We start from the raw sequence: 144,179 nt of genomic DNA, 5'->3' as shown, positions 1-144,179 counted from the left end.
CTTGTTGTTTATATCAAGCATTATTGTGCTAGTTTTTTCCATTGGGTATATTTATATTATTTGTTGATATTGTCGAGTATGCTAAGAAAGGAGCTTCGCTATTCTGTTTTGCACGCACTGACGATGTGACGTCATTGACGCAATGGCCGCGGGTTCGATCCCCAGTCTGACCAAAGTTAGATAAGATAACAAAAGTGAATTATATGACTTCTGGATATGTTATATTGCCTTTCTAACTATTGAAATGTCTTGTTATTGATTAACAATCATTTGTGAATGTTAAGTATTGATATATTGGTTTCTATTTGTCTTATAGAACCACACACGCAAGTACACCCAATAAATCCTCAACGAAACCTATGTGCATCTTCATTGCGTCCTGACCAGACGTACCACAGCGATTAATTTAACCCGAGCCACATCGGTTACTTCCTAACAAATTGGTCCTTCGAGCCGGATAACGGTAATTGCTGTGGATGTATCGAAGATGTTTTCAGACAAGACCAGAGAAGGACGACCTGCTGATGTACGTCCGAAACGGCGAACACAGCCTCCAGCCTGGTTGGAGGATTATGAGGTTTCTCTCCCGCATTATGACCAACAGACTACAGCTGCTCATACATTCCTTCATCCCAGAGAGATACAGGCAAGTCACACTGAAAGGGTAGCCGAGATGACCCCTCTCATGTATCAGTCATCAAGCGACGAGGCCATGTGGGCACCACGGAGAGCCATAAGTCGTTCACCACCCACTGGAACAAGATATGAAAGCACACCTGTATCACAACCAGTTACAACGGAGGATGTATCGGAGATTCTGAAAATGATGCAGCAGCTTAAACGAGAAAATCAACAACTTCAATCTACAGTGCAAGATATGCAACAGCAAATGTCCATTAACAGAGCCCCCTCAACACACCAAAGAGCAGTGCCTTTGCCACATGACAGAACCCAGTTAACATCAAGGCAAGCCCCTTTACCAGAATATGAAGACTGGCCACTGCCACCTCCTCCTGTAGTGGATGATGACATCTTTCCCTCCACATCTGATATACCACCACCACCTCCTAGACACAACATATCAGATATGGTGGAGGAAATATCTACTAGCATGCGGGAATTAGGGAATAGAGGTCAATATCCCTCCTGCGTATCAACACCTGAGTACTATGAACCTGAGAGTTACCCTATGGCAACGACTGTGCCACAGAGAGCACGTAACTATACACAGCGCAGGCATCTCCAAACAGCTCCTACTGCCAGCATGCCATTCTATAGAGACACAGGACAGCATCCTGACCACACTCAGCAAGAGAAGGTATACCGAGGCCCTACACCCACAATCCCTGACTTCACCAAGGGAGACCCACGGGAATTCGCAAGACTGAAGGTCTCATTAGACAATCTTCTACCTGAGGATGTGACGGAGAGATTTAAATATCAAATTCTCTTAGAACACTTGAAGTTTGAGGACGCTCTTCTCATCGCAGACTCTTATGTCAATTCCAGTAGGCCCTATTCAAATACCATGGCAACTCTTGCTGAGCAATATGGGCAACCTCACCAATTAGCCTTACGGCGGATTGCTGATTTAATGGACGACCCCACTATCCATAGTCATGATGCCAGTGGATTCAAAAGGTTTGCATTGAAAGTCAGAGCATTGGTAGGCATGCTGGGTCAACTGGGGGATAGCGGCAGTGTCGAACTCCAGTGCGGTTCACACGTAAGCAGACTGTCGTCGAAGCTGCCCCACGACTTGAGGGCTGAGTTCAAAAGGTACATGTACCCCTTAAATGTTCGCATTCCTACTCTTTTACACTTTGCGGATTGGCTTGAATACGAGCTAAAAATACAGGAAAGTGGTTTCGAGTTGCATGGCGGGGACACAAAGAAGCAAATTATCCAGAAAAGAGATAGACGCAGAGACTTTAAGTCCACCAAGACAACGGCTATATTCCACAGTGCAGAGCCTGCTCTCAATACCACATCTACAGAAGAATCCAGTTTGAGTGTGGCTAAAACTCAGGACAAACCAAAAATGTTCTGCCCCTACTGCACAAATACCCAGCATTATTTGAATCAGTGTCATAATTTCAGCCAGCTCACAAAAGAACAGAAGACAAACTGGGTGAAAACTAATAAGAGATGCTGGCGTTGTGGTCGAGCTCATCAAGCAGCTCAGTGCCGTTTGAAAAGCATCTGCAAGGTATGCAAGGGAAAACATCTCGAGGCACTTCATGAGTTGAATGAGAGACCAGTCAATGAAAACACTTGTCTTGTCAACAACACCAATGAGGTCCTGTACCTAGACCGTAGAGCAGGCTGTAGTCAGGTCCTGTTAAAGGTCACTAAGGTAATTCTTCGGAATGGAGAACATGCTCTTGAGACATTTGCCATTTTGGATGATGGCTCAGAACGCACCATCCTTTTGCAAGCAGCTGCTCAGAAACTGAAGCTACATGGCAAACCAGAAGACCTTGCTCTTAGAACAGTTAGGCAGGACATGAGAGTCATACATGGTACTTCAGTGTCCTTCACCATCTCTCCAGCCTGTCAGCCTCAAAGAGTGTTTAAGATGCATGGGGTGTTTACTGCAGACCAATTGGGGCTAGCCGAACACACGTGTCCAGCTGCAACCTTGCAGTATAAATACAGACACCTCAGAGGGTTGCCGATTCCTTCCTATGACAGTGTTAGGCCACTCCTATTAATCGGCTCTGACTATCCCCATTTAGTTACCCCTATTGAGCCTGTACGCTTGGGTCCTCCCGGTGGACCAGCAGCAGTGAAGACGAGACTAGGCTGGACAGTCCAAGGGCCTGCTAAGCTTGTGCAACATCCACTCCTCACCCAACAATGTCTCAACATATCAATTATCTCCCCTTCCAATGAGCTGTTCAGACATGTTGAGAAACTGTGGCAACTTGATGTACTGCCCTACAGGAGCGAGAAACTTGCCACCAGATCCAAACAAGATCAAGCCGCCATCGACTTGCTAGAGGCAAAGACGACCCGAATGGATATAAATGGGACCCTACGCTATGCTACGCCCCTCTTAAGAGTTAAGAATATGCCAAAATTACATGCCACAAAGCAAGCTGTAATGTCTAATCTTCGCAGCACAGAGAATCGCCTGGCTAGGGATCCTGTGAAGGCAGAGGCTTACAGAGCTGAAATTCAGAGACTGGTACAGGCAGGCTATGTGGTTGCAATACCAGAGCAGAAATTGACTGGGGAAGAAGAATCATGGTTCATCCCCCACCACATGGTGAGGCATAATGAAAAAAACAGAGTTGTTTTCAATTGTTCTTTCTCATACAGAGGCGAAAACCTGAATGACCTGCTTCTGCCTGGACCAACTCTGGGGTCCTCCTTGCTTGGGGAACTGCTACGATTCCGGGAGCATGCAGTGGCCTTTAGTAGTGATATAAAGGGCATGTTCCATCAAGTAAGACTGCTCCCAGAGGACAAGCCCCTCCTCCGATTCCTATGGCGTGATCAGAACAAAGAGGAACTCCCGAGCATCTACGAGTGGCAAGTGCTCCCATTTGGAACGACGTGTAGTCCGTGCTGTGCCACATATGCACTACAGAAGCACGTAATTGACCACAGTGAGCCAGGAGACAATGTCCGACACTCCATCGAAAGATGTTTCTATGTAGATAACTGTCTACAGAGTGTCACTACATCTGAGGAGGCTAAAGAGCTAGTGGATACACTGAGGAATCTGTTAGCAGAAGGAGGATTTGAACTACGACAATGGGCATGCAATTCACCTAATGTCATCAATCATCTGCCAAAGGAAGCCAGATCTGAAAGCAGTGAGCTTTGGCTTAACCAAACCGAATCAGATCCCCAAGAACTTGCATTAGGATTGCGTTGGATGTGTCAATCGGATACTCTTGGATACCAAAGCCGCCTTGCTGACTGTTCAACCCCCACAATGAGAAACATATACAAGGTAGTAGCGAGCCAGTATGACCCCCTTGGGTTCCTTGTTCCCTATATCACTCGGGCCAAGATACTTATACAGAGTCTGTGGGCGAAACAGAGAGAGTGGGATGACCCACTACTGCCAAATGACATTCTTGAAACATGGCATGATTGGCAAAGAGAACTGCCACATCTAACTCAAATCAAATTAGCCCGCTGTTATGTGAGTTCCCAGATGGACTCCCTTAATTGTAGTCGGCAAGTACATATCTTCAGTGATGCCTCCGAACGGGCCTATGGGTCCGTAGCATACTTGCGCACAGAGGAGGCAAGGGGAAGTGTTGAGGTAGCCTTTCTCACAGCCAGGTCAAGAGTAGCCCCTAAGCGCCAGTTATCTGTACCTAGATTGGAACTGTGTGCAGCTCTTACTGGTGCGCAGTTAGCCCAATTATTAGCTAAAGAGCTCACCCTGAACATTGAATCCTTTGTACTCTGGACTGATTCCACTACAGTCCTGACCTGGCTTCAGTCAGAATCCTGTCGCTATAAAGTATTTGTGGGGACCAGAATTGCCGAAATACAAGAACTCACAAGTGCTCACACCTGGCGGTATGTGGAATCCTCCAATAATCCAGCTAACTACATCACTCATGGGAAGACTCTAAAAGAGCTATCCACAGACAAATTATGGAGACAAGGACCAGAATATCTCCTGCACTCACCCTGCTGCTGGCCGACTATCCCCAACATAAGTACGTCTGACAATCCTGCTGAATTGAAGAAGCCTACCTTCTGTAGTCACGTAACAGTTGCTGAAGTTCAGTCCTTGCCTGACCCACAACAGTTCAGCAGTTTCAAAGCTTTAGTTGAAGCGGCAGCACTTCTACGCCATGGGGCGGCAGGTAAAGAAGGGGATCCCTCAGCTGAGGATCATCAATTGGCAGAAAGAGACATTCTAAGGAAAGTTCAATATGATAGCTTCCCGGAGGACTTCCACTGTCTAGTGGCAGGTAAACCAGTACCGTATTCTAGCCGCCTAATAACTTTGGCACCTGAGTATGACCACACAGTGGGCCTCATTCGAGTTGGTGGGCGACTTCGCCGCAGTCAACAACTGGATGACGACGTTATCCACCCAGTCGTCCTAGATCCATCCCACAAAATTACCCAACTACTCATTCAGGACATGGATAAAGAGCTTCATCACCCAGGTTCTGAACGAGTCTTTGCAGAGATCCGCCGTAAATATTGGATTTTACGCGGTAGAGAAGCTGTTAAACGGCAGCAACACTCCTGCCCTGACTGTTTAAAGGTGGCGAAAGAGAGCTCCAAGAGTCATTCAAGTCATTGGGTCCTACCCTGAAGATGGAGCTAGCCAAACAGCAAATACAATTCAGATTTAATCCTCCCAGTAGTCCCCATTTTGGAGGAGTTTGGGAACGTGAGATCAGATCCATCAAGTCTGCACTGTATGCCACTTTACGAGGGCAAAGTACTACTGAGGAGGTCCTGAACACGGTTCTCACTGAAATCGAAGGAATTCTGAATTCCAAACTTCTGGGTTACATTTCCACAGATATTGCCGACCCCAACCCGGTGACTCCAAATCTTCTTCTCATGGGGCGGCTCGATCCATCACTCCCACAGACCGTTTATCATGAAACGGAACTCTTAAGCCGCCGTAGATGGAGACACTCTCAAGTACTTGCCGATCAGTTCTGGACACACTTCACAAAGTATTACCTGCCCAACCTACAAACCCGTGCTAAATGGCAGAGGGACAAAGACCAGTTGCAGTTGGACATGATTGTTATGATTGTGGACCCACAGTTGCCCAGAGCACTCTGGCCTGTAGGAAGGATCACTAATGTTTTCCCCGGGACTGACGGACGAATCAGAACAGCTGAGGTGAAAATTAAAGACAGAACATATACCAGACCTGTAGCACGCCTCATCAAACTACCAGCACTGCCAGACACAGATGTGGTTTCAAGCCCTTCTAAATAAGCAAATTTGACTGTGCAAATTTGGGGGCGGCTGTTACAAAGGGTCTGCACATTTAGCCCTTCAGGTAATAGATTTCTATTAGTAGGGTTTTCTTATTGAGAGTTGACATTCAGTGACTATGGACTGTTAACTCCCCCTTGTGGAATGACGGAGTAATTGGAATATGCTGGAAAGTGCGCTAGTCGTTGTTATGTCTCCGTAGAGTGTGGACTGCGGAGAGCGCGAGAGTTTACCTCATATCATAAAGTAGTGTTATTTAATCGTGTGCGTGCAGCGAAAAGTAAGTTTCTATGTTTATCGATCTTATTTCATTGTTGTTCATGGGTTATCAACATAGTTCTGTTTGTTAGGTTAAATAATCTTGATTAAAGTCGTCTGCACGGCCGATCGACCTGCACGTTATCTCATTGCATGTTCATAATTGTTTATGCAATACTCTTGTTGTTTATATCAAGCATTATTGTGATAGTTTTTTCCATTGGGTATATTTATTAGGGCCCAAGCCCTGAAAGGGCGCAGAGCCCTATTGTTCTTCTAAGGGTTTTTTGTTATTCTTCTTCTTCTTCTTCTTCTTCTTCTTCTTCTTCTTTATAATAATTTTTTTTTCAAGGTTTTTGCCACTTTTGGGGGCCTTAACGTGCTCAAAAACTCTTGAAACTTTGCACACTGGTCAGAACCCGCGGCCATTAGAGCCGGACTGAAGCTGGTACCCGGGCGTGGCAGGGGGGCTCGACAGCGCCCCCTGGAACGGGGTCCGAAAACTTGGTCCATAAATCAAACACGCTTGCATGAAATAATATGAAACTCGGTACACTTATAGATCTCATCGGTTCATATATCCTTCATGCTCTGACTTTTTACCCCAGCCCAACAGGAAGTCGGCTATTTGGCGTAGTTTAAAAAACACATGCAATGGAATTTAAAATACTCCTCCTAGACGATTCAAACAATCACCACGAAACTCGGTGTGCATGAAGTCAAGACATTGAGGATGAAAAGTTGCGAGGGGATTTTTGATATCTCGAACGGTTTGGCCGTGGTGAGGAAACGAATTTATGGCGAATATTGGAAACAGGAAGTGTGTTATAACTTCTGCATACATTAATTGATCTTGATGAAACTTCAGCAGTGTGTTCGCTGTAAGAGGGCGATCACATGGATGTGACTATTGTGAGTCAACGTTATAGCGCCACCAACTGGCAGCAGGAAGTGTGTCACTTTCGAAATGCTTTGAAATCACCCTCTTATTTTTACCCGATGTGCTTCAAACTTCATCTGTATAATGTAAACAGACGACAGATGTAGACCTGTGAAAGGATTATTGATATCTTTAATACTGTCGCCATGGCAACGCTTTAAACTTTTATATTCTTTTTGGATGCATTTGAGGCTCTTAACATGCTTCAAATTGCATGAAACTCAACATGCATTTGACATTTATTGTGTAATAGACATGTGCGAAGTTTCAGAAACGGGCGTGGTAAGGGGCTCAGTAGCGCCACCTTTAGTCAAAAATGGGGTATTAGTTTTACCTACAGTAACCAAACTCGGTACGTATATTCTTCTCTTCGATCCGGACAACTTTCTAATTTACAGTCATTAGCTCCGACCAACAGAAAGTCAGATATTATGGTTTGAATGTGTATTTTCTCTCTCTCTGTCTCTCTGCCATTCTGTGTGTGTGTGTGTCTGTCTGTGTGGGGAGGGGAGGGGGGATGTGTGTGTGTGTGTGTGATTTTGGTTGGGTGACAGTTGTAGGTTACAGTTTGACAAGAGTTTATAGTTTAATAAAAGCACAATGTTGTGTTTCATTGCGAGTGTACACAAATATAAGGAAACACTTTGCATTTTGAATGATGTTCTGTATGAACAAAATGACGGAGTATGTTTTTTTTATGTCTCCATTGTTCGATCGAGCCTCACACACACACACACACACAGCATTCCAGCATTGCAATCTTGACATCGCAAAATGTTCATTATAGCCTTAATAAAATATAATAATAAAATAGTCAACCTTACATATAAAAATTACACTGCTCTGTTTAAATAGTCATTTGTACAGTTTGTGCCGTTCATAGTAAGCACCGCTCCACTGTGATGTTTCCAAGCACATTTTTGCGCATTTGAAGAGGATAATTTTTCTATATTGGAACGTGAGTGTACAAAGTGTACAAAGTACAAAGCCTATAAAAAGAATAGTTTAGCATCCAAAAATGTTAATTATATATATATTATTATTATATATATAATAATATATATGTTAAAAATAGGGGGAAAAAAGAATTTACATAATATATATATATTTTTATTTTTATTTTTTATTATATATATATATATATATATATATATATATATATAATTAAAGCTGCAAGCAGCGATGGAGGGCCCAAGCCGGTGGCACCGCCACCCGGTGCCTTTAGTGGAACTAAAGGCACCAGGGTGGCGGTGCCACCGGCTTGGGCCCGCAATCGCTGCTTGCAGCTTTAATTATATATATATATATATTATTATTTGTTGATATTGTCGAGTATGCTAAGAAAGGAGCTTCGCTATTCTGTTTTGCACGCACTGACGATGTGACGTCATTGACGCAATGGCCGCGGGTTCGATCCCCAGTCTGACCAAAGTTAGATAAGATAACAAAAGTGAATTATATGACTTCTGGATATGTTATATTGCCTTTCTAACTATTGAAATGTCTTGTTATTGATTAACAATCATTTGTGAATGTTAAGTATTGATATATTGGTTTCTATTTGTCTTATAGAACCACACACGCAAGTACACCCAATAAATCCTCAACGAAACCTATGTGCATCTTCATTGCGTCCTGACCAGACGTACCACAGCGATTCATTTAACCCGAGCCACATCGGTTACTTCCTAACACTGGGCGTCCGGCTCAAATCAGCAAATACAAAAGATTCAAGCTGAAGCTTCTCTAATAAAATGAAATAAAAGCACAAGCGTAAATCAATAATAACACACAACAGTGAAAATCATCAACAGAGGATCAGAGTTTATAATTCACATTCACATCTGATCTGAGAGACACAGATGGGCAGATTCACTTCAGATAATACAAAATATAGATTGATAAAAATATAAGTGCAATTATGTATCATAAAAAAGACAGATTATAATAAGAGCAAATAGAGTAAGGCAAAATAATACTTGAGTAATATAAATGTGCAGATTATTTCTGCAATAACAGCGTCACATCAGTTTCACACACAGATGAACAGTCAAAGTCACACTTAAACTTCAATTAACAATTAAATTGTTTCTAGAAACTTCTAGAAGTGAGGAGACTGTTAAGTATCTAAAGCTCAGGATTAAACATGCTTGTTATATAAAACACACACATTAGTCTGAGAAATACTGGTTTAGCACACACACATTCTTATATTGTCTATACATGACATTTCACATCAGAGATTTGTCTAATAGATGCAGAAACAGAAACTGGTTTATACAGTGTTTATTATATGCAATGAGTGACAGGTTTGAAGTGTGAGATTTTGATTAGATTTACATTAGAGGATCAAATAAAGATGAGAGTTAGTCTAAAGATCAGTTTGAAGAACATAGTAAATGAAATATGTCTGTATGTTATCCTGTCGTTTAACCACAGACGCACAACTCAACATCTCTCTCTCTCTCTCACACACACACACACACACACACACACACACACACACGGTTTAGAGGCTCATGAGGAGAAATATGATTTGGATTGGTTTTGAATGTTGATAATCTGCATTCAAACAGTCTGGAGTCAGTCGTATACTGTTGTCAAACACATCTCCTCTGGGTTATTTCTGTTATCAGTGGATTCTGAAAGAAAACACACGAGACAGATCATGTTAAAGGAAAGCTTTGCTTTTATATTATATAGTAAGGAGGAGTTGATTTTGAATGTATTATTTGCATTTAAGATTTCTTAATATTAACACAATCATTTACAATTATGCACACAGAGTCTGTTCTGACAGAAATCAGAAAGTGTCGTCATACAAACTCAGTCTTTCATATAAATGTCTGACAGTGTTGGTCTAAAATAAGATCACTATTATACTGACATATTTGATTTACTCACCAGAGACTTTGAATACAAAGACCATGAATACATTAGTTGTGATATTTTCTCCTTTAATTCTGCATTGCATATACATTCCAGCATCTCTGGGTCTGGTGTTCTTGATGGTCAGTGATCCGGTCTGATGATTCAGCTCCAGTCTGCCTTGGAAAATTATATCAACTATTGGTGAGATTTTCTTAGTCCCTCCTGTGATTTCAGCTACTGGAGTCTCTAGTCCAAACTTCCACAGGATCCGTTCATCTTTCTGTATGTCAGCAACAAAAGTCTCCAGAGTGACAGATTCTCCCATCTTCACAGCCACTGTCACTGGCTTCATATCTGTCTGAGCTACACATACAGAGAAACACAGAACAGAAATCAGAAAAAGAAAACCAAGTAGTAAAAGCAACATGGATAAATTCCTCCAGACCTCAAATGTACTAATTTTATTAATACAATAAATGTGATTTCTCATTATATAAACAACTAAATGATGGTATAAATCTATAAACAAGTCAAATGGCCTCAGTTCTCATGTTTGTTGTGCTGCGTGTGTCGGACCAATCATATCCTCTGATTCATGTGTGATCATCAGCATCAACACATCAGTGTTTAATTGTGTTTATGCCAGGAAACATTACCATTTTTATTGAATATCATATTTCACTGTGATTTGTTTTATGTTCCTCTTTGTTTTCTCTTCTTATTGTTCCAGTAATAATGGTTTTATTCTGATTAACTACACTTTATATATTTAAAGTGTTGAGCTTGAGAAACTGCAGATAATTTTTACTTTCTATTAAAAGACTAATATTCTTGTGCTAATGTGTTTATGATTAATGTGCCGTCACTGAATGTTTCACAGTCAGATAGTTGTCGAGGTCTTCAGTGGCTCACAAACACACAACATATTGATCAAGTTTATTGCAAAATAATAAAAAATGAATCAAAACTCATTTGTTTTTAAAGTGATTTGAAATGAAACTGTGACTTTATACACAGCATAATATATTATGTTATGCTTCAATACTTGTGGAGAAGACTGTGCATATAATAAGATATAACCAAATAAACCCATAGTCCTTAATTTAATAAATTCAGCTGATTTAAAATAAAATCATTATTATGTAAAGATTTGAGTTACTCACCAAAGACAGAAACACTGAATCTCTTTATTGAGCTCTTTCCCGATCTGATGATGAGTACTTCATAAAGTCCAGTGTCTGTGGTTCTGGTGTCTGTGATGTTCAGATATCCAGTCTGAGGATCCGGCTTCAGTCTGCCTTCAAATCTCCCATCAGGAAGATCATCATGTAGAATTAAACTATGAGCAGCGCTTTCTCTTTCAGCAATACAAGAGCCTCTAAACATCCACAGTAATTTGTCATCTTTATGTACGTCAGTATCATCAGGCTTTAGAGTGACATATTCTCCTTCACCCATTGACAGTAAACTCCATTTATAAATCCCTTCACACCATCAAACAGAAACAGAGAAAAACAGAACAGACATTAGCTGGAGAAGAAAAGCAATAAAAGCAGAAAGGAACAAAATCATCATGATCATTTACTCCACATCTGACAGCCGCTCAATGACTGATCATTAAACCTGTAAACACTGAGACACACTCACAGCACAAGACAATATAAACTACACATGATCTCATATACTTCAACATCATTCATAATCTGTGTTTTGTTTTGTATTTACATTTATTAAATTAGCAGACGCTTTTATCCAAAGCGACTTACAAATGAGAACAATAGAAGCAATTAAACTAGCAGTAGGCCAACATCTAACGCTTTTTTTAGATAGAATAGAGGAGAAATTGTTAGTATTACTGGATCAAGTGCTGCCGAAAAAAAAGATACATCTGCAGCAGTTTCTTAAAAATAAATGGCTACAGACTCAGCAGCTCTGGCTGAGTTAGGCAGATCATTCCACCAGCAGGGAGCAGTCATGGTAAAGGTCAGATCCATCATATTCATTATTAATTAAGTGCTTCTTTAAAAAAAAAAAAAAAAATCTGCTAAATGTGTATGTTTCATGTTGGGTAGTCAGAGAAGGCACTTAGGCAAAAAACATATATAAAATATATATATTCAACCCGATCACACTAAATGCGTCTCTACAGCACGCAGTGTGTTTATCGTGTAATTTATATGTGAAAGTTAGTTTTTACGTGCATAGAATACACAAGGGTTGGTTAGGTTTAGTAGTGGTGTGGGGTGCGTGTGTATTATACGTTTGGGTAGAATTAGTGGTGTGGGGTGTGTGTGTATTACACGCAACGAAGTGCGTATCAAATGCACGCGAAAACTAATTTTTGCGTATAAATTGCATGATAAACACTGCGTGCTATAGAGACGCATTTACGTGAGAACAGGCTGATATATTATTTAATCACCCTGAAGCCATTGCTCTGTATTTCCTATCATTTAAATCAATCTATAACTTTTCTATTAAGAGTTCCCATTTCTTTGGTATGAAAAGCATCATAAACTGCTCAGAGCTGGTTTACTGGTTTAAGATGACCTTTGAACCTGACCAGCTGAAGAGTGACCAGATCAGTTATGATTGACACACGTCTATTCAGCTTTCTGAATGTGGACATTGCACAGAAGTCTTTTGTTAAAACTGGTTATAAATACTGTATTATAACCCAAACCCAGTCACCAACCCGAACAGAAAACATCATGCGTTTTAAAAAGTGTGGACTAGCTGTACATTTCATTGCCACACAATAAAATAGTTGTATAAAGTTGTATAAAAATGCATTCAGAGCCCTTCAATCTTAAAAAAAAAAAAACACAGGCCAGTGCTCTTTAATATCTGTGTATTGATTATGTTTCTTTCTAACCCTGCTTTTATGAGAAACATTACAACACACACATACAAATGTAAAGTGTTTAAAACATGATTATGAACAAACATTTTACAATTATAATCTCTACTGTAGCATAATAAAGCTCAGCATTTCTCTTGTTTTATCAGTTGTAATACTCACATTCTTTTACTTCAGAGATCTTGTGGCGATGGTAAAAACAAACAGCAGCAGCAACAGCAGCAGCAACACACGCCAGCAGAACACCAACAACAACAATCCCTGCTACAGCCCATGGAGACCAACCTGGATCTGTAATGATAAAGAGAGAGTCAGTGTGAGTGAATCTGTCAGTCTGATCTATTTAAATATGAATCTGATTCTGTTAAAGGTGAATCATAGCCTCTGATGTAATTACAGATTTCATTATTCTCCTTATCACTGTTCATCTTCTGTGTTACTGTTTTACAGCAGGAGTTTGATGTGATCACACGACTGATTACAATAAAAATATTACAAGAAGTAATGTAGATTTAATCATTTAAAACCTTCAGAAACATGGCAACAGTCTCAAAACATTTACTGCAGATGTTCATCATTACTAACTAACTAACTAACTAACTAACTAACTAACTAACTAACTAACTAACTAACAAACAAATTATAAGTGTATTAGTGTCTTCCATTTTAATTACATTTTACATTCTTAGTTAGGAGTCTGAAGAAATTATAAATACTTGTATTAACTCTTTCCCCACCAGCGTTTTTACAACAACAACAACAATCTAGCTTCATGCATTCTTTTTAGTCAACAGCTGAATGTGGGTAAGTTTCATAAAAAAAGCAAATTTTTAAGCAAAAAGCTGAGAAAATCACGTTTTTGTCAACGAGTAGGACTATATCCAGATCAGATTCAGAAGTATGATCAGAACACAGATGAGATGATCGAGTCCATCAACACCTCTAAAGCTTCACAGTCCTGCAGCTCATCCTGTATCGACATTTCATACAGTAACATTAGGCAGTTTTGATGTTTAATGTTGATGATCGCGTTATTTTACATATGCATATGATTACATATGACATCACTTTTTTCTGCACCTTCTTCGCCCGTGTTTTGATCAGATTCAGTAGTGGAGAGCGGGGCAAAGTAACACTTTTTGACTTTCTCAGTTTGTGTAAATCTACATACGTTTCAGAGCATTTATTTTTTCCCACATTAATTTCACATGTCTAGTACAATTATGTGGTTTTATTAATGCAGTGTATTCTTTTCTCTATACTTTTCTCTTGATTTACCCCGAAAGAATAGAGGTGACGTGACAACATGCCCTATAGGTGGGTACATTGTAACATGACTGACAGCTTGAAATGCTATCTGATCTAATCAAAAATATATACAAGTCAAACTAAAATATTTTCTCAATAAAATACAATTATTAACTTTAATGCCATTTTTTTAAATAATTAAAAATAAAATAATTTGAGTTTGACAACGAACACAGGAAAACACAGCTATACAACAAAGTTCAAAACATAATAATAAATAATTTCTGAACATTGACTCTATATTTATTCATGTTTTCTCAATAGAATTAATAATAGTATAGAATATCAACTGTTAAATAACAGATTGGAGATTCAAATAATATCAGATTTGTCTAATTTTAAATAAACAAAAAAATAGAGATGAAAAATTAACTTAAGAAATTTACTTTTACTATGGTTTAATAAATGTTCAGTGATATCTTCCAAAAACGTTAGAATTTTGGCGCAATTTTTTCTCTATATAGTGTTGATATGGCAACTAGTAAATACACTGAGTTTCGTCATGCTAGCATTCTATAATTATTGTACTCTGTATTTGTCTTTAAAATGATGACGTGTGAAATAAAGAAAGATGTAGATGTGAACATGTGTGGAAGTATTTAAAACAAGTGTGCTACAACTAACCCTGCGTTACGTTGTGCCCCGCTCTCCTCTACTCTTTCAGAAGATGTGTAATAGCGCCCCCTACCATATAACAGTGAAAACACGGAAAGCCGGAAAATTCGATCAATGGTGGAAAAAGATTTAAAAATAAGTTAAACACATAAAAAACATGAAATGTTGCTGTTATCATTAGTGTAATGAACTATATCAATGTTATCAACTAGGCCTGAAAAATATTGAAGAAAAATGTGATATGCCAGACATTTTTAAATAAAGTGATATTCGATATGTGATGCAATGCTTTCTTTTCCCAGAAAGAATGTGAAACATGAATGGTTAAAAAAATCTATTTTTTAATATTTTTAAATATAAATTAAATTGATTTTTCACTCTTAAAGCAATATCTTAACATATGTAAAATCAATTTCATGTTTTGAAGTAGCCTATTAAAATCATTTGCAAGCCATTGCGATATGCAGATTGCGATATGTATATTTGCAATGTTCCTATATATTGTGCAGCCCTATTATCAATCATTTTAATATAACTAAAATATACATTTTTAAAAAGAGTGCTTGCCTCAAAAATAAAATGTTGACAACTTGTTAGTTATTGTAATAATAACAGTGCAGTCAACTCCAGAATTATTAGGACCCTTGGTAAATATGAGCAAAGGCGACTCTGCATTGTCTAACCTTTTGATCTTTCAATTTGTAACAATTTTGCAAAAATCTAACCTATCATTGAAGTAAAACAATTGAAAATTAAATGTTTTTCTCTAATTCACTTTGGCCACAATTATTGGCACCCCTAGACATTTTTATGATTAAAATATCCCTGAAGTATATGCCCATGTTTTAGCACAGCAGGGCGACTAGGAACATGACATTATCCAGCTTTTCTGCTTGCTTCTGTTAAACAGTGTGTTTTATAACAGCGGTTCTTAATCCTGGTCCCTGATAACATGAACGTGATTTAAACCACAGCAACAACCGGCACCAGGCCGTGAATACCGTCTAACCCGAGAGTAGATCTCGTACTGTACAGATACAGTCATTACTGTGAGTCAATGAGTCTGACTTAACCCGAGTGTAGATCTCGTACTGTACAGATACAGTCATTACTGTGAGTCAATGAGTCTGACTTAACCCGAGTGTAGATCTCGTACTGTACAGATACAGTCATTACTGTGAGTGGATGAGTCTGACTTAACCCGAGTGTAGATCTCGAACTGTACAGATACAGTCATTACTGTGAGTGGATGAGTCTGACTTAACCCGAGTGTAGATCTCGAACTGTACAGATACAGTCATTACTGTGAGTCAATGAGTCTGACTTAACCCGAGTGTAGATCTCGTACTGTACAGATACAGTCATTACTGTGAGTCAATGAGTCTGACTTAACCCGAGTGTAGATCTCGAACTGTACAGATACAGTCATTACTGTGAGTCGATGAGTCTGACTTAACCCGAGTGTAGATCTCGAACTGTACAGATACAGTCATTACTGTGAGTCAATGAGTCTGACTTAACCCGAGTGTAGATCTCGTACTGTACAGATACAGTCATTACTGTGAGTCAATGAGTCTGACTTAACCCGAGTGTAGATCTCGTACTGTACAGATACAGTCATTACTGTGAGTCAATGAGTCTGACTTAACCCGAGTGTAGATCTCGTACTGTACAGATACAGTCATTACTGTGAGTCAATGAGTCTGACTTAACCCGAGTGTAGATCTCGTACTGTACAGATACAGTCATTACTGTGAGTGGATGAGTCTGACTTAACCCGAGTGTAGATCTCGTACTGTACAGATACAGTCATTACTGTGCGTCAATGAGTCTGACTTAACCCGAGTGTAGATCTCGTACTGTACAGATACAGTCATTACTGTGAGTCTATGAGTCTGACTTAACCCGAGTGTAGATCTCGAACTGTACAGATACAGTCATTACTGTGAGTGAAAGTCTGACTTAACCCGAGTGTAGATCTCGTACTGTACAGATACAGTCATTACTGTGAGTCAATGAGTCTGACTTAACCCGAGTGTAGATCTCGAACTGTACAGATACAGTCATTACTGTGAGTCAATGAGTCTGACTTAACCCGAGTGTAGATCTCGTACTGTACAGATACAGTCATTACTGTGAGTCAATGAGTCTGACTTAACCCGAGTGTAGATCTCGTACTGTACAGATACAGTCATTACTGTGAGTCAATGAGTCTGACTTAACCCGAGTGTAGATCTCGAACTGTACAGATACAGTCATTACTGTGAGTCAATGAGTCTGACTTAACCCGAGTGTAGATCTCGTACTGTACAGATACAGTCATTACTGTGAGTCAATGAGTCTGACTTAACCCGAGTGTAGATCTCGTACTGTACAGATACAGTCATTACTGTGAGTCAATGAGTCTGACTTAACCCGAGTGTAGATCTCGTACTGTACAGATACAGTCATTACTGTGAGTCAATGAGTCTGACTTAACCCGAGTGTAGATCTCGAACTGTACAGATACAGTCATTACTGTGAGTCAATGAGTCTGACTTAACCCGAGTGTAGATCTCGTACTGTACAGATACAGTCATTACTGTGAGTCTATGAGTCTGACTTAACCCGAGTGTAGATCTCGTACTGTACAGATACAGTCATTACTGTGAGTCAATGAGTCTGACTTAACCCGAGTGTAGATCTCGTACTGTACAGATACAGTCATTACTGTGAGTCAATGAGTCTGACTTAACCCGAGTGTAGATCTCGAACTGTACAGATACAGTCATTACTGTGAGTGGATGAGTCTGACTTAACCCGAGTGTAGATCTCGTACTGTACAGATACAGTCATTACTGTGAGTCAATGAGTCTGACTTAACCCGAGTGTAGATCTCGAACTGTACAGATACAGTCATTACTGTGAGTCAATGAGTCTGACTTAACCCGAGTGTAGATCTCGTACTGTACAGATACAGTCATTACTGTGAGTGGATGAGTCTGACTTAACCCGAGTGTAGATCTCGAACTGTACAGATACAGTCATTACTGTGAGTCAATGAGTCTGACTTAACCCGAGTGTAGATCTCGAACTGTACAGATACAGTCATTACTGTGAGTCAATGAGTCTGACTTAACCCGAGTGTAGATCTCGTACTGTACAGATACAGTCATTACTGTGAGTGGATGAGTCTGACTTAACCCGAGCGTAGATCTCGTACTGTACAGATAGTCATTACTGTGAGTCAATGAGTCTGACTTAACCCGAGTGTAGATCTCGAACTGTACAGATACAGTCATTACTGTGAGTCAATGAGTCTTACTTAACCCGAGTGTAGATCTCGTACTGTACAGATACAGTCATTACTGTGAGTCAATGAGTCTGACTTAACCCGAGTGTAGATCTCGAACTGTACAGATACAGTCATTACTGTGAGTCAATGAGTCTGACTTAACCCGAGTGTAGATCTCGTACTGTACAGATACAGTCATTACTGTGAGTGGATGAGTCTGACTTAACCCGAGCGTAGATCTCGTACTGTACAGATAGTCATTACTGTGAGTCAATGAGTCTGACTTAACCCGAGTGTAGATCTCGAACTGTACAGATACAGTCATTACTGTGAGTCAATGAGTCTTACTTAACCCGAGTGTAGATCTCGTACTGTACAGATACAGTCATTACTGTGAGTGGATGAGTCTGACTTAACTCGAGTGTAGATCTCAAACTGTACAGATACAGTCATTACTGTGAGTGAATGAGTCTGACTTAACCCGAGTGTAGATCTCGTACTGTACAGATACAGTCATTACTGTGAGTGAATGAGTCTGACTTAACCCGAGTGTAGATCTCGTACTGTACAGATACAGTCATTACTGTGCGTCAATGAGTCTGACTTAACCCGAGTGTAGATCTCGTACTGTACAGATACAGTCATTACTGTGAGTGGATGAGTCTGACTTAACCCGAGTGTCGATCTCGTACTGTACAGATACAGTCATTACTGTGAGTGGATGAGTCTGACTTAACTCGAGCGTAGATCTCGTACTGTACAGATAGTCATTACTGTGAGTCAATGAGTCTGACTTAACCCGAGTGTAGATCTCGTACTGTACAGATACAGTCATTACTGTGAGTGGATGAGTCTGACTTAACTCGAGCGTAGATCTCGTACTGTACAGATACAGTCATTACTGTGAGTGGATGAGTCTGACTTAACCCGAGTGTAGATCTCGAACTGTACAGATACAGTCATTACTGTGAGTCAATGAGTCTGACTTAACCCGAGTGTAGATCTCGTACTGTACAGATACAGTCATTACTGTGAGTGGATGAGTCTGACTTAACCCGAGCGTAGATCTCGTACTGTACAGATAGTCATTACTGTGAGTCAATGAGTCTGACTTAACCCGAGTGTAGATCTCGAACTGTACAGATACAGTCATTACTGTGAGTCAATGAGTCTTACTTAACCCGAGTGTAGATCTCGTACTGTACAGATACAGTCATTACTGTGAGTGGATGAGTCTGATTTAACTCGAGTGTAGATCTCAAACTGTACAGATACAGTCATTACTGTGAGTGAATGAGTCTGACTTAACCCGAGTGTAGATCTCGTACTGTACAGATACAGTCATTACTGTGAGTGAATGAGTCTGACTTAACCCGAGTGTAGATCTCGTACTGTACAGATACAGTCATTACTGTGAGTGAATGAGTCTGACTTAACCCGAGTGTAGATCTCGTACTGTACAGATACAGTCATTACTGTGAGTGGATGAGTCTGACTTAACTCGAGTGTAGATCTCGAACTGTACAGATACAGTCATTACTGTGAGTCAATGAGTCTGACTTAACCCGAGTGTAGATCTCGAACTGTACAGATACAGTCATTACTGTGAGTCAATGAGTCTGACTTAACCCGAGTGTAGATCTCGTACTGTACAGATACAGTCATTACTGTGAGTGAATGAGTCTGACTTAACCCGAGTGTAGATCTCGAACTGTACAGATACAGTCATTACTGTGAGTCAATGAGTCTGACTTAACCCGAGTGTAGATCTCGAACTGTACAGATACAGTCATTACTGTGAGTCAATGAGTCTGACTTAACCCGAGTGTAGATCTCGAACTGTACAGATACAGTCATTACTGTGAGTCAATGAGTCTGACTTAACCCGAGTGTAGATCTCGTACTGTACAGATACAGTCATTACTGTGAGTGAATGAGTCTGACTTAACCCGAGTGTAGATCTCGTACTGTACAGATACAGTCATTACTGTGAGTCAATGAGTCTGACTTAACCCGAGTGTAGATCTCGTACTGTACAGATACAGTCATTACTGTGAGTCAATGAGTCTGACTTAACCCGAGTGTAGATCTCGTACTGTACAGATACAGTCATTACTGTGAGTGAATGAGTCTGACTTAACCCGAGTGTAGATCTCGTACTGTACAGATACAGTCATTACTGTGAGTGGATGAGTCTGACTTAACCCGAGTGTAGATCTTGTACTGTACAGATACAGTCATTACTGTGAGTGGATGAGTCTGACTTAACCCGAGCGTAGATCTCGTACTGTACAGATACAGTCATTACTGTGAGTCAATGAGTCTGACTTAACCCGAGTGTAGATCTCGAACTGTACAGATGCAGTCATTACTGTGAGTCAATGAGTCTGACTTAACCCGAGTGTAGATCTCGAACTGTACAGATACAGTCATTACTGTGAGTCAATGAGTCTGACTTAACCCGAGTGTAGATCTCGTACTGTACAGATACAGTCATTACTGTGAGTCAATGAGTCTGACTTAACCCGAGTGTAGATCTCGAACTGTACAGATACAGTCATTACTGTGAGTCAATGAGTCTGACTTAACCCGAGTGTAGATCTCGTACTGTACAGATACAGTCATTACTGTGAGTCAATGAGTCTGACTTAACCCGAGTGTAGATCTCGTACTGTACAGATACAGTCATTACTGTGAGTCAATGAGTCTGACTTAACCCGAGTGTAGATCTCGTACTGTACAGATACAGTCATTACTGTGAGTCAATGAGTCTGACTTAACCCGAGTGTAGATCTCGAACTGTACAGATACAGTCATTACTGTGAGTCAATGAGTCTGACTTAACCCGAGTGTAGATCTCGTACTGTACAGATACAGTCATTACTGTGAGTCGATGAGTCTGACTTAACCCGAGTGTAGATCTCATACTGTACAGATACAGTCATTACTGTGAGTGGATGAGTCTGACTTAACCCGAGTGTAGATCTCGTTCTGTACAGATACAGTCATTACTGTGAGTCGATGAGTCTGACTTAACCCGAGTGTAGATCTCGTACTGTACAGATACAGTCATTACTGTGAGTGGATGAGTCTGACTTAACCCGAGCGTAGATCTCGTACTGTACAGATACAGTCATTACTGTGAGTCAATGAGTCTGACTTAACCCGAGTGTAGATCTCGAACTGTACAGATACAGTCATTACTGTGAGTCAATGAGTCTGACTATAACAATACAGTGTGTGCAGAATTATTAGGCTCGTTGATTTTCTGATCATATTTTTTTTCCATGCACATTTTACCCATTCCAAACCACATTAATCTTAATAAATACTATACATTTAGCATTTTAATCATTTATAAGTGATATAATTGTACATGAAGCCTGGAAATGAAAATGCCTTATATTCAGGTGTGCAGAATTATTAGGCACGTTTTCTTTTACAGATAAAATAAGCCAAAAAAGAGATTTAATTCAGACTGAAAAGTCAAAAATTATTAAAAGTCCATGAGAAGAGTGCAATACTAATGCAATACTAGATATTGTAGTTAAGGCATGACCATTGGACAGTGAAATGCTCAGTGGGTCAGCAGGGTCAGAGGAAAACAGGTGGAGAGGAAAATACACATGTTAACTGCAAAAGAATGAATAATTAAGTGTGAAACCATCAGGACCCCTTTAGTCTCCAGAACTGCAAACTACCTGGAGTCTCCAGAAGAGCCAGATATCAGGATCTCAGAGACTCAGGTTAGGTAAAGAATCCTAAAAAAATGACCCCAGAATCACAAGCTGAAGTGTAGTAAAATACATGAAGACAGTTTTTATAGGCTTTATAGACAGACAGACAGTGACTCTTGAAGGACCAGCTCCACATCCTCTTGTGCCACGGTTTGAAGAATTCATCTTCCAGAATCTGACAGTAAGATTTGTGAGTTTATTTTTAGTCCATCTCTGCAAAACGGACTTTATGGTAGGCCCTGCTGACCCAATGAGCATTTCACTGTCCAATGGTCATGCCGTAACTGCAATTTCTAGTATTGCACCCTTCTCATGGGCATTTAATAATTTTTGACTTTTCAGTCTTTTCATTTAGTCTGTTTAAATGTATTTTTTGGTTTGTTTTATCTGTAAAAGAAAACGTGCCTAATGATGCACACCTGAATATAAGCCATTTTTCATTTCCAGTCTTGATGAACAATTACATCACTTATAAATGATTAAATACAAAATGAATAGTAGTTAAGATAAATGTGGTTTGGAATGGGTAAAATGTGCCTGAAAAAAAATATATTATCAGAAAATCAACGTGCATAATAATTCTGCACACACTGTAGTGATAAAACAGTGCATATAAATCTGGTTCTGTTTAAATTAAATCATTAATGAGCATGAGAGTCTCTAATGTAATCACAAACAATAATGCAGATTAATCCAATTAAAATCAGTTGGAAATTTGCAGCAATTAATAGTGTCAATTAGCATTAGTGTCTCCCGACTTACTTCAATACCTTAATGTTACTCTTCACTGGGAATCAACTGAGAAAATTATAAAAACTTTACCAAAAGAGAAACAAGTACAAATATGCAACATTTGGTGTGCTCCTTGATAATATAAATGTAATCAATGTTAAATAAAACTAAAAAGAGGCTCTTAAATTACCAAAAATGTTAAGACAATATGGTGATGACAATAAAAGTATTTTTCACAAATATCTTGTAGTCTTCTGCACAAAAATTATTTGAAAGACAAACTATAACAGTCTAAACGCAGTCACACGATTCAAATTGTATGTTTAAATGTTCAAATGAAGTTGAAACGTGTTCTTTTAACTTTAGGATTTAAACAAGAACACTTTTACATCGACAGATTTGATCTACTCACCAGTGACAGTGACAGTGATTCTCTTGTTTATGATGAATCTGCTGCTGCTGATCTTCAGCTCATAAAGTCCAGAGTCTGTGTCTGTGGTGTGTGTGATGTTCAGAGATCCAGTCTGATGATCCAGCTTCAGTCTACCTCTGAATCTCCCGTCAGGACCATCATGTGTGAGGAATTGTTTGTGTGCTTTACTGATTTCAGCTATGACAGTGTATCCAAACATCCACTGTATGAAATCCTCTGTCTGTATCTCAGTAAGACCAGTGTGTAGAGTGGCAGAATCTCCCTCCTTCACTGACATTGACTTCCTTTCCCCTGTAACACACACACATGAAGATCACAGAGTAACTGCTCCTCAGACTTTACTTCAAGCTACACTGTGAATGACGTATTTATGCAATTTCCTGAAAATCCATATAACAAGTCTTGTATAATAATGCTAATTTCAATTAGTCTGTAAAGGGCTTGAGTCTGATTTATGCACAAAATGAGAAATACAATAAATTGAGTGTTTCATCCTCCATGCACAAGCGTACAGTAAGCGTACCACTTTTATCCAAACTGATTTACAAATAAGGACACACTCCTGACTGCGCCTGCACTGTTACTGGTGTTTGGGAACTGATGAACAGAATTATTCAAATCTCCACTTTTCATTTAATTCACCAAATGATGTATGATATTAAGTACTCAAATCTGAACATCACTTCTGCATAATGATCCAGTGTTTGAGGAAAACTAAACTAACCGTTCAACATACATGTTGTTTCTTAGCCTTATTTTTGTGCAAATAAATGTTAATTTCAACTTTTCTAGGGTGCTGATCTTAAATTCATTATTACTATAAAACAGTTGATAAACTCACCACCGACAGTCACGCTGTATGACTTGTGTATGGTGTGTCTGCTGCTGCTTTTCCTAATACCAGCTTCATAAAGTCCAGAGTGTTTGGTGCTGGTGTGTGTGATGGTCAGAGATCCAGTCGAATAGTCCAGCTGCAGTCTGTCTCTGAATCTCCCATCAGGAACATCATATGTTGAGAAGATTTCAGTCTTTCTATTGTTTTCCGCTATAAGAGAGTTTAGATCTCCAAACCTCCACTCGATCACATCATCTCTCTGTATAATAGTCCCAGAGTTTAGAGTCACTGAATCTCCCACTATCACTGACACTGACTTCACTTCATCCACACCAGACACAACTGAAGAAGAAAGAGAAAGATTTTCTGTCAGAGAAATACATTATTCTGTTGTTCTTTTGATAGTGGACGGCTGTTCCTTACATCAGTGGTTCCCACACTTTTTCAAAAGCATGGCACCTCTTTGTAGCGTTTTTCTTCCCACGGGTCGGCACCCCAACCCCATTAAACTAAACGTACATGTGTACATGCATATGTTTAATATTATTATGAAAATAGCATATCAATTATCAAATTTATTTACATTTTGTGTCATTTATCCACTTTTACACTCACTGAAGTTAGCTGAGCAGTGTGTGGGACGTGCCAAAGTCACACAGGCTACATCCAATCAAAGAAAATGCTATAAAATGAGAAACATTTCAAGAGATTTATCATTGTACTTCTATGTGTGTAAATGTTTTTTGATTTATCACATAACCTCAGAATTTCATTATTTTGCATTATATTCATGATGACGGAGTTATTCTGATGGACACCAAAGGCACTTTATAGTGATTTTGACCCATATATAAAATGAAATCTAGACGAGCAAACAACAAATGAAGCATAAACAGCAGCATGAATGTATTATGACTGCATCACAACAGAGATAGGCCTAACACCGTGTCCTAACCAGTCACGCCGCGACACGCTATAAAGTGTATCTTTGTTAATCACGTCCTAACCAGCCGCAACGGCGATGTGCGACGTTTCTATTTCTCTGCGACGTCGCGGCTGGAACAACAGAAAGTAGGCCTATGGTAATCTCAGGTACTGTGCATGTGCTTTATTTGATGTTAAAAGCATCTGTGTGAGATTGAATATCATTTTGTGTGTATTTTATAGCCGTACTAAAAAGAACAATTCACCTCAGATCTTAAATAAAAGTGAACAAAAACGTTGAAACGGTCAACTCATTGTTAACAGACGTGTATTTTATGACAATGATTGTTTCAGTAAATTATTTGAACCAATTACTTTATGTGGGAATCATAGGAACAAAACACATTTAAATATTGGTACTTAACTCTTTAAATAATAATAACCACTCCAATTAATTTTTTCTGTAGTTTCTCATTTGCTTTGTACAAACCTGACCTTATAACTTATAAGGTCAGGTAAACTTATAAGGTTACAAAATATCTGTGAATGGAACTTGTTGCGGGCATTTTAATGGGATACATGTCCCTGCTTCACTTAGGGTTTATTGGACATGTCACATGCTCATATGTTGGTGTTTTGAAAAAAGTTATTATATGGTAGGATAGTAATTTTAGGCTGTTTAAGTTGGAAAAAAGCTGAGATTCTGCGGCACCCCTAGACAGTTGACACGGCACCCACTTTGGGAACTACTGCCTTACATTACTGTCTTGACAGAAGAAAGCAAACTCAACAGGACACACTAAACCCCAGCTTCTTCTGCTACAGTGAAGAGAGACTCTGAGGTGCTGCTGGATGAAGAATGAATGAATTTATATAGCGCTTTTTCATATGTAATACTGTACACCCAAAGCGCTTTACAATCATATCGGGGGTTCTCTCCTCAACAACCACCAGTGTGCAGCATCCACTTGGAATAGATGTATGTTTGTGTCTTTCCGGCCAGAAACATATATTGGCAAGTACAGCTGAACATCTTAATTAACTGAATGCACAAACACCTAAGAACTGCACAGCTGGACTGAAGGAGTCATAATGAACAGAAACTCTGAATAACAAATTTAAAAAAATCGTAAGTTGTAACATATAAATGTATTTACAGTCATTTTTAATGAATCTAATACTGTTAATGAGTAACAGCATCAATTTATTTTAATAACGCATGCATTTCTTGGTTATTCCAAACAATAGTGTATGTATAAGCCTATATGTAATTATTTCACACTTACAGTTCCATTAGACTGAAGTAATGTAAATCTGATTAATATACACTACAGTTTAAAAGTTTGCAGGGCTCGGGACTAACGGCGTCCTATCGTCCTGGGGACGATAGAAAATCTGTTTAGGACAAACATAAATATTTTCCAGGACGCCTACAGGACGAAAGACATTCCCCCAAATTGTGTGTTCTAGAGAAGTCATATTACACTGTTTAAAGCCCTTTCTCTTAATAACACGTTTCCAGATGATCAGCTATGACACATTACCACTTTGAGATTTGTATGTAGTCACCAGTATTTATTTGTTATTGTTTAATCCAACCAAATCAACGTTAGTAGCAAAAACTTTTGAGCTGTATGTATTTTTCTCTTAATTTTCATATACCGGTATGTAAAAAAAAAAAAAAGATTTGTTCTGCATGAATACAAAAAGCATTTAACTCCTGTTATTTTTTTTATTAAATCAGTTTTTTACCTGTTTACAGATAACTACTTTGAATGGAGCTAAATAAATATAATAATATATATCAAACATTTTAATGGTGTTTTTATTATGTGACTAACAATGATAATAACAAAGTACAGAAACAACATGTTTATTTTGGGACGGTTGACATTCACTTTAGGACGGTTCAAATTGTTTCAGGACGGTTCCAGGACGGAGGTGAAAAAAGTTAGTCTGGAGCCCTGAGTTTGGGGCCACTACGCTCTTTTTTATTAAATAAATTAATATTTTTCTTTAGCAAGGACACCTTAAATTGATCAAAAATTACAGTAAAAAATGTATGATGCAACAAAAGATTGCAAATAAATGTTGTTCAATCTTTCTGCTCATCAAAGAATCCCAAAAAAGCATCAGTTTCCACACAGTAAGCAGCGCAACCATTTTCAACTAATAATAATCAGAAAAATTATAGACTTATATAATTATTATAGATTATATATCTATAATAAGGCCATTATAGAAAAAATATTCCGTTTTGTTTTGTTGTTTGTTTATTTTACGTTATTAAAGTCTTTAAATGTTTGCTGGTTCCCGCCTCCTTCCCACAACAACGAACTGTGTACATAATGATTTAATTTAGGCATTTATACAACGTTAGTTATTAAATGTGACAATCCAGTGGGGTTGTTGAATACACCGACTGCACTTTACAACAGAAACGGAGAGTAGAAATTATACTCTACATTGATTAAAGTTAAACAAACAGAGATGTAATCCATAGAAAGTAGTTAAACTTAAATAAATAAATAAAACAATGTCTTCATGTTCATAATCTAAAATCACCAAACTGTTTTATATTGTATTGTCTGTCTGTTGAGTCACTTACTTCCGGATCCTGAAAGATTATGTCTGAAGTGTTTATTTTATTCTGTTCTATTTACAATTCATATAAAATTTTATAGTAAATGCTTATTATGCTTTAAGTAAGAATTGTCAATTGTTGAGTTTTTGTTGACTGATGAAGTGTGTTGTATCAAAGTATGGAAAAGGGGCTCCTTAGCAAAAAAATTATTTAAAAATCTGTTTGTGAGTCTCTGGTGTGTTTTGGGATTATTTAGTTAGAAATCAGACATTATAGACAAAATTATTTTCGTTGTTAATTATTAAGATATGTGTTCGCACAATAAACTGCATCTGAGATTACACAATTGACCCTTCGCTAAGCCACGCCCGAAAACCGTCACTGGCCAACCGTAGTTTAGCAACCGTAACTAGGCGCGGGAGGTCTGGCAAGCTTTCAAACGAGGGGAACATGCCGAAGCGTTGTGCGTATGAATCTGATACCCGGTATCCTAAAAGTTTGGACGGTGGGGTGGAATTTTTTTTCCTTCTCGAAACCTAAAAGCCAAGGTGAGAAATGCCGTGCGTGGATCAAGCAGTGTGGGACGGTCCGTGTATCATCTGATCGTTTCATTTCCTATTTGGAATGGAATAACGAGAAATGAAAAAACAGCTCGTTTATTCGTTTTTTTGTTTAGTTTAAAAAAAGAAAAATTAGATTTTGGCTCGATTTTTCGTTTGTGGTTTACGAATCGGTTTATGGGTTCGATATTTCGTCCGCGCATGTGGGCGGCGCTGAAACGCCCCTTTCATCTGATTGGTCAAACCGCTCCGCCTTCAGTACGAGCTTTTCTTTCTGTCGGCAGAATAAGAGTCAGTACGAGTGCGGCACTAACATTATTGCACTTTAATCAAATAATGTCTGAAACCACCACTCACTTTTAAGTTACTATGCACAATATTTGAAGCAGAAGTATGTTCCTGCGACCCCATTAATGTGAGCTACAGTAGGCTATGACAGATTATTTTTGCATGATGTATTTCTCATTGATAAATACAGTGCAAATAGCCTAGTTCCGTCTCTTTGGATAAAAGGGAAGTGGAAATAAAAATCAATAATAGGCTGAATTGTACCATATATGTCCTTAACATTAGATGTCCGTAGATGGCCTAACTGTTAGCTACGTCAGAGTTAGGGGATAACACAGTTTGTACAGTATAAAATCATTATGTTCCCATAAAATATGAAAACCCAACAACCCAATGGGAATATATCCTTGTTGTGTAAAACATCTGTTCATAATCCGTGATTATACAATTTCAATAGGCTACGAATAGCACCGGGAGGCGTCTGGAATAACTATGATCAATCCGCATTTTTAAGACAGCTAATTTTATAGGCTAATATTCAGAATGTCCTCGTATAATGCCAACGAACGCTTCCTTTGTGAAATATAGCAGACCACCTTTTTTAAACTGTTATTTAAGATTATTTGTGCATAAATATTTGTGCATAAATGTCCGGACAGACAGAAAGACAGACAGACAGAAGTTTAAATGTGTTAGGCCTATATAAATTTAGGCACATATAACAAGTATTACAAACTACAATAGCCTAAACAGAACATGGCAAGCCATGGCAACTTGTAGGCTATAGCCTACTTAAAAGGAAAACAAATTTGCTGAGTAAAAACAGAGCTTGTGTTGTTGAATCATATTTTTTCTAGTATATCTTAAAATATAGAGCTCATGACAAATAAAAGTTCCAGATGGACAAATTTAAACGCAAAAACCAGTGTGAATAACAACATCTTAGAGTGGCAAACTCTGAAGTAGGGTTCAAGTTTTAATTAGTTGTAAAGCTTGAAGTGTAAAGCTTGTTCTCATACACAGATATGGCCTATTTATGAATGAAATTCATGCATTTATTTGTCATTTAAACTGATGCAAACAGGAAAAGAGAGTAGAAAAGACGTATTATCCTGTCGCCGCCTCTAGTGGAGAGCATTAACTATTACGGCCTTCATTGCTCAGATAATGTAAGTCAATTGATTTTTTTGGGAAAGTATGTCTGACCAGTTATAAATGATATAAGCGAGTCAGACCAGTCTGGAGGTCTGAGCTGAGTTTGGTGAAGCATTAAAGTGAAGCACTAGGCGCAGTCAATTTCTCATAATAAATAATAAAAATGTTTAAAATATGCTGCATGTCTTTCTCAAGTCAACATAATGAAGACAACTCAGAGAAACATTGACCAATTCAGAATGTAATAAAATCGTATTAGTTTTATAATAAAACTAATAACATTTTAAAGGTATGCTGTGCTCTTCAACCGACATGATTTTAATCAATCCCAAACCCTGCTAATTTTGACAGTATTAACGTTCACTGATTTTAGCTTCTCTCTTTATTTTGATGTGAACTGAGTAGGCTACACATGCTTACATTCATAAATATAAACTTCATTTCTATTCAATTTTCAAAATTATTTAGGCTACATGTGTCACACACACCAATCTGCCTTTTGATGTAAATAAAAGAGGAGAGTGGTAAATGTTACACACTATAATGGTGTTACATATAATAGTAGCCTACAGTTCAGCCTATTGTTGGTTTTTATTTCCACTTCCCTTTTATCCAAAGAGACGGAACTAGGCTATAGAGCATCACAGTCCCGCCCACAGCCCGAGAGAGCTCTGGTGCCGGAAGTAAATTTCCCATTCATTTCTCCCATTGACTTTTGGAAAAATCTGTATCTAAAGAGTTTTAGAGCATGTCTGAGGATAACCAGCTACGGCTGAACTCATAAGCATACAACATATCATTTCGAGTGAAAAAACGAAGAGAAAATCCAAAAAAAGGCAAAGGTACAAGACTGTGTACATATTTTCATTTCCGAGCGAAGGAACTACTCGTCCCATAAACCACCGCGCCTCGCTGAAGTCGACTGAAGCAAACCGCGAAAGAGCCTTTTGAGTGAATTTTATATAGTGAATGTGTAGTTAATAGCAGTTATTTCAATAGTAATCGTGTAAATATAAATAATAGTGTTTTATATAGGTATTGTGTATCGAATTTTATATTTATCATCGTGTATTTTATATTGTGTGCGTGTGTGAAAGCGGTTAACGATAACGTTAGCAACATGGTGCAGTGCTTTGTACCTGACTGCAAATCACCGCTCAGTCTCAGTCGTCAACACATGTCTGTTCAGTCAGTGTGTAGTTTGTGTGTTTATTTCAAAGCCCTTTATGACACAGGACACTCTGCTGACAGGACAGGTTGAGGTCCATGCTCATTTTCATGAAGATAGTTCATTCTTAATTGTAATAACATTTAATGTATTTTCTTAATATCCACAACGAGTGTAAATTAAAAAGTGATGGTCAGCAAACCAGAAAGTGCACAACGCCACCGGTCTGCTCTTGGACCATCATATTCAGTTTATTAACTTGCCATGAATTATTATACAAATGTTCAGTAAATGCATGAAGAGGTAACGTTATGCCTAGGTTAAATATTGTTTTGACAGCGGCATCATAAAATGCTTGATATGACTCATACCATATGAAGGCTACAGTAGCCTATCTAAAGTGAACGATAAGTAAGGGATAATGTAAAGCGAGGCGGTTGTTATAGCGAATACAACTCCCGAAAGGCTAACGTTAATTAACGTTATGAGCCCGACGCGAAGCGGTGGGGTCTTGAATCAGCCTGTATTCGCTATAACAACCAACTCGCTATACATTATCCCGCTTATTACATGGCTACCTACCAAATAAATCAATAATTTGACACAAAATATTAATTAAAAAAGTAATGTATTGATTTAAAAACTATTTATATGGCTTCCGCTAAAGAAAACAGCCGGTTCCGTCTCTTCTGTTAGAATCCTGCTTCCATGGCAACGCTCTGTTTTTTCCACGGACCTTCGCGGGGTTTTCACGATTTCCACCAATCAGATGCATCACTGTGGGATTGTGGGATTGTTTAGGATTGTGGGTAATGAAGTACTTATCCAAGACATCGCGAATAAAAGGCATTTATCTCAAAACAAGGTTAGTGCCCCATGAACTTTTGGCGTTTATATGAGCATATACAATCGCTTAGTACAGCCGTTGCTGGTTTTAAGTCTACCATGTATGGTTACGTTTTTATGGCTTATACCCCAAATGTCTATGGAGAAATTGTATTGAATTTTTACTTCCGGCACCGGCTGTGGGCGGGACTGTGATGCTCTATTTGCACTGTATTTATCAATGAGAAATACATCATGCAAAAATAATCTGTCATAGCCTACTGTAGCTCACATTAATGGGGTCGCAGGAACATACTTCTGCTTCAAATATTGTGCATAGTAACTTAAAAGTGAGTGGTGGTTTCAGACATTATTTGATTAAAGTGCAATAATGTTAGTGCCGCACTCGTACTGACTCTTATTCTGCCGACAGAAAGAAAAGCTCGTACTGAAGGCGGAGCGGTTTGACCAATCAGATGAAAGGGGCGTTTCAGCGCCGCCCACATGCGCGGACGAAATATCGAACCCATAAACCGATTCGTAAACCACAAACGAAAAATCGAGCCAAAATCTAATTTTTAGTTTTTTAAACTAAACAAAAAAACGAATAAACGAGCTGTTTTTTTCATTTCTCGTTATTCCATTCCAAATAGGAAATGAAATGATCAGATGATACACGGACCGGGACGCCCCATTCACAACTAAATGTCGACAGGATTTACAAAAACAACTATTGCTTGGAAATAATGACGGTTCTTTGTTCATAATGCATATATTTGAACGTAAAATAAGACGATTAAAGGCATAACGGAGGCTCACTGACATACTTTAAAATATATTTCAGCATTTTGTTAATAGACGGCCTAATGTTACTTGAGCTACCCATGAGGACCCTAATCCCAATCCGATCGCGGCTCTCCCGGTGTTAGTGTTATTCCACAAGATTTATGGATAAACTGTTTGATTTATAATTATTCGATTATTTTTACATTTCACTTACCCTGCTGTGCATGAACAGCTGCTCCTCAATTTGTGTGTTCCCCATTTGAATGGTCAGCAAATGAGGCGCTGCTGCTTGCGCTGGGACTAATGTTAGGCTTTAGCTTCACTTTTGATTAAATTATTCTCTAATCGGTTGCATATTATGTCGTGGATATATCCCTTGAATGCATACTGCAGTCCTTTTGTCTCGCTCTCTCAGAAATTTCACCTGTTTGCCAAAAATGACTAATTATCTCCTTGGGAATGTCTGACACCAGTGCATACACACTGTAATAGACGTGCCAGGCGTGAAAGCTTGTCAGGCGTAGCAACAGTAACTAAGGAGGGCGGGGCTTAGCAAAGGGTAAATTTGGACTCCTGAAACTATTGACTGATTATTTGGAAATCTGCTTTTCCTCCATCTTAGATCAGATTCAACTCTATTGTCATTTTGAGAGCAAATGAAATAGACAATCATAATGATCAATATTGGAACAATTCAAGATCAGATAAACCCTAGACCTACAAATCTAAATTCATTTCAACAATACAAAATACACATTTTCACTGTACAAAATACAGTGTTTTGAGGATTATCATTTATTCACTGTTTGATGAACTGTTTGTTTACCAACAAAAGAAAATAATTTAAATTACAATATTTTAACTGTCTTTTTAAGAAATCTAAGTCCAACTAGTGACTGTATTAAAATGATAAAATGATCATTTTACCATACAATTAAAATAAATATGAAATCTGTTGTTTTTTCTTATAATAAAGCAGCAATTTCATTGAATATTAAAGGGTCTGTTTGTCAGTTTTCTTGTCAGATAATGACAAATATTTTATTTATAAATATCTCATTTTAAACTGAAATTCTTTATATAAACGACAGTTTTCCAGTAACATTTTGCGTAACAAAACATTGTGGAGAATTAAAATTGTTCATAGAGTGTTAATTTTGTATAGCAATTATTAAATTATAAACTTAGACACTCACCACTGACACTGAATGTCATCTCTGAGGACACTCTGTTTCTGATCTTTAGTAAATATTCTCCAGAGTCAGTGGTTTTGATGTTTGTGATCTTGAGATCTCCAGTCAGTTTGTCCAGCTGCAGTCTGTCGTCATATGCCCCATCAGTACTGGCAACGTCATCACTGATTTTAGCAATGCGATATCCATTTAACCTCCATTCTATCACATCATCTTTCTGTATTTCAGTAACATCAGTGTGTAAAGTGACAGAATCTCCCTCAATGACTGATACTGTCTCTGCTTTCTCTGCATCACCAAACACACCTGAAGAACAAACAGAAACAGTCAGTCAGAAATTAAACATAAAACATTCAGAAGTCTTCAAACTGATCAGTGGTACTAATAAATCTCACATGATTTTCTGCAGTCTGCATTAAATCTGAGTCTACAATGTTCTGTTTATGCCCATCATGTATGCATGTAAAATAAATAAAAGTGCTATAAAAGATGTAGTATGTGGGTACAAACAACAACGGATAAATATTTGCATTTGAGGAACCCAAACGTATAACTAACTCTTAACCACAATTACCTACAAATGAGTATACAATTATTAGGATATATGTTTGAGTTTCGTCTCAAACAAACAAACAAACAGTAGAATTTAATTCAATGCATTAGATTAATTGGAACTCTGTCAGTGTCTACAATAAACATTACTCCGACTAAAATATCATGTAAGTTAGTCGTTGTTTTTGTTCACTAGGCTATACAAACAAACGTCCTACATCTAGAAAATATTGAAAAGAATGCTCGTTTCCGGTGTAGAAAACGAAAGTGCTGCAGTAATGTTAAATAAAATAACCACTTACAGATCGCACATAATAAGAAAAGAACATGTGTAAGTTCGCTCTTCATGTTGATGAAGAGATCCGTGTTGGATAGTAGATGATCCGTAGAGTTATTAAAGTCCTCTGTTCTCTGTGTTTCTGAGCCGCGCCCTGAACCAGAGATCTTATTATACGAGACTAACAGGACAAAAAACAATTCGTATAGACGTTTACGCCGATTTATTGGTGAAGTAGGCTAGCTATATTGTTGATTTATATTATGCTGAAAGAGACTGGTCTTTATTGCTTATTGATTTAAAAAACAAAACAATAAAAAGCGCAGTCCCGTTTTCAAAAATGGCTGAATCTTCCCGTTGTTTGTATCATTACAGCCTACAGCGCCACCTATCGACGGACACCACACACTCGACAAACACAAGCTTCTTCTTCTTCTCTTATTTAATGGCGGACTGCAAACAACGTTTAGGTGCATGCCGCCACCTACTGAACTGGAGTGTGTATTATCATGTCATTTTAAATTCTACTCCATAACCCTGAGTCTTTTAAAAAAGTAAATAGAGCCTTCCTAGTGATTCTTATTCCTTCTCCTTCTCCTTCTGATCCCAGTGTCCCTACCAGATTCCACTCCCTCCCTGCCTCCTGAACCTTATCTTTAATCACCTGTCTTTCCACTTAATTCAATGTACAATATTACATGTTCAACATTTTCTTTAACCCCACAGTTTTCACAGTTCTCACTATTCCTTTTCCCCATTAAATATAATAGCCATTCAGCCCTGTGTGCTCCACTCTCAGTCTTGTCATTACAATTTCCTCACGCCTGGTCTTTTCCATAGCCTATAATTCTTTATACTGACACTTTTTTGTATTTTATAATATCTCATACCTTTCCTGTCTTCCTCCCATCGTTTCTGCCATATTTCAAGACCTTTCCTTTTAACCACTGCTTTACCTTCGCCTTTTCCTAGTGGAATTGTAATTATAATTACTTTTAGCAGTGCCTCTTTGGCCAGTTTATCTGCCATCTCGTTCCCTTTAACCCCCTCATGTGCTGGCACCCAACAAAACTGAATATCTATGCCACTCCGATGTAATCTAAATTAAAGGTAGGGTAGGTAGGATTTATATAAAAACTTTTTACCAAATTTGATTAAACTTTCTATATATATCAATGCATAATTAAAATGTAAGTACTCTGATAAAAAGAGTATAAAAATCGAGTGACTCTAGACCGTTTAATCTTCATTAAACACAGCTCATTATTTCCATTCGGGACGAATCACAGGATTGGCTTGCGCGACTGTCACTCGACGTCGCCATGACTACCGCCGTTATTACTGGCTCTGCCCACGTGCGCGCAGTCGCGCACCCGTTTTCAGGTGGGAGTGAATGGAATTAATGAGTTGTGTTTAATGAAGATTAAACGGTCTAGAGTCACTCGATTTTTATACTCTTTTTATCAGAGTACTTACATTTTAATTATGCATTGGTATATAAAGACAGTTTAAACAAATTTGAATAAAAGTTTTTTTTAGACAATTCTGACCTACCCTACCTTTAACTGTTAAAAAGTTATATTAGAAGATCCTCTCTTATTGATATTACTGCCTGAATACTTTTAATTACGGCCAAAGAGTCTGTTCACAGTACAATCCTATCAGGTCTGACCTCTTCAACCCACAGTAGTGCAATAATGACTGCTACTATTTCTGCTGTGTACACTGATAACCGGTCAGATAGTCTTTTGGAGAAATGGATTTTAAATTCTGGTATATATATATTCCAACTTCCACACATTCCTGTTTATTCTTGGATCCGTCTGTATAAATCTTTAAATAATTATAGTAACTGTTTCTTACGTAAAGGTATGTTTTAACTCCTATTTCCTCCATTCTCTTTTCTTTTCCAATATATTAATACAAACACAAGCTGGCATAGCTCGTATAGAGTCAACGGTAAGAATATTTTCCCAAGATAACCTTGTAAATCGAAGTGTTTAAGTCATATTGCTGTCTTTACATTGCAGTAAGGGCAGAGCAAAGCGTCTGGAACTTTGAGCTTGTCAATCTGTCTCGCTGAGTGTCACACAGATGCCCGGTCATTCTACAGAAACGTCCACATGGTATGGCAAGATGTCTTTAAATGACAGCTTAATTATTTTTTTAAAATAAATTTTGTGCATTTAAAGACCGCATGTACCATTTTTTGTCACTGGTGTTACCTTACTTAGTTCTTTGGCAATATTAAAGTTTATTTAAGTTTATTATTTTACAATATAATGTTTTTATTATTATTATTATCATTATTATTATTATTATTATTACTGTAATTATGAAATGCAGTCTTGAAGATCCAATAAATAAAAAATTCAGCACATGTAGTCGGAGTTACAGAATAATAATAATAATAATAATAATGCAACAAATAAGGAGATAGTCTTATTTTAATCAGGTTTGTTAAAAAATGTGCTTGAATGATGTTAGTTAATTGTGCAATCATGTATTTGCTATAACAATAAAAAATATTTGAAAACCAGTTAAAATCACGTAATGATGCAATCCTTTAATTCGTACTCTGTTACTCGCTCTCTAGCAACGGGTAAAGTCATCTTTGCTCGAGATTGAAGCCAAAAAATTATCCTTTATTTTGTATTTATTGTCAACACAGTGCAGCAGCGGACAGACCTAGATTAGGCTGAGCATCCACTACATAAGGACTGTCTGCGGGTGCAGGAACCATTCCCCAGGGGGAACGTTGTCTCTGGACAGTTTGTCTGGGCCGTCGTTCAAGTGTCCCGGCACATGCGCGGCTCTGAGCGAGCGCAGTGAGTGCTGAGCCCAAACGAGGAGGCGTTCCGCCAGAGCGCAGAGAATTCTGGATCTGACACTGCCCTGGCTGTTCACGTAGGACACCACAGACATGTTGTCCGTGCGTACCAGTACGTGGTGGTCCCGCAGGGAGGGGAGGAAGTATTTCAATGCGTTCTTGACCGCTATCACTTCTAGACAGTTTATGTGGAGGCTTTTCTCCCGGTCTGACCAGGGGCCATAAACCGGTCTGTCCTCGAAAAGAGCGCCCCAACCCAGGTTGGAGGCATCCGTCGAGATGACCTTTCGGTACGAGACGACTCCCATCGCCACTCCCAACTGGTACCAGTCGGCCGCTATCCAGGGCTGCAGAGCTGAGACACAGCTCTGAGTTACTCTGATTCGCGAGCCGCCGGAAGCCCAGGCTAAGTGAGGCACTTGAGCATTTAGCCAGCATTACAAAGGGTGCATGCGTAATAGACCCAGCTGGAGCACTGCTGCAGCTGAAGCCATGAAGCCCACATTCTCTGAAACGTTTTCAGAGGAACAACACTGCCTTTCTGAAAAGACGCGGCCAGGTGCCGGACACGGCGCGCGCACTGTGTCGACAAGCGGGCCGTCATAGCCAACGAATCCAGCTCTATTCCCAGAAAAGAGGTTGACTGACGGGGCATTAATGAGCTCTTGGTCCAGTTGACCGTGAGACCCAGGCTTTCCAGATGACTGAGTAGCACTGCTCTGTGAGATATGAGTTCTGTCTCTGATTGTGCTAAAATCAGCCAATCGTCCAAATAGTTCAGAATTCGCATACCCTGGCCTCTCAGGGGAGCGAGAGCTGCGTCTATGCATTTCGTAAATGTAATGAAATAAAATGAAATAAACCAGTCCCTCGGGCGAATTTGCGCGAGGATTTGTCTGGTCGTGAGCATTTTGAACGGTCGCCTCATGAGAGATTTGTTCAAATATCTCAGATTTAACATAGGTCTGAGAGCTTCTTGGGCACGAGAAAGTAACGGCTGTAAAAGCCTGACTCGCTCAGAGAAGGATGTAGCGGTTCTATCGCCCCCTTGCACAGCAGCTTTGCTATTTCTGCACGAAGTAGGTGTGCTACTTCCAGACTCACTCTCATCTCAGTCCGTGCTCGAAAGTGCGGGGGGTGACGAGCGAACTGTAGTGAATAGCCCTGCTTTACACCCATTCTGACACGACCGGAATCACTTTCCACGCTTTTGCATGCATAGCTAGGGGCAGAATGGCCTCCGGGTTACGAACACCGCAATGCGCGAGGTAGAGAACCCGTAATGGAGGTATCACTCTCGATGCCTGAATAGGGCGGCTCGCTGACAGCGGCGGCCGGTCGCTTTGCACTCAATGACTCGATCGTTTTGGACGGAGAACATTCTGCGGCGCAAACAGCGGTGCAGCAGCGCTTTCAACACTCGAGCGGTGCGTGCCCGCTTTATGTGAGTGAGCCCTGTAATAGTGAGAGACACAGGGGGAATCGTGCTTGTGTGTAGGGGTGAACACTGGGGCGTGGACACATTTTCTACACTCAGAACACCGTCGGCAGGACTCGAGCATCTTTTCCTCCTTACAGCTGCTAGGGGAACTTCGCGGGCTCAGGTTTTAGCGTGATCTTAGGCCGGGGTCCCCGGGGGGGAGGCTGCCTGCCTGTTACGGCTGTTCGAGCGCGATCGATCTATGGCGGCCGCCCTGTCGCCGCTGCGAAGATGGCGGAGGCTGAGACGAGCGCTGTGTAGAGCTTCGTGCAGGAGGCTGTGCTTGAGAGCGGCCTGCGGTCGAGCTCGAGCGTCGTGGCAGGAAGAGACTCATGGCCTCTGAAAAGCGGTCCACAATTCCGCTTGCCACTGGGCCGAAGAGACCGGCGGAACAGAGCGGGGCGTTGAGGAACACGGCTCGTTCAGATTCGATTATGTCGGCAAACGTTAGCCAAAGGTGTCTCTCCACGACAGTGAGCGAGGCCATACAACTCCCAATCGCCTGGGTTGCGGACTTAGTGGCACGAAGGGAAAGGTCCGTTGCGCTGCGCAGGTCCGTGATGACAGCCTGGCCAAACCTTCTCGTCCATTTGGCGAAGGAGGTCGCCTGGAGAATCTGCAAGACTGCCATGGAGTGCAGGGGACGGGGAGCGCGAAGCTCGAGAGGGTTTCGGCGAGCGTTCGCGGGCAACATCGGGCTCCGGTGGTCTCTGGGCACGGCGTTTCTTCTTGCGCGGACCGCCGGAGACAGGCGGAGCGACAGCTTCGGCGTCGAACACGGCAAGTTGATCCCGCAGGGTTGACTATATAAAGCCCCCATTCTGGCGGGCTATGACGCGTGAGGGCGCGACGTCACGCCCGGCTCAGTGGTAGGATGCTGCAGTTGCCGCGAGGCAGCCAATGGGCAAGCTAGATAGCCTGCCTGCTGCTGCACTGCGTTGACAATATATACAAATTTAAGGATAAATTTTGGCTTCATATCTCGAGCAAAGATCACTTTACCCGTTGCGTAATACTATTACGCAGTATGAGAGAACCTCTGGTAAGAGAACTACTAAGCTAGTAGTTTACTGAGAGTACACTAAAAGAAAACTTGCAAGTATACTTCCAGTATAAAACTATTAAAGGTGCTGTATGGAGTTTTTCTACTAAAATGAATCCATTTTTTATTGCCTGTGTGTGAAGGGGTTGTAATCTCACAACAAAATTATCCACTTGGCGGGTTTTGCTATTACCTCTGAAAGCAAGTATTCCTATTTCTATGTGAAGCTCCGGGCCGGGTCGAAATCCAGTGACGTGACTGAGACCTGCATGCGCGCTCCCGAGCGCCTCGCCTCTCGCCTCGTCTACTGACTTTGCACTCAACAGCGACGACACTGCAACTTTATGACATGGAGTCTGCTAATACTAGGAAACAACTAGCATAACACAGACTCCAACACAAACTCCACATAATAATAAAAAACAAAAGAAAGCACGCGCACGAGCACTCGCTTGTAAATGTATTGGTTACAATCTGAAACATCACCGCTAGATGCCGCTGAAAACTCCATACAGCCCCTTTAACTAGTAGTTTACTGAGAGTATACTTCAAAGTGTACTTTCATAAACAAAAAATTTGCTACAAGTATTAAAATAGTAAACTACTAGTAGCCTATACCCATAAGTTCACTTGCAGTACAAATGAGAAACGTAATTATGAACTAGTTGTGCACTTAAAGTTTACTACTGTTACACTTATAGTACACTTACACCTATACTTTTATATACTTAAAGTGGGCCAATTTAGTCCCAATCGGTATTAAAATAGTACACTTACAAGTTTACTACTAGTACATATTGACATTAGTATACTTACTACATAATGTATACTTAAGTATACTTAAGTAATGTTTAAGAATATTTTTTAAGTAAATTTATCTACATAAAATTAACTTGAAGTATACTTCTTTTTCGTAAGGGTTACCATGGAACGAACATTTGACTAGCGCCATCTTGAGCTGCTTATGTTACTCAGGCCCTGTCCCAAATGGCACACTTCAAATGCACTTATGGTCTTGTGAACTTAATATGGCTGCCGTGTGCACGTGTCTGTGAAGTCCATGAGACTGTAGGGTGTCCTATTTGTCATTTTAGGTTTCAGAAGGTTTCTTGCGAGCTCCACCTTCGTGGTCGATATGCACCCAGCTCGGCACACTTCTGCCGAGCTGCACTGAAGTGAGCTCCACAACAGACTTCTTCCCGACAGTCAAAGAAGTGTTACGTCACGAAAGTGCAGACTTGTAGGAAGAGCGTGATTGTTTAGGATGCTATTTTTGGGACAGGGCTTCCAGAATCACTTTAAAGTTAAAGTTCCTCCAAAATAATTGATTTTCACTGATTATGTTATGCTAAAAAAAATTAAACAGTATGTCCCATTAAGGAATGTTTTATAAATGTTTGACTAGTCAATGCTGCAATTGAAAAAAGAAGGTCCTCAGTGTTTTTTTCCTTTCCAAAATAAATTTTAATATCCATGGAAAACATGACAATTACACAGCTGGGTAAAAGCCGATTGGGGCACAGGCAGAAAGAAAGAGCCTTGACAACAATACTTCACATAATAAAATACTGTAAACACTGAAAACAGCGATACTTCCCTGATAATAAATGCTAAGCTTTGCTACATGCACAGATTAATGCACCCTTCATAAATAATACTCGCTTGATACTTTATAATAAATTGTTAACATAAACCAGAGGAAACAGAGTAAAATAAGCCAACAATCTCATTCTCAGTTGTATAACAGAATAAGTGTAAAAATAATTATTAAAATTGAAAGAACTGAACTATAATCTGTAAATTAATTCAGGATCAACTGATTGCGGTTTGTGTTGTGAATTTAAAAATATTCTGACAAAGCCCCATTTCCTCCTCTTCTTCCTCCTCACAATGTAACATTATATGATTAATCTGTGAGGGTCTGAAGATGATGTTGATGATGATGATGATGATGTCTGTTATGTTTTCTCCCGCTCAACTTTTCTGGATGTGATGTCATACACCACAATGCAGGCAGCAGCCACACCCACCAGAGCAGAGACGACCAATCGGGTGACTGCTTCAGAAACATGACAACAGAAAACACAGTCTGAGGAAATAAAAGAAACAATATGAATCAGAACAGAACATTTGGACAACCAGAGCATTTCAACCGAGATTGACAGAAGGAATCTTAAATACTGCATTTATTTATCATTCAATGTTAAGTATGTAATTTCTACATCACTAGTGGCACAAAATGGAATTGCAAAATTAATTACTGTTTCAAAATGGTTTCCTGAACACTCCCTGTGATTTCCACTAGGGCTGCGTTCCAGTCCACTTTTAGACACGCACTTGCGAGTGCGTTCCACTTCGTGAAGTGGATGAAGGAAGTTTATATGGACAGACCCTCGTTCCCTAAATTTTGACAGAGGGAGCGAGTCTACTTCATATGTACACTTCAGGCACCTATATGTCCCACAATGCAGTACGATTATGACGTTCCCACATATCTCGTCTATTAATTATAATTTTTTTTACATTTAAAACAACCCAAACACACCTATATACATTTGGATGCTGCATTAAACAAATTCTTACTGGAGAAAAAAAAATTAAATAATAAAATCAACTCCAAGTGGTTCCAAGTGATCAAAGGCTTGGGACGTTCCAGTTCAGCCCATTGCAGTTTCAGCCAGTAGTGGCACTCATGCAACGACGTACATCCGAGTGAAGTTAGCGAGTGAAGGGCGTGACGATTTTGGACTGGAACGCAGCCTTGATGTGCCAGTGTCAGGTTGGTCAGGACGCTCAAACAAAAAGAGCAATTACTTGCAAGTGCCACAGAGACAGTGTTTTAAAAGGTGTCTCTGGGAGAAAGCATTTCATTATTGGGGGAAAACCCACCTTTATTTCAATTAAAGCATCTCAGCAGATAGAAAAGTTGACCGTAAAGTGATGTTAAACTTGCTTAAAAATATTTTTTCAAATAGAATTTCTCCTGACGGAACAATCAGTGAAAATCTAGAAAGAGTTCAGTGTCCAAGAAGAACATCATCACATCCATTAATAAAAACTCCGGACTACATGAAAATAGCTAAGGTCATCCCCATCTACAAAAATGGTGATAGCCATTTACTCTCAAATTATAGACCAATTTCCCTCCTTCCACAATTCTGAAAAATACTAGAAAAACTGTTTGAAATAAGACTCCTTGGACCAAAGCTATTTTTACTATATATCAATGACATTTGTAACGTGTCTACCTAATTAAATTGTGTTTTATTTGCAGATGATACAACTTTATTTTGTTCCAATCAAAATTTGGGACAGCTTCTAGACACAGTGGAAGCAGAAATGAAAACATAAAAAAAAATGGTTTGATGTTAATAAACTGTCATTAAATATAAATAAAACTAAATTTATTTTATTTAGTAATAAACAAATAAATACAAACGTCCAGATTAGAATTGATAAGTTTGAACTAGAAAGGGTAAATGAAATAAAAATTTTAGGCGTCATCATTGACCACAAAATCAGTTGGAAATCCCTATAAAATCAAACCTATAAAATAACCTATATAAAATCAAAAATTTCTAAAACTCTGGCTATTCTGTCTAAAACAAAACACATTCTTGATTCAAAGGCCCTAAACATACTGTACCAGTCTCTAATAGTGCCATACATGACTTATTGCGTAGAGATCTGGGGAAATACATACAAAACAATAATAAAACCAAGTGTTAGTCTGCAAAAACGTGCCATGCGAATTATAAATAAAACAGATTATTATCAGCCAACAAACAAGTTATTTATGAATTCCAACCTATTAAAATTTAATGACTTAGTGGAATTCAAAATAGCCAAAATAATGTTTAAAATAATAAATAATACATTTCCAGACTGTATCCAGAACCTGTTTCAGATGAAATCTACTTCTTATGATCTCAGAGGAACACTTATGTTCAGTAAACCACAAATCAGAACCAATGTCAAACAGAGATGTCTGTCTGTTCAAGGGGTTAAACTGTGGAATAGTCTCGATGATGAACTAAAAACATGTAAATCCATTAGTAGTTTTAAGAAATTATAAAAAAAAAAAGATTACATTATACAAAGCAGAATGAATCTAGCTGCTTTTTCTTTAGTCATTGAACACAAGATGATTTTGGGATGTGTTGTTTGCTAAATAAATGATATGCAATAAGCATAAGCTTCAGCCGACACCTTTTCGGTCGACCAAAAAACAAACAAAAAAACATTTCTTTTAAATATTGTTTTCATTGTAATTTAAATTTTGTTTTTATGTTTGCTTGTAAATTGTTTTTCTTTCTTTTTTTGTTTTTCTTTTGAAGTTGACCGAAATAAACTTTAACTCACTTTTAATAACATTGTTGATACAAATACATTAAATCAGTGACCAGGAACACAAATAACTGCTGATATCACTGCTGACGTACCTGGACATGTCTGGCAGAGTTCAGAGTTGAGATTTGTGGTCCAGTTGGTGAATGAAGAAGCCACCACACAGCTGTAGGAATCATCCAGACACTCAATCTCCAGAGGTAGAGAGAGACTGATGCTGAGATCAGACACACTGATGCTGGACAATACACTGTGTCCTTTGTACCAGGAGAGAGTCACATGACCCACATTCATCACAGAACACAGCAGCACACATTTGGACACTGATGATCCTGATGATGATGAACAGTTTGAAGAGTTACTGCTAATGACAGGAATAGGCAGAGGAGCTGAAAAACATGAAATATCAGAGAGACATAAGAATAAATTATGAGGCCATGCATGATCTACATTCCACAAAGCACAAAGCAAAACATCAAATGAAGAGAGGCAAGTCTTAACACCGCGTGAGATTAAAACCCACAGCGCAATGTTTAAGAGCCAACATCTATCCACTGAGCCACACTTCTCTACATCGCAAAACCGGCATATGCAGTTGAGAGTTATTACACAAAAGCACTGCTGTTGCTCTTGCACTTTGAAAAAGAAAAATGATTTCAAGTGGCTGTAGTGTTGATAGACATACACAAACATGAACACAATATATAGCCAGTTTAGTCTAAATACACGAAAGTATTGCCAAGAAACATCCTGACTAACTTTGCTTTGGTGTGAAACCGGAATGATGTTGAAAATTAAAGACAAGATTTTTTTTATCATATTCACTGAAACGACACTATGCTCCAACAGAACAACATAAATCAGCCTTAAAAACAAAACAAAAACAAAAAACGTGCTTCTACCTACGTGCTAAATCCACCACTCCCGGTTCTTCTGGTCCAATCAGCGCAGGGCTGTGTAAGATCTGACTAACAATTAAACTGTCACAGTTCGTGCACACGCCACAGATCCCACCCTCGCGCATGTTGCAATATCACATACACACACCTGAAGTTCGCAGGTGTGTTGGATTGTACAATGCGTGATGGCGGAGAGAAAAAGTGCACACACACTGACGAGCTCGATAGGAGGGTAATGGGGCAGGGGCATGAGAGTTGTAAACATTCAAAAAGTTGTAAATATTCTGCCTGACTTGCCGACTGCAGCTTTAACATTTTTTTTCACTGATAAAATGTCCACTTTTGCTAGGCTTGGAGCCACTTATGATGAAGAATGGACAGAAGAGGAGCAGTGGGAAGAAAATATTAACATCCAAAAAAGGCAACAAATCAATGTGTTTTAATGTAATAAGGACAATGTTTTTTCTAAATTTGTTTGTTCTAAAATTGTAGCTTTGAAATTTGAGAAGTGAGTTGTGTTATATGACTGACAGACCCCAAACTTGATCAATCATAATGCTAAATTTCACAGCTTTCATCAATATGATTTTTTTGAGCTGCTACAGACTCTCATGGCAAAGTTTGAAGAATAATAAAAATGCACAAATGTGTCTTCACTTTTAGAGGAGACCAGTAGTTCATCTATCCATCCAGATCCTGATCACCACTGAAAGCATTTTAACAAACTGCATAATGTCCAGTGCACCCCGTCCCCCATTTTTATATTTCATAAGCAGGGTCCGAAATTACCTGCCACGGGGACTGGTAGATGAAAAAAATCCACCAGCCAAGCATATTTTTTTACCGGCCAAAATAATAAACAGCCTTTTTGTGTCACATATACATTAATTTCAGTACATTTAATTGAGATAATAAGGTATTATGTTGAATACAGACATAAAAAATTGTCCAGAGCAAAATTTTAAATGTAGGCTATAATAACACACACACACACACACACACACACACACACACACACACACTCTCTCTCTCTCTCGTTTTTATGTTGAAAGGAATGGCTACTGTTCATTTGCACACACATTTCTGTCATTTTCTATCTGAAGCTATTGCCTGCAACATTGAAAACTTCGGTCTCTTGTGTTTAGCGCGGAAGCTCGCGTGATTGCCGCCGGACAGTCGTGCCGTGTACCAGCTGCTTTGACGCGATTATCAGTTTAACTGACTCGTAACGTGTGCAATATCTCACGACCTCCCGAGTGTCCGAACATTTTATTTTATTATTTACTCGCTAAACGGAAAATCTACCAGCATTTGTCGCTTGGCGTGTGTTAATTTCGGATGCTGAAGACAGCGCTTAGGAGACGGTGAAGCCTTTATACTTTCGTCTGTCTCCACTGAGAGAGCGAGAGAGAGAGAGAGCGAGAGCGAGAGCGAGAGCACGACCGGGGCTCGCTCTCTCTCTCTGCTCGTTCTTCAGTTAAACATGCGCCCTGTCACACGCGCAGCAGTTCGTCTACATTCGGCTACTCACCGATCAGATAAGACTATGGCAGGACAAACATTTTATTACATTACTATTTTGGTATGAACATTCACCCGCCAGTGTGGCTGATAGCCTTTTGAGATTTACTCGCCAAATGGAAAATCTACCCGCATTTGGCGCTTGGCGGGTGTTCATTTCGGACCCTGTTCATAAGACCTATACTTGTACAATGAAAATAAAGTTGAATCATTTTAATTATAACAATAAAATGGCACTTCTGTAATATATAATAGAGTGAGCTGTATTCTCTACTCACCATAGACAGTAACAGTGAATCTGTGTGTAGACGATGATCTGCTGCCGCTGATCTCAACTTCATAAACTCCAGCATGATCAGTTGTGATGTTCATGATGGTCAGAGATCCAGTCTTCTTGTCCAGCTTCAGTCTGTCTCTGAATCTCCCATCAAGATTATCAGGGATTGTATATTTCACTCCATTAGTTTTAGCTATAAGAGTCTTGTTAGATCCAAATGTCCAGAATATCTCTTCACCTTCCTGTATTTCAGTGAGACCAGAGTTTAGAGAGACTGAATCTCCCTCCATCACTGACACTGACTTCACTGCATCTGTACCAGCAAACACTCCTGAAGAACACACAGACACAGTCTCTCAGTCACACTTTCAACTTTAGGTTGTTATAATCAGTGGTGTAGTCTACGTGATACGCAGGTATACGCCGTATACCCACTAGGAAATGCCAAGTATTTCCGTATACCCACTAAAAAAAGCGTGAGGATACGTAACAACTTCGTTTTGTGACAGAACTTTCACACTTTCATTCATAAATTCACCGCGTCTGTGTTTGCAATGGACACAGATCAAATCGCGTGAATATTAAAAACTAAAAGAGACTGCAGTTGTTCAACGCGTCTCTGGGAATGAGCGCTCAATGTGTGCTCTACTACACACACACACTGAAGCAAGCGCGTGCTTGTGTCAGCGCTTCACTGTAGCTATGAGACATGATGTAGCTACACATGATGACACATTAACTTCTTCACAGCGCTGCTATGAGAGTCACTTCATGAGAATTTCACCATTTCATTTGATAAAACTATCGTCATTCATTCGTATCATACACACACAGAAACTGTAATGTCTTTACGACAACCTGTCAAAATAAAAGTTCGGTATAAACTCAAAGAAATTATGAAAGAAATTGCACAGTAAAATGTACTGTAAAATAATAACAATGATGAAATCTATTAAAACTTATTTTAAAAAGGAATATCACACAAGTTTTTATAAATGTTTTAATTTAAACAGTAAACTTGCCAAAACAATAACACAATTTTCTTTCAAAAGCACCATTTCTAAAAGTAAATTTGTATTTGTGCCTATATTGTTTTATTTTTATTTATTTTATTGTCAGCTGATAAAACCTGTGCTTCAGGGACCATATTCATATAACATCTAAGGCTAAATGTAGGCTAGCTCTTAACTGGCTGAGTTAAATGGTGATTAACACTAAACAGTAGAAAATCAGTCCAGTCTCCTCAGCTGTAAATGTCATTGGCTGTTAAAGTCTTGTGTTGCTTATAACAAATTGACATGTTGATAACACTTAGTCTCATAATGCTCTCAATGACATGTCGTCGCATACTGTATGCATTAGTGAGTGTGGTGGTGCTTATGTGGTGATGAGATGGGTTAGTGTGAGACGGGTTAGGCGGGGGGGGGGGGGGGGGGGGGGGGGGGTGCTGGGGTCACAGTATACTCACTACAAAAAACTAGACTACACCACTGGTTATAATGAAGCTTTAACTGAAGTTTGAAGTTGTTTTGAAATGATTACAAACTTTGAGAAAGTACAAAGATAGAAACAGCATCATGGGAAACCAATGGCAGAGTGGAAAACACAGATATCCGAGTTCTCACACCTTCATATAGTTTACGTTTTGGTTTAGTGTTATAAGTTACATAAGTAAACAGTTAGATAATTGACAGTGGAACTGAAGTTCATTAGAGCTCCACACAAATAACGTGCAACTATAAATGATAAAACATGTTTATAACTCACCAACCAGAGAGCAACAGCAAAGACAGCAGAAAGCAAATGTGTAACACATTTTCTTCAACAGTTCAGTGGGTCTGAAATAGTTACACTTAAGTTTGAAAACCTGAGAGCGTCTGCTGTAAAGATGTGTCGATAAGCTGTTAACGGTTTAAAACTATTCTGTTAACTTCCGCCAAAGTACGGAATTAGACCACACCCCCTTCAACCAAAACCACACGCCCTCTCTCCAAAACCCGGCTCAAAGACCTGTCAGCCAATCAGAATTCATTGACAGGTAAGAGAGCCTTCAAGTGTTCTGATAAAATCAGATTTTTTTTTTTTTTTGCGATTTACAGGCTGTCATAGAGACAGAGACATTCAGGACAACAATTTCAGTGATGTGTTATTTAAAGAAAATTCTTAAATCCTTATAGCAGGAGAATTGAGGAGCATTCAGTGAACACAGATCTCTTTCTGCATTCCCACTTGTAGTCTTCACATCTTGTCACAGCTCATTTGCATAATTTGAAGCACTTCCTAGCCCTTAAGGCATTTTTAGAGTTGTTTTTTTCTGAGTGACATACACAAAAGTAAAGACTTATAACTCCAAAACTATAACAAGGAGAGTCAAACGGTAGGTATCGTTTGATAGAACACCTTTCAAATACATTACATTTGGACATTGTCATGCTGAGAAACTGCTGATAAAAGACAAAAAATATATATAGGCCTATCATTTTTTTATTATGATTTAGTATATCTTTCTTGTTTAACATGCACATCTCAGGATGGAAAAATGAGGTAGGAGGAAAATTACTGGATGCGCTTTCGACATTTGTCATTAAAAGAACGCCATAGAAACGGCCCCAAATAAAAAAGGCGAAGATAATCGTGTTAGAAAGCTGCAATCGATTTACTATTGGTTAAAATCAATGGGGAATATCTCGTATTTTTCTGGATTGGCGCCTTTGCATGGATGCTAATTTTGGACTCATTTTAATTTTAAGAATCTGCTGTTAATAATGATGTGCCATTTTCCACAATCGGAGCATGTTTCATGAAGTTATGAGTGAAAATGTGACAAATTCCGCATTCGTATATTCATGTACAAAAACTCGCTCAAGTTTACTCAAAGCCCAAAACAATTATGCTTGTTGACCGTGAGACCTTTCAAATGACATATGACACGACTATCTGAGCTGTATGATGTATTTGACATTTTGCAGGGGGGTACACCGGTGGTACACTTGCAGTACACTTCACTGCCCAGGGATGCCCGGCCTCACAGCGCAGACATATTCATAATTCTACAGTATATGGCTGAACATAATAAGTGTACAAAATTCCCCGCCTCACGCATGTGTGCGAGTCGAACTTGTTCAGACTTGTCTGATGCATGCGCAGAAAGTTTTATTTGGCGATGTCCAGTAGCAAAGTTATAGGCTATGAAGGTTTTTTTTATTGTGTGGTATTGCTGTGCGTTCATAACTACGCAAGTAAAAATATTTCATTATGTCAGAGCGTAATGTAAGACTGAAAATAATTCAAGACATTTCAAATGAACTGAGAAATGAAATACTGTTTTTGACCCCTTCTCCTCCAATGACCATTTGCCCAAAGACACAGTGGGGTTCCCTGCTGTTTCTGATAACGATCAAGACCTGTAGGCCAAGATGTTTGTGTATGCACGGGGGAAGTGTAAATACCTGATAGGTCAGTTTTGAATGTCTCACTATTTGGGTTTTTAGTCACATGGTCAAGAAGGATAAATTAGGTTGAAACTGCTGTTCCGCCCTTTTTTCCTCTTCTGGAGCTCTGGCTCTCACCTTCTCTTGGGCTCGCTTCCTTCATCTCTCTCTCTCTCTCTCTCTCTCTCTCTCTCTCTCTCTCTCTCTTTATCTCTCTATTCTATCTCTAAGGTAACATTTACATGCTGGTTAAGATTATTTGGTTTAAGTTATAATCAATTCATTCATCTACTTTGTAACTATTTTAAGTGTAACCATCACCATATTTTGTCATTAAATCTTTCGATTACAGTTAGTGTGCTAGTTTTGATTTGGTCTTAACTTTTGTGCTACATAGATACAATACTATCACTCTCTTTAGTCTATAGCAACGCTCTCCCACGTATGAAGCTATTGTAACTGTACTTATTTTCCGTCATTGGTATAAGTGGCAGTGAGTGGAACAGACAAGAAATGTACAGCTTTAAACCATCTTGCTAATAACGTTTCTTTAGTCGCTCGGCAGTCTTGCAGTCTGAACCCCTGAAAGATTTCCACTCTTACAGTAATTTACACTTATTTTGTAACAAACTTTTGTAACAATTTTGGAATTATTTTGTAACAAACTTATTTTGTTCTCTCACAGAAACCACGTCTATGTGTATATCCACGCTAACCTGTCTACAACTTGCAATTTAGTTTATTCAGAAATATTATTGTGTCAATAAGATCGGGGCAATGCTCATGTATTCGACCAATCATCCTGTTATATTTTGCCAATGACATTTATTCATTTGGGAAAGAGAGTTGCTTGTCATATGTAGATTAAAATATTTATTTATACACTGTCTGATCGGCATATTAGTAATGTTACATGGCGCACGGGAGTGCTAGAGCACACACTTTTGTAATCTGAAATCTCTTGTTAGCAGTGGCAGCCCGGTCTGTTTAATGTAGCTGCACTTAGAGCTCATATATTTCAATAAGCTCTGGTTCACCTCATACAACTTTAACTTCTCCAAGTATATTTATACAGGTATTATCTGTGTATATTCTGTCATGTCATGTCATTTATATTTTTTATCCTTATTTTGTTCTATCACAGAAACCACGTTTATGTGTATATCCGCAAACCTGTCTACAACTTGCAATTTTATGTCCTAATAAATATTGAGAATGGACAAGTTCACTCTGGAGTAGCTGCAAGTCTTTTTAGCTGAAGAATTAGGCCAGTTGAGTTCATGCACTGCGAACACATGCATGTTCATGAGTTCATTCCACTGCGCACAGAATATCGTCTCGGTTACTTACTTAACCTCCGTTCCCTGAGATGAGGGAACGAGTGTTGCGTAAGCTAGCTTACGCTACGGGAAAGCCCCTTTCTCGAGAAGATTGAAGCCTAAAATTATCCTTATAATTTGCTTTAATTTAAAACGCACTTGCTGCAGCGAGCAGACCCAAGCGAGACGGCTCGCGCGCTCATTGGCTGCTCTGCGGCAATTGCTGCAACCTATGGGGAGACGCGGTTAGCATGGGAGCCAATAGGGGAGCTTCGCGCCCTCTATGGGACAAAGCCCGCCGAAATGGGCGTGGCTTCATGCTATAAAATAGCGCGTCGCCCATAGATGGACTGTTTTCATCGACTGAAGCGACATAGACGGAGCACAACACGGCAAGGTTACGCAACACTCCGAACCGAGGTTACGTTCATAACCGAGACGTTCCCTTTCGAGAGTACTCTCGTGTTGCGTAAGCTAGCTTACGCTACGGGAACCCCGTGTAAAACGCTGTGTGTGCTCACAAAGAAAAATCCCCTATCACCGTCCCAGGGCGAGTGCCCGGGGCTCATAGACGAGAATTAAGTTCAGGCCACAAGGGGGGCCGAACCGGGAAATGTAGGAATGGGGCCGAATAAGAATGGACCCCGATTGCTTACATGAGTGAATGCTTGACACTTTATATCACAGTATGCCGTCCTAAGTTGGAGAGTATAGCTGCTATAGCGCAACTAAACTGATAAGAGTTTAGCTTGTAGAGTGGGAACTTCTAGGTTATAGAACCTGATAAATGTGGACGGAGAGGCCCAGCCTGCCACCATACAGATATCTTGAAGTGAAATCCCACTGGACCATGCCCAGGACGAGGCCATGCCTCTAGTAGAGTGAGCTCTGACGCCCAGAGGGCAGCAGAGACCTTTGGAAGCATAAGCCAATGAAATAGCATTGACTATCCATCGTGAAAGGCTCTGTTTTGAGGTGGCCAAACCCTTAGTGCGGCCACCAAGGATACAAAGAGCTGATCCGATTGTCTGAACAAAGCGGAGCGCTCCACGTAAATTCTCAAAGCCCTGACAGGGCAGAAAAAATTCACGTCCCTCTCACCATCAGATGCAGGGAGAGCTGACAGTGAAATGACTTGCGCCCTGAACGGAGTGGCAAGTACTTTAGGAACGTAACCATGTCTTGGCTTGAGAATAACTTTGCAGTCATTAGGCCCAAACTCAAGACAGGTAGCGCTCACAGAGAGCGCGTGTAGGTCACCCACACGCTTAACTGAGGCCAGGGCCAACAGGAAGGCGGTTTTTAGTGAGAGATATTTTAAGTCTATCGGCTGCATTGGTTCGAATGGATCACCCTTCATGGCCTCTAGGACCGTGGAAAGGTCCCAAACTGGAACCGACGGAGGTCGAGGAGGGTTTAGCCTCCTTGCTCCTCTAAGAAAACGGACGACTAGGTCATTTTTCCCCAGTGACTGACCGGACGCTGGATTTAGAAAAGCCGCAACTGCCGATACATATACTTTGAGCGTGGAGGGGGACCTGCCCGCGTCCAGCAACTCTTGGAGGAAGGGGAGCAACTCCGTTACTCCACAGTTTTTAGGATCCATGTTCCGTGCTGAGCACCAGCTCGAGAACACTGACCATTTTAAAGCGTAAAGACGCCTAGTAGACAGCGCTCTAGCCTCCGTGATGGTATTTAACACTCCCTGCGGGAGTTTAACGGGTACCCGTTGAGGGCCCATGCGTGCAGGGCCCTCAACGTATCTGGACCCAAGTTAAGGATGCCTGGCACGTGCGCCGCTCTCAGCGAGCGCAGATTGTGCTGAGCCCATACGAGAAGGCGTTGGGCCATAGTGAAGAGGCTCCGGGATCTGATACCGCCCTGGCGGTTTATATAGGATACCACCGACATGTTGTCCGATCGGACTAAGATGTGGTGACCCTTCAACCGCGGGAGAAAAAACTCCAGAGCTAGCTCGACCGCTTTCATCTCTAGACAGTTTATGTGTAGGCGTTTCTCTAGGTCCGTCCATAGACCGGAGATTGGCCTGCCCTCGTGCAGGGCCCCCCAACCGAGGTTGGATGCGTCTGTTGAGACTACTTTCAGTTTTGAAACAGTTTCCATGGCGACGCCTGACTGGTACCAGTCGGCTGTCTTCCAAGGTTCCAGTGCTTCGACACAGCGCTGGGTAACCTTGAGACGAAGGCGACCCGTTGTCCAAGCGTGAGATGGGACCCGGGCTTTTAGCCATAGTTGGAGGGGGCACATGTTTAGCAGACCCAGCTGTAGCACTGCTGACGCTGAGGCCATGCGACCCAGAATCCTCTGAAAATTTTTGAGAGGAGTGACGCCACCGGCTTTGAATGATGCCGCTAGGCGCTGGATGGAGAGCACGCGCTGTGACGTAAGCCGCGCTTTCATCGAAACAGAGTCTATTTCTATCCCCAGAAAAGCGATTTTCTGATTGGGCGATAACAAACTCTAGTTCCAATTGATTCCAATTGAGTAAAAGGGCGATATCAATTCTGCCTCTGACTGAGCTATTAGTTCAGAACTCACACGGCCTGTAGTTTCAGGGGTGCGAGAGCCGAGTCCATGCACTTTGTGAATGTACGTGGTGCTAAAGACAGGCCGAACAGTAGGATAGTGTACTGATAAGCTCGACCCTCGAAGGCGAATCTCAAGAATGGCCTGTGATGGGGTGCTATTTGTATTAGAAAATATACCCCGGGCGAATTTGCGCGAGGATCTGTTTGGTCGTCAGCATTTTGAACGAACGCCTCATGAGCGCTTTGTTCAAAAGTCTGAGATCTAGGATGGGGCGGAGACCGCCGTCTTTTTTCGGGACGAGAAAATAACGACTGTAAAAACCCGCCTTGCTCTGTGTCAGAGAGACGGCTTCTATAGCCCTTTTTCTCAGCAGTTCCGCTATTTCGGTGCGAAGCAGATGTGCTACATCTGTCTTTACCGTGGTTTCGACCACGGCTCGAAAGCGCGGTGGTCTGCGTGCGAACTGCAGCGAGTAGCCTCGCTTTATCGTTTGAAGCACCGATTTTGATATACACGGGATGATTTCCCATGCGCTTGCACGTATTGTTAGGGGTAGAATGATGTCTAGGCTCGGATCGCTGTGTGCAAGAGATCCGGTGGCCTGAACTGTTTGTGCTTGTGACACTGTGTTTACAGCGCTTATATGAGGCGGCGCGCATAGAGTTATGGGCGTCTGCTCTACATATGTTACACATGCCGCGAGAGCGGGAAGATAGTGTGTGGGACACTGAACGGGCAGTGTTTATGGGTAAGGGTTAACACTGAATAGTGGGCACAGAACCTACATTTGTAACACATTTTGCATAAACCTGAATAAAAACAGACATTTTGCTTTTTTTCAGATTTATTTGGGTCGCCGTGAAAATGGCGTTTGTGTGCCGGCAGGCATGTTGAAGAACTGGCCCGTTTACTGCGAAATAAGCAGTCACTTTTGAGGCGGGAACTGGGGAAACAGTGCGCGAGCTCTTCGACGGTGGTCCGGCCGCAACGAGACTTAACCACAGATAGTGGGACATCCAGCTGTTTACTTCATCAATGCATTGGAACAGCCGTGGTCCGGCCGCAGCGAGACTTAACCACAGATAGTGGGACATAGTGGGCACAGAACCTACATTTGTAACACATTTTGCATAAACCTGAATAAAAACAGACATTTTGCTCTTTTTCAGATTTATTTGGGTCGCCGTGAAAATGGCGTTTGTGTGCCGGCAGGCATGTTCAAGAACTGGCCCGTTTACTGCGAAATAAGCAGTCACTTTTGAGGCGGGAACTGGGGAAACAGTGCGCGAGCTCTTCGACGGTGGTCCGGCCGCAGCGAGACTTAACCGTCGTCTTTTTCTCCCCGTGGTTAGGAGGGCTTTGGAGGCTCAGGGTTCATTGCAGTCCTCGGTCTCGGACCCCCCGGGGGAGGCGGTCTTCGACGGCTCGAGCGCTGGCGAGCGTCGAAGGGCTGGCGGCGCTGGAAAGCTGGCGGCGGTGCCTTTGAAGTCTGAGCAGGCGGCTGTTTCTTTGGGCGGCCTGCTGCAGAACTCGAGCGCCGTGACAGAAAGTGTCGCAAGGCCTGTGACGCTTTCTGAGCTTCAGTGAAGCGTTCCGCGAACCCCTTGACTGACTGGCCAAACAATCCCGATGGTGTGATGGGCGAGTCCAGGAAGGAGGCTCTGTCTGCGTCCTTCATGTCTGTGAGCACCACCATGTTTCTGCCAATCGCCTGCGCGGTGGTCTTGGTAGCCCACAGGGCCAAGTCCGTCGCGCTGCGCAGATCTCTAAACGCCTCAGAGTCAAGGCAAGGCAAGGCAAGGCAAGGCAAGTTTATTTATATAGCACATTTCATACACAATGGTAATTCAAAGTGCTTTACATAGAAGAAATTAAAATAATCAAAAGAAATAAGAATAATTAAAACAGTTTAGAGTAAAAAATAAAAAATAAAAAAAATACAGTGCAAACAGTCGGACGAACAGTGGCACAGTGCTCATTCAGTAAATGCAATGTTAAACAGAAGTGTTTTGAGTCTGGATTTGAATGTGGCTACTGTAGGAGCACACCTGATCTCTTCTGGAAGCTGGTTCCAGCTGCGGCTGGCATAATAGCTAAAAGCGGACTCTCCTTGCTTTGAGTGAACCCTTGGTATTTCTAGTTGATGTGATCCTAATGATCTCAGTGATCTGTTGGGTTTATATTCAGTGAGCATATCTGCAATGTATTGAGGTCCTAGGCCATTAAATGATTTATATACCAGTAATAATACTTTAAAATCAATCCTAAATGTGACTGGAAGCCAGTGTAAAGACCTGAGGACTGGTGTGATATGTTCATATTTTCTGGTTCTGCTCAGGATCCTGGCGGCAGCGTTCTGTACGAGCTGCAACTGTCTTATGGTCTTTTTGGGAAGGCCAGTGAGGAGTCCATTACAATAATACACCCTGCTGGTGATGAAAGCATGCACAATTTTCTCTAAGTCTTGACTGGAAACAAAGCATCTAATTCTTGCAATATTTTTTAGATGATAGTATGCTGATTTAGTTATTGCTTTGACATGACTACTGAAGCTAAGGTCTGACTCTAGAGACACACCAAGATTCCTGACTTGATTTTTAGTTGTTTGACCTCTAGAGTGAAGGTATGCATTCACCTTGAGAACTTCATCTTTGTTTCCAAACGCAATGACTTCAGTTTTGTCTTTGTTTAACTGAAGAAAGTTTTGGCACATCCAGCTGTTTACTTCATCAATGCATTGGAACAGGGAGTCAATGGGGCTGTAATCGTTAGGCGATAGGGCTAAGTAGATCTGTGTGTCGTCTGCATAGCTGTGGTAAGCAATTTGGTTCTTGCTCATTATTTGGCTCATTGGAAGCATGTACAGGTTGAATAGGAGTGGCGCAAGAATTGAGCCTTGAGGAACTCCGCATGTCATGGATGTCCACTCAGACTTATGGTCTCCTATACTCACATAATAACCTCTCGCTTCTAAGTATGACCTGAACCATTTTAGGACTATCCCAGAAAGCCCCACCCAGTTTTCCAGCCTGTCAAGAAGTATGTTGTGATCAACAGTGTCAAATGCAGCACTGAGGTCGAGTAGTACCAACACTGATAATTTGCCTGTATCAGTATTTAAGCGAATATCGTTAATTATCTTTATGAGCGCTGTCTCTGTGCTGTGATGCGATCGGAAACCAGATTGAAAATTGTCAAAGTATCCATTCGAGCTTAAGAATTTGTTCAGCTGATTGAAAACAACTTTTTCAATGATCTTGCCAATGAAAGGAAGATTTGAGATCGGTCTATAATTGCTTAATATAGTCTTATCAAGATTACTCTTTTTTAGGAGGGGTTTGACAACTGCAGTTTTCAGGGAGTTTGGAAAACTTCCAGAGAGAAGTGAGGCATTTACCACTTCTAGGAGATCTGCTTCTAAGCTGTTTAACACACTTTTGAATAAAGATGTGGGAAGAGCGTCAAGGGCGCAGGTTAATGTTTTAAGGTGCTGTACGGTTTCTTCCAAAATTTTGACATCAATTTCTTTGAAATCAGACATAGTAACTACTTTCTCAGGTTGTGGTCTGATCTGTCTGACCCCAGTGCAACTCAAGGATGTGCTGATCACCTTTCTGATATTATTGATTTTCTCAGAGAAGAAAGAAGCGAACTCACTGCACTTGCTGTCTGAGAGCATTTCACTGGGAATCTGGCTCGGGGGAGTCAGAGCCAGGGAGTCAGAGCCAGCCTCGTCCAGAGTGCGGAGAAGGTTGGCCTGGGACACTTGAAGCACCGCCATGGTGTGGAGTGCCGGTGTAAGCGTGACCGGCGAGGGCTGATGTCGTTCAGCAGGCTTTCGAAGGGTGCGCGGCCTTAGACTGCCATCCAGAGGAGGGCGGGCAAAGGTGCGTCGACACAGCGTCTTCGATCGGCGGAAGATGCTGGTATCCTTTTTCCAAGGCGCTGTCCACCACGGAGAGCGTCGAGGAAGCGGATGACTTGAGCCTAGCCGAAAATGGCGCATTCCACGATTTCGTCAGCTCGTCGCGCTGGCTCTAGCTCCACTAGCGCTGGCTTGGGTTGAGGGGGCGGGGTCCGGAATGGAGCCTGACCAGTCCTCGCTTCCCGAAGCGGCGAGCGAACAGCTGTCCTCGCCGACGTCCTCATCCTCAGGCGCACCGAAGGTGATGAGGGGAGCCCGTTGAAGGCGACTCAGACAGCGAGGCACGCGGGGAGTTAGCCGGCGTGAGCTCGCGGACCGCTGAGGCCTCTGGAGCTCTCTGAGAGCGGCGCTTTTTAATGCGTGGCCCTTGAGAGAGCGGCAGTGTGGTGTCTTCGCCGAAGGAGGCTAACCAAGCCCGCAGGCGTGGTCCTTCCCCAGGCAGGAAACGCAGATCCCGTGGCGGTCCCCAGCCGTGAGGGGAACCCGACACGAGGCACAGGAATCACGGGGCATTTGAAACAACGCCCGCAATTTGCTACTTTAGAAGGGAAAAAAGAGACTGTAAATGACGCAGCGGCGACACAGACAGTTAGCTTTGCAAAGGATATGTGGCGCCGGATAGCGCAGCTGGAACGGCATCTGAAGGCGGCGTTGGGGAGAGACTCCTAGCCGGCGTCCTCAGCTCTGCGGTCCCGCTCGTTGCTCGTTCGACGGCGCGAAGGCTTCTTCCAGAGTCAGCGAAGTGGATCCTTCGCTGAAGGAGATGAAATCAGGGCATCTATGGGCGACGCGCTATTTTATAGCATGAAGCCACGCCCATTTCGGCGGGCTTTGTCCCATAGAGGGCGCGAAGCTCCCCTATTGGCTCCCATGCTAGCCGCGTCTCCCCATAGGTTGCAGCAATTGCCGCAGAGCAGCCAATGAGCGCGCGAGCCGTCTCGCTTGGGTCTGCTCGCTGCAGCAAGTGCGTTTTAAATTAAAGCAAATTATAAGGATCATTTTAGGCTTCAATCTTCGAGAAAGGGGCTTTCCCGTAGCGTAAGCTAGCTTACGCAACACGAGAGTACTCTCGAAAGGGAACCCACATATAGAGTTGGATTTGACAGATGCTTGCACGCTGTATGTGATTACATACTGTACTTTAAAAAAAAAATATATATATAATTAAAAACAACTGTGGAATATATAATGTAATGTGTACCAAGAGTTACGCTGTAATCCCAACCCAGATTATAGATGGTTAATTTACAGTCTGTCACACAAATTCATCATTTAAATGAGTAATGAATGACAGTGTTATCATATAATGTCAGTGTTTTGTGTAGGATTGTGTAAGTTTTCAAGTATGGACTCAAATTAACTAAGAATATATATATATTATATCGGGTAGAAAGGGTACACAGCCGCTGCAAAGGATCATAAAACAAATGAAACACCCTGAATTCATGTGAACTTCTTCAACATGTGTGACTGAAGATCACAGGTCAGCTGTGCTGTGTCTAATTTTGTTACACTTCAAAAGAAAAAACATTGCTTCCAGTTTCACTCACACGTTTAGAAGAGCAAGAAATTAATTTAATATTTAGGGAGAAATGTAAACTCTCAATAATTATATTCTCTTGAAGACATATACCATCCAGTATTTTTTTCCAGTCCAAGATTGTGTTGGTCTGAATCAATAGAGCATCATTAGCATAATGACACACGGCCCAATGAAAATGTGAAAAAACATCGGTGTTGCGAAACGCGCTCCACACACGCTCACTCAGCCAAGACACAGAGACAGAAGTAGAAGTAAGGGTTTTCCTACACAACTTAACTGAGTCCACATCGCGCTCAGATGATATTTCTAAACACATATTTCAAACATCAGGGCTGTTGGAAGAAAATGTTTAAAGGAAAAACTGTTTTTTTCTGGCTGTGCTTCTGCCGTCTGGATGGTGAGTTACAAACTGATTTTGGTGTTCTGGTGGAAGCTAGTTCAGATCAGCACTAAACCATTTAAATCAGTCAGAAGATGCTCTTGCTCTCATTCCCAGATATTACGAGATGTGACTATGAGAAGTTTCCCTTATATAACTTATAACACTTAAGCAAAACGTAAAATGGTTGGTGAGTTATAAACATGTTTTATGATTTATAGTTGCATGTTATTTGTGTGGAGCTCTAATGAACTTCAGTTCCACTGTCAATTATCTAACTGTTGACTTATGTAACTTATAACACTAAACCAAAACGTAAACTGTAAACTATATGAAGGTGTGTGAACTCCGATATCGGTCTTCCACTTTGCCATTTATTTCCCATGATGCTGTTTCTATCTTTGTACTTTCTCAAAGTTTGTAATCATTTCAAAACAACTTCAAACTTCAGTTAAAGCTTCATTATAACAACCTAAAGTTGAAAGTGTGACTGAGAGACTGTGTCTGTGTGTTCTTCAGTAGTGTTTGCTGGTACAGATGCAGAGAAGTCAGTGTCAGTGATGGAGGGAGATTCAGTCTCTCTAAACTCTGGTCTCACTGAAATACAGGAAGGTGAAGAGATATTCTGGACATTTGGATCTAACAAGACTCTTATAGCTAAAACTAATGGAGTGAAATATACAATCCCTGATAATCTTGATGGGAGATTCAGAGACAGACTGAAGCTGGACAATAAGACTGGATCTCTGACCATCATGAACATCAGAACTGATCATGCTGGAGTTTATGAAGTTGAGATCAGCGGCAGCAGATCATCGTCTACACACAGATTCACTGTTACTGTCTATGGTGAGTAGAGAATACAGCTCACTCTATTATATATTACAGAAGTGCCATTTTATTGTTATAATTATTCTTAATACTATACAATATAAAAAATATTGTGATCATATTTATTTGTGATCTTTGACATTTCTCTATGACACTGTAATTCCATTTTTAAATATGAATCCATATATGCTTCTAAAAACAGTTTTTTTTTTTCACATAAAAACACATTGCTCAGTCCAAATTATATTTCATGCAAACTTAGCCATAAACTTATATGATGAACCGTCTCCACAGAAAAGCTTTTTATTTTTGTAAACTGAAACATCTCCATTGACTTCCATTCAAACAGAGCAGCTTCTGGGAGCGTATTACAGAAAGATTATAACTTTAGAATTCTGTCTTATCCTTTTGGTAACCGTGATCATTTCATCAGGACCTGAACGTTCACCTGACATTGTGTTTGATCGTTTGACATATAAGAGGTTAATGTATTATAAAAACATACTTTACATTTCAGACCTCAAAACCTCACTTGATAACGTTTATTGAAACCAAGCTACAACATTGTGACGTTATAAAGTGGAGAAAGTAGAGAAGTCGTTTTCACGTCAACACAGTAACAAATAACCGTCTGCATGATCCACTGACTGATGCCCAGTCGGTGAAGTGATACGACAGGACAGACACTTTTCCTACAGACCAAATAGTGCTATTAGGAGTTGTTCAAACTAGACACATTCTTGATTTATTTTCTATCAATATAATTGTTGCTCTACATTAACACAGATTTTGCCTGCTCGGAAGTGTCTCACAGTTTTTTTGTACCATATACAGCTGTATTCAACGGGTTACTATTATTCAGATTTACTTTGAACACTTAAATGAGAATCAGCTTCAAAAACAAGCGTTTCATTTAGATGTATTTTGAATTTATCACAATTTATGTATTTATCACAATAAACTCCCATTCCCAATTAACTATTATGGTGCAGATATGTCATGGTGTTTGTTACAGGTTGTCATGTCTGTTTTAGGTTTTGTTCATATTTTCATGTCTTTTATTTTGGAATTTAGTCTTGTGTGATTCCCTGTTCCCTTGATGTGATCCTGTCATGTGCTTCACCTGTTCATGTGCCTTGTTTTCATTGGTTTGTTTGTTTCATGCATCGTGTACTCATTGGTTCTTGTTTCATTAGTTCTGTCTGTTCATTGGTTGCTTTTGTCATGTGATCCCCATAGTCTTGTATTTAAGCACCTTTTGTTTGCCATGTTACTTTGTTGTGTATTCAACAATGATATGCTGTTTCCACGTGTCAGGTTATTGTTATCAGTCAAGTTCTTAATTCATGTTTCACATTTCTGGATTATTTACCTTGTAATAAACTGCACCTATGTCCTCCTCTACACTATTGTCTTTGTTTGCTTCCATGTCAGCTACGTTACACAGATATGTCACTTTCTCCGACTAATTCACTCACATAATGTCTGTCTCTCTTTAGCCGCTACAACACCAGATCTACACACACCTTCAGGTCCTGTATCTCCGACAGCACTGGTCTCTGCTGCTGCTGCTGCTGGATTTCTGTTGACTGTTGCTGTAGTCGTGATCTTCTGCATCAGCAAGAAACACAGAAAAACTGATCAAGAAGGCAAGTGTTTCCTACTACTGATACAACTGTTAAACATTTATTAGATAATTAAATATGCACTTTAACAATACACCTCAAATTATGTATTTTTATGATGAAAACTGATTTAGTGATTCCACTTTGTTGATTTAACGCATCTATTATTATTGTTTACAGTTGAGACTCGTGATGAAGAGATAACCTACGCTGATCCAACATTCTACAAGAGAAACGCACAGAAAACAGTAAGATCATTTATGACTGTCATCTGTGTCATTATCAGCAGAATCACATTTAGATGCGTTTAGTGTTATCCTGTATATGTGTAAATGGGTATGCTTCCTAATTTTCTTTATTAAATTAAAACTACTAGTTTTGATGCAGTTGCAGATGAAATAATAGCCCATCCGCGCATCTCTAGTTCTCAGCATTTGTTTCCAGGTGGACAGTTAAAAAAATGAGACACGTGTCACCCGGCCATCCTGTAGAATTCAACCAATCAGATCACGACTTTAAAAAATGTGTGCCAGTTAAGTGTACCCGGAGCCGTTGACGCTGGTCACGTGAGCACCACGACGCATGCGTGTGATGCTGACGCAGGATCTGGCCAATAATGAGCCGGCATTCTGACGGGGGAGTTACGACGCTTTATAAAGTTAAGGTTGAACCACCGTAGTCACATGGACTATTTTAACGATGTCTTTACTACCTTTTTCTGGCCCTTGAAAGTGGTTATTACATTGCAGTCTATGTGGGGTCAGAAAGCTCTCGGATTTCATCAAAAATATCTTAATTTGTGTTCCAAAGATGAACTAAAGTCTTACGGGTATGACAACATTTTCATTTCTGTCAGGACCACTATCGTCAAATACGATTGACAATTAGCATACAGTTTGGATTGGCGGTATGGTTCTGTTCTGGTCAAGAACTCCTTGCAGCCTAACATGGATAAGAGCAGGAGAGCAATAACCTCCCTTAGGGTCAACAGAACAGAACCAACATGAATGTATTGCAGATATCATTAATTCAAGATTTTAAAGTACAACATAATTCGAGAATTTATTCTGATTCAAGGGGAATCCAAATGCCAAATCCTGACTGGACGAGAGGAGGAGCTGGGGAGGGAGGAGGGTAATTCGCTCCTGAGAAACGCAATAGCTGCTGATAATACTGAAGGAGATTATATATGTATACGGTGATAGGCGTCGTATTCCTATAGACAGACGTGGATCAGCTGAGTCACTGATGCGAGCTTGACTAACGTGACCTGCTAGAACTGACGCTACGCTTGATTTTTTGGGTGAATTAACCATTTAATGTACAAATCAGTAAAATCATGTAATGTGACTTTTGTAAAATAGGATGTGCTTGATTTTTTTTTTTTAAGTCAAAAGTGCGAAAGAGAACTCAGGCTGTCACTCAGGCAGCTTTCTGTGTGTGAAAGTGAAAGGTGTGTGTCTAAATGGTTAAAATACATGCAAAAATATGTAAAAATCCCAGGCTTGGCAAGTATTAGTGTAACACTATTCAGTTATGTATTAAAGGGATAGTTCACCCAGAAATGTACATTTCTGTCATTAACTACTCACCCTCATGTCGTTCCAAACCCGTAAAACGTTCATTTATCTTTGAAACAACAATCCGAGAGATTTCACTGACCGTCTACGCAACTAGGCTACCACTTTCAAGCCCCAGAAAGGCAGTAAAGACATCATTAAATGTAAAACGTTGGGAGAAAATTGATTGTGTATCAGTATATTGGATCCGGGCATTCAGTCTTAAAGTGACAGTAGCCTAATAAACCTGATGCCGCACATGTCATTAATGTTAATCAAACAACAAAAAACAGGGAAAATCACTTGATGCTCTTGACTGAATGATTTTAGCTTTAAGAATAAAACAAAGTTGTTTTATGTTCATCAAACAGTGAAATAGTGAAGATATATAAATAGACAATCCAATAGTGAAGACTACGCTGTTTTATTTTACATTTGATTATTCAATTCATATAGTGGCCTGTTGATACTTGCATGAAAATCTTAAAGGACTGTTTGCTTCATTTGTATCTTTTTCTATTGTTATGTGTCGTATTGTTTGTAATTAGCTTTTTTGTGTGCCTATAACATATTATCAAAATTAGTATCGAGAATTGTGAAATTCTCCTGGATTCCCTGGTATCTAAAATGTATACATCATAGCAACCTTATTTCCAGTAAATACATGCTTGATATATTGTTAAATAAATCGCTATTGTTAAATTACTCGTATAAGGTTTTGGTCAAATGGCCCCCTCATAATCGTGATTGTAATATTTACCAAAATAATCATGATTATGATGTTTGCCCTAATCGAGCTGCCCTAGCATGTGCCTGAGCAGTCTATGCCTAAATCAGCCACTGACTTGATCCATAACCATCAACAAAGGCACTAACTCTCTGGCACCTCTCTTTCTCTTCTTTTCAGCGTTTCATTTCTAGCTCTATTATTAGCATTTTTTTTGTACTAAACTTAGCATTTGCATACTATGTATATTCACAATTTGTCTCTTTGTATGTTCTGTATGTGTTTTCTTTCAGAGGGTTAAACAGGAGGATGAGGTGATATACGCAGGTGTCGTCGCCAGACGTTAATTGAACTCTCTGAGAGGCTTTTTTCTCATTAATGATTTTCTTATCATAGGGTTTTCATGCACACTAGAAAGCCGGTATTGCAACCAGGCGGTTTAAGATTCGAAAGCGTTGCTCATGCTTATATGCACTGCATTAGTAGCAGCTTATGGCCATGCAAAAGCGTTAGCTGCGTTATATTACTGTTTTCTGAAGAGTGCGTGAGAGTGCACATTCTGAATGTGTGTGAGAACTAAAGTAACAGAAATGTTTGATTAAAGCCGATTACTGATATTGGCCATTGTGTACGCAGGTTAAGAGCATTACGCTAACACTGCATTGAATGCTGCAATAAACCAATTTCTTAAGTGCATGTGAACTCTGAACATTAATGTTACGTTTTCTCAAATATGTTTTTAGTCGTGTTGTGTTTTTTTTTCTGTTTATTGTGATCCTGCATGGTAATGTGTGTTTCAGTTATAGTAAAGGTTCAAAGCTAAAAAAAAAAAACTAACAAAAACCAGAGATAGTTGAGCATCATGGGACATTAACCGGATTTTATTCAAGAGTTTCCAGCTTTGAACATTTACTTTGGATTCTGAAGCCCAAAACTCTTCCACATTTACCAGACATTTATAATACATTATCTGAATTTAACACACATTGATGGGGAGAGTGCAAAGTTACATAGATAACACCATCTCTATGGTACTGATGTTAAAGCTCACATGGGAACGGCTCAGATATTTGTTCACAAGTATGTATTTTAAGCAGAGTATTTTTCAGTTTTACTCTGTGTATGTTCAGGAAATCCCAGCTGACGTTAAACAGCCATTGAGTGTTTTAGCAGCGCATTCAGATCGAAAGTCACTGATCGATATACATAAATCTGCAGAATAACAGTACACGTTTAATTTCATGATAAATAATAGCAGCAAACAGATGTTTTTGGTTGTATTTTTCAACAGACTCAAACCACAGAAGGCCTCAAGTTTTAGATCTGAAAATAAATGTGGTTTCATCAGTTGAGAGCGTGTGCATGAGAACATGTTTTATTAAATGGACGTTTGTGGTTAATGTGCATCAGTGTTTGCTCGTCTTGAGGTGTGAATAGTGTGAGTGTGTGTTCTTGTGAGTGTGTGTTTTTCTGTGAATCTTGTGAGTGTGTGTTTTTCTGTGAATAGTGTGAGTGTGTTTCTGTGAATCTAGTGGGGTTGAAGAACTTCCACAGTTTTACTTCCTCTTTATGCAAAACAATGTTTTATTGCAAGATAAAGTATAGAATGGAAAACGTTTGATAAAAATATACTTTCTGTGAGATTTTTCTGTGTGAATGAGAAATATTAAAATGTATCGTACACTTACACATGTGAAATATAAGATTGATATTTAGCAGCATTTGCATCTCTCTATATTTCCATGACCTCACACTCATGCTGTGACCCTGCAGATAAGAAGTGTTAATTTCAGTGTTATTTGCACCTCCAGCAACACTTACTTGTTTTTAAAAAGTTTCCACTATTCTTATCTAGCCTAAGTCCATCTATATTTTTAGCAAAGACACAAACAAGTGAATCATTTTAAAATAAATGCAATGTCTTATTTACTGGCAGTTGCAATATTGATTGTGTTTGTGATATTTTCAGTGCATCGTGCATAAGTGATGATTTATTTTGATTTCATCAATTTTGGGGAGTTTCTTAAAGTGATAAAAAAAATGTATTAGCATAATTGTTATTTTAAATTAAAACTCTTTTTCAGCAGACAGTGAAAAACACGTCTATTTTACACTGTTTAAAGCCCCCCACCCCCCAAAAAGGAAAGAAAAACTTTTTAAAACTTATGTAAAATGGTGAAATTACATATATAACTGCAGAGCCTAACAAGGCTATGATAACCAGATAAACCCTGACCACCTAATGTACACTTTTCCCGATTACCAAATCTGGATTACTGGTGCTCTACGGAACATGGTGATGTAAACAATATGAGATGGAGAAATAAAAAAAATATTTCAATGCTTTTGCGTTCTCTCAGAAAAGTTTTGTAAAGCGTTCACCAAAAAATACTGTGTTCACTTGCAAAGATCTTTTGACTGGTTCATCTCTTATAATTGTGCCAATGTAGTTTAGAAACGGTGGTAAAACACTTTTTTTGGATTAAATATATTTTTTGTTTGATTTTTACAGCTGTTTGGGGATTAGCTATTTCATAGCACCAAAATCTCTTTTTTTTACTTTACAGTAGGCTACCGAAACGCTTAATATACACCCTAATGTCTACTTCTAATGTATTATTTTAACAGTTAAACTAATCAAAAGCAAAACAAAAATGTGTGTATATCCTGAAATCAGTATAATCCTGATTTTTTGGGGATTAAAGGTATCCCCTAAAAAATTTGAACACAAACTGATGATTTGATCCAGATCAAACACCAAGATTGGATTTTTTTTATCTTGTTTCTGAAATTTTTTTCTTTTGAACAACCCATTTTCAAGATTTGATCCAATCCGATAGCCGAAATCTGATCAGATTACTTTTGACCAACTGGCCCCTGGAGTTAGAGTGTATAATACCACGTGTTTACACTAGTCTGGCGCTCTCTAGTGTTCAAGAATACTGTAGCTCTACTATTAAAAGATGGGTCAATATAGATCTCACAGTAGAGCAACAAATCAAGCTTGAATCCAATTTTAGAAAAATCAATAAAACATTTAATCACAGATAGGCTACTTTTCATTTTTTCATATATATTTTTTTTAATTCAGGTCTAAAATGGTTTTATCTGCAGTAAAGAGTCGTTCACAAATAAGTTCAGCTTAATAAAGGCCTTCAACACTGACAGACAATGCATTAGTTTGGTTGCAAATGGCTGTCAGTTAGGGCTGCAATCGATAATAGAAATAGTCGACAATGAATTTCATTGTCAAAGTTGTCGCCAGACATGTTTTTTCCGACCGAGTGAGGCATCTCTCTTCATTACAATCTCTGCCGAGAGTCGCACATGCGCATTAGCTTCTCTGCTGAGCTTCCAACGCAGCAGCTGCGCGTACCAAAACATCTAAAGTTTGGGAGCATTTTAGCCTGGATACGGCGAATAAAAAGATTACCTGCATGGTTTGCAAAGCAGTCCTTGCGTATCACGGCAGCACCTCGGTGATGCACGAACATTTAAAGAGAAAGCACGTCGGACAGTTGAATGAAATAGAGTTTGACTCGCCTCAGTAAGATTTAAATAACATGGAAGCCAATATTGTTTTGGATGTACATTGTACATTTTATAAGCGTATTTTCGCTTAAAAAAAAAAAAAAAGGATTTAACGTTATGCCCGACAAAAGTATTTTAATGCATGCAGTCTGAAGAAGAGAGCCACCATGGACCCCTTTCTGCAAAAGAAGCAGACGTGCACCCCAGGGAAGAAAATGTTTACTTGATTTTAATTAATTTTTCCTTATAAAACAAATGTGCCTGTCCTTTATAAAAATGATAGAGTTTCTTTATTTATGCATTTATGTCTATATTGACCGAGCACTGTGCCTAATTGGTTTTAGACAGGGCATTTTTATTTACTTTTAGTATGAATCGACCTATCAGCAGCAAAGTTCAATAAAATATGCATTTTTCATTGAAGTACCCCCTTCTTTCTTGTGTTTACTATCATTTTCCACAGAATTAAAGCAATCTCATGCTAAATTTGAGAAAAATTTAATAATTGTTCGATTAGTCGACTAATCATTTCAATAGCCGGTGACTAATCGACTATTAAAATAGTCGTTAGTTGCAGCCCTACTGTCAGTATAGATCTTCATACAGGGCGGTCCGTGTACGTTTTGATAGTTTGTTTTTTCGTTTGAACCAAAAAACGAAATAACGAGAAACCACCTCATTTTCGTTTTCTGTATCGTGTTGCTAGTGAAAATCTCCTCTAAAAGATTCATGGTCAGACATTAAAGGGTCCGGGTATTGTTCGTTCATTTGTTTTTGCTTTCACATATAAAAACGAGAAAACAGCTCCTTTTTCAGTTTTTTTTTTGAAAAACGAAAAAAATTAAATTATGACTTGATTTTTGGTTTACCCGTTCTTGCACGGAAATCAGAAAAACTCTTGATATTCCGATTTTCCCCTGTGGGTGGTGCTAAATCTGGAAATCCATTCATTTTTTTACCCACACTGTATTTGTTTGCCTCTAAAATTAATAGTCTATATGCATACTATTTGATTACCCAATTATTTGGCTTAACTGACTGAATAAATCTATTGAAATAGCCTAAATGTAAACACGGTTATCAGACAAAAGGCAGAATGGAGAGAAGGCCCTTCTTAGTGCATTCCTGCAACCCTTGCCAATAGATTTTGCTATCCCTTTATGTCTTCACGATATACTCTTGCTCAGGCCATCCTTAAAAATATTTTGGTTTGATTTTGAGAAAATGTTTGCGTAGTTTCTCATAATAACGAGATCTTATGTCGTAAAAACGTCATTTTCTTGGCCTTATAAGGACATGTGTAGTCATGTACAAAATATGCCTTTATCCACATAAAATTTAAACAGAACATAGCCTAAGTTGTTTATTTTTTACAACATTGTGTTCTTATTAACGAAACCGTGTTTACATTTAGGCTATTTCAATAGATTTTTTCAGTCAGTTAAGCCAAATAATTGGGTAATCAAATAGCATGCATATAGACTATTAATTTTAGAGGCAAACAAATACAGTGTGGGTAAAAAAATGAATGCATTTCATGTCAATCAGATTTAGCACCACCCACAGGGGAAAATCGGAATATCAAGTGTTTTTTCTGATTTCCGTGCAAGAACGGGTAAACCAAAAATCAAGTCATAATTTCGTTTTTCTAAAAAAACGGAAAAAGGAGCTGTTTACTCGTTTTTATATGTGAAAGCAAAAACAAATGAACGAACTATACCCAGACCTTAAAGGGGTCATATAATGGTACATGCACTTTTACAAGTTGATTGCACTGAAATGTGTGTTGGCAGTGCCTGTACACGACCATCATAAAATGATAAAAATCCATTCAGTGGTTTTTAAAAAAATCTCCTTATATGTTTTACCCTGTCTCAAATTAAACTGTTCAAGCGCGTGATCATAGGTAACTAAACCTATGCGCGTGAACTCGACAATCGACTACTTTGGACTTCGACCGAAAACAGGATGTAAATACAGGTATTTGCGCTGGCTGAAATAACATTTTTATTCATATCTTTCACATCTACTGCAGTCAGATTCACTCGTTACTATTCTTTGAAACGACAGGGGGCGCTGAGATTATTACGTGTGCCATTAGAACAAAATATTTGTAGGCTAGCTAGCCTATATGGGAATACATGTAGCCTATGTATACAACTAAATTAACGATCTCTTAAAAAAATTATAATTTCGCTAAACATTTCATTAACTTTCGTGTACATTTGTATTAAACATGGACCTTTATGTTCATTAAAAAGGCTTTTTATGCTATTGTATGCTCATTTTTTAAATGTAAGCAACTAATTTAGACGCGCAAACTGGGTGCTGGTGTGATGAGAAGGTCGTGCTCGGCCAGATTCGGCTCGAAGTCGTTCATCTTCGGATGCGAACCGCCAGGCGAAATGGGCCTTTGCGCACCCAACGCGCGCGACCGCCCACACCGCAATGACGTCATTTTTGCCGCGCGCACCTTCGCGCTCGTGCAGACGCGTCGAGTATAAACAAGGCTTAATGCGTGCAGAATGTGTGACTGTGGACGAGCTCTCCCTGAACACACTGAAGACGGCAACTAAACCCAATGCATTCACAACAATTTAATACAATAGTGTTCGCATGTTATGTAATATGTCAGTCCCAAATTATTCATCGTTATTATTAGTCGTGCATTTCTGTTTGAGCTGCGCGCCCTGAATGAATATGCCGTTAAACTGGAGCACTTATTTGCTAGCGCGTTATTTAACTAAAGAAACGCATCCTATAAGAGATTAATCAGATATATTCAAAATAAACATAATATTACAAATTATTTCTGCACAAAATGACGCGAATACACAACTTGAACTAAGTTACGTGCCATTCAATCAGAATGACTCATGTTGTGGACGCGCTCTTCCTGGAGCAACGCGACACGGCAACTAAACTCAAATAATGCACAATGTTTTATTACAATATTGTTCTCTCTATAATGTTATGTAATATGACAGTCCTGCCAATAGTCATTATTAGTCGTGCAGTGCCGTTTGAGCCGCGCGCGCTGAAGCTGATCACGTGCACTACAGCGTTAATTCAAGGGATGCATCCAAAATAAGATAAATCATATATAGATAGGCATACACAAAATAAACACAATATTACAACTTACATTTGCACAAAACAAAAGGCTGCGAATGAACACGCAAACTTAGTCATAATGAAGGTGTAAAATGGTCCCAAACAAAACGCACTCGCTTTGTTTCGCGGTTGAGCAGCGCACGCGCACGAACCTGCTTAATCCATGATCGAGAAGTTGTATCGATTAAATGTATTATCGACAATTAATCGATCGTCGATTAATCGTTGACATCCCTAATGGAAACCATTGAGTTTGTCTGCAGCGAGGTTAAAAGTTTGATGATTCTATTGACTCGCGCGCAAAGAAAGAAGAAATTAACTCCACTGAGCGAGAAAATCGCCTGGCTCATCTAGAAGCTACACACGCAGATGGAACCTGAGAATTCCAGAGAAAGAAAAAGAAAACGTCCGTCATGAGGTTATCAACGTGTGCCAAAGCCTTCTACCACAATTTAAAGATAAATTCCCTGATGTAGTTGATGTGGCACACCGACTTGGCCGTGTTAATTCAAATAATAAAGCTCGTGGAATCATCTTCCAATTCACCTCGCGTTTTTACCGAGATGCTGTCTGGCTGGACGCTGAGTTTCTGATTGAGAACCGACTGAAAATCACGGAAGATCTGTCACCGGCCGATTGAGCGAGGAGGATTACGCTTTGGCCCATAGTTAAAAAGGCCCGAAAAGAGAACAAAAGAGCTTTTTTCGTCGGCGGACGAGCATTTGTAGATGGTACGGAAATATTTCCTCCTGCTTAAAAGGTAACGGATCTGAATTCCGCATTGACTGATGCTATGCTGACTTGACCTTGGAACAGTTATGTGCGTGAATTCTGGAACTTCCACTTTGAGCCTGTGGTGGCAGTTTTATGATATTCATTGATCTTTAGTAAAATATAGATGTTTCAAAGAATGTCACATGTGTGACACTCACTTGTTAGTGTGAGAAGATTCTGTTTATGTACCTGGGGAGGCAGAAGGGAGAGACACTCCAGAGAACAGACGAACAAGGACCTCTGACCTAGTTGTCAGAAGGTAATTTGGTGCAGGGGGGCTTAGTTGGGCCAACTAATGTTATGGCTTCCTTGTCTATGGAAAACTACTGGGGGGAAGGCTCTGGCGGAAGAAGGCCTTGAAACGGAGATAAAAGCTGGTTCAGTCTGTCTGGGGGGGTGTCACTCTTCTGCACAGGGTAACAGCTGTGTATTAGACTGCTCCTATTCTTGCAAGAATAAATACTTCTATTTTATAATTTGACTCTGAGTCTCCCTTACGCAGTGATGTTTGTTTGATGAATTTTTGCCACAACAAGCCAAAAATGCTGTTACCCACTTCTGACGGTGATGCGCTTACGGTATTTTTCTTTCCTGAACAAAAATAAATATATATATATATATTACAGGTTTTATACATCAGAGACATATTTCTAATAATATACGCCTGATTTTTGACTTGTTGGATTATTCAGATCTTATTACTACTGATAGTTTTATCCTCTTTCTTGACTATTATAAAGCATTTGATTGCTTAGAACACGAATTTATGTTACAAGCCCTGCACAGATTGGGTTTCGGTAATTTCTTTTGCAAATGTATTAAAACGCTTTACTGTAATAGTAATCGCTCTATCCGACTCAATAATGGCACTTCTCCTAGATTTTCTTTAAAGCGTGGTGTAAGACAAGGTTGCCCCATTTCCCCATATCTTTTTCTAATAGCTACACAATTTTTAAATTTACATATCAAAGAGAGCCCTGTGAAGGGAATTTCTATTGCTGGTACGGAATTGTTTATTAGCCAACTGGCAGATGATACAGCATTGTTTCTAAGAGATGTCTCTCAGAACCCAATTGCTTTAACCTCTCTTCAGTCTTTCTCTAATGCATCTGGCCTTTTGCTTAATATTAAAGGGTAACTAAACACTAAACCAACTTTTTTTAGTTAATGATCTGTAAGAATGGAGCTTCATAAATGCTGTTCATTGATTCGAGTACTTTTTTTAACATTTGAGTATAAAGTGTTTTAATTTTCAAATATATGGTGTAAAAACGTCTGAGTGCTGCCCTACTGAGTGCTGCCCTAAAAGCTACTTGCGTCACTCCAGTCACTCATCTCCATCTTAGCGAGTCTGACAGCAGCTGTCAATCACTGCGGGTCTGTCAATCATCCGCTCAGCCCCGCCCTCGTTTTGTCCGTTGTTGGGCTCTGCCCACTTTTCCAGCATTTTTCAAATATTGCCAGTGGGTGGAGTCAGGCTCTGACCAGGGGTTTAGTTGATAACTGTAATTTGTTGAAAGCTAATCTTTCTCTGAAAAAGATGACACCTTGCACATGAAGATTAGAATTTTACAGTCAAAAAAACAAAATATGTGAAAAACACCTATTTTAGCTTCAGGATCTAAAGGGTTAATATGTTTTTCTTTTTTTGTGCCCTCTTCTTTTTTTCTTTTTTTCTTCTCTCTTTTTTTTAAAGACTATTGTTGAATAGATTTAAATTTCTTTAACATTTCCTATTTTAATGTATACTGAACCATAATTTATTTTTTTGTTTTGAAGATTGCTTATATTTCTTGTATGTATCGAATTGTTCTGTTTGTTAATATTGCAAAAAAAATAAAAAATTACGACAATTTTTGGGTGACCTATCCCTTTAATGAATCGTTCAGAGTGAATCGCAATTCGATTCAAAACATTCTGCTGCTGCTAACCCGTTTGGCCAATTCATTGAAAAGAACCGACTCAAAAGAACGATTCATTCATGAATCGGATTGGTTCTTATTCTAAACAGCCGACAGAAAATACCGGACACATTATTGGCGAAATAAGGAAATGTCTATTAAATGTATATATAGGGCTAAAAACTTTTTTTTAATGAAGACAGAGAATATGAGTGTGATTTGTGGTATAAAGACAGAGCCTCTTTAATTAAACATGAATAGGCTACAATTAATTGCTATCTACATAACGGTCCATAACCCTATTCTTGTATACATTGCCTTTAATAGATTTACGTAAGAACCTTAACAAACGATGTAGGCTATGCAAATTCTCCAACTCCAAAATATACAAGAAATGCGGTAAATGACCGCTTAAAATCGTATTCTAACGTAATTCAAATATCAATTTGAAACAAAATTTCAAGCAGTAGAGCAGTGTTGGGAAATGGATTTAAATCCCAAAATGTGTCTGAAAATGGCGTATACCAAATAAAATCTCACCTTGAGGGATCCCGATGCCGTCAAACTCCAGCTTCTGGGGGACTGATGAAGATCTGCACATTCTCCAGCTTTGCAATGGTCACCTGTCGAGGTAGTCTGAGGTTTCAGAGACTTGCTATGCGGTCGCTAGGGTGCTCCGTGAGGTTGCTAGAGGTTGTTTACTAACGTTATAGCTAAAGAGTCAAATCAACTATGAATCTGCTCGGGTCCCTCATTCGTTCGTTCCAAGTCTGTGGGGATTTTTCATCTGTTTATCATCCTCCAGGTGGAAATCGTAAATGTTACCATTTGTACTTGCAAATTATAACTATTATTTTTAAGATTTAATGTTAATTAGTCCACCTACAAAGTTATACTTTCCACCTTCTGCTAAGAAAAGTCTCTTAAATAGGATTTACAACTTATGCGGAGCAGCGGAAGTCCATAACTTTTGTTGTTGCCGAGATGCGAGAGCGCGTGACCTCACGCGAACATGGCGGCAGCGAGATGTGATGAACACGTGGTAAACATTCGCTTTTAAATATGAATTTATCGAAAATGCCACTACAACCTCTCGGTATCAGTAAACGTTTTTGGAATTAAGTGTGTTCACTTTATAAACACTAATGGTGGCACCAGCCCAGCTTCTGCTTCTTCTTCTTCTTCTTGTAAGATTCCGGCAGTGTAGACGCTGCAAAGCGTATTACTGCCCTCCACAGGTCAACGTTTGTACTAAATTCTTACACACAGTCCTTCTTCTTCTTCTGTTTTTTTTTTATGGCGGTTGGCAAACAACTTTTCGGTTTGCATTACCGCCACCTTCTGATATGAAGTGTGGATCACAATAGCCTTTACACACTACTCTTTAAATATACAAATAAATACATAAATAAAACCAATAAATAACTACATAAATATCTAATAACATTATTAATATTAATACATTATCATTCACATCATTATTATATACAACTTTCAAAAACACCTAAACTCATATCCTTCTAATAAGCCCTGTTTTATTCAAAAACACAAATATTGCTCTATACCCTACATGCCCTGAATTCATTTGTAATATTCCTCTCATTTCAATACATACAGTCCCATGTCATGCAAGAATTGAAGAACTGCCTTGGAGATCAGTCTATGCTCGTCACTGTGTCCAAACAAAGATAAAACAGAAAAAGCCTTTACTCCAAGTCCTGACAGTTTAATAAATAATATATTTCTTTCTGCCCTATACCGTCTACACTGTCTCAGGACTCCCACATTCACACAAGCCAGAAACATGCTTTCCCACAATGCACAGAGAATAGTTTAACCCACAGCGCCCCAACCTCAATCTACACATTTTAACTGTAGAGTCCCTGCGAAATAAAATGTTACATGAACATATTTTCCTAACTTCAGGTTGAATAGAAAAGTAGTGTCTACCCCTAATTTCCTTTTCCCACCCTCTCTGCCATTCTTTTATTAAACCCTCTTTAATTCTTTCTCTCAGTTATCCACTCTCCCTAATAATACATGGACATCTACTTCTCTTCCTAAGCTCTCCTTTGCAATGCTATCCACCCGCTCATTCCCCCTCAGCCCAGCGTGTCCAGGGACCCAGCAAAAACTGATGTTACAAGTAAAACTAATTCTAAAAAACACAATCAAAATGTCATTGACAATGTCAGGGCGAGCTTTAGATTTTCCTACTTTTAAAATGTCTAGAGCAGCTGCAGAATCAGAGCAGATAATTACTTCTCTAGGTTTTACTTCCTCAATCCACCATAGAGCCCACAAATATTGCCATTAATTCAGCAGTTAGAACCGAGCTTCCATTAGAGATATAGCAGCCCAGCTAACACACTTTTGGTAATTTCATGCATAGAAATACATAATAAAGGCTAGATGTCTCGTCCGCGCTGCTGGCCAATGGAGGTCGACGTCCGCACCTGGCGGCCATCTTGCCACAGTCAGCTCGCTCACTCGTAACATTGTATAAACAACTCGTAAAATTGTAAATAACCATAACTTGCTAAATTTTCTACCGATTTTCAAACGGTTTGGTTTGTTATAAACGTCAGATATGTAGGTATATGTAGAATAATTATAACTATGGACTTCCATATGAAAATAACATTGAACAGAACAGATACCTGTAGGGTGCAATGAATATACACACTCAAAAGGTATTTATTATGTATGTTAAAATATAGGCTACTAAAACTCAGTGTACAGAATGGCAACATGATATATATATATATATATGATCATAAATTATTATTTACAACTCTGTCAAAATGGTATTCCATTCCAGAATTTGGTTCACACAGTTACAATGAAGGCCATCATCTGTGATGCACAAGCCAGGTCATTTCTCAAATGTATCAAGTCACAATAGTCTGCATGGATGTGAGAGATGTTGCAGCTGCACAAATGATTGAGGGAAGAGTAGTTTACTTGACAAAGGGTCCGACTGAAGAAAGTAGAGATGAGGTATTCAACCAAGCTGGATACCCTGACCATCAAAAACAAATATCACCTCTTGTTAGAGCTGGCATTTTGTGTGTGAAACAGTTCCCCCTTGACCACATGCACATGTCTTGGACCATGAAACGACTGCTGACATGCTTGTGCAGTTCAGGCTCTACACCGGACCATTAGTCTTATAACACTAGAACGGCCATGACATTTTTTTTGAATTTTATATCTGCAATAACTTTGTTGAAAAAATAAATAAAATCCTGACTTTTCCTAAAAGTGTCTGTATTTTCTTTTAAAATGTTTTTCAAATAAATTACACATAAGGCAAAAAAACAAATTAACATATTTAGGCTACCTATTTTGCCCATTGATTTGAATTTTGCGGTATTCTTTTGTTGCATTTCCTGCGGTTGACCTTTGTCTCTCTCACTGTCAACAGAAAGGTCAGTAGCGGTCCTGAGTGTTTGCATATTATGCTAATTTCTACAAACAAAAAGTATATTAGATCTTTTTTGTTGAGATCAGAAAAAGAGAGTAAATTTGTTGATCAGAAATAGCCTAATAATACCAAAAAATACGTTATCTATTTACGTAGATATTCTCTAAACGAGTTATTTTCTCTGTTATTGTATTAAAATATATTTTTTATATATAATTAAATAACATACTTTTAGTTGTTATTATCTTGTTCTGAGTTATGTTGAATGGATATGGAAATATAGCCTATCTGTTGTGAATTTGCGATAATTACGGTAGGCTGCTAATGATATTATTATTTATTAATGTATAATTAAACTTGTTTAAATGTACAGTTTGGTGTTGTTTTGTTTTTAAAAGATGTCCTAATATAATAAATGCATTAATCTCTCAATTGGGTATTTATCATTAAAGATATAGAGTTTGGAATCTAGCGGTCAAAATGGCCGCTTGTGGCAGTTCTAGTGTTAAAGGATGTGCTTCCTGATGACCATCACTTTCTTTGTCTGAGTGTTGGTATGAACATTATTTTGGGTGAAGCAGATAGAAAGAAAGAGTTTTATTTAGGATACGCACACAACATTCTGGAGCACTTTGTGGATAACTCAGTGGATTTTTATGGACCCACCTTTCCAACATACAACATTCATTCCATCACACACTTGTCAGATGATGCTGCGAACTTCCACAGCTCTTTGAACCACATCTCATGTTTTCCATTTGAGAACCACTTACAGGTTATCAAAAAAATAGGTGAGAGTGCAAGTCACAAAAAGACTTGCTGAAAGACAATGTACTGAAACGCATGTATCCCAAAGTACAACCAGGATTACAGCAAAGATGCCTAACAACTGTGTGCTGGTGGATAATGCAGTGGGATTTATTCGAGAGAAAATAAGTTGTTCAAAAAAACTCATTAAACATCATCACTGCGTAAGAGACACTCTGAATCAAATAGTCTTTTAAAAAGTATTTATTCTTGCAATAAGGTTCAGTCGCCACACGTTTGTCACGCTGTGGAGTGAGTGAGACATTAGACAGGAAGCAATGGGCAGCCTTTATACCATATCCACGGTCTTTCTCCAGCAGGTTTCTTTCTGCCGTGCCCTCTATAGATAAGAGTCCCATTGTTATATAAGTTTCTGTGTTTCACTTATGCCGGGCGGAAGCCATCAGTCACAACAAAGAAACATGTCGACGGACGTGGAAACACAACGAGCGCCAAGTAGGCGAAAATGGACCGTGGATCAAGAGGAGCGCCTTGTCGAGCTGTGGGCAGAGCAGCCGTGTCTTTTTGATGTAAACTGCCATTTATACCACGACAGAGTGGAAAAAGAAAAGAAGTGGACCGATATTGCCGAAGCCATCGACATGCCTGCATTTAAAATTATACCCTTTCAAGACATTTAGTTCAAACTATTGTTCTCATCATATAATGATATAGATTCATAACCCCCATATGCAGTCATGTGAAAAAAGTTAGGTCATCCCATTAAATAGTCAACTCTTTATTAAGAGATGTTCACATAACAATGTCTAATTAGATTTTTTTCATTCCTGGAAAAGAATAAATGTTCACAATTAGCAGATGATGTGACAATTTTTCTAAAAGACATCTAAGAATTAAAATCAGTGCCTTAACAGTTTCTATATTATCAGGGTTATCTATAAATATGAAATATTGTGACTTGTTTGCATTAAAAGAAAGGCTCAGTAACTTGTCAGGATATTATGTGGCATTCCAACTAAAAAACATTTTTCTTATTTATGAGTTAATATATGCAAAGACCAAAAAGAAAGAATAAATCTTAATTATACCCCATTAATCAACACAATTAAAAAGAAATTCAACATATGGCTAATGAGAGACTTATCTTTAAACGGGGGAATTTTATTATCAAAATCTGAAGGGTTATCTCGACTAGTTTACCATAGATTGCCATAAATATGCCAAAAGAACATATCATTATTGACATAAATAAATGTAAATATAATTTCATTTGGAAAAATAAACATCATTATTTGGAAGGAAAAAAAACTTTGTAATTCGACTAAATAAATGTACTTGATTTAGAAATATCTAATACTATATTTAAAATTAAATGGATACAAAAATGATATTTGTTCCAAAGATAAATTATGCTATTATATCCCTAATATTACTTTTGAAAAACTATGTGGTATTGCATTTCCCCTTAGTTGTACTTTTAACAAAAGCATGTTACAAGAGGAGGATGGAGGATCAGCTGCAGCAGAACAATGTCAGCGGTGTGTGGAAGGGGCTCAAAACCATCACGGGTCATAAGGAGTTCCAGTAGGGATGTCCCGATCAGGTTTTTTTGCCCTCGAGTCCGAGTCCGAGTCATTTGATTTTGAGTATCTACCGATACCGAGTCCCGATCCGATACTTCTATAATACGTACATAAAAAAAGAATAAAGAAGAGCGAAAAAACAGATCCAGGATGTTCCTTATTTTTTATTTAATTCACCTTATTTTAACATTCAACAACTCTGTTAACAAACAGAGCACTTCTGTGAGGTAGCTTGAACAATCAAGTAATAAATAACAAATTCTTCACTTTTGGTGATGTCAACAAAGTGATGTCATGCGTTGCTGTTTCTGTGTGGAGTCAAAACTCAAAAGGGTCTAACTCTGTGCCATCGCATAACTATAGATGTGTTAAAAAATAATGAGAATATATATGCATTACATATATATCCGAGTCCTGATCGGGAGGGAACGTCCGATTCCGATCGAGTCTGAAACCACGTGATCGGGACCGATTTCCAACAGATTCGATCAGCTACCCTCCGCTGACCCCATCCAGTCCCCCCTGCTGTAATCCTCACTCTCTGCCTCCACAGCAGGCAGCTCCAGCCCTACCTCTCTCTGCACAGCTATCAGCTCACAGACAATACAAAATACACCTAACCTCCCCTCCCTGTCGATTCCCTCCAGTCAACACTCCATCCAATACACACTGCCCCTTACAGAAGCCCAGGTGAGAATGGAGCTCAGGAAGATCAAGGCGAGGAAGGCTGCAGGCCCAGACGGCATCAGCTCCAGGCTCATACTGCTGTACATTTTTGACCTTAGCCTGAAGCTGGGAAAGGTGCCACAGATATGGAAAACATCCTGCGTGGTGCCTGTTCCGAAGACGTCGCGCCCAGTGGTGTAGTGCAGGGTATACGCAGGTATACGTAGTACACCCACTTCTTTTTCAGTCGGCATTGAGTATACCCACTTCTAAATCCCCTCTGATGCGCATCATTTAGTAGCTAATCCAATCTCATGTGAATAAAAAACACCCAGTCAGGGTCGTACCCATCATTGAGTACGAGGTCCGGTATATACACAATTTTGTTTGTGTATATAATGAAAGTTGTGAAATAATTCCCTAATATTAACTCCAATTTGCATGGTGCTGCAATGATTCGCCCATAGCGGCGATAACTGACCTTCTCATCTGAGCTGCTTTAGCGCTCAATCACCCGCTCGTCAATGTCACAATGTTTGAGACCAATTTAAGCAAGCAGGGGGGGATGCCCCCGAACCCCCCTATAGCAGTAACATTTATGGGACCTCTGTATTTATAAAACCCATGCGTACGGCCCTGATATGCAAGAATACTAATTCTATATGTTCTATTCTATTAATTCTATTCTATATTCTATACTAGTCTTAAATATTCAATACTAATATGCAAGACTAGTATTGCATGTCACTGTTTATAACACAGAGCGTTCATCCTTTGCTGGGATGCTTAAAAAAATATTAAGCGCATAAATTAAGAGTATACCCACTTCTCCAGGCACCACTACATCACTGGTCGCGCCCAAAAGACTTCGGAGACTATCGACCAGTAGCACTGACCTCGCATCTGATGAAAACATTGGAGAGGCTGGTGCTTACTCATCTCCGACCTCTGGTGAGTCCATCAATGGATCCACTTCAGTTTGCCTATCAACCTGGCAATGGAGTGGAAGACGCAATCATCTTCCTCCTAAATCGGGCTATTTCACACCTGGAAAAGGCTGGAAGCACTGTGAGAGTCATGTTCTTTGACTTCTCTAGTGCTTTTAACACCATCCAACCTGCGCTTCTGAGGGATAAGATGGTGTACATGGGAGTGGACCATCCAAGGGGGTAATCTATCCGCCGGAAACTGAAGCCTCCCCGGGAGCCGCCATTGTAGCAGAACATCTCCTGCTGTTAGCATTACATTGACTCCCATTCATTTTTGCATCACTTTGACAGCGAATAACTTTACATCTGAGGCGTCCAAAGACTCCATTTGTCCATTATTTATTTCTAAAGAAACTCGACAATGTATAAAAGGCTCCATTGCCTTGTCCCTTACGTTATGGCCCAGTAGAAGCAGTTTTTGTAAAAATAGGCTAACGATTGCGTCATAACTCACGCGACTCTCTGTCGCACTGTAGAGAAATTACCGTATAGACCGGCGGAGAAGCTCGCAAGCAATCGGGGGGACGTGGAGGCATAAAGTCTGATAAAGTGAAGGGAGAAGCCCACAGAGAGTGATAAAGTTGCTCCTGCTGCTAGCTCATGGACAGCTAATGCTCACGCTCTCCGTCTCTGAGAGATTCGGAAGGGAATGATTCAGATTTCTCTCGGCACAGCTACTAGAAGACCTACAGCTGTCAGACACGTTGCTCACGTCACCAAGCTCAGTTTGAGCCTGCGCAGTTCGCCTGGCGATCAGGAAGTGAGTGCTTCAAATGGGCTTCATTTTTCTCCGTTGAAGTCTAAGGGGTCGCTGTGTCCATCTTATATACTGTCTATGGGACCATCATCTGTCTGCCTGAATACTGGACTACCTCACAGACCGACCACAGTATGTGAGGACTCGTGACTGTGAGTCTGACATGATTGTCTGCAATACTGGAGCTCCGCAGGGTACGGTTCTTGCCCCGTTTCTCTTCACCATCTACACTGCAGACTTCATGTTCAGCTCAGCAACCTGTCACTTACAGAAGTTCTCTGATGACTCTGCCATCGTCGGTCTGATCACGGATGATGATGACAGGGAGTACAGAGGACTTGTTCAGAACTTTGTGGACTGGTGCCAACGGAGCTGCCTCCAGATAAATGCGGGGAAAACGAAAGAACTGGTGGTGGATTTCCGTAGGCACAAACAAACTTTATCACCAGTGAACATTCAGGGAAAGGACATTGGGAGAGAGGACTCTTACAAATACCTGGGTGTTTACCTAAACAACAAACTGGACTGGACAAACAACACTGAGGCAATTTATAAGAAAGGGCAGAGCAGACTCTTTCTGTTGAGGAGATTAAGGTCTTTCGGAGTGCAAGGAGAGCTACTGAAGACTTTTTTTGACTCTGTAGTGGCCTCAGCCATCTCTACTGCAGACAGGAAGAGACTAGACAGGCTGATCAGGAAGGCCAGCTCAGTCCTGGGGATTTCCCTGGACACTGTACAGGAGGTGGGAGAAAGGAGAATGGTAGCAAAACTATCATCATTGCTGCATGTTACGTTCCTAGGTTAGCTCCGAGGGTATGAGGGAACGCGGCATAAAAAAAAGTAGATTCCCGGATATTTTAACCCTGCGTGGTGACGTCAAAAAGGTGCCAGTGCCAAAATACACAAGAACAAAGGGAGTTTAAATTGAAATAAATAATATATTTATTCATAACAGGTACTCAAAAGAGAGAGAGACCAAATTAAACATAAATTCCGTACACAGGGAGTAGGAACCTGAGCGGGGCTAAATCAAAGAAAGAAACAAAACAAAACCCGCATTCTAACTACAACCCCATTCCCCACTAAGCTACTAATTAGAAAATAAACAAAATGAAATCTTCGGCGCGCAACACGCCCTACCTAATCTATACTACCTACCAAATTCAAACATACAATGACAGCACCCGCTCCTTACCTAGTGTATTAACATGCGCTTCCCTAGATGTTGCACAATGGAAGTCACGTGACATACTTCCCTGGCACTACTCCCTGGTCGGCTGAAAACAATATGTATAAAGAAAAAGAAACATAACTCAAGGTTGTAACTTGCTACAAAAATAACAAACGATCGGGAGAAAACAAAGCGTTAACTCTGAACATTAAACAAAGTAACAAATCAAAAGAAATCAACCAAACAAAAGACACGCCAACAACCCGGCGTGGCAAAACAAAACAGAAGACTCCCTCCTTCTCTCTTCTCTCGCTTTCCGGTCTGCGTCACCCTTTTATAGCGGGGAAAGCCCGCTCAGATGACGCGCGATGATGATGATTGACAGCCAAGCCAACAGCACCGCCCTGAGAGGTGATAGCGTAGAGGAGAAAGTGAAAGTAACACTAGCAAAACAGCATATCCTCTGAGCACGTAACATCCCCACCCTAAAAAAAACAAACATGATACAACATTATGTTTGTCATATGATTTACACAACAAAACAAAGAGAGAGAGAAAAAAAAAAAAAAAAACATCCACAAACATTGATTGCCACATTAAACTCTGGAAAGTGCATCAGCTACTACGTTCTCAGAGCCTCTCTTATGCCGAATTTCGATGTTATAGTTTTGGACTATAAGAGCCCACCTCATTAACCTTTGGTTCTGATTATACATTCGGCCCAAAAAAGTTAGGGGGTTATGATCAGTGTATACAATCACTGGATATGTTGTAGATCCAACATAACCTTCAAAATTCTGGAGTGCCAATAGCAAAGCTAAAGCCTCTTTTTCAATGGTTGAGTAGTTGACTTGGTGCTTGTTAAATTTCTTTGAAAAATAACAAATGGGATGATTAACTCCATCTGCCTTCTCTTGGAGCAGCACTGCACCCGCACCGTGTGCACTAGCATCAACTTCAAGCTTAAACGCCAATGAGAAATTAGGCGCAGATAACACCGGCGTACTACACAATAGTGCCTTAATACTCTCGAAAGCTTGCTGACTCTCTGATGACCATTCATAAGGCTTTGAAGGGCTAAGCAAATCTGTCAAAGGACGGGCAACTGTGGAGAAGTTCTTACAAAAACTCCTATAATACCCAGCCATACCAAGGAAACGCCGCAACTCCCGTCTAGTCGACGGCGCTGGAAACTCAAGAATGGCAGAAATTTTGGCTTCCACCGGACGAACTTGACCCTGACCCACCTGCTTCCCCAGATATGTAACCGTGGCTTTACCAATCTCACATTTGGCTAGATTCAATGTTAACGAAGCATCCTCAAGACGTTGGAAGACGGTTCTCAACAAAGATACATGTTCAGACCAACTCGCCGAGTACACAACCAAGTCGTCTAGGTAAGCACTGCAATTAGAAACCCCGGCGAGTACAGTGTTCACCAATCTCTGGAAGGTGGCCGGTGCGTTTCGTAACCCGAAAGCCATTACCTGGTATTGCATGAACGCGTCAGGTGTTACAAAGGCTGATATCTCGGAAGCTCGAGGAGTTAATGGCACCTGCCAATATCCCTTTAGTAGATCTAACTTACTAACAAACTGAGCGGAGCCCAGGTTGTCGATACAATCCTCCATTCGAGGCAAAGGAAAACAATCTGGCACAGTGACAGCATTGACCTTACGATAATCAGTGCAAAAACGATAATTCCCATCTGACTTTGGGACAAGTAGGCACGGTGAGCTCCACGGGCTACTACTGGGCTTAGCAAGACCCTCTCTGACCAAATAAGCAACCTCTTCTTTCATTAATGATCTCTTAGTGGCATTTGCTCTGTATGGATGCTGTTTAATAGGAGACGCGTCCTTCACGTTTATGTCATGGTACAACACCCTCGTTTGCGTAGGAACATCCCCACAAATTGCAGGAAAACCATGAATGAGTGCAGTTACATCGTGTTTCTGTGACTCAGTTAAACCGACAAGGAAGTTGGACAGATCGATTAATACCTCTGAATTTGACAAGCGCGTAGATGGCAGTGGATCACTACATAACTTCAAGCCATCGTCGTCAATCATTACACCAGCAGATGGCGCGCTTACCTGAAAATTCACAGCTACCGGTGAGATAGCGGGCCCTGCCATCTCATTCGGGAGAAGTTTTATCAGTGCGTCATCTCTGGAATGATACATTTTCAGCATGTTGATGTGACAGACTCTTATCTGTCGCTTCCTGTCGGGCGTTTTGATGACATAGTCGGTTTCACTTTTTTTTTCCACGATTTCATATGGTCCCGCAAAGCGTGCAGACAAGGCCGACCCTGGTATGGGTAGCAATACTAATACCTTGTCTCCAGCAGAAAATGAACGAATAACAGCTTTTTTTATCAAATCGTTTCTTCATATCACACTGAGCGTGAGATAAAAATTCCGTAGCCATGGCACAGGCCTTCTGCACACGTTCGCGGAGTCTACAAACGTAATCCAACACGTTAACTTTCGGACTCGAGTCACAACTAATGCCCAGCATTTGTTCTTTAAGCACTTTTAACGGCCCTCTAACAGAATGTCCAAAGACCAGATCAGCTGGACTAAATCGTAACGACTCCTGTACGGTCTCACGAATGGCAAACAAAACGAAAGGAACCCCCTCGTCCCATTCGTTACCCGTCTCCACACAGTACTTTTTCAACATTGATTTCAGGGTTTGGTGAAATCGTTCCAAGGCTCCCTGACTTTCAGGATGGTATGGGCTTGACACGCGATGTTTTATACTGAGTGAACTCAACACCTGCGTAAACAACTTAGACAGGAAATTCGTGCCTTGATCGGTTTGAACAAATTTCGGCAACCCGAAAGTGGAGAAAAATTTGATGAGAGACTTAGTTACAGCTTTAGCAGTAATCTTACGTAAAGGTATGGCCTCTGGATAACGAGTAGCGGAACACATGATAGTGAGAACAAATTGATTACCAGATTTCGTTTTAGGAAGCGGTCCCACACAATCCACTATAACACTCTCAAACGGCTCACCCAGCGCTGGAATTGGAATGAGCGGAGCCGGGGGAATAACTTGGTTCGGTTTTCCCATATATTGACAAGTGTGACAAGTACGACAATAATTAGCTACATCTTTCTTAAGTCCAGGCCAGAAAAAGTGTCGTAAAATACGGCCATACGTTTTAGTGACCCCTAAATGTCCGGATAAAACATGATCATGCGCCAAGGACAGTACTGGAGGCCGATAGGCGGAAGGAACCACCACTTGGTAAACTGATGCACCCTCTTCACTAACAGTGATGCTTGGCTGCCATTTGCGCACTAGCAAACCATCATCTATGAGGTACGAAGCACCCTTATCTTTACCATCTTCTGCTGCTACGAAACACTTAGACAAAGTTTCGTCCTTTCTCTGAGCCTCCACCATTTCCGCACGAGTAACTGACAAGGGCAGAAGAACATGGACCTGCATAATCTCCGGATCTTTACGGACAGGATCCTCTTGTATGGATACCTCACCAGACTCATCAGCTACGCACAAAAAAGTATCATCCAACGCGACAATGTCACTTTGTTTTTTTAGCTGGGCACGAGTAAGAACGCAGGCGGAAAAGAGTTCAGGATACGTCTGAGCTAACTCGTCTACTTCTGGAGTCAATATAGGGCTGTCAACCACTTCCAATGCAGGTAAAACTCTCCCTCCAGCCAGGTCGTTTCCTAAAATAAATGAGACCCCTGGAACTGGGAGGGCAGGGCGCACCCCCACATTTACAAATCCAGTGACTAAATCAGACCGCACATGAATACGATGCAAAGGCACATTCACCACTTCCATACTAAACCCCTGAACTAATATACTAGATCCCAAATGGGACTGATCAGAAAAGGGTAACGCATCAGCACATATAAACGAGTGAGCAGCTCCGGTGTCACGCAACATCTGTACTTCCACCTGCTCCTCACAATTATCACTGAATGATACAAATCCTCTCAACAAGAAAGGCTTGTATATCCCATCAAGCGACACCTCTGTAGTATTCTCTGAAACAGTTTTCACAAAAGCAACGGGTTTTTGCTGTGACGTACCCTGCTGTTTGCGTTTCAAAACGAAACAATCTGCTAATACGTGACCGACTTTATGACAATAATAGCACTCACGTCTTTCTTTCGATTGTTCGTTAACCGTTTTTGCCTGTTCGTTAACAGGTTTTACTGGTAACCACTGGGACTGAGAAACCGCAGTCGTGTTTCTATCCGTGCGCGCACTAATAAACACATTTTTGTGTGTAAGCGCAAATTCATCAGCGCGCACGGCCGCCGTGGCGAGATCAGTAACTTTTTGCTCATTCAAATAAAGAACAATGCGTTCCGGCAAGCATTTCTTAAACTCCTCTAGCAACATTAACTCTCGGAGAGAAGACACATCAGTTACTGTGCTCGATACACACCACTTATCAAATAACACCCCTTTCTCGCGGGCGAATTCAACAAATGTTTGATTCACACTTTTCTTGTGGTTTCTAAACTTTTGCCGGTAAGCCTCGGGGACCAACTCAAACGAACGAAGGACAGCTACTTTAACAGTCTCATACTCTAAGCTGTCAGCTAATGAAAGTGCGGAAAAAACTTCCAAAGCTTTTCCTGACAGCCGACACTGCAATAATAATGCCCATACATCTTTTGGCCATTTTAACGAGACCGCTATCCGCTCGAAAACCCCAAAATAGCTATCCACTTCCGACTCTCTGAACAAGGGCACTAAAGGAAGATTTTTACTCACATCGAATGCCGCCGAGGCTGTACCTCGAACTGCAGTATCTTTACCCACCGAACCAGAAGTGACTGAGCCAGCAGGGACAGGTGCGAGCTTCCTCTCCTCCATCTCTAACCGGCGCAAACTCACTTCCTTCTCAGCGTCTATCTCCAGCCGACGGATTTTGAGCCGCAGATCAAATTCGCCCTGACGTACTTGCGCTTTCTCCTCCGCTTCTATACGGAGTCGGGCGAGACGGACTTTCAGTCTCGACTCTGCTGTCGATCCCGGTGTCCTAACCGGTGAAAATGGCTCAAAGGGTGGCAAGACTGCTCGGGTTTTGACCTCGGTCTCCGTCCCAGCGAGTTTCGCACCTTCCTCCCCAGCCTTTGTATTTTCATACCCTTGCGCATCAACTGCGATTTGATCTGCTTCTCCCTCCGTCTCTGATAAAAACAACACTTTCATCTCTACCAATCGGTGTAATAAAAAATCTTTAAGTTCACTTTTTAATAATTGCGGCTTGACAGAAATCTGGAAGTGGTCAGCTATTACTAACAATTCATCCTTCCGACATCTCCCGAACACCTCAAATGAGGGATTTTCAATGAAAGTTTGCGCGTACGACGTCATAATGAAATTTACCAACAAACTAAAGGCCACCCAATAGATCCACAAGAAGACACACACAGGCTATAGGCTACTGCTCCTTATTCACCTCTGTGCTACTCAATCCGACCCAAGCACCCCAACAACGTCTCCAGGGTTTTTATGGAATAATAATTAGAACTCTCTGTTTATATTAAGAGAAATCCTGGACGAGCCCCCAAATTTATGTTACGTTCCTAGGTTAGCTCCGAGGGTATGAGGGAACGCGGCATAAAAAAAAGTAGATTCCCGGATATTTTAACCCTGCGTGGTGACGTCAAAAAGGTGCCAGTGCCAAAATACACAAGAACAAAGGGAGTTTAAATTGAAATAAATAATATATTTATTCATAACAGGTACTCAAAAGAGAGAGAGACCAAATTAAACATAAATTCCGTACACAGGGAGTAGGAACCTGAGCGGGGCTAAATCAAAGAAAGAAACAAAACAAAACCCGCATTCTAACTACAACCCCATTCCCCACTAAGCTACTAATTAGAAAATAAACAAAATGAAATCTTCGGCGCGCAACACGCCCTACCTAATCTATACTACCTACCAAATTCAAACATACAATGACAGCACCCGCTCCTTACCTAGTGTATTAACATGCGCTTCCCTAGATGTTGCACAATGGAAGTCACGTGACATACTTCCCTGGCACTACTCCCTGGTCGGCTGAAAACAATATGTATAAAGAAAAAGAAACATAACTCAAGGTTGTAACTTGCTACAAAAATAACAAACGATCGGGAGAAAACAAAGCGTTAACTCTGAACATTAAACAAAGTAACAAATCAAAAGAAATCAACCAAACAAAAGACACGCCAACAACCCGGCGTGGCAAAACAAAACAGAAGACTCCCTCCTTCTCTCTTCTCTCGCTTTCCGGTCTGCGTCACCCTTTTATAGCGGGGAAAGCCCGCTCAGATGACGCGCGATGATGATGATTGACAGCCAAGCCAACAGCACCGCCCTGAGAGGTGATAGCGTAGAGGAGAAAGTGAAAGTAACACTAGCAAAACAGCATATCCTCTGAGCACGTAACACTGCAGAACGCCTCTCACCCATTGTATGTAACCGTTACATCACCGAGCAGCTCCTTTAGTCACAGACTGATACATCCTAAGTGTCTGAAGGAGCGTTACAGAAGGTCTTTTCTCCCTGCTGCTGTTAGACTTTACAACCAAAGCTGTTCCCAGTAGACCAGTAGATCCAGTAGACCCCCCCCCCCCTCTTTTGTATTTATACTTTGTATTGTGTATATACTGTTATTATAGTATGTGTATATATATATTTTTTTTATTTGTATTTATTATTATATTATTTTTATATTTTTATTTCTTAATTTTTGCTGCTGTAACACAGAAATTTCCCCACTGTGGGACGAATAAAGGTTTATCTTATCTTATCTTATCTTAACATTAACAAGCTTCCCATAAAACTTTCACATTTTCATAAACAGGCACTGCTACCATGGATGATTGTACAAACACAATTTCTTCCCCTCATAAATGCTTGTTTTGGAATAATAAATATATTATACACCAAAATAAATCTCTCTTTTCAGCAAATTGGTTTTGGGGAAATATTTTGTTGGTTTCACTAATGGTTATTTACTTATGCCTGGCTCACACTACAGGAGTTTTAAAATCTAACCTATTGTGAATGTGAATCTTTACAGATTTTCTTCCCTCAAATATGAAACATGCTCACACTACAATATTTGAAAGTCGTTACCCACTTCAAAATAATATTAAGATTATTGTGCCAGAGGAAGCGCCTCACGTGATCTCACGTGCAGACCGGAAGCGGAAAAGCGGATGTAAACAAAATATCTGTCCTTCATATCAAGTCATATTCGTGAAAAGGTTGCCGTGACCAAGGAAAGCGAAATCTTTCAAAAATCATACTTTTGACATTTAAGGATATTTCTAATGAATGGCGTCAGCGCTGGTCAATGAATCAATGCCTTTGATCTCTATGAAGTAAAGCATCAGCTTCAGCGTTGCTGCTCGAATGAGCCTTGTAAAGTGGAGCTTAAAAGTCAAACTAAATATTAAAATAATTAACAGCTTGTTTCATATCTTTGAATGAATCCTGATTTTTTTTTTTTTTTTTTTACATTTCCGTTGTGAACAGTTTACTCACTCAAAGACAGTCGCTTGCCGCCATCTTGTGGCGTAACAATGTAACTGCGCTGGGTGACAGCCTGTCTATAACACGCAGAGACGAGCAATGCCGATACTGGAGAAATATCAGCAGAAAGCCTCTCATAAAGTGAGATTCGAGGATCGGAACTAACTTATATAACAATGGCCTAATAAGCTTATTGTCAGGTTTATGTTCTGTTATATTATGCGGACCCTTATTTTGACATTGTATCTTCTGTTTACTCCACTTTAGTTTCGGTTTCATTACTGAACATGTAGACTACTCGTCTTTGTGCCTGCTGACCACAGCGTAACACTTGTTTATTTAGCAATAAATAAATAAATAAATGGAGATAATACCGCATATTGCGCTGTTGAGTCACAAAATTACCTGAAGGGAAATTACTTCACCGCAACAGCCCTGCTTGCTTCTTATTGGCTATTTTGACAGTAATGACGTAATCACAGTCTTGCTCATCCCGATTTAAAATCCTAAATATCAAACATGTTGGACCTTGAACTTATTTTTTTATGATAATACTGGTGAATTAAATTTTTGTTATATTGTGAATTAGCCTACTAAAAAATCTTTATCCACAAATGCAAATGGGGAGGAATAAAAAAAATCCACCTAATCTTACTCATTTTAAAATATAGGTCGACTACTTGAGGGTGAGACAATTATGACAGAATTTTCTAAAAGAATAAACAGATCTTAATTCATAAACATTTCATTTCAAACACCATTTTTTTTTAAAATATTTCGCTGCCTACCGTTATATTTTGAAGCATATAGAGTGCCGAAGTTATGACGTCACTTTGTAGGCCAACCCGGAAGTTAGCGGCGCATGGGTTCCCTCGATCGAAAAGCTATGCATTTTCCCCATAGACTTTTGGAAAATCGCCAAAAATAAGATCTGTGTTCAACAAAGAGTTGTGACCCTTACACGTTTTGTCTATCAAGATAATCTTTACAAGTTAATCCAAAATGTATACATTTTGAAGCCTAAATAAAGCCGTCAGATATAAAATGCTAACGGTAGGCTATAAACGGACTACAGACTACAGCACACCACTGTAGGTGGTCGCGGATCAACGTCATCATCAAGCTTCCTCAAACTTTATTTTAAAAACACTCTCGCTCATTATGATCTGCGCTGTGAATGAATGGTATGAACACTTATCCACCTTTTCATGAGAAATATTGCCCATTCGTTTTTCCCCCAAAAATGTTAGAAACTAATTTTGTTTATGCGTGCCTCTCTGAGATTTTTGTTATCTTTTGTTAATGTTTTATTTATTCGTTTATTATTTTGTTAGTTTATATAAACCTTAATATTATTTTCTTTGTGATTATGATTAATGCCTGATCATTGTGCCCCAAACTATATAAAGTTTGGGGCACAATGTTTATTAAAGTTTATAAACTTTAATAAAGATGATCTTTCACTGTATTATGTTTGATTGTATGTTTGCATACCATTTGCTAATTCGCCAGAAAAAAATGCGCTTTTACCATCTGAGAAGCACTAACGTTAGCTATGGCCGTATCAATTTCCAATCGTATGTCCTTTTTCTTAGACGATAGAAAAACCATAGATCGAGGAGAGAACCGCTATAAATCTGGACATGTACAGTGCAGCTTAGATACTGGTTTACTTGTGGTTGCATCTCGGGACAAAACAAAACACCATTGTCGAACAGTCTCTCCACAGAAATAAAGAACGTGAGGCTGAAACGCGGGTTAGTATTGATGACGTCTAAAGTCCCCGCCAAAGGATGTAGTCCCTTTTAGCAACTTGTTAGCAACCACCGTTTTTAAGTCACAATAAAGTTTTTAAAAATCACAAGCAGGTTATAACTGGTGTGTTTTATGTCATAGATCAAAACGTGAAAATATTTAGAGGCTTTGTTAACCACAGACCTTATTTCAGGCGATTTAGCAAAAACCCATTAAAAAAACCATAGACAGTATATAAGATGGACACAGCGACCCCATAGATTTCAACGGAGAAAAGTGAAGCCCATTTGAAGCACTCACTTCCTGATCGCCAGGCGAACTGCGCAGACTCAAACTGAGCTTGACGACGCAGATGTGACGTGGGTCTTCTAGTAGCTGTGCCGAGAGAAATCTGAATCATTCCCTTCCGAATCTCGCAGAGACGGAGAGCGTGATTATTATTTGTCAATGAGCCAGCAGCATGAGCAACTTTATGAATCTCTATGGGCTTCTCCCTTGACTTTATACCTCCACGTCCCCCCGATTGCCAGCGAGCTTCTCCGCCGGTCTATACGGTAATTTCTCTACAGTGCGACAGAGAGTCGCGTGGGTATGACGCAATCGTTAGCCTACTTTTTACAAAAACGGCTTCTACTAAGTCATAACGTAAGATACAAAGTAATGGAGCCCTTTATACATTGTCGTGTTTCTTTAGAAATAAATAATGGACAAATGGAGTCTTTGGACGCTTCAGATGTAAAGTTATTCGCTGTCAAAGTGACGCAAAAATGAATGGGAGTCAATGGAATGCTAACAGCAGGTGAAGTTCTGCTACAATGGCGGCTCCCGCGGAGGCTTCAGTTTCCGGCGGATGGATTACCCCCTTGAAAAAAACCCATAGACTTTAGGGCGAGGGAACCGGAAGTGCTAAAATGCTAACTCACTTCCGCGTTTCGGCCTACAAAGTGACGTCATAACTTCGGCACTCTATTTCTTATCAGCACCAGGGGTGACGTCACTTCTTGTGTATGGCGCCTCACTGTGGCCAAACCACGAACAACAACAGTCACTGTAACCAACTTTTAAATGTTCACGTGCTGTTATTTTTAATACATATTTTTAGTTTTCTATTAACACGTTGTAAAGCTACAATAAGAGAAAAAATAATGTGAAAAGGTCATCAGGCGGAGGAGCAAAGACTGGTGAATTAAACACGATGACAGACACTGGAGCGCCAACTAGTGGAGGAGCGACCAAACAACTCATTCTCCGCTATTTCCTTAAAACTGGTGCTTAAAATGTCATTAGAATTCACATTCACACATAATTCACAAATTAAGAATGAATTAATACAGAATCAATAGTCGTCTTTGAACAAAATAATGGAGGTTGATTGTGTATTTCTAATACAAGCAATGTTTTAAACAGTTTTCTGAATGTTGTGATCCACTCGAGTATTTGTGCTGCATGATCGCATTTTAAAGAATTAATACTTTTGATGTTTTTCTTTATTGTCAGTCTCATTTGTTTGAGATTGTACCAGTCAAATGTTTTTATTCTGAACTTTATTATTACTTTACACACAAGTGTGACTTTCTGAAGAACCAAAATGGTGCTTTAAGAGTTTTTCCAATTGTACAGTCTGGGAGGATCAGGATAAGGATAAAGCAGACGACAGCCTCAAGATTTGTTTTTGTGGTTTATTTGTATTGTTTTATTCAGTAACAGCATGAAGTGAACGCTGTGCGTCCGGCTCGAATCAGCAAATACAAAAGATTCAAGCTAAAGCTTCTCTAATAAAATGAAATAAAAGAACAATCAGAAATCAATAATGTCACACAACAGTGAAAATCATCATCAGAGGCTCAGAGTTAATAATTAACATTTACATCTGATCTGAGAAACACAGATGGGCAGATTCACTTCAGATAATACAAAATATAGATTGATAAAAATATAAGTGCAATTATGTATCATAAAAAAGACAGATTATAATAAGAGCAAATAGAGTAAGGCAAAATAATACTTGAGTAATATAAATGTGCAGATCATTTCTGCAATAACAGCGTCACATCAGTTTCACACACAGATGAACAGTCAAAGTCACACTTAAACTTCTTCAATTAAATTGTTTCTAGAAACTTCTAGAAGTGAAGAGACTGTTAAGTATCTAAAGCTCAGGATTAAACATGCTTGTTATATAAAAACACACATTAGTCTGAGAAATACTGGTTTAGCACACACACATTCTTATATAGTCTAAACATGACATTTCTCATCAGAGATTTGTCTAATAGATGCAGAAACAGAAACTGGTTTATACAGTGTGTATTATATGCAGGTTTGAAATGTGAGATTCTGATTAGATTTACATCAGAGGATCAAATAAAGATGAGAGTTAGTCTAAAGATCACTTTGCAGAACATAGTAAATGAAATATGTCTGTATGTTATCCTGTCGTTTAACTGCACAACTCAACATCACACACACACACACACACACACACACACACACACACACACACACACACACACACACACACACACACACACACACACACACACACACACACACACACACACACACACACACACACACACACACACACTTCATACGGGGTTTAGAGGCTCAAATGAGGAGAAATCTGATTTCGACTGATTTTGAATGTTGAAAACGTCACAGTCCGGAGTCAGAGAACGCTGTTCAAAGGCACCTCCTCCGGCTCCTCTGGGTTATTTACTGAAAGAAAACACACGAGACAGATCATATTAAAGAAAAACTTTGCTTTTATATATATATAGTAAGGAGAGTTGATTTTGATGTATTATGAATGATGATAATGTTACACTGGAATCATACTTCTCCAACTTTCATCAGTGAGATTGAAAGAAAACACACGAGACAGATCATATTAAAGGAAAGCTTCGCCTTTTGTGTGTATATATATATATATATAGTTAGGAGAAGTTGATTTTGAATGTATTATTTGCATTTAAATTCCTTAATATTTACACAATCATTTACAGTTACACACACAGTGACAGAGTCTGTTCTGACAGAGATCAGAAAGTGTCGTCACACAAACTCAGTCTTTGATCTGAATGTCTGACAGGCTTGATCTAAAATAAGATCGCTATTATACTAAAATATTTGATTTACTCACCAACTTTGACCTTGAATAATTTCATTGTGGTTTTTTCATTATCGGTGATGTATAGTACATACAATCCAGTGTGATTCAGTTCGATCTTTGAGATGGTCAGTGATCCGTCCTGATCCAGCTTCAGTCTGCCTCTGAATCTCCAACCAGTAGCGAATGGTGAGATTTTACTGGTCCCTCCTGTGATTTGAGCTATGGGAGAGTCGTATAGTCTAAACTTCCACTGGATCTCATCAACTTTCTTTATGTCAGCAACACCAGTCGGCAGAGTGACAGATCCTCCCATCTTCACTGGCTCTTTCACTATATCTGTCTTAGCTAAACACAGAAACACAGAAACAAAATTGGAACAAGAAAACAAATGGACCATATTAAAAAGCATTGAAAGCAACATGATTAATTTCCTCCATGCCAAAAATGTACTACGGTAATACTCATTTTATAAATCAAATAAAAGTAATTGTCGTGGTTCATCTTCTCTCTATATCTACCCTGGTGATGCAGTCTCTCTCTGTCAGATCGTCGTTTGTTCATGTCTGCCATTCTCTTTTGTTGTCTGCTTTGTTGTCTGCTATATATATATATATTTTAATTTATATATATATATTGTAATTGCTGTTAACAAAATGTTCTATGCATTTGTTTAATAATTAATGTATTTATAATTAAATCCATCATTTCATGCATTCATCTATTAGAGGTACAATGTAAAATGTGTGTTTTATGTAATGTTATGTAATTTCATTTATATCTCTTTAAACGTAAGGCGCGAGAATGAACTCTCAATGCTGTTCTCTTCATTCATAACTCAGCCGACTGAGAAGGATATATTTGTGTAAATAGTTGTGCAACTGCGCAAACTTTGTTTTGAAGTGTAATGTTTGAGTTCCAGAGGAATTTGTGTCTGTGTACCTGTTCAACCACATCAAAGTTTCGTAATTAGTAAGTCCGTGCTTTTTCTCTTTTTTCTCTCTTGTTTGCTGACTGATGAGGGGCCGCAGTGAAACGGTGTTTGTACATGTAGCCTATTTTTTTATTATTGTTGCAAGCAATCATAAAATACAGCAAGTTTTAAGCCCGTGCAGACCTCACTGCCATAGGCGCATCGTTTCACTATCTTGCTGAAATCTGAATGTTTGACGGGGGTCCTTCTCCTTAGTTACAGTTGCTGAGCTAGGATTGGACGAGAACCGGTCGAGGGCGGGGTTTTGCGAACGGTCAATTCATTACCCACTGAATTTAAAACCATGACTGAGCTTAAAATGTTTACATCTCGAGTTAAGTCTTGGATGAAATCGAAACAGGAATGTACCCATTTGTAGTTAGCTGGTTTGTGTATGTAAGTGATTTATATGGTGTGTCTGTATATATGTTTTTAAGATGAAATAGTAAATGTTGTAGTGTAAAGGCCCAACCATGGACTGATGTGGAAAATTAGCAATAGCTATAAACTCTTTTTGCATAGCATCAGTTACAGACTTGTTTTGCACTATGTTTAATTGCAATGTCCATGTCAAATAAATGAATAAATAAATAAATAAATTAAGTTTAAATTAAGTGTTGTCAAGTCAAAAAGGGACAGTAAAGAAGATTTAGTTAAACAAAGAACTCAAGGACCTCTTTTCATGACAAGCAGCCAACGAGGTATTTGTTTCACATGTAATTTGTTTGATGTGTGGAAAGCATAATTTTTTTTGTGTATCTCGTTTCCTTTAAGACTATATTGTATAATATGCTGATGTGTTTGTACCATGTTCATTTATGAATGCAGTTCTCACGGCGTAAACAAGACGAGCCAAATAATTAAAACGCCCGTTTCAAGGAACCGACCTGTGTCTGTGTTGTTGTGGAGAGAGCTATATATATATATATAATTATTATTTTAATTCATATAATACATACACGCATCATAATTATTTAATTGACAATAATAAGCGTTGCTTTTAAACTAATGTAAATTATAATATAATACATGCATTAATATATAACGCTTTGAAACAGATTAATTTACGTGTTTTCTATTGAGCTGTTTGTGAAACTTTTAATTATTAGGCCAATTTTATTGACTCATATGCATCGATATAGTCCGATATTTTCTCTCAGCTACCTTAAACTTTCACTGCAGCATCAGTGTTTATTCCTGCCTTGTAAATGCATTTCATTTCATGATATTTTTTTCATAATGATCTCTTAATCTTCAGAAGAGAAGTGAGCCATCTCTCTACGCTCTCTCTCTATGTTCCCTGTGATTGGCTGTTAGCTGATGATGTCACACTTTCAGCTGCACTCGCTTCAGAGTTAAATCGTAAACTCTGGATCAAACCTGAGTTGACAGACAACATAACTTTATATCAAGCTTTGTGAGACAGCTGAACCTGATCTAAACCAGGTTTATCTGGACTTGTCGAATCTAAACCTACTCTTAAACTCAAGAGTTTGTTCAACTAGCTTCATGCAACAGGCCTCTGCAACATCTGACCATCTTCTCTGTGTTTCTTTGTACTTTAAATAAACTCTCGTTTACTGCATTCACTACTGGATCCCGTTGTTGTTTCCATGACAGTAATACATCATTATATACAGTACTGTGCAAAAGTCTTAAGCCCCTTGCACACTGAGTCCGAAATTTTCGCACATTAAAAAAATAAATATGACCTCACGCTGTCAAACACGCTTACAAACTTTCGTCCGTCATAAAAAGAATTCGGATCGGGTTTGAGTTTCTGTTTTCTTTGCATCCGTAGCAAGCATTTTGAATGGTGTTTTGACAGTTCAGAGGCACTGAATCACGAATACGAAAAAACACATTGCGAAAGTTTCGGACTCAGTGTACACCTTTAGGCACGTTAGTATTTTCACCAGAATTTTTTTTTTTTTGCTGTAGTGTGTGAGTAGGAAATATCAGTTTACATTTCAAAATATTCCATTTGCCATTCATTTTAATAATCCACCGAGATTTTTGTATGCACAAGGAATCTGACAACAGTCGATATGCTGTTTGCAGGAAGGTGTCTTCAAGCATCTTCGAGATGTTGCCACAGTTCTTCTGGATTTAGTCTGTGTCAGTTTTTTCTGTTTCTTCATGTAATCACAGACAGACTCAATGATGGTGAGATCAGATCTCCGCTTGGAGCATACCGGCTGTTGTCAGACTCTCAAAAAATCTCACTGGATTATTACAATTAATGGCAAAATTAATGTTTGGAAATGTAAACTGATATTTCCTACTGACACACTACAGCTAAATTGTATAAATAACTGTCTTAAAATCATTTTTTTCTGATGAGAATTATTATAATTAATGGCTAAGGGAATGTTTGGAAATGTAAACTGATATTTCCTACTGACATACTACAGCAAAAGATAAATAACTGGCTTAAAACCATTTTTGTGTGTGTGTGAAAATACTAACATGCCTAAGACATTTGCACAGTACTGTATATATCAAAAAGTTGGTATAAATCTATAATAGGCCTACAAGTCAAATGTTCCCATGTTTGTTGTGATCCGTGTTGGACCAATCATATTCTCCGAATCATGTGAGGTCATCAGGATCAACACATCAGTTTTTAAGGAAACTGGTTATAGCTCATTTTTTATTGAAATTCATGTTTCATTGTTTATGTTTTACATTCCTCATGCTGGCGACCCCTGCTGGTCAGAACACACCTTTTACAAAATTGCAAATGTTTTATTGAAAGTAAAATCTAGCAAATTTAATTAACTAATCATCTAATACCATTAAATATCAAGTGTCTGTATAATATGTCGAATACATTTCCAGGCCTTTTTTTGTTTGTTCCTTGGATTGCTCAGCTAAACAGTTGCCAATGAGAGACTATTAACTACTATTATTCCTTTAATTATATTAATGTCTAATTAAAACATCTACAAATGTATAAAACTGATCAGAGATCAGGTAAAAACCATAGACGCTTCGGTTTTTCGGAGTTTATTACCCTGCAGCGGTGAACCACTGAAATGTCAAAATATTTAGAAACCGTTATGACGTAACAAAGCCTCGTTTACTGAAATACCACGACTGGCAGTTTGATACAAGCTCCAAATCACTGATCCGAAACAAAACGATTCTGAAGGTTTCGAAGCTTCATGAAGCAGTGTTTCGAAATCATCCATCACTTCATTAAACAGCATATACATCAAATCTAACGCGACGACTGAAGTGTCAACCCAGGAAATGGAAACTTTGATGGAAGAGACTGATCCGGAGTCTTTGACAAATACGTGATTTTCTCCGCTTTTTGTTAAAAATTTTGTACAGTTTGAATTAGAGGTCGACCGATTCATCGGTTTTGCCGATTAATCGGCACCGATAGTTGACTGGTGGAACTATCGTTATCGGCAAAAATATATACCGATAGTTTTTCCTGGTTGCGTCCATTGCTGGAGCGGCTGAGAAGCGCGCGCTGTCATTCATTACACAGTGTAAGAGCTGAGAAGGGTCTGCTGGCATGATGCAATACAAGAGCGGCCTCTAGAGGTGTAATAAAAACTCGTGCCTCGTGTTGTTTATTTCGACACGTGATTCTGCGTGCTGCACTGAGAGCACATGCTGCGTGGAGAGCGCTGACATCAGATGCGCGTTTAAAGCACCGACAGCTCAAATGTATGTATACAGTACATTGTCATATCATTATAAAGTGATAAATTTGTTGACTAAATGCTGCATTAGTAGAGAAAGAACAGCACAACTGTTTGTTTGCCTTCGAGGCTGAGAGGACGCTAACATTAGTAGTACCTCAAGCGGTTAAAACACTGACAAACATAAACGTAAGTCCGACCCGAATGTTTAATGTCACAATTGTTACCTCTATATTTGCATTAGTTCATATCCAGCTGGTCACTTTTATGCATTAAATATGCAGAGCAGTTGCATATTTAAAGCTAGAGACGTAAGCAAACTGATATGTTCATACAGCCGACAGAAACATAAACGAATCAGAAAAGCATTCGATTTCGGTTATTTTTATTTTTTTTTCATCTTCACTTTAATACAAATTTTGTTACTTTTTTATTAATTAACTTGGCTTGAAAAGAACAGTTAAATAGTTAAATTTTGAATGTAACTGGTTTTATTTGTTATTTAGAGTATTACTTTTTGTTTCAGTTTGAATAAATGTCTTTTATTGACTTAAATATTTATTCACATTTATATATTTATTTCATTTAGCATGTTTTCATGGTTCAATACAGTTTTTTTTATTTTTATAATAAAGTTCAGCACTGTTTTACTTGGAGTGTTATGTTTGTTTTTATCCAGTATAAATTTTAAAAACTATCGGTTCATTAATCGGTTATCGGCAAGTATGGCCCAACCTAGCTATCGTTATCGGTAAAATCCACTATCGGTCGACCTCTAGTTTGAATGCTTGAAGCTAGAATATTTGTTTTTCTTTAAGCAGAGGCTCTGTTCTTTATTTGATATTTCAGATATTCATAAAACAAAATATTCTGGGGGCCATGAAATTATTGAATAATGATTAAAAATGCGGGCAACTTAATAATAATAATAAAAACACTGGCGGGGAAAGAGTTAATCAATAAACTGATGATTTTAAAGTGAATTGAGATGAAACTGTGCCTTTATATAGAGCATAATATTTTGCATTATGTTTTAATACTTGTGCTGAATACTGCACATATAAGCTATAACTGAATCAAGTCCAGAGTGAGTGAAAATAAGTGAAGTAACACTGAACAGAACGGAAAACAAACAAACAAACACTGCACAGAACGATCAGTGTGTGACGTCAAAGTCAGCGAGAGTGATTCGAGAACAGATGTATTAAGTATGAACAGAAGTATGCTTCGCTCTCACTGTACTTTGATGTCATACACTGATCGGTCTGTGCAGTGTTACTTCAAGTCAAACAAGCCTATTACCAAGATAACTGTCTGATCACATGACTCATCAAAAACTCATAGTCCTTCATTTAAATGATTCAGTGTTGATCTAACATAAAATCATTATTGCATAAAGATATGAGTTACTCACCGTAGACAGAAACATAGAATGTCTTCAATGGTTTCATTCCCGATGTGCCGCTCCATAGTTCATAATGTCCAGAGTCTGTGGTTGTGATGTTTGTGATGATCAGAAATCCAGAACATTTGTCCAGCTGCAATCTGCCTTTGAATTTCTCACCAAGAACAGCATCATTTACAGTGATCTTTTGATAAAATCCTTTTCTTTCAGCTATAACAGCACCTCCAAACTTCCACTGTATGTCTTCATCTTTAGGTAGTTCAATACCGTAAAGGATTAGAGTGACAGTTTCTCCCTCCATCAATGTCAGTCTCTTCACTTCATTTCACAGCAGCAAACAGAAACAGAGAAACACACAACAGACGTTAGCTGAATTGTGACCAGATGAAGAGTGCACAGAACCTGTGTGTAAGCAGTCAGGAGACCAGATCAGTTATGATTGATTGACACACGTCTACTCAGCTTTCTGAATGGGGACATTGCACAGAAGTCTATTGTTAAACTGGTTATAAATACTGTATTTTAACCCAAACCCAGACACCAACCCGAACAGAAAACTTCTAAATGCAAAAAGAAATGCATTCTAAAAAGTGTGGACTAGCTGTAGATTTCATTTCTACACAACAATAAAATAGTTGTATAAAGTTGTATAAAAATGCATTCAGAGCCCTTCATTCTTAAACAAAACCACAGGCCATTACTCTTTAATATCTGTGTATTGATTATGTTTCTTTCTAACCCTGCTTTTATGAGAAACATTACAATACACACATACACATGTAAAATGTTTGAAACATGATTATAAACAAACATTTTACACTTAATCTCTACTGTAGCATAATAAAGCTCAGCATTTATCTTGCTTTATCAGCTGTAATACTCACATGCTTTTACTTCAGAGATCTTGTGGCGATAGTAAATCACAGCAGCAAAAGCAGCAACAGCAGGAACAGCAGCAAACAATGCCAGCAGACCAACAACAACAATCCCTGCTATAGCACCTGGAGACAGACCTGGATCTGTAATGATAGAGAGAGTCAGTGTGAGTGAATCTGTCAGTCTGATATTTAAATATGAATCTGATTCTGTTAAAGGTGAATGATAAATGAGCCTCTAATTTAATTTCAGATTTCATTATTCTCCTTTTCACTGTTCATCTTCAGTATTACTGTATTACAACAGGAGTTTGATGTGAACACACGACTGATTTCAATCAAAATATTACAAGCAGTAATGCAGATTAAACAGTTTTAAACCTTCAGAAATGTGCCAGCAGTCTCAAAACATTTACTGCAGATGTTCATCATTACTAACTAACTAACTAACTAACTAACTAACTAACTAACTAACTAACTAACTAACTAACTAACTAACTAACTAACTAACTAACTAACTAACTAACTAACTAACTAACTAACTAACTAACCAACCAACATAAATGATAAGTGCATTAGTGTCTTCCATTTTAATTACATTTTACATTCTTAGTTAGGAGTCTGAAGAAATGATTCATACTTGTATTAACTCTTTCCCCACCAGCGTTTTTGGGAAAAAGTTGCCAGCCTCTGCTTTTAAACAACAACCACAATCTAGCTTCATGCATTCTTTTTTTTAAGTTTCATAAAAGAAGCTAATTTTTGAGCAAAAAGCTGAGAAAATCACGTTTTTGTCAACGAGTAGGACTATATCCAGAGCAGATTCAGAAGGATGATCAGAACACAGATAAATCGAGTTCATCAACACCTCTAAAGCTTCACAGTCCTGCAGCTCGTCCTGGGTTGACATTTCATTCAGTAACATTAAGCAGTTTTGATTTATATGCCATTTAATGTTGATGATCGCGTTATTTTACATATGGAAATGATCACATATGACATCACTTTTTTCTGCATCTTCTTCGCCCGTGTTTTGATCAGATTCAGCAAGGGAGAGCGGGTCAAAGTGACGCTTTTTGACTTTCTTGTGTAAATCTACATATTCAGAGTATTTATTTTTTCCCACATAAATTTCCCACGTCTAGTACAGTAAAATGTGGTTTTAATAATGCAGTGTATAATTTTCTCTTGATATCCCCCGAAAGAATAGAGGTGACATGTGACAACATGCCCCATAGGTGGGTACACTGTAACATGACTGACAGCTTGAAATGCTCTGATCTAATAAAAAAAATATACAAGTCAAACTAAAATATTTTCTCAATAAAATACAATTATTAACTTTAATGCCATTTTTTTTTATTAATTAAAAATAAAATAATTTGAGTTTGACAACGAACACAGGAAAACACAGCTATACAACAAAGTTCAAAACATAATAATAAATCATTTCTGAACATTGACTATTTATTCATGTTTTCTCAATAGAACTCATAATAGTAAAGAATATCAACTGTTAAATAACAGATTGGAGATTCAAATAATATCAGATTTGTCTAATTTTAAATAAACAAAAAATAGAGATGAAAAATGAACTTAAGAAATGTACTTTTACTATGGTTTAATAAATGTTCAGTGATATCTTCCAAAAACAATAGAATTTTGGCGCATTTTTTTCTCTATATAGTGTTGATATGGCAACTAGTAAATACACTGAGTTTCGTCATGCTAGCATGTGTGGAAGTATTTAAACCATGTGTGTTACAACTAACCCTGCGTTACGTTGTGCCCCGCTCTCCTCTACTCTTTCAGAAGATGTGTAATAGCGCCCCCTACCATATAACAGTGAAAACACGGAAAGCCGGAAAATTCTATCAATGGTGGAAAAAGATTTAAAAATAAGTTAAACACATAAAAAACATAAAATGTTGCTGTTATCATTAGTGTAATGATTATGAACTATATCAATGTTATCAACTAGGCCTGAAAAATATTGAAGAAAAATGTGATATGCGAGACATTTTTAAATAAAGTGATTTGATATGTGATGCAATGCTTTCTTTTCCCAGAAAGAATGTGAAACATAAATGGTTAAAAAAAATCTATTTTTAAATATTTTTTTATATAAATTAAATTGATTTTTCACTCTTAAAGCAATATCGTGCCATTGCGATATGCAGATTGCGATATGTACATTTGCAATGTTCCAATATATTGTGCAGCCCTATTATCAATAATTTTAATATAACTAAAATATCAATTTTAAAAAGAGTGCTTGCCTCAAAAATAAAATGTTGACAACTTGTTAGTTATTGTAATAATAACAGTCCAGTCAACAGAATTATTAGGACCCTTGGTAAATATGAGCAAAGGCTATAATCTGCATTGTTTATCCTTTTGACCTTTCAATTTGTAACATTTTAGCAAAAATCTAACCTATCATTGAAGTAAAACAACTGAAAATGAAATGTTTTTCTCTAATTCACTTTGGCCACAATTATTGGCATTCCTAGACATATTTATGATTAAAATATCTCTGAAGTATATGCCCATGTTTTAGCACAGCAGGGCGACTAGGAACATGACATTGTCCAGCTTTTCTGCTGGCTTCTGTTAAACAGTGTGTTTTATAACAGCGGTTCTTAATCCTGGTCCCTGATAACATGAACGTGATTTAAACCACAGCAACAACCGGCACCAGGCCGTGAATACCGTTTAACCCGAGTGTAGATCTCGAACTGTACAGATACAGTCATTACTGTGAGTGAATGAGTCTGACTATAACCCGAGTGTAGATCTCGTACTGTACAGATACAGTCATTACTGTGAGTGGATGAGTCTGACTTAACCCGAGTGTAGATCTCGTACTGTACAGATACAGTCATTACTGTGAGTCAATGAGTCTGACTTAACCCGAGTGTAGATCTCGAACTGTACAGATACAGTCATTACTGTGAGTCGATGAGTCTGACTTAACCCGAGTGTAGATCTCGTACTGTACAGATACAGTCATTACTGTGAGTGGATGAGTCTGACTTAACCCGAGTGTAGATCTCGTACTGTAAAGATACAGTCATTACTGTGAGTCGATGAGTCTGACTTAACCCGAGTGTAGATCTCGAACTGTACAGATACAGTCATTACTGTGAGTCGATGAGTCTGACTTAACCCGAGTGTAGATCTCGAACTGTACAGATACAGTCATTACTGTGAGTGGATGAGTCTGACTTAACCCGAGAGTAGATCTCGTACTGTACAGATACAGTCATTACTGTGAGTCAATGAGTCTGACTTAACCCGAGTGTAGATCTCGTACTGTACAGATACAGTCATTACTGTGAGTCGAGGAGTCTGACTTAACCCGAGTGTAGATCTCGAACTGTACAGATACAGTCATTACTGTGAGTCAATGAGTCTGACTTAACCCGAGTGTAGATCTCGTACTGTACAGATACAGTCATTACTGTGAGTCGATGAGTCTGACTTAACCCGAGTGTAGATCTCGTACTGTACAGATACAGTCATTACTGTGAGTCAATGAGTCTGACTTAACCCGAGTGTAGATCTCGTACTGTACAGATACAGTCATTACTGTGAGTCGATGAGTCTGACTTAACCCGAGTGTAGATCTCGAACTGTACAGATACAGTCATTACTGTGAGTCGATGAGTCTGACTTAACCCGAGTGTAGATCTCGTACTGTACAGATACAGTCATTACTGTGAGTCGATGAGTCTGACTTAACCCGAGTGTAGATCTCGTACTGTACAGATACAGTCATTACTGTGAGTCAATGAGTCTGACTTAACCCGAGTGTAGATCTCGTACTGTACAGATACAGTCATTACTGTGAGTCAATGAGTCTGACTTAACCCGAGTGTAGATCTCGAACTGTACAGATACAGTCATTACTGTGAGTGGATGAGTCTGACTTAACCCGAGTGTAGATCTCGTACTGTACAGATACAGTCATTACTGTGAGTGGATGAGTCTGACTTAACCCGAGTGTAGATCTCGTACTGTACAGATACAGTCATTACTGTGAGTGGATGAGTCTGACTTAACCCGAGTGTAGATCTCGTACTGTACAGATACAGTCATTACTGTGAGTCAATGAGTCTGACTATAACCCGAGTGTAGATCTCGAACTGTACAGATACAGTCATTACTGTGAGTGGATGAGTCTGACTTAACCCGAGTGTAGATCTCGTACTGTACAGATACAGTCATTACTGTGAGTCAATGAGTCTGACTTAACCCTAGTGTAGATCTCGTACTGTACAGATACAGTCATTACTGTGAGTCGATGAGTCTGACTTAACCCGAGTGTAGATCTCGTACTGTACAGATACAGTCATTACTGTGAGTCGATGAGTCTGACTTAACCCGAGTGTAGATCTCGTACTGTACAGATACAGTCATTACTGTGAGTGGATGAGTCTGACTTAACCCGAGTGTAGATCTCGTACTGTACAGATACAGTCATTACTGTGAGTGGATGAGTCTGACTTAACCCGAGTGTAGATCTCGTACTGTACAGATACAGTCATTACTGTGAGTGGATGAGTCTGACTTAACCCGAGTGTAGATCTCGTACTGTACAGATACAGTCATTACTGTGAGTCAATGAGTCTGACTTAACCCGAGTGTAGATCTCGAACTGTACAGATACAGTCATTACTGTGAGTCGATGAGTCTGACTTAACCCGAGTGTAGATCTCGAACTGTACAGATACAGTCATTACTGTGAGTCAATGAGTCTGACTTAACCCGAGTGTAGATCTCGAACTGTACAGATACAGTCATTACTGTGAGTCAATGAGTCTGACTTAACCCGAGTGTAGATCTCGTACTGTACAGATACAGTCATTACTGTGAGTCAATGAGTCTGACTTAACCCGAGTGTAGATCTCGTTCTGTACAGATACAGTCATTACTGTGAGTCAATGAGTCTGACTTAACCCGAGTGTAGATCTCGAACTGTACAGATACAGTCATTACTGTGAGTCAATGAGTCTGACTTAACCCGAGTGTAGATCTCGTACTGTACAGATACAGTCATTACTGTGAGTCAATGAGTCTGACTTAACCCGAGTGTAGATCTCGAACTGTACAGATACAGTCATTACTGTGAGTCAATGAGTCTGACTTAACCCGAGTGTAGATCTCGTACTGTACAGATACAGTCATTACTGTGAGTGGATGAGTCTGACTTAACCCGAGTGTAGATCTCGTACTGTACAGATACAGTCATTACTGTGAGTGAATGAGTCTGACTTAACCCGAGTGTAGATCTCGTTCTGTACAGATACAGTCATTACTGTGAGTCAATGAGTCTGACTTAACCCGAGTGTAGATCTCGTACTGTACAGATACAGTCATTACTGTGAGTCAATGAGTCTGACTTAACCCGAGTGTAGATCTCGAACTGTACAGATACAGTCATTACTGTGAGTCAATGAGTCTGACTTAACCCGAGTGTAGATCTCGTACTGTACAGATACAGTCATTACTGTGAGTGGATGAGTCTGACTTAACCCGAGTGTAGATCTCGAACTGTACAGATACAGTCATTACTGTGAGTCAATGAGTCTGACTTAACCCGAGTGTAGATCTCGTACTGTACAGATACAGTCATTACTGTGAGTCAATGAGTCTGACTTAACCCGAGTGTAGATCTCGAACTGTACAGATACAGTCATTACTGTGAGTGGATGAGTCTGACTTAACCCGAGTGTAGATCTCGTACTGTACAGATACAGTCATTACTGTGAGTGGATGAGTCTGACTTAACCCGAGTGTAGATCTCGTACTGTACAGATACAGTCATTACTGTGAGTGGATGAGTCTGACTTAACCCGAGTGTAGATCTCGTACTGTACAGATACAGTCATTACTGTGAGTGGATGAGTCTGACTTAACCCGAGTGTACATCTCGTACTGTACAGATACAGTCATTACTGTGAGTGGATGAGTCTGACTTAACCCGAGTGTAGATCTCGAACTGTACAGATACAGTCATTACTGTGAGTCAATGAGTCTGACTTAACCCGAGTGTAGATCTCGTACTGTACAGATATAGTCATTACTGTGAGTGGATGAGTCTGACTTAACCCGAGTGTAGATCTCGTACTGTACAGATACAGTCATTACTGTGAGTCAATGAGTCTGACTTAACCCGAGTGTAGATCTCGAACTGTACAGATACAGTCATTACTGTGAGTGGATGAGTCTGACTTAACCCGAGTGTAGATCTCGAACTGTACAGATACAGTCATTACTGTGAGTGGATGAGTCTGACTTAACCCGAGTGTACATCTCGTACTGTACAGATACAGTCATTACTGTGAGTGGATGAGTCTGACTTAACCCGAGTGTAGATCTCGAACTGTACAGATACAGTCATTACTGTGAGTCAATGAGTCTGACTTAACCCGAGTGTAGATCTCGTACTGTACAGATACAGTCATTACTGTGAGTGAATGAGTCTGACTTAACCCGAGTGTAGATCTCGAACTGTACAGATACAGTCATTACTGTGAGTGGATGAGTCTGACTTAACCCGAGTGTAGATCTCGAACTGTACAGATACAGTCATTACTGTGAGTCAATGAGTCTGACTTAACCCGAGTGTAGATCTCGTACTGTACAGATACAGTCATTACTGTGAGTCGATGAGTCTGACTTAACCCGAGTGTAGATCTCGTACTGTACAGATACAGTCATTACTGTGAGTCAATGAGTCTGACTTAACCCGAGTGTAGATCTCGAACTGTACAGATACAGTCATTACTGTGAGTGGATGAGTCTGACTTAACCCGAGTGTAGATCTCGAACTGTACAGATACAGTCATTACTGTGAGTCAATGAGTCTGACTTAACCCGAGTGTAGATCTCGAACTGTACAGATACAGTCATTACTGTGAGTGGATGAGTCTGACTTAACCCGAGTGTAGATCTCGTACTGTACAGATACAGTCATTACTGTGAGTCGATGAGTCTGACTTAACCCGAGTGTAGATCTCGAACTGTACAGATACAGTCATTACTGTGAGTCGATGAGTCTGACTTAACCCGAGCGTAGATCTCGAACTGTACAGATACAGTCATTACTGTGAGTCGATGAGTCTGACTTAACCCGAGTGTAGATCTCGAACTGTACAGATACAGTCATTACTGTGAGTCGATGAGTCTGACTTAACCCGAGCGTAGATCTCGAACTGTACAGATACAGTCATTACTGTGAGTCGATGAGTCTGACTTAACCCGAGCGTAGATCTCGAACTGTACAGATACAGTCATTACTGTGAGTCAATGAGTCTAACTTAACCCGAGCGTAGATCTCGAACTGTACAGATACAGTCATTACTGTGAGTGAATGAGTCTGACTTAACCCGAGTGTAGATCTCGAACTGTACAGATACAGTCATTACTGTGAGTCAATGAGTCTGACTTAACCCGAGTGTAGATCTCGAACTGTACAGATACAGTCATTACTGTGAGTGGATGAGTCTGACTTAACCCGAGTGTAGATCTCGTACTGTACAGATACAGTCATTACTGTGAGTCGATGAGTCTGACTTAACCCGAGTGTAGATCTCGAACTGTACAGATACAGTCATTACTGTGAGTCTGGAAACAAAGATGAAGTTCTCAAGGTGAACGCATACCTCCACTCTAGAGGTCAAACAACTAAAAATCAAGTCAGGAATCTTGGTGTGTCTCTAGAGTCAGACCTTAGCTTCAGTAGTCATGTCAAAACAATAACCAAATCAGCATATTATCATCTGAAAAATATTGCAAGAATTAGATGCTTTGTTTCCAGTCAGGACTTAGAAAAACTTGTGCATGCTTTCATCACCAGCAGGGTGGATTATTGTAATGGACTCCTTACTGGCCTTCCCAAAAAGACCATAAGACAGTTGCAGCTCGTACAGAACGCTGCCGCCAGGATCCTAAGCAGAACCAGAAAATTTGAACACATCACACCAGTCCTCAGGTCTTTACACTGGCTTCCAGTCACATTTAGGATTGATTTTAAAGTATTATTACTGGTATATAAATCATTTAATGGCCTAGGTCCTAAATACATTGCAGATATGCTCACTGAATATAAACCCAACAGATCACTGAGATCATTAGGATCACATCAACTAGAAATACCAAGGGTTCACTCAAAGCAAGGAGAGTCCGCTTTTAGCTATTATGCCAGCCGCAGCTGGAACCAGCTTCCAGAAGAGATCAGGTGTGCTCCTACAGTAGCCACATTCAAATCCAGACTCAAAACACTTCTGTTTAGCTTTGCATTTACTGAATGAGCATTGTGCCACTGTTCGATATTAAAGTTTTAGTCTGAGAAAGAGCTAAGAATGTGAATGCTGGGCTAAGGAAAGTGAAAAGAATGTGCAAGTAAATGAAAGAAAAAAGAAAGTTGATACAGGGAAGTCGTAAGAAGATTGAAAGAGAATAGAAAGTTGATAGAATTAAAGAATTAAAGAAGATTGAAAGAGAATAGAAAGTTGATACAGGGAAGTCGTAAGAAGATTGAAAGAGAAAAGGAAGTTGATAGATGGCAAGTCGTAAGAAGATTGAAAGAGAAAAGGAAGTTGATAGATGGTAAGTCGTAAGAAGATTGAAAGAGAAAAGGAAGTTGATAGATGGCAAGTCGTAAGAAGATTGAAAGAGAAAAGGAAGTTGATAGATGGCAAGTCGTAAGAAGATTGAAAGAGAATAGAAAGTTGATAGATGGCAAGTCGTAAGAAGATTGAAAGAGAATAGAAAGTTGATAGATGGCAAGTCGTAAGAAGATTGAAAGAGAATAGAAAGTTGATAGATGGTAAGAAGATTGAAAGAGAAAAGAAAGTTGATGCATGTAAGTCGTAAGAAGATCCTTTTAAAAGAAAGATCTATAATAGCTACCGGTCGATATAAAATACGTCCGACTGTTTGCACTGTATTTTTTTTTTTTTATTTTATTTTTTTCCAAACTGTGATTCAGGAAGATTTTATTAATTTTTAGGGCTGTCTGATTGGAAGAGATTTTGAAGGGGAACGGGAGAGCTTCACTCCGACGAGGCGAGTGAAGATTAGCTATACTATGGAGAGTATAGAGGTTCGCTGTTTGTTTAAAACAGCAAAAGTGAAACGTGCTCTGTGGGGGCCCAGTGGGGCAATACTGGTGTGGTACACCACCCCAGCAGAGGACGTCCCTGGATTAGGTCCAGTGGCACCGCAAACCTGCTCAATCGCTTCCATCTCAGATAGGGGTGATTATTAATTATCAGGGCTGTCTGATTGGAAGAGATTTTGAAGGGGAACGGGAGAGCTTCACTCCGACGAGGCGAGTGAAGATTATCTATACTACGGAGAGTATAGAGGTTCGCTGTTTGTTTAAAACAGCAAAAGTGAAACGTGCTCTGTGGGGGCCCAGTGGGGCAATACTGGTGTGGTACACCACCCCAGCAGAGGACGTCCCTGGATTGTAGGTCCAGTGGCACCGCAAACCTGCTCAATCACTTCCATCTCAGACACGGTTTTAATTATTCTTTTTTCTTTTGATTATTTTAATTTCTTCTATGTAAAGCACTTTGAATTACCACTGTTTAGCTTTGCATTTACTGAATGAGCACTGTGCCACTGTTCGTCCGACTGTTTGCACTGTATTTTATTTTCCAAACTGTTTTAATTATTCTTATTTCTTTTATTATCTATGTAATTATTTTTATTTTTATTTCTTCTATGTAAAGCACTTTGAATTACCACTGTGTATGAAATGTGCTATATAAATAAACTTGCCTTGCCTTGCCTTGCCTTGAGTCGATGAGTCTGACTTAACCCGAGCGTAGATCTCGAACTGTACAGATACAGTCATTACTGTGAGTCGATGAGTCTGACTTAACCCGAGTGTAGATCTCGAACTGTACAGATACAGTCATTACTGTGAGTCGATGAGTCTGACTTAACCCGAGCGTAGATCTCGAACTGTACAGATACAGTCATTACTGTGAGTCGATGAGTCTGACTTAACCCGAGCGTAGATCTCGAACTGTACAGATACAGTCATTACTGTGAGTCAATGAGTCTAACTTAACCCGAGCGTAGATCTCGAACTGTACAGATACAGTCATTACTGTGAGTCAATGAGTCTGACTATAGCACTACAGTGTGTGCAGAATTATTAGGCTCGTTGATTTTCTGATTATATCTTTTTTTGCACCTTTACCCATTCCAAACCACATTAATCTTAATAAATACTATACATTTTGCATTTTAATCCTTTATAAGTGATATAATTGTTCATGTAGCCTGGAAATGAAATGAAAATGCCTTATATTCAGGTGTGCAGAATTATTAGGCACGTTTTCTTTTACAGATAAAATAAGCCAAAAAAGAGATTTAACTCAGACTGAAAAGTTCAAAATTATTAAAAGTCCACAATAATAATGCAATACTAGAAATTGCAGTAAAGGCATGACCATTGGACAGTGAGATGCTCAGTGGGTCAGCAGGGTCAGAGGAAAATAGGTGGAGAGGAAAACACACACGTTAACTGCAAAAGAATGAAGAATTAAGAGTGAAACCATCAGGACCCCTTTAGTCTCCAGAACTTTCCAGAACTGCAAACTACCTGGAGTCTCCAGAAGAGCCAGATATCAGGATCTCGGAGACTCAGGTTAGGTAAAGAATCCTAAAAAATGACCCGCTCTTAATGCGAATCACAAGCTGAAGTGTAGTAAAATACATGAAGACAGTTTTTATAGGCTTTATAGACAGACTGACAGTGACTCTTGAAGGACCAGCTCCACATCCTCTTGTGCCACGGTTTGAAGAATTCATCTTCCAGAATCTGGCAGTAAGATTTGTGAGTTCATTTTTAGTCCATCTCTGCAAAACGGACTCTATGGTAGGCCCTGCTGACCCAATGAGCATTTCACTGTCCAATGGTCATGCCGTAACTGCAATTTCTAGTATTGCATCCTTCTCATGGGCATTTAATAATTTTTGACTTTTCAGTCTTTTCATTTATTGTTTAAATGTCTTTTTTGGCTTGTTTTATCTGTAAAAGAAAACGTGCCTAATAATTCTGCACACCTGAATATAAGCCATTTTTCATTTCCAGTCTAGATGAACAATTACATCACTTATAAATGATTAAATACAAAATTAATAGTAGTTAAGATAAATGTGGTTTGGAATGGGTAAAATGTGCCTGAAAAAAAAATATTATCAGAAAATCAACGTGCATAATAATTCTGCACACACTGTAGTGATAAAACAGTGAATATAAATCTGGTTCTGTTTAAATTAAGTCATAATGAGCATGAGAGTCTCTAATGTAATTACAAACAATAATGCAGATTAATCCATTTAAAATCAGTTGGAAATATGGAGCAATTACTAGTGTCAATTAGCATTAGTGTCTCCCGACTTACTGCAATACATTAATGTTACTCTTCACTGGGAATCAACTGAGAAAATTATAAAAACTTTACCAAAAAACAAACAAAAGAGAAACAAGTACAAATATGCAACATTTGGTGTGCTCCTTGATAATATAAATGTAATCAATGTTAAATAAAACTAATAAGAGGCTCTTAAATTACCAAAAATGTTAAGACAATATGGTGATGACAATAATAGTATTTTTCACAAATATCTTGTAGTCTTCTGCACAAAACTTCTTTGAAAGACAAACTATAACAGTCTAAACGCAGTCCCAAGATTCAAATTGTATGTTTAAATGTTCAAATGAAGTTGAAACGCGTTCTTTTAATTTTAGGATTTAAACAAGAACACTTTTACACTGACAGATTTGATCTACTCACCAGTGACAGTGACAGTGACAGTGAGTCTCCTGTTTATGATGAATCTGCTGCTGCTGATCTTCAGCTTATAGAGTCCAGAGTCTGTGTATCTGGTGTCTGTGATGGTCAGAGATCCAGTCTGAGGATCCAGCTGCAGTCTGTCTCCGAATCTCCCGTCAGGACCATCAGATGTGGAGGATTGTCTGTGTGCTTTATTGATTTCAGCTAGGACAGTGTCTCCAAACATCCACTGCATTACATCATCTGTCTGTATCTCAGTAAGACCAGTGTGTAGAGTGACAGAATCTCCCTCCATCACTGACACTGACTTCCTTTCCCCTGTAACACACACACATGAAGATCATTGAGGAACAGCTCCTCAGACTTTACTTCAGCTACACTATGTGAATGACGTATGCATGCAATTTCCTGAAAATCCATATAACTGCTCTAAAATATGAATCATTATTATAGATTTATCAAAGTGTATTTTGGTAAAGACATGGTTTGGAAGATGAATTTTTTTGCACTCTCTCATTAATGAGCATGAGAGCCTTTAATGTAATTTCAATTATTATGATATTCTCCTTCACATGTTCATCTTCTGTATTACTGTGTTACAGACGGAGTTTGATGTGAACAGTTACAGGACTGTTTTCAATAAGAACATTACAAACAATAATGCAGATTAATCCATTTAAAATCAGTTGAAAACATGCAGCAATTAGTGTCAATTAGCATTAGTGTCTCCCAACTTCAATACATTAATGTTACTCTCTTCAGTGGGAATCAACTGAAAATTATAAAAAAAATTAAAAAAAATAAATAAATTACAAATATGCTAAATTGGTGTGCTCCTTGATAATATAAACATGATCAATGTTACATTAAATGTTCAAATTAAGTTTAAACGTGTTCTTTTAACTTTAGGATTTAAACAAGAACACTTTTACATCGACAGATTTGATCTACTCACCAATGACAGTGACAGTGATTCTCTTGTTTATGGTGAATCTGCTGCTGCTGATCTTCAGCTCATAAAGTCCAGAGTCTGTGTCTCTGGTGTGTGTGATGGTCAGAGATCCAGTCTGATGATCCAGCTGCAGTCTGTCTCTGAATCTCCCATCAGGACCATCATGTATGAGGAATCGTTTGTGTGCTTTACTGACTTCAGCTAGGACAGTGTCTCCAAACATCCACTGTATTACATCATCTGTCTGTATCTCAGTAAGATCAGTGTGTAGAGTGACAGAATCTCCCTTCATCACTGACACTGACTTCCTTTCCCCTGTAACACACACACATGAAGATCATCGAGTAACAGCTCCTCAGACTTTACTTCAGCTACACTATGTGAATGACGTATGCATGCAATTTCCTGAAAATCCATATAACTGCTCTAAAATATAAATCATTATTATATATTTATCAAAGTGTATTTTGGTAAAGACATGGTTTGGAAGATGGATTTTTTTGCACTCTCTCATTAATGAGCATGAGAGCCTTTAATGTAATTTTAATTATTATACTCTCTTTATGATTAATTATGATATTCTCCTTCAGATGTTCATCTTCTGTATTACTGTGTTACAAAGCCGGAGTTTGATGTGAACACAGGAATGATTTCAATAAGAACATTACAAACAATAATGCAGATTAATCCATTTAAATTCAGTTGAAAACATGCAGCAATTATTGTCAATTAGCATTAGTGTCTCCCAACTTACTTCAATACATATTACTCTCTTCAGTGGGAATCAACTGAAAATTATAAAAACTTAAAACTAAAAAAAAAAGAGAAACAAGTACAAATATGCTAAATTGGTGTGCTCCTTGATAATATAAACCTGATCAATGTTACATTAAGTGTTCAAATGAAGTTTAAACGTGTTCTTTTAACTTTAGGATTCAAACAAGAACACTTTTACATCGACAGATTTGATCTACTCACCAATGACAGTGACAGTGATTCTCTTGTTTATGATGAATCTGCTGCTGCTGATCTTCAGCTCATAAAGTCCAGAGTCTGTGAATCTGGTGTGTGTGATGGTCAGAGATCCAGTCTGATGATCCAGCTTCAGTCTGCCTCTGAATCTCCCATCAGGACTATCAGATGTGAGGAATCGTTTTTGTGCTTTACTGACTTCAGCTAGGACAGTGTCTTCAAACATCCACTGCATTACATCATCTGTCTGTATCTCAGTAAGATCAGTGTGTAGAGTGACAGAATCTCCATTCATCACTGATAGTTCTGACTTCCTTTCACCTGTAACAACAAACACATGTAAGGCTGGTGCCAGTTCGTCTGAGCGCTTCCTCGAGGAACAAAAGGCTCTCCTAAGAATTAACATTTGAACTCCCTCTTGCATATGTAACAGCAACACCCAAGACGCAGAACACAGTACAGTTCACACTTACTCTTACAGTCTGATCATCTCCCCCTGCTCCCCCTCTTCTCCTCCTCACCTGAACTCACTGAAAACCTATACAATGTTATGTGTGTACAAGAAAGTAACTATGTTTGGTCTCATTTAAAGTGTCTCTGTGCGCCTGGTAAAATGGTCTCACTCTCATGAAAGAAGTTCTAAAATATGAGAAATGTGGTGTACTCCTTAAAGGTGTGCCCTCCCCCTGATCCTCCATTCAAACCACCTCCTGTATGTAAAGAAGTATTCTCTGCCATGATACCAAGAAGCCATTTAGTTGCAAATTCTGATCTCAAATTGGCGAACCCCTCAATAGGGGTCTAAAATCTAATTATAATGACAGACACCACCATTTGGTGGGCTTATTGAATATCTGGGTTTATAAAGAAACGGGGCAGAAGGTTCTGGGAGTCTGTAGGTTGACTGCCGTGCCCACACAAGTGATGTGTGTAATTGTGTTGATAGGTAATAATTTCTACAAATTCTGTGATTTCTGAATTATTGGTATGATATGCTTAACTGATGATTGTATCATTTTGAATTGGATTTTGAACTATTACTTCATTACCTCAATAAATTGTAAACATTTGATTTTATTCTGACTGACTCTGAGACTGTTTTTTCCCCAGTAGATTATCGGATTCGTATATTTCCACATCTTTTGGTCAGATTAGTGACGGCTAATATCTGGTATCTTTAAGTGTACTTGAACGAGGAGACAAGTTATTTCCGACTAGAATCAGCAAACACAGTTTTGATCGATCTAGGTTCGGGTGTGTCTATATCCACTGTTTTAAGTTAATGATTACTTTAGATAAATGTGCGTGGTCCCGACTACGGGTTTGACCTGAAGCCATTTTAAGAGAAGTTAAGTTGATCGACTGGCATCTTTCATGGTGGTCAATCATCCCTATTGAAGTAAAACGTTGATTCAATTTCTAGAGGAGGCGTTCAAGGGGACTTAATTATATGTCTTTGTTGATGTACGTGTGAATACGGCAGATCCTAGATATTTAGTCAAATTACCTCTGATTTGATGACTGGAGCTGACGAAGTGTGTCGTGCAGCCTTGAGAGAAGGACTGCAGAGCGATAGGCTATAGGTTGATCTAAGCGGGTAAAATATAATCAGAGTTTAAAAGAATAATCAAATATTCGTTCATTTTAATGATACTCGGATATCATTAAAACCATGGAGTCCGATGAAATAACGAGAAAATACATATGAGAATTGTGTTCCATTTAATCTTGTTTTGTTGCGTAAAAGGAAAGACAGTAACGCGCAAAGACCTTCCCCGCTGATCGACTGCCCTCATTGGTTCGATTGAGCCGGATCTTACAAGTAACAGTTACTCAGACTTTACTTCAGCTACACTATGTGAATGACGTATGCATGCAATTTCCTGAAAATCCATACCAACTGCTCTAAAATATAAATCATTATTATAGATTTATCAAAGTGTATTTTGGTAAAGACATGGTTTGGAAGATGAATTTTTTTGCACTCTCTCATTAATGAGAGCCTTTAATGTAATTTCAATTATTATGATATTCTCCTTCAGATGTTCATCTTCTGTATTACTGTGTTACAGCCGGAGTTTGTTGTGAACACAGGAATGATTTCAATAAGAACATTACAAACAATAATGCAGATTAATCCATTTAAAATCAGTTGAAAACATGCAGCAATTAGTGTCAATTAGCATTAGTGTCTCCCAACTTACTTCAATACATATTACTCTCTTCAGTGGGAATCAACTGAGAAAATTATTTAAAAAAAAGAGAAACAAGTACAATTGGTGCACTCCTTGGTAATATAAATGTAATCAGTGTTACATAATATTAAATAAAACATTAAGTTTAACAAAAAAGAGGCTCTTAATTACCAAATGTTAAGACAATATGGTGATGACAATAATAGTATTTTTCACAAATATCTTGTAGTCTTCTGCACCAAACTTCTTTGAAAGACAAACTAACAGTCTAAACGCAGTCACACGATTCAAGATTTATGTTTAAATGTTCAAATTAAGTTTAAACGTGTTCTTTTAACTTTAGGATTTAAATAAGAACACTTTTACATCGACAGATTTGATCTACTCACCAGTGACAGTGACAGTGACTCTCCTGTTTATGATGAATCTGCTGCTGCTGATCTTCAGCTCATAAAGTCCAGAGTCTGTGGTTCTGGTGTGTGTGATGTTCAGAGATCCAGTCTGATGATCCAGCTTCAGTCTGCCTCTGAAACTCCCATCAGGACCATCAGATGTGAGGAATCTATCGCCTGCTTTATTGATTTCCGCTATGACAGTGTCTCCAAACATCCACTGCATTAAATCATCTGTCTGTATCTCAATCTCTAGAGTGACAGAACCTCCCTCCATCACTGACACTGACTTCCTTTCCCCTGTAACACACACACATGAAGATCATTGAGTAACAGCTCCTCAGACTTTACTTCAGCTACACTATGTGAATGACGTATGCATGCAATTTCCTGAAAATCCATACCAACTGCTCTAAAATATAAATCATTATTATAGATTTATCAGTGTATTTTGGGTAAAGACATGGTTTGAAGATGGATTTTTTGCAATCTCTCATTAATAATATTTTATTATTTTTTAATAATAAAAAAAAAGTTACATGGTATACTTTAGATGCATGCTTGAATATTTTTAACAGTCAATCATTTCAGTTGACAAACGTATAATAATCAAGTCTTGTATAATAATGCTAATTTCAATAGTCTGTAAAGGGCTTGAATCTGTCTGATTTATGCACAAAATGAGAAAAACACAAAATGAGTGTTTCATCCCCCATGCACAAGCGTACAGTAAGCATACCGCTTTTATCCAAACTGATTTACAAATAAGGACACACTCCTGACTGCGCCTGCACTGTTACTGGTGTTTCGGAACTGATGAACAGAATTATTCAAATCTCCACTTTTCATTTAATTCACCAAATGATGAAATGAAGCACTCAAACACTGTTGTTTCTTAGCCTTATTTTTGTGTAAATAAATGTTAATTTAAACTATTCTAGGCTGATGATCTAAACAAATTCATTATTACTATAAAAGAGTTGATAAACTCACCACCGGCAGTCACGTTGAATGACTTGTGTATGGTGTGTAAGCTGCTGCTTTTCCTAATATCAGCTTCATAAAGTCCAGAGTGTTTGGTTCCAATGTTCCTGATGGTCAGAGATCCAGTCCAATAGTCCAGCTGCAGTCTGTCTCTGAATCTCTCATCAGATGTTGAGAAGTTTCCAGTCTTTCTATTTTCCGCTATAAGAGAGTTTAGATCTCCAAACCTCCACTCGATCACATCATCTTTCTGTATAATAGTCCCAGAGTTTAGAGTGACTGAATCTCCCACTGTCAGTGACACTGACTTCACTTCATGAACACCAGACACAACTGAAGAAGAAAGAGAAACAGATATTCTGTCAGAGAAATACATTATTCTGTTGTTCTTTAGATAGTGGACGGCTTTTCCTTACATCAGTGGCACCTCTTTGTAGCGTTTTTCTTCCCACGGGTCAGCACCCCAACCCCATTAAACTAAACGTACGTGTAGTCGTGTACATACATATGTTTAATATTATTATGAAAATAGCATATAAATGATCAAATTTATTTACATTTTGTGTCATTTATCCACTCACTGAAGTTAGCTGAGCAGTGTGTGGGACGTGCCAAAGTCACACAGGCTACATCCAATCAAAGAAAACATTTCAAGAGATGTATCATTGTACTTCTATGTGTGTAAATGTTTGTTGATTTATCATAAAACCTCAGAATTTCATTATTTTGCATTTTGTTCATGATGACGGAGTGATTCTGATGAGGACACCAAAGACACTTTATAGTGATTTTGACCCATATATAAAATTAAATCTAGATGAGCAAACAACAAATGAAGCATAAACAGCAGCATGAACTTATTATGAATGCATCACAACAGAGATAGGCCTAACATAGTGCCCTAACCAGACACGCGGCGACACAATATGCGGGAGACTCCCGGAACTTCCGGGAGACTTAGGATGTCTGCATTTCTATACTGAAATAATATCGCCATTATATTTATTGATTTTTCATTAGGCTATTTTTTGGTGCTCCCTCAGCTCTTGATGCGCGTGGTGGTGTAAAGCTGCTGTTTAAATGTGTTCGGCTTTTCTGTTTACAGAAACATGTTCTCTAATCTGTTTAGAAGAGTTAATACATACAAAATATATTAAAGTTTTATTTCATTTTGTTTATTTCATATGATTATGATGACCAACACCAACACTGTTTTACTTTGGCACTTTGGCTAAGAAAAGTTGACTTAAAAGATTGTGAACCAAAATGCTTATAAGTTGTTTTGTAAAAAATATATTTATTTTAAGTTATATTGTTGTAAACCAATCAGGGGGTTGGTGTAAAGCTGCTATTTTATTTAAAAATGTGTTCTGATTTTGTGTTTACAGAAATGTTCTAATTTTGGAGTAAAATATTAAGTGACCTTTTTGTCACTTGTAATGAAGCTTGCTTATTAGAGAAATTATTAATATCATGGAATGGTAATTATTGACTTTAGCCTGGAGTTATGGCTCTCAATATTGCAATATATATCGTTGGGGGGAAAAATATCGCAATGTAATTTTTTTCCAATATCGTGCAGCCCTATGTACTACTGTCCCAAAGCGCTTTACAATCATATCGGGGGTTCTCTCCTCAACCACCACCAGTGTGCAGCATCCAATTGGATCCACACATCCTCTTGGAATAAATGTATCTTTGTGTCTTTCTGGCCAGAAACATATATTGGCAAGTACAGATGAACATCTTAAAGTCGGCATGAAATCAAAATTGACTCCATTTACTTTGTTAGCGGATATTACTATTACTATATTACTATATTTTGCAGAATTAACTTAATGCCATTACAAATTGGGTGAAACTTAATAAATTAGCTCTCAATATATCTAAAACTAAATGTATAGTCTTTGGTACTAAACGTATGCTTGGCAAGCCTTGCAACTTAAATCTAATTATTGATACATCTGTGGTAGAGCAGGTGAGTCAGACTAAACTCTTGGGTGTGAAGCTGGATAGTCAGCTCTCTTGGGCTGATCAGATTGATCATATTGTGTCTAAAATGGCTAAAGGCATTGCTTTATCCCGGAGATGTTCAGTATATTGTCCACCATTAGTTATGAAAACAGTTGTCCAGTCTTTAGTTCTGTCACATCTGGGGTACTGTCCAGTAATTTGGTCCAGTGCTGCACAGGGACATCTAAAAAAATTACAAATCGTTCAGAACAGAGCCGCAAGAGTAGCCCTTGGTTGCTCTTTTCGCTCTAGTGTGGATAAAATGCATACCTGTTTGGGCTGGATAAAGGTGGAGGACAAACTTAATATAAGTCTTCTCTGTTATATGCACCATGCTCTATTGAAAAACAATCCAAAATCTTTTGTGGACAAATTGGTTTTTAGTGGGTATTTTCACTGACATGTTACGTGTCAGGTGAGCTCAGGTGTGTTAGTGATTCCATCTGCAAGGTCCAATTGTATGACAACAGTATTAGTTAGATCGTCATCTGCTTGGAATAAATTGGACTTAAGAACAAGACAAATATCCAACATATGTAATTTTAAGAAGACTCTAAAACAGATTTCAATTAATAGTATTACACCAGTTAATTAGTGACTGTTATAGGTACTGACTCTTTCAAATGCTGTATGTGTGTGAATGTGTATATGTGGATAAATGTATACATGTGGTTATGTTATATGTATGTTACATTTATGCATGTTATATTTGTGTATTTTAACTGTACATACATTTTAGCACTTGTATGGGCCCCAGGAAGACTAGCAAACACATTGTGGAAGCTAATGGGGATCCAAATAAATAAACAAATAAACTAGTATTGTGGTGAATAATTAATCCGTGCACGTTAATACACAGAAAAATATCTCTTATCTCTAATCAAAGTCTGAAAAGTTACTTCCGGTCTGGAATGGTTCTTTTTCTGATGACGTAGGCTTGACGGCTTGGGTTGGTTAATCCCTTAACCACTCCCCTCAAACCGTTACTCTGCTATGGGCGAGAGATGGAGAGGAGGAGCGCTGAAGTAAAACCCTCTGTTCAATATTCCCTTTCACTCGGAAATGCGTCACAACACTTGAGAAAAGTCGTTTGCAACTTCCGGTTCACGTGGACTTTAATAAACTGAATGCAAGAACACCTGAGAACTACACAGCTGCCAATGCTGCACTGAAGGATTCATAATGAACAGAAACTCTGAATAACATACCGGTAAATAAAATAAAAGTAGAATCGTAAGTTGTAACATATAAATGTATTTACAGTCATTTTTAATTAATCTAATACAGTTAATGAGTAACGTATTTTAAATCTATACAATGTAATGTATTTTAAAAACTTATGCATTTCTTGGTTATTCCAAACAATAGTGTATGTATAGGCCTAGGCTATATGTAATTATTTCACACTTACATTTCCATTAGGGGTGCACATAACTTTTTCAGTGAGTTACTCAGGTGAGTACCAGGAGATGGTGTTTGGTACTCACCCCATATGTAGCGTGGCCACAGCTGTCAATCATGACGTCACATTCCCATTTTTATAGCATAAAATAACTAACTAAAACCAAACTAATTTAACACTTAAATTTACATCAGCGTGAAAAAAAAACCCCGACCTAAAATGATAAAAAAGTATTATTTGATTGTTCAGATATATTTATTTGTATAAATTAAATATAATGAATCCTTATCAAAGATATTGAAGAGCAATGAATTTTCTATTTTTATTGTGTTTTTTGATCAATATTAAGTGTACAGAAGGTATTAGGTTTATTACACACTGTCACTTTAAGACCAAGTGTGCAGATCTAATTGCACTGATGCACTGTACATTCTGTAAAGACATAACCGACTGTGTTTACGTGAATACTCTCCAAAACTGACATTTAGACATAATGTTGTGTGTATTTGTCCATTCAGACGCGAAAGAGAGCTCAATTCAGTCCTTGCGCGCAGCGCGCTGTCTGCAGAACTGCACGCTTCTGGTCACGCGCGCGCGCGTGTGTCTCTGTGTGTGTTCGCACAGAAAAACATACCGAATAAAGCTCTCGTCGTCACTCTTATTCAGATCTATCCATATCTGCTCTTCTCTTTATCCCAGACGTTTACATTTTTTAACGATTTGAGACATGCATCAAGCGTATGCCAACTCGTGAGGCGCTGGGTAGATCAGCACATTACAATTCAAATGTGCGCATCTTCCACAAACGCAAATCAGTTCTGACGGGATCTCTTCCCCAATTATTCGTTGACGTGGTCGTCATTTAAAACGGGGTTTTATTTAGTTTTCGTCTGTGAAAAAATTATATTAACACTGCCTAGGTTGCATTTTGGCGACAGTTACCCTTAAAGTACGCAAAGGCGCGTAGTAACACAAGTGGCATTACGCATTCCTGATTTTTGTCGCACATGCGTACCTGCGTACCAGTTATGTGCACCCCTGTCCATTAGACTGAAGTAAGCTAAATCTGATTAATATACACTAGTTTAAAAGTTTGGGGTCACTAGGCTTTTATTTATTAAAGAAATTATATATTTTTATTTAGCAAGGACATCTTAAATTGATTAAAAATGACAGTAAAAAAATTCTAAATAAATGTTGTTCAATATTTCTGTTTTTAACGGTCACCAGCTGGAGTGCTCTTGAGAGCCACCAGAGGGCACTCCGCACCAGACTTTCATGTTCACTCACAGACTACATCTACCATCATTCTCTGCCTGGACTCATCAGCACTCATTATCACATTCACCTGTATCTCATCTTCTTGTTTAGTTCAACCCATATAAGCCTGGTTCACCCCATCAATCACTGCGAAGTTTTGTATGTTGTTGTTACACTGCATTTACGAGCGTTTTCCCTGGTTTCATGTCTCTTGGTTTTTTGGATTTCTTGCCTGTTCCGTGGATTACTCTTTTGCCTCTGACCCCTGCCTGTTTTGTTTGTTTGTTTGTTTCTTTGTTTGGACTGCCTACCTGTGCTTTGACCTCTTGCCTGTTCTTTGGATTACGTGTTAGGATTGCCCCATATAATAAAGATGCATTTGGATCTCACCTTCTAGTCTCAGAGCAGTTTCGTAACACTGTTCATCAAAAAATCCTGAAAAAGCAGCACTGTATCGCAGTTTCCACACTTCAGTAAGAAGCACAACATGCTTACTGAAGAGATTGATCCAACATGGCGGCGAGCTAGATAGACGTATTACTCAACACTCCTACCACAAACATAAAGATTTTTAGTTTTTAAAACTCTCTTAAGACACATTCAGTATTATGCGAGTTTAACCACGATCACAAAGAGTGTGATCTCCCATGCTATAGTTCATCACTAAAATCATACTCCCGAATAGACTACTTTTTGATTTCTAATAATTTATATCACCAGATTTTTGCAGACTGTTCCTATGAGTTGAAGGATAACAAATTTTCAGAGTCTATTTCAAATGTGCTTCCGTACATAACATCACGGTAAATAATATTGTATTTAGCTTTTAAGGTTAAGCTGCTCAGCAAAGTTGCAATTCCTGTTTTCTCCATTGTAAGTTAAATGAACAGAATCACTCAGACTCACACCTTTTGTCTTTATGCACTTCCTGACCATTAAAGGGATAGTTCACTTTAAAATTAAAATTCGGTCATCATTTACTCACCCTCAAGTTGTTTCAAACCTGTATTAATTTCTTTCTTCTGCTGAACACAAAGAAAGATATTTTGAAGAATGTCAGTAACCAAACAGTAGTCTGTACCCATTGACTTCCATAGTATTTTTTTTTCCTACTATGGAAGTCAATGGGTACAGACTACTGTTTGGTTACTGACATTCTTCAAAATATCTTTCTTTGTGTTCAGCAGAAGAAATAAATTAATACAGGTTTGAAACAACTTGAGGGTGAGTAAATGATGACCGAATTTTAATTTTAAAGTGAACTATCCCTTTAAGCTCAAGGTACACCGGTGCCTTTGTCTCTATGATAATGTTAAGGTTTGAGCAATCAAGTCAGGATGATTGGATTAGCAATACAATAGCTGATTTGCTCAGTTTCTCTGGAGCAATCTAGATATCCTGCAATACAGGTTTTTCACTGGATAGAATCAACTCCTTACTTTCCAGTCCCAGAAGTCCCTCCCCCTTAGAAGGTAAATACATTTCAATGTAATCTGTTTTAGTTTTAGACTGATTTTGGACGAACTTGCAGCCGTGGTCAATAAATAATAACTTTTGAACGTGATCCAAAAAGTCTCCTGGTCCCTGCTTCGAGCAAAAGAAAACTTTACAACAGAGTCTATTGTGATTTCTGATCATGGCCCAGTTAAACTTGTATATAATGTGTCAAAAACTATTAAGGGACCTTGTAGATGGAGATTACACAAGATGGCTTCATGATAAAAAAATGTATGGAGTTCATTTGGAATTCATATAGATTTATTCTTTACAATTAACTTGGAAAAAAAACATCGGCATCTGTTAGATGGGAAACTTTTAAAAGCCTACCTCAGGGGTCAAGTGATAAGCTACACAAGCTCTTTAAATAATAAAATGAAGTTGGAATTACAAAATTTAGATGAAAGAATAAGAAAATTGGAGCAAGATATACTCAGATCAGTCAAATTCAAATCCACTTAAGCAGGAACTGCTCATTTTAAAGGAACATTCCTGCGTAATAATCAAGAAACTGCTGCTGTACCAGCAGCGCAATGATATTACGCAGCGCCTGAAAATAGTCCCCAGCTCGGTAACTTCCAACGTGATGGGCACTAAGTTTGTAATAACATTGCGCTGCTGGTACGGCAGCAGTTCTTGATTATTACACAGGAATGAGAGTATAGTTCCTAGTCATATTGGTGTAGAAAATCACAACTTAGTACACAATGTAACTACAGAAGAGTCAAGTTTTAAATAGGAAAAATATTGAAACTCTTTGGTCATAGATATGGGGATCTGGATCCAAGGGGCGGGTGGGTTCCACATGGGATTTTATTTATTTATATATATGTATATATATATATTTTTTAATTTAAATTATTATTATTTTTTATTTATTTTTTATTTTTCTTTTATTTTGTTTCTTTTTATTTTTTATGTTAATTATGCTTCATTATATATGCTTATAGACATGTATGTAAATGGATGTGTATATATACATTTATATTCTATTTTTGTGAAGCATGTCTGTATGTTTTTCTCTAAATGAAAAAATAAAGAAAAATTTGATAAAAAAAAAGAAAAGAAACTCTTTGGTCATTTTTTTGAGAGAGATGCTAACGGTCTAATCAGATTCAATGATCTATGCTAAACTATGCTAAAAGTGCTACTGCCAGACCCGGAGATCGGCTGAATGGATTCGAAAATGTATATAATGAACTATCTGCAGCAAAAGCTGAAGCCAGCTTAATACGTCTCAAGCAAACATTTTATGAATATGGAGAGAAGTCAGGCAGACTTTTAGCCTGGCAGATTTTTCTCCGTCCTTGGCGACCGAGTCATTGAATGTGAAACAGCGGCTGCTGTCGTCAGCGAGCAGCAATATTCAGACAACGAGGGCGCGCGCGCCTCGTTGATACCTCCGTTTCAGTTTCTCCAACCCGCGCAGTGCGGCGGTCAGAACACGGAGACCATTCTGCCCCTAGCTATGCGTGCGAAAGCATGGGAAGCGATCCCGGGCGTGTCAGAATGGGTGCTGAACGTTGTAAAACAGGGCTATGCGCTGCAGTTCGCTCGCCGTCCCCCGCGCTTCCGAGCCCGGACCGTGACAAGCGGCCCTTTTCTTATCTGATCTGATTTCTGCTTCAGAGCGCGTTTTTTCCCCTGCAGCGGGTGGTGGTGGTGGGGGTCTCTTGCCAAGGGCTTCAGCCATCCTTCCGCTCTCTTCCCTGAATTGAAATGAAGTAGTGGGCTGTACTTTCCACACGATTGACATCAGGTTCAAGTACGCCCACAAGCCATGCGAGTTATTCGTGTATTGCAGGTTGGCTGGTGGTTATGTTGCCCGCATACCGCCTCCCATGGCCGAAACTGGTATTACGACACCTGTCGGGCTGTGGCTAGTAATGCTAATGCTAAATAAGGTTGATATCTCTGCAGCACTATAACTTGACATTTTTTTAATGACATCATCGCCCTTATTTCTTCTCATTCTTTTGATGCGTGTAGCTCATTTTTTGGATATTTTTACCTCAATTTTTACACATGGCACCTTTAAAGATAAATTAGTGATTCCGCTATTAGAAATGTATAAAGAGTCTCAACTCGAGCGCTGCCTTCCCCCTTCTCTTAGAGATGCGTTAATAACACTCATCCCCAAACCTGTAAAGCCCCAAGACAGATGTAAATAATATAGACCAATTTCTTTAATGAATTCCGATGCCAAAGTTATAGCCAAGGTTTTAGCCATTCGTTTGGAGGATAATTTACCCTCCCTAATAGGAATTTACCAAAATGGCTTTGTACGAAATAGACAGGCCTTCCATAATATCAGGCGAGTACTTAATATTGTTTATGAAAAGGATGGCTCTACAGATACATGTATTTTGACGTTAGATGCAGAAAAAGCATTTTGACAGAGTTGAGTAGTCTTATTTGATGTACTCCAAAGTTTTGGATGTGGTCAGAACTTTTGCCAGTGGATAAAGATTTTATATCAGAGCCCGACAGCAGAGATCATTACAAATAATTTAACTTCCAAACCTTTTAATTTACACCGCGGGACTCGCCAGGGTTGTCCACTCTCACCATTATTATTTGTAATGGCCCTGGAACCCCTGGCAATTGCGATTAGAACGTAAAGGGAATTGAAATTATAGGCCTAGAACAGGGGTGCCCAATCCTGCTCCTGGCGATCGACTGTCCTGCACAGTTCATCTCCAACCCTAATCAAACACACCTGCCTTTAATTTTCAAGTTACCCTGACGTGCTCTGAAGACCTGAATTGGTTGCTTCATGTGTGCTAGAACATCGGATTTCGCTATTTGTAGACGACATAATTGTATATTTAACGAAATTTAAAGATTCAATACCGATTCTTAATAATCTGATCAATGACTTTGGAATCTTTTCGGGCTATAAAGTTAACAAATCAAAATCATCTATACTTTTTTTACTTAATGAACAGTAAAGGCTGAATCCAACAGTTCAACATTCCTATAAAACCTCTATCGATGGATTTAGGTATTTGGGAATCAAAGTTACTCCACGGGTGGAGGATCTGATTGCGTCCAACTACACTCCTCCGATAGCTCAAGTAAATGAAAGTTTGAATAGATGGATGTCTCTCCCTTTCACTAATATTGGAAGGGTGAACACCATTAAAATGAACATACTCCCTACATTTTTATATTACTGTCAATCCCCCCAACTCCTCCTCCTCCCTTTTTTTCAAATATAAAGAAGACATTTGTTAAATTCACTTGGAACAAGAAACGCTCCAGGCTTTGCTTATCGCTTCTGTACCTTCCATTCGAAAGAGGGGGGTTAAACTCCCTAATCTTTTATGGTATTTTAAGGCAACCCAACTGAGAGCCGCATGTTTCTGGTTTGCTGGCTCATCTCATACTCCATGGGTTCAGATTGAAAAAAAAAAAGGCACAGGTGAACTGAGTCTTGACACATATTTATATTCTGACTCTGTAAGGAAACTTAAACAAAATACAACTAATCCATTTGCTAAAACCACTATTTCAGTATGGCATGAGTCACAGGTTGAACTGGAAGTGACACCTGTATTATCTCAATTCTCCCCTATTTGGGGCAATGCAATGTTTGTTCAAGGCAAATCAGACTCAGGCTTTAAGTTGTGGTGGCATACAGTAGGGCTGTTGGAACGAATTCCGAAATTCGAATATAATTCGAATATTAAAAAAATCAATACTATTCGAATGCTGAAGTTACTATTCGAATATTGCTTTTTTTATTATTATTTTTTTATTTTATTATATGATATCTTGCCTTTCTCGCCAACTTGGCTTACACAGGCATGTGAAAATGAAATGCTTTTGTTTCGTCTGATAAACAATTAAAAAATTGAATCGTAACACAATTGTGCGCGTTATCCACGCTGCATCGTCATAACAATACTGTCAATAATGGCGGCGAGCAATGTCTCCATGGAAACGGAGATCACCACTCTGACAATTTGAGAAGCGATGTGTGGAAGGTATTTGGATTTAAAATCATAAATGGGAAAATTAAATCACAAATAAAGTCTGAATGAAATATCACTCCTCAACTTGCAACCTTACTGTGCGTTCACACCGGACGCGAATAGCGCGTCAAATTCGCGCCTGTCGCGTCTAGTTATATACACTTGATCACTTTTGTGTCCATTCGCGCCTGACGCGCTATTCGCGTTCGGTGTGAACGCACCATTAGGGCACATCTGACAACGCTACACCATGACAAGCTATAGGCGATCTGTCCAAGGAACCGCTGCTAAAACAGGCAAGAATGACTTATTTTCTTCTCTTCATCACGGGGCTTACCAGCTGTCTGCTGTCCTAGCCGCGCAACAATCACTGACAGAGTTGTGAAACTCTGACACAACATCAGACAACTGATCTTTACTGAAAAATGTCCATTCAAGTTGCCATATTAAAGTCATTAATTTTGTTCCGCTGTTTTATTGTTAATAAAAAAACGCGATCACCCGTTTCTAAATGTTTATTGTAATGTTAGTTGTCCCTCTTGTGGACAGAACGTGTAACAACAACCAAATGCTATAGTGGCATTGACGATCCATAAGCCTGTGTAATGTCGCAAATATTAATAATAGGATGAATTTGAGCATTTAATATTCGAATATTATTCGAATATTAAATAAAATAAGGAATGGAATTCGAATAGTATTATAGAGGAAGATTGACAGCCCTAGCATACAGAAAATAGCAGACCTTTATGCAGAGAATACAATGATGTCCTTTTAAACCTTAAGGGAAAGACACAAAATCCCCCAATCTCACTTTTTTAAGTTTCTCCAGATCTGTAATTTCATACAATCTTAGATTCATTCATATCAGTGTCCTCCCTTAAGCAGTTTAGAAGAAATTGCAGTTAAAAAATCCCAATGATAAATGTAAAATCTCTATGATATACAGCAAATTTGTTAATGCTTCCAAAGATTCAACAAATCATAAAAGACTGGCTTGGATTGATGATCTCCAAATGGACGTTATAGAAAATGAATGGGAAAAAAACTTGTGTCCAAGCACAAACATTATCGATCAACACTCTTTTAAATTGATCCAATATAATTGGATACTGAAAACACACATGCATAACACCTGAAAAGTTGAATAAATTCAATCCAAATATTCCGGATATCTGTGGAAAATGTACAACTCATAAGGGAACATTATTTCATTGTATTTGGCAATGTGAGCACTTACAGTCCTTTTGGAAAGAAGTAATTGGTGTATTATCTAAAATTATTGTAAAAGAAATCCCTGTTTGCCACAAAATCTGTATACTTGGTCTCCTTCCACCTGCCTTATCTTTGAAAATACATGAGTAGAAGCTTTTGCAAGTGAAACGCCTGATTGCCATACACTGGAAAAGTATTTATGATCCAACTATATTACTCTGGATTAAATAATTGTCTTCTTGCATAGCAAAAAAAAACAAAAAAAACATTTTACAAGATCTGGGACTCCTTACTTCATTTTCTAGAACAGAATGGGCTGACCCCTGAGTAATGCCAATAATGTGATCATGGGTTTCTCCCAACCTTTATTTATTAATTTAATTTTTCTTCTTATACACGTGTGTGTGTGTGTATACGTGTATGTGTATGTATATATATATATATATATTTATACTACAGGGCCGTTGAATGCTTGAATCTGATTGGTTGACAAACGTTCTACGGTGTGCAATTATTTTCAGGGAACCGCACGGCTAAAGTATTTCCGGCAGGTCTTAACCGCATTACAGTTCCATATCACTTCGCGTAGTCAACTGTAATAACGGAAAATAGGATACAATTCATAACAAGAAAAACTGCAGCCCCATGCGCTTGATCTGCAGTTTTCAATGTCCAACTTCATAATCAATGGAAACATGCAGTTTAATTTTAATAAATAAAGTATACAGTCCTATACATAATCAATAGAAAATTAAACTTTATATTTAAATAAATTAATAGTCCTGTTGCACGGGTTTTCGTAATTATTGAAGATAATATAACAAATAAATAAAATTGATAGGCCTATAGCCTACTTGTTAAAAGGGCTTTGTGTTTCATTTATTAGTCTAGTCTACTGTCACTAATAGAAAAAAAGAATGAACGAATTAATTAAAACGAATTGAATTAATAAATAAATAATAATATTGACGCACATGCTTCTCTCGAAGGCCGGTTATGAATGTAATTTGATACTTATGACTGATCATGCACGTGTGTTCAGCGCGTTCAGTCTGTGTTCACAGCGGTGTTTAAAATCTGCTGCATTCACAGTCAGAGAATGTTTCTAGTCGTTAAGTGTGTCCAGCATTACTCTGCTATCAGCGGCTCAAACCTCCGCTAACTCTAAAATGACGTTTTGGAATTAGCAACGGAGCACGGGTTTAGATGTGCAAGGAATTAGTCCTACATACAAGAGCGTTTTAATGACAAAAACTTTACAAACGTCTTGAAATACATCATCTGAACAATATTTCGAGGTCTGGTAACTGTAGTATAAGCGGAATAATTGACTCCAGGCCGTTGAATTATTATAAAAATAATGCACACCCGAGGTGTAACGGCCACTCCGCTTCGCGTCGTGACTGCATTACCACCTCGGGTGTGCATTATTTTTATAATAATTCAACGGCCTGTCGTCAATTATTCCTTACATATCCTACAGGTACTATATGTGTAGCTGTATGTAGGTATAGGCTATATGCTTATATGTGGGTATGGATATGCACATGTATGTATATGTAAGGTATAAGACTGTGCGTGAATATGAGGCTTGCCCTTGTAGTATTTTTTTTTTATGGGTGTGAATATTCCTTCATGTCTCTCTTGTTGGGGTAGGGAGGGTGTGGGTTTTTTATTTATTTATTATTCTTTCATGAAAGTCCTGTATTGTACACAATAATGATAAAAAAAAAAGATGTTCACAAAAAAAAAGAAAGAAGAAATACCCGAGTTACAATTTTCTCCCTTTTCTCTTTCCCATGCTATATGAAGAATAAATAAAGTTTTGCTCCACTGAAATTCTGCCTAGTGAATAATTTGCTTTAACATCCCGAGTTAAACGCTCTACTGGTGTGTAAAGGTCTACCGAAGCGTGCACGGCTGTGTGACAGCGTGTAAATTATAAAAATGATTTCTCCCTGTCTGTGTTCTTAATAGCCACTGTCGGGCCAAAAGCAGGCTGCTAGTGAGTGCCAGGGATAGCCGCGTTTCTACTGTCACTTCCAGGGCTTGATCGGGGCCAATGGCCAGGGTTTGTTGGCCCGCTGAATACCTTGGTCCAAAGCGGACCAACTCGGGCTTGAGGAGTGGTTACGAACAGAGGCGGAGTTTACCGGAGTCTGGAGACTGCAGCGCCACGGATGACTTCATATACCAGCTAACATCAACATTAAAGACTTTTAAAATCATTTTAGCTCATAACTCACTTTCAGATAGCAGATTGTTTGAAATAACTTCTGTTTGTGATCCGATGTGGATTCTGATCACCGTATAAGGCAGATATATTTATATATGATGCAAAAGACTATGCATGCTAACCATTACTATAATAAACATGGTAAAAACAACTACTTGAAGAAATCAAGACAAATCATAGGCTATAACAATCATGTTTTTATTTTATCAGTCAGTATGTCTCGTCTCTTTATAACAGACTTTCTGATATCCATATGATATCCTCCGCATATGTCATAAATTAAAGCAAGTCAGATTATTTGGGAGCTACCTCTGTTTCTCTGACTAATAAAATACCACTTTATTGCTGTGTGACTAATGTGTAATCTTGACACACATTGATTCATTATGATCAATGTATAATTTTTTATTGTAAACCTGTTAAAAAAAAACGCTTAGGTTTTAAATATTTAAGTAAACAACAAAAAACAACAAAAGATATTAGCCCGACACGGCCCGTTTACAGCCCTGGCTTGCACTGGCCCGACAGTGGTAACGCGGCTAATGTTAATCTAACTACTACAAAAGACAAAGAAATCCCTCCCTGCACTTCACTGAATAACGTTTTAACCTTTAATTTGCACAGTGAATATTATATGCAGTGTTATTTTACATTTGTACTTTATTCAATTTCTGTCCCTGAGAACTGTTAGACCTACCATTTGTATCTTTGTTTTATTGTACTCATTTATTTGTGTTATTGCTTGTAGTTTAACTATTTATTCTTTAGTTTGCTTGTCTTTAATAATCTTTGACATTTTTATTTTACCTGTGACAAATTTCAAAAGTTTCGGGTGTTATAACCTTATTTAATATACAATACAAGGATACATGGGCCAAAAACAATAACTATTTTCACTGTGAGTTTTCTTAAATGTATACAAAAAAATCTGTGGTACATTAACTGTCAAGACACATAGTAACATTTTAGCAACAGTGTGAAATAATACCAGTGTGGCATAATAACGGTATAAACATGAATATCAGTACAATGTGCGTCACATGACTAAACTTAAGTCATTGTTTTCAAATAGCTCCATTTTCACAGTCACTACTACAACGTGAAAAAAAGGCATTTTCAAATGTATCCACTTTGGTGAGCAAAAAGCTTTGTTTTCATTAAATAAAACTGTCTCAAAACAGAGAGAAAAATATACGTTTCAAAATGAAATGTATTAATGTGGACAAGGCCTTGGTTAGCTTTTTTGGTTATTAATTAGCTCTACACCTGTTCTGATTTACCTTGATCACCCTCAGTTCACTGTCTGGGATCATTTATGGTTGTTATTTTTCCCCGTGATATTCTGCTGTGGATTGCAGTGTTTGGATTATAGAATTGAAGACTGTTCTTTGTTATCGCTGGTTGTTGTACACACATTTACTGACATGGATTAAATACTCACCATTAACAGTGAATGTCCTTAAGGCGATGGCATTGATTGATATTTCATAGGGTCCAGCATGTTCAGTTGTGGTGTTTGTGATGGTGAGATCTCCAGTTTGACCGTCCAGTTTCAGTCTGTCTCTGAATCTCCCACCAAGAACATCTTCATATATTGTGGGTTTACTGTCTTTTCTTACTCTAGCTATGCGGACACGTCCATCTCCAAACCTCCACTCTAACACATCATCTTCCTGTATTTCAGTAAGACCAGTGTGAAGAGTAACAGAATCTCCATCTGTCACTGACACTGACTCTCCAAACACACCTGGAAAATAAAGAGGAACAGTTGTACGGACAAAAGATGAAATGACAAAACTAAATATCTCTTTATGACAATTTTATTTTATTACTAAATGTAAAGTAATACACACAGTACTTGACAAATTTATTAGACCAGCACCCAATGTAAGGTTTGTGCCTCAGCTGCCCAAACTAACAGTATTGGTTATTAGCAAAATCATGTTTTATGTTTCTGTAATGGTTAATCCACCAGTATGTCTCGTGTAAGCTATTTAGTCACAGTAGTGTTTCTAATGCTAAAATATAATTATTGTTGGGATTTAATGAATTTGGGAACAACTAGAAACTATTTGGAAGTCAATAACAACAGAGGCTGTGGAAAAGTACATAAAACAATGCCAGCAAGAATGTAAGCTGTTATCAAGGCCAAAGTAAGCATTACAAAAATAAAATATACTTTTTTTTTTGTCTATTTAGTTGTTTCAGTTTGTTATTTACCTGATAAATGACTATATATTTTTTTTAGTCTTAAGTTTGACAGATCTTCCTAAAATATTTTTTTCTCTTTATTATGACTTTACAAATTATAAATTTGTAAAGCACTGTATATTTAACATGGGCCTGTAATAATCAGCACTTGCATTACGAACACAAAACACTAAGATAATTACCTGTAGAAAAATATAAATTCAGCCTAAATTAAACACGGACTATAATCAAGGAACACAATCAACCGAGGTTTTTTTTTTTTTTTTTTTTACAATCAACCGAGTTATGATCCAGTCTCAAGAAAACAGGCGCATAAACTTTAAAAACGTGACGAAAATGCTATATCAAGGCCTGGAGTATAAAACTAGTCGTGTTACACTTGACTTACGTTGAATGTTATGCAACAACATGCAGCAACTTTAATATCTCTCCTATATTGAACTAATATGAAAGTTTTCACATTTCATTTATTTACAAACTGCAGGAAAAAGATAAACGAAACACAATGAGCATTTCCGGTTTATACAAACTGAAACAGAAAATGTTAAAGACATCAACGTAAACATAAAACATACCTTCAATGGAAAATGATAACAGGAAGAACCATACAAAGTTCTTCATATTGCTGCAGATTTCAATAAAAATCGTAGTTTCTTGTAATAATCTACTCCGTTGTGTTTTTGGGTGTGTCAAGACTAGAGTCGCGCCCGAAACGACTGACAGAAAATAACTCACTAAAGCACGACTGCAGATCAACAGAGATAATTAATACTGGCGAAAAATATCTAGCCTACAGGATAATTTTCTTGAATATATATTCTGCACTGCTTATCACGGATGTTAATCGTTCATTACAGTGAAAGTAAATAGCGCAGAGTCTGTTGCTGATGGCGTCTTCTGCTGATTCTTTTTCCGTGGATTTATTTGGCGGGTCGCATTCCAGCTTTTTTAGCTGCATACCGCCACCTCCTGTCCTGGAGTGCAAAGTTATATCTGTCTTCCCCGATCGATACATGAGCTCAATACGGACAGAGCCGTCTACCGACAAACACCACATACATACCGGTATGCACAAACACACACCTGTAACTTAACCCGTAGTTTAGTCATCCTCGTCTTATAAGGCTGAACAATTGCGGTTATATTCAGAGATTTGATAATGCACATTTTTTTGTTTGTTGTTTAAGCATTAATAATAATAATAAAGTCATCCTCATCCAAAATGTGCAGCGTTCCAGACCAGTGTCTGAACAAGATGTCCTTCTCAGTGATCAAATTAAGGCTGCCTCCTTCCTCCATACACTGAACCGGAAATCGATCCTCCATAACGGCCTCGTCCCTACTTGCAAATGTTGTTCTTGCGCCCTTGAAGAGCACTGCATGAATTTTCAGTAGACTAGTAGCCGTTTTTTAAATGTGTAAAAATGAACAATAATTTAAACATTAAATAGCCTATACTCTTTATGTTTGCAATTGCCCTGCTCCCTCTCTAAAATTGAATAGCCTCTACATCTTTAAAAAAAAACAAAAAAAAAAACGACAATGGTTCTAAACCATGATGCAAGGCTAAATGATGGCAGATTGTTTTCTATCGATACAATTAAGGAGTAAGAGGGTTGTACAGGTTTGCCATGACATGACTGTGAGAAAATAACAGAATGTAGCCTACATTTCTGAGTGAAATATTCCTTCAAGAACCATAGTACGAGTATTCATAGCTACATTCAGGGATACAAGAGAGTCACACCTGTAAATACGGTTGTCAATCCCAAACATAAAAAGAATAATAATACAGGCAAAGACTCAAATGTAGAGTAGGCTACGCTCTTGTAAAAAGAAAACACATCAAACCTCCTAAAAGAGACAAAACAGTCCTAGCAAACGGCAACAAGGGAACGGCACTCTGGCAAGGCTGACAGACATACGGACAGGCTACACACACGGTGAATCAGGACTCATGCAAAATTATATCCACGTCAGTGGAAAATTATGACAAACAAGCACAAGACAGACAAGTTACCAAAGGGTGACCAAACGTCCTGTTTTCCCAGGACAAGCTGTTTTCACGTCCTGTCCTGGCCGTCCTGGCTGTTTTTTATAAAGTGATGAAAATGTCCTGGTTTTCATTATTTTTCATTGGGCCATTAAGCGTGTAGCCTACTTAAAATTGACTGGCGCTTGCTTTTGCACACAAAACATATAAAACCGGCTTGTTTTAATCAGCTCGTTCCTCAATCCTCAGCGGCTCCAAGCAAAGATTGCACGTACGAAACCAGCTGTGTGTGTGTGTGTGTTCATCTCAGCCTCATTGGTCTGTCACTGCTCGTCAATGTCAGAATATTTGAAATTACCAATCAAATCAAAGTAGGCGGCCTTTATGTTCACAGAATTTTAGCAGCGTGACTCGACGCTTCAGTTTACGGTGAAGTGCGAGATAAGATGTAAGTAGCTAACAGCGTAAAAAAAAAAAAAAAGTAAATTCACAGATGATTTACAGAGAAAATTCCCCTGTTTTCGTTTCGGTCAGGTTCCGTGCATGACCTGCAAAGCTGACACGTACTTGTCAGTGTCAAATAAAGGTGCTAGCGACCTAGACGCCCACATAAGGAAAGTAGGCCTATAGGCTACAAGAGAACATCAGGAGGATGTTTTTTTTACTGAAATAGTGTTGTAGATCTATTTTATTTTATTTTAACCTATGGCCATGAAAAAAAATAGTGTCATGTAAAAGGTAAACAATTTTTTAAAAATATTATTTTATTGTTGCGAGCCAAACATTGAATGGAAAGGATGTATTATGTATTAAAGTACAATAACATAGTTGCAAGATTGTGAATTAATCTACCCCCAACCACGCCCCCACCCCTAACCACGCCTCAGCCCCTTAACCACGCCCCCACCCCTAACCACGCCTCAGCCCCTTAACCATGCCTCAGCCCCTTAACCACGCCTCAGCCCCTTAACCACGCCCCCACCCCTAACCACGCCTCAGCCCCTTAACCACGCCCCGACCCCTAACCACGCCCCCCACCCCTAACCACGCCCCCCGCCCCTTAACCACGCCTCCGCCCCTTAACCACGCCTCAGCCCCTTAACCACGCCCCCACCCCTAACCACGCCTCAGCCCCTTAACCACGCCCCCCACCCCTAACCACGCCCCCCACCCCTAACCACGCCTCCACCCCTAACCACGCCTCCGCCCCTTAACCACGCCTCCGCCCCTTAACCACGCCTCCGCCCCTTAACCACGCCTCCGCCCCTTAACCACGCCTCCGCCCCTTAACCACGCCTCAGCCCCTTAACCACGCCTCAGCCCCTTAACCACGCCTCAGCCCCTTAACCACGCCTCAGCCCCTTAACCACGCCTCAGCCCCTTAACCACGCCTCAGCCCCTTAACCACGCCCCCGCCCCTAACCACGCCTCAGCCCCTTAACCACGCCTCCGCCCCTTAACCACGCCTCAGCCCCTTAACCACGCCTCAGCCCCTTAACCACGCCTCAGCCCCTTAACCACGCCTCAGCCCCTTAACCACGCCTCAGCCCCTTAACCACGCCTCAGCCCCTTAACCACGCCCCCACCCACGCCTCAGCCCCTTAACCACGCCCCCACCCACGCCTCAGCCCCTTAACCACGCCCCCACCCTTAACCACGCCTCAGCCCCTTAACCACGCCCCCACCCACGCCTCAGCCCCTTAACCACGCCCCCACCCACGCCTCAGCCCCTTAACCACGCCCCCACCCCTAACCACGCCTCAGCCCCTTAACCACGCCTCAGCCCCTTAACCACGCCTCAGCCCCTTAACCACGCCTCAGCCCCTTAACCACGCCTCAGCCCCTTAACCACGCCTCAGCCCCTTAACCACGCCTCAGCCCCTTAACCACGCCTCAGCCCCTTAAAGGCCGTGTTGCAGGTTAAATTTTTCAACGAATTTGTGCAATTTGCTTGTTGGTAATGAACATTTAAACTGTTATCCATTGTATTTTATGTTGTTGGGTATCACAAAACGGAATATAATACGAAAAAGTAGGTACTATCTTACAGCGCCAACGATTCTCCTTTCCGCCACAATGCATTCCATGACGTCACCTTGGGGAGAGAGTTTACCAAAGCCCGCATTGAGAGCGCTGAGAGTGACTAAAGAGACGAGTAGTAGACGAGAGTATTCAGCTAGCGCAGATTATAGAACATGATCATTGTCTATACAACACATCTATAGTCACCTATAACTGTTTAAGTTGGTTCATAAGACTTCGTGAAAAAAAGTAAACAAACAATTAACATACTCGTGCGTGCGGGCTTGAAGGGGACCATGATCCTGAGATGTGTGTATGCTATCTTCAGCACAAACGGATTCAGGCAGCATGCATTCAGCATTCAGTCACATCTGGTCGCGGGGTGAGCTCCTCGACCAGCGACCAAAACGCACTCACTGCCCTACAGCACAAGCTTTCCAGCGCAGTTTCCACGGGACGGCACCGCCCGCGCGAGCACCTGCCAAACACCGCGACAGACACGCGACGGCTACGCTTGCAACAACATTTTCACCGGAGGAAGAGAAACGCTTAGAAATGCCCATATAGCTAGCACGATGCCTTCTATTTCTAGATGACAAAGACAAAGTTTACCAGTACTATGACAAAGGTTACCGGTACTTATCTGAACTAACGTCATGATCACCGCCACTATAAAGAAAACGTTGATTTTTCACTCTGTGCTATTCAATGACAGTAAAAAAAATATGTGTCGTCATCTCATTGCTTGCGTTGCTAAATGATAGCAACTCACCAGGACACTTCACCAACTCTCCACTCATTCTCCTCGGACCATGCATTTCATCGGCTTTGACGGCCATCAGGCTAGCTTTCCTCCACTTCTCCCCAACGTGACGTCATCGCCGAATTGCGTGAAAAAAAACGTTAATACCAAAAACGTAAAAAAACTGGTATTTAAGACCATTTTTGAGACATTTTAAAAATGATATACATATCTTGAGTGATTTATGTACCCATTAATCGACAGTGGTGGTTAACCTGCAACATGGCCTTTAACCACGCCTCAGCCCCTTAACCACGCCTCAACCCCTTAACCACGCCTCAGCCCCTTAACTACGCCTCAGCCCCTTAACCACGCCTCAGCCCCTTAACCACGCCTCAGCCCCTTAACCACGCCTCAGCCCCTTAACCACGCCTCAGCCCCTTAACCACGCCTCAGCCCCTTAACCACGCCTAAATAAAATATGGTCACCCTACCAAAGCCTAGATGTCAGGATACTGACATCAGAAACAAACTAGAGTGTCAGGGACCCAGAAACCATGCCCTGAACACACAAAACAAAGATATAACAACACACGACCCAGAGAAGAACCCCAAAGCTGGATGCTCACACAAGGTCAAGACAAGCTCCAGGACAATTTCATGAGAACAAGATCAACCAGAGTAGCATGACCCTGACATTCTCTGGATATGAATTAGACAGTGAATAATGATGGAGTAAATCAGTAAATTAAAGCACAAACAAGTGAAGAGAAGGAGGAAACATGATAGACCACTGGAAAGATGCTATTACACTAGAAGCATCTGAGCATGTATTTCTACAATACATTAGATACAGCGTTTATGTCTAAAATGCGATGCTGTCAATAACACCCTGTAAAAACATGAGAAACCCAGGGTGTGAATAAGGCTGACTGAGAAATAACATAGCTGTGAAACAAACACACACATGCATTTCCACTCACACACACTAGGTCAACTCACACATCCTGGAGTAGTTTTCATTTCAAGGTCTCAGATCGTGTTTGCTAGTATCTTCAGAGAGAGGATTTCAGACGCTGCTGAAGAAAATGTTTTGCTCGTTTGTGTTTTGCTGTATGAGCTTTGGGCATCTGGTTGGTGAGTTATAAACATGTTTTTATTCGTTGATATTGATATCACTGTGAGTCTATATTCAGGTGTGTGATGAAATGGTCCATTAGTTTTATCTTCTTGGCATATTAATTGAAGTCTTAATATTCTAATTTCTAGCATCAGTCTCTTTCCATCTGAAGGCTGTTAACTGTAACGGCCCACTGAAATTCAATTGCAATAAATAAACTTTAAGATCCACTTTTATACAAAGCAAAAACTGATCGTTTGCATATATTACACTTTTTTTAAAATGAGGCGGTGCTCGTCCTTGATGCAACAAATTTATTTCTGAAAAATAAATAATAAAAACAGGTTAGGTTGGGAACACTCTCCGTTGCGAGTACACCAGCGCACACCCATCCCGTTCTGAGCGCTCTTTCACTCTATAGCGTCCGTTAGTAGAAATAATATAGGCCTAATGTCCCATAGTGCAACCATTTAAGCATACTACATGACACTGGACACATTATTATATAAATAAATAAAAACTGGGGGGCTGGGGAGATAAAAAAAAATCAAAATAGGTGTGGTAACTAACATTAGGTACCTAAACAGTATTTTAATAAGTTTAGTAAAAACATTCATTTTACAATTTTACGTGGTACAATGACTGGTAGGTGTTACGATCCGTTACAGGTCTAGGGGCAGGAAAGGAAGGTAACAAAAGTTGCGGGGGAGAGTGAGAGAACTCCCGTCTCCAGGTCCCAGGACAAGCACAAATAACAGGAACACCACAGTTTGTAAAGTAAAAGATTTCACAAGTTTTATTTTACATAATCCGTGGGATTTAACAATAGGACTTTAGGATGGGAAACGGCCAAAATAACAAACTAAAGAAACACTAGGCTACTAAAGGTTTTTAGAAATAACTTACCTATCTTCAAAAGAAAAATAAATCAAAAGACAAACACCTTCCCTTACTTCCTCTCTATATAGGCTAACACAGGAGAAAACTCAGGAGAAATGGCATCCACCTTCCTACAAGTTATATTTTAACTATAAAAAGTTACCACAAAGTTAAATAGAAGTTAGCACACAGCATACCTTCTTTCAGCGTTCACTTAACCACTGCCACTGCCACATTGAAACCAACAAGTGCATGGGACCGGAAGATGACAGTCTCTCAGAGGAAAGTCTCATGCTGCGTCCCAATTCGCATACTATCCGTCCTAAATAGTATTCGAAAGTAGAATTAGTATGTCCCAAATCGTAGTATGTTGAAATAAGTGTTCCAAAGATACCCGGATGGTCTACTATTTCCGGTCAGAATCCGAAGTGCAGATTGATCCGCATCTATATTGCCCACAACCCATCGCGAGTTGGACGAGGATTCGGTTAGAACTACAAACACGAGTGAAAAGTGTTAAAAAACTACAGACATGGAGGACGCGCAAGTCCGGGGGTTATGTAGAGAGGTTTAGATAAAGGGGTTTGAGTGATTAATTACCACTAACCTGACGAAAATGTATTTATTCAATGTTGTCTACACATTATTATATACTGCATCTGCAGCAGCATTGTGAACTTTTGTAAAGACACGTTAAACCATTAACTTTAAATGCATCATTATATTCAAATTCCAAACACACGAAGAGATCCACATGAAAGACCCACGACTGGCAGATGAACGTGCTACTACATTTCTCTCCGAAATGGTAGGAAATTAAATTAGATTTAATGGAGGATTTTAACTGGATTTTGACAAGATGATTGACAAAGCAGTTTACTGACAGGATGCACGCGACAGATCTGTCCATTAAAGATGAAGAATTAGTATGTCCCAAAGTAGGGATGCCCCATACCACTTTTTGCAGACCGAGTCCGATACAATACTTTCATTTTTGGTAGCCTATACTCGCCGATACTGTAACCGATACCTGTATTTTTAATTTTCAATTAATTTTTAATTCATGCATTTGTACTTTTGAAATGTATTGGTAGAGAAACCAAAAGAATATCATTAGTTGTTTATTAAATTTAAACTTAATTTGTTCATCAAATATATATTTAATGCACTGCATAGGCCTATTCATTACTGTATAAATTAAATATAGATGGATCTCTTTGTAAGAAAAAAAAAAAAAAAGGTAGCCTATTTAGTCAAGAGCAGTGAGCAGATTAAAACACATGCAGCAGATTAATTAAACTGCACCTTTAAGACCGAACGCACGGACCCCATTTGCATTATACTGTCTACGTTCACTTGAGATATAACAGACTTTGTTTATTAGGATACTCTTTTTACATAGTTTTGTGTGAATTCATCCGTACAAGCGCGATACGTGTCGTGAAAGACTTCCATTCAGTAGGCCTATCCGCGCGCTGTCTGAGGCGATGGTTTTCGGGGCACATGGTTTGGATGTTTGAAGTTCATGTAACTTCTTGACCTGCAAATGTCCTGTAGCCTAATAATGTAGGCAACCACTCATTAAAAATAAATAAGGTAACAAGTAATGTTTTACTTACATATACGATTTAGTTTTAATCCAAATAACGATCAGCAATCAAGAGCACTCAACAGAAGTGCGCTCTCTCTCTCTCTCTCTCTCTCTCTCTCTCTCTCTCTCTCTGGTCAGTTAACGTTAATAATAAGCTACATGCCTTGTTTTACTTTCTTTGCCATTGACATCCGACTGACCTACAAACGTTCCGCTGACTTCTGATGCGCTCGCCCAGCTCGCGCGTCTGTGCCGGGGCGCGCTCAATCCACTGCGCGTTTTTCTCTTATCAGCTCGCGCACCACAGC

General features: G+C 39.2%; 4 protein-coding genes across 7 annotated transcripts; 1 reads left to right on the top strand and 3 right to left on the bottom strand.

The window, feature by feature from the left end:
• Positions 1–8,836: 8,836 nt before the first annotated feature.
• LOC306987978 (uncharacterized protein) lies at positions 8,837–35,195 on the bottom strand. Of its 2 annotated transcripts, none has more exons than XM_079592654.1 (8): positions 34,144–34,511; positions 33,293–33,595; positions 23,813–24,148; positions 22,951–23,262; positions 13,035–13,163; positions 11,176–11,496; positions 10,046–10,375; positions 8,837–9,783 (listed from the first exon to the last, which is right to left on the bottom strand). In XM_079592654.1, exons 1-8 carry the CDS (start codon positions 34,187–34,189, stop codon positions 9,725–9,727), a joined length of 1,836 nt encoding a protein of 611 aa, XP_079448780.1. In that variant the 5' UTR covers positions 34,190–34,511; the 3' UTR covers positions 8,837–9,724. The 2 variants fall into 2 exon arrangements, with proteins under 2 accessions (XP_079448780.1, XP_079448779.1); XM_079592653.1 differs by lacking the exon at positions 34,144–34,511 and adding an exon at positions 35,009–35,195 and having other exon boundaries at positions 8,890–9,783.
• A 5,722-nt stretch (positions 35,196–40,917) lies between these two features.
• On the bottom strand, positions 40,918–74,977 carry LOC306988004 (uncharacterized protein). Of its 3 annotated transcripts, XM_079592702.1 has the most exons (5): positions 74,264–74,977; positions 62,019–62,103; positions 46,516–46,845; positions 43,913–44,206; positions 40,918–41,559 (listed from the first exon to the last, which is right to left on the bottom strand). In XM_079592702.1, the coding sequence occupies exons 3-5, from the start codon at positions 46,802–46,804 to the stop codon at positions 41,429–41,431; spliced, it is 714 nt and encodes a 237-aa protein (XP_079448828.1). In that variant the 5' UTR covers positions 46,805–46,845; positions 62,019–62,103; positions 74,264–74,977; the 3' UTR covers positions 40,918–41,428. The 3 variants fall into 3 exon arrangements, with proteins under 3 accessions (XP_079448828.1, XP_079448826.1, XP_079448827.1); XM_079592700.1 differs by lacking the exon at positions 62,019–62,103 and having other exon boundaries at positions 74,264–74,950; XM_079592701.1 differs by lacking the exons at positions 62,019–62,103; positions 74,264–74,977 and adding an exon at positions 48,282–48,425.
• LOC306988009 (uncharacterized protein) lies at positions 59,503–66,539 on the top strand. The gene is made up of 5 exons (XM_079592707.1): positions 59,503–59,679; positions 60,181–60,510; positions 61,992–62,141; positions 62,298–62,365; positions 64,697–66,539. Exons 1-5 carry the CDS (start codon positions 59,580–59,582, stop codon positions 64,748–64,750), a joined length of 702 nt encoding a protein of 233 aa, XP_079448833.1. The 5' UTR covers positions 59,503–59,579; the 3' UTR covers positions 64,751–66,539.
• Positions 74,978–94,037: 19,060 nt separating the features above from the next.
• LOC306987972 (uncharacterized protein) lies at positions 94,038–136,488 on the bottom strand. The gene is made up of 11 exons (XM_079592647.1): positions 136,100–136,488; positions 134,755–135,060; positions 119,723–120,046; positions 118,727–119,029; positions 116,149–116,463; positions 115,174–115,485; positions 114,219–114,536; positions 102,403–102,537; positions 101,528–101,836; positions 95,515–95,829; positions 94,038–95,090 (listed from the first exon to the last, which is right to left on the bottom strand). The coding sequence occupies exons 1-11, from the start codon at positions 136,143–136,145 to the stop codon at positions 95,041–95,043; spliced, it is 2,733 nt and encodes a 910-aa protein (XP_079448773.1). The 5' UTR covers positions 136,146–136,488; the 3' UTR covers positions 94,038–95,040.
• Between the last annotated feature and the right edge of the window lie 7,691 nt (positions 136,489–144,179).

This window comes from Phoxinus phoxinus, assembly GCF_949152265.1.
Source record: "Phoxinus phoxinus genome assembly, chromosome: 20".
Taxonomy (NCBI): Eukaryota; Metazoa; Chordata; class Actinopteri; order Cypriniformes; family Leuciscidae; genus Phoxinus; species Phoxinus phoxinus.
Note: the sequence above shows the minus strand (reverse complement) of the source record. Positions and strands in the feature narration are given on the sequence as shown.

Coding starts and splice junctions, on each gene's coding strand:
- LOC306988009 (XM_079592707.1), top strand. CDS start 59,580: ATGATATTTCTAAACACATATTTCAAACATCAGGGCTGTTGGAAGAAA. Junction 60,511..61,991: donor ATTCACTGTTACTGTCTATG/GTGAGTAGAGAA, acceptor GTCTCTCTTTAG/CCGCTACAACACCAGATCTA. Junction 62,366..64,696: donor AGAGAAACGCACAGAAAACA/GTAAGATCATTT, acceptor GTTTTCTTTCAG/AGGGTTAAACAGGAGGATGA.
- LOC306987972 (XM_079592647.1), bottom strand. CDS start 136,145: ATGAAGAACTTTGTATGGTTCTTCCTGTTATCATTTTCCATTGAAG. Junction 102,538..114,218: donor TGTCACTGTCACTGTCACTG/GTGAGTAGATCA, acceptor CTATCATTACAG/ATCCAGGTCTGTCTCCAGGT. Junction 101,837..102,402: donor GATCTCTGAAGTAAAAGCAT/GTGAGTATTACA, acceptor TGTGAAATGAAG/TGAAGAGACTGACATTGATG.
- LOC306988004 (XM_079592700.1), bottom strand. CDS start 74,324: ATGTGCAGATCTTCATCAGTCCCCCAGAAGCTGGAGTTTGACGGCATC. Junction 46,846..74,263: donor CGGCATCGGGATCCCTCAAG/GTGAGATTTTAT, acceptor TGTGTTCTTCAG/GAGTGTTTGCTGGTACAGAT. Junction 44,207..46,515: donor ATTCACTGTTACTGTCTATG/GTGAGTAGAGAA, acceptor CATGTTTTTCAG/CTCCTCTGCCTATTCCTGTC.
- LOC306987978 (XM_079592653.1), bottom strand. CDS start 35,147: ATGGCAGATAAACTGGCCAAAGAGGCACTGCTAAAAGTAATTATAATT. Junction 10,376..11,175: donor ATTCAGTGTTTCTGTCTTTG/GTGAGTAACTCA, acceptor CTGTATGTGTAG/CTCAGACAGATATGAAGCCA. Junction 9,784..10,045: donor CTTTGTATTCAAAGTCTCTG/GTGAGTAAATCA, acceptor GTTTTCTTTCAG/AATCCACTGATAACAGAAAT.